Genomic DNA, 120,341 nt, shown 5'->3' with positions numbered 1-120,341 from the left:
TCGGGTTAGTCGGGTTGGTCAAGTTTCTTTGGTTTCAATGTTAAACAGTGAAGAACTCAACATCTTTTCATTGTTAAATAAATAAATTAAAAGGTAAATAACACCGAAATTCAATATTCTAACTAAATCAAAGAGATTTGATTATTTGAAAGGGAAACTAACCTGATTGATTCAATTATTCTCTCTAAACTTGATATTCTCAACTTTATTTTTGACAAGAATAAATCCTTATAAAGAAACAATATAACATAATAGAACCAATGAAATATATACGTACATATATGTAGACGGGCTCAGATTTTTCGGTTATTTGATATTCTAACTCGAGCCCAACCCGAAATTGAGTCGGGTTTTGATTTTACAAGACCAAGTATGGACCACGGATCTGAAATGTTAGGCCAGGACCAACAAACGTCCGGTTTTAGTCCATTGGGCTTGGGCTAACCCGACCCAAGTTTCTCCTTACATAAATTTGATATTACCATATTTTATAAAGAAAAAAATAAAGAAAAAAGAAAAAAGAATACTAGAGTCTATTTGTTTTCTCCCAAGGCTCCTAAATCTCGGGAGTGAATTAGTTTGAAGAAAGTTTAATCCAATAGACCACTACACAATTTGCATCTCGGAGTTATAAGATGAATCTAATGGTTGTTAGTGCGTAGTTAATTAGTTATCTTAATTTTTGTTGAAGTGTCCTCATTTAGTTAGATATCTTAATTAGAAAGAATCAAAGAAAATATAAAATCCCACAATATATGCTAGAATCTCCCCATTCTATAGCATTTTTTTTATGTTTTCTCAACTTAACTAATTAATGACATATTAAATGCATATTAACTAAAGTCTCTCTTTCTCAACATCTCTCACTTACACACACTACTTCCAATTTTTCAATAAATTTTTAAAGGAAAAAAGACCCTGAGGCCACATCTAGACTTGAGCCGGCCCTGCGAACAAAAGGTCAAGAGTGGAGACCACTTGGAGGTTATTCATAAGGAGGGTCCATACAGACTTTCAAAGGAACAAAAGCCGTAGTTGGTCCTCATACAAATTTTTCAATAAGAGTAGGCATGCACATAAATAATTAACTTAAAATAGTGATCGAGAAATGATTATTGAAATTTGTAACTTGTAAAATATTTTTGATATAAGTTACATATAATTTTTGAATTTATCTGATTACTAGATGAATGAAAAACTCAAAAACATGTAACTCTACCAAATTACTCAAGACTACCTATTTGATTCACGCTCATCCAGCGTGCCCAAAAGCTAGTATAAATAAAAAAACCAGTTTTAAGTCGTTTGATTGATTACTCATCTGGAAACGTGGCGGCCATTCAAATGAAGGAATTGTTATTACTTATTTGTTTCCCGTGACAGTTGGAGACTTGGGACACCAACGAGAGGTCAAGAGTGGAGACGACCACTTGGAGGTTATTCGGAAGGAGGGGTCCAAGGTCCATCGATTGTAGTTGGTCCTCATATAGATTTTTTCAATAAGAATAGGCATGCACATAAATAATTAACTTAAAGTAGCAATCGAGAAATGATTATTGAAATTTATTTTTGATATCAAAGACCATGAATACTGAGTAGTTGAGAATGCTCCCAGACATCCAAGCCAACCCCTTTTTTTTCTCTGAGACTGACACATCAGATTTTACAATAATTCGGCAGAAAAAAAAAGAAATAAAAAAAACCAGTTTTAAGTCGTTTGATTGATTACTCATCTGGAAACGTGGCGGCCATTCAAATGAAGGAATTGTTATTACTTATTTATTTCCCGTGACAGTTGGAGACTTGGGACACCAACGAGAGGTAGAGGTGTAATACGGGACGGGTCGGGTCAACTGCGGGTCAAATAATGATGGGTCGGGTTAGGGCGGGTCTAGGGGATACAAACCCAGTGGTCACCAACGGGGAGGGGCGGGGCGGGTTGAAGTGTCATGTATTAGTACCATCACCCGACCTGTTGGGTCAGCTTACGGGGCGGGTTTTGGGCGGGTCATTCGGGTCGAGTGGAAATTATCATTTTAACCCAATTTCACCCAGAAAAACACTTTCTAATTCTGTAAGTAATATATTTCCAATTCACAACATAAACAAAAAAAAATATAATCAATCAATTAAAAAATTAAAAAAAAAAAAAAAAAAACTTGAACTAAAACCCAAAACCATATCTGTAAATTTGAAACTTTTTTCTCGTGATTTATCATTTGTAAATTGATTATTTTCCATAGCATGATAAAATGAAAATGGGAGCAAAGATATATGATACAAAACAATAAAATATAAATTAAAAGAATTCGAAATTAATACAAAGATGAATGATTAATCTTCTCCAAAATTTGAAAGTTGAATTTAAACTTTTGATATTTGTCCAATGTTCAAACTTGAATATTTGAAATTGATGTTGAACTCATAAGTCTGTGTTCATATCCCAATGTTCAAACTTGAATATTTGAAATTGAAAACTCATAAGTACAAAAATATCTCCCAAATTCCTACAAAAGTTAAAAGAAAAAATAAACAAAATACAAAAATATTAGAGTTAGAGTCTTGAAATTGTGCAGGTCAACGGAGTTGGGTCAACGGCTTTTGACACGATATGGGTCAGGCGGCTTGACGGGTCAGGTTTGAACATAGAACCTACACCCATAGCCCGACCGCGTAAAAATGATGGCGGGCGGGCGGGTTTGTTTTCGGGTCGGTGCGGGTTTAGGTGACGGGTGAAGATCGGATACCCTACCGGATGATGGGTCAATGGTTTCTTTTACACTCCTAACGAGAGGTCAAGAGTGGAGACCACTTGGAGGTTATTCGGAAGGAGGGGTCCAAGGTCCATTGATTGTAGTTGGTCCTCATATAGATTTTTTCAATAAGAATAGACATGCACATAAATAATTAACTTAAAGTAGCAATCGAGAATTGATTATTGAAATTTATTTTTGATATCAAAGACCATGAATACTGAGTAGTTGAGAATGCTCCCAGGCATCCAAGCCAGCCCCTTTTTTTCTCTGAAATTCTACACCCAGGCATCCAATAATTCGGCAGAAAAAAAAGAAATTCTACACCCTCTTTTCCCAATTATTTTTCCCAGTTTCATTGTTCGTAACCAACCAAACAAAAAGATAAAAAAAACAAAACCCTAGTTTCAATTCGTTCGTAACCAAACAAACAATAAAAAATAAAAAACAAAACCCCAGAAAGATAACAAATATACCTTAACTCTTCGGATTATTTCAGAGTTGAGATTTAAATCTAAATCTCCAGTAAAAAAATAAATCAAGTGAAATCTCTCTGAGCAAAACCTCCCGAGTTCACTTCCATTCTCAACAAAACCCTTCCTTAAAACTCTAAATCGCTTCTTTCATCAGAAGTAGTATCTATCTGTCATCGTTGTTGGTCTCCGAGGCAATTTAATGGATCTAGCTAGATCTATGAATTTCAAACCATGATGACGAGTTATGAAGAATCAATGAGATGCTTGCCTGAAGCTTCGATCTTGAAAGCTATAATAAAGACATACGTTACAAGCCGTTATGAGATGGGATGATCGAGCTTTATGGAGGTCGTCTTTGGGCGAGATCGTCTTATCGACTTGAGTCACTTAGACGCGAGCTCTTAGGTTGAACATATGAGATCGGTTGGTCATTGCTTTGATTGAACATATCACTTTGCCTGAGATGAGTCACTATGAAGCGAGCTTTTAGGTCGAACAGCTGAGATCGGTTGATCATTGCTTTGACTGAACAGATCGCTTTGCCTGAGATGAGTCACTATGAAGCGAACTCTGAGGACGAGGATATGAAATTGGTTGGTAGTTCTGTAAATGATGGACACGTGTGCTATTCATATATTGGATGTGAATATTACTCCTTCACACCAAACTCAGCATCATTTCCTTTTTTTTTAGCATTCTTTAGCAGCAATGTTGAATAAATATTAGGCAAAACTCCTCCATTAGTAATCGTCACAGCACCTAAAAGCTTATACTCAATCCCCATCATTCCTCACTGCAAGTCGATTATGTGTATCAAGATCAATTTTAATATAATTGAAAAAGAAAATTTTGAGGTTGTGCAAAACCATAATTTATAAAATTGATGAACAAATAGCTAGTTTGTTTGGATTTGAATCATTTCAGAAAAAGGTTTAGAGTTGACCAAGCTAGGATTCAGGAAGAAGGGATGAGAACTTTGTATTGCAAACCGGTTTAGGTAACACAAAGAACCGGTTTAACCCCACTAACTCATTTGATTGTATTTCTTTTTTTGACCGTTGGATTTCGAAAGATCTAAAGGCTTACAACTTGACTTGAGTGATTTTATATAGGTGCCATTTTATATGTCCCTTGAACCCCTTCCTATATATATTGGCAAAATCTTGTTATTTTGTATAAAGTCCTACACATACTTGAAATTTTGAATATAAATTACTAAAAATACATTTAAACATAGCTATCCACAATCATAAAATTGGATTAATAAAATCGAGAAAACCATGATTTTTTTGTTTTTAATATTTATTCATGTTGAAAATTGCCAGGGAGTTAATTCAGAGATTTTTTTTACGCTTTATATTAAGGTGGCAACTGATAAGGAGAGATCATTCTCTCCTTGAATTAGAGCGCACATTAGTTATAGCCGTCCTAAAAGATAGCTCAAAGCTAAAGTGGATTTTACAACTAAATTAAAGAAAAATCAGATTAGGCTGACAAACCAAACGTGGGCAAACCCAACAACAAGAGGGGAAAAACTTATATTCCCTTCAAAATTATCAAGTGTTCTTTTTTAGTTATGTTGTTGATGATGGAAGTACTAATTCCTTTTTTATGTGTGATGGAAGTTATAGTTCTAGGAGTGGTGTCTGATTTAAATTTTTTTGGAGATGCTTTTATACAAAAGATACCAACCATGAGAACATACAATATTGTTGACAAAATTTTTAATTCATGATATATTTTTCTTCCCAAGGATTGTTGCAATACTGATATAGACCTCAAATTTTATCTAAATCTAGTTAATTTGTCATTTATCACCAAATTGACGTCGAACACTTTTATCCAAGCTGCGGATTTCCAACCCAGCAACAATTGGTTATGACAAACGCAAAGATGGAGAGAGGATTTCACAAAACAGGTGAGAAAAGATATTTTTTGAAACAAGATAATAGGGTTAGACAGACCCTTACCTGCATTAAAATCTTTGAAATATCATACCTCTTACTTCATCTTGTTCAATCATGAGAGAGAGAGAGAGAGAGAGAGCACACACAAAGATTTGTAAAAGTTATATAATATGTTAGTAATTTGTTAGAAAAATGGCTAGACTATAAGGATTCGCACCCCCAAATTTTTTAGAGAAGCTCCACTACCGCACCCTAGTTCAATTATTGGGTTGCATATACTCTTGCACCCCCAGACATTAAATCCAGGTTCTGTCCTGGGGGGACTGCTTTGGTTGTATTAGTCACGTGGAATCTTGAGATAGAATTAATCCAATATCTAATTAGACGATTGTTAAAAGGTGCGCTTTAAATGCCGGAGAGAACGATCTCTCTTCATCAGGACTCTTATATTAAAACAATCTGAGACTTTTTTTTACTATGGTTCTAACTTCTAACCAGTGTTCACGATTCCAAATTAAATAGAATATCGGAATTTTACCGAATATTTCAGTTTTTAAAAAAAAACTCAAAAAACAACGTAGGAGTTGAAATATTGATGATTCTAAAATTAGTCGAAATCAAAATAAGACCTGGGTCGAAATAGTGTGAATTTCGGTTTTCCAGAAATCCCGAACTATGGTTCTAACTAGCTGACAGTGATCCCGACGCACTGATGGTTTTGCATAATAATGCACTGTACTCCAGTTTACCATTCTACATACATCATGCATGCATGCGTGTTATAATGCACCTTCCCATGCATTTGACTACATACATCAGGCGTGTTATAAACTTATAATGCACCTTCCCATGTTTTTCATGAGAGTTGTACAGTATGTCCTCCTTCGATCAGTCCCTAATGCAATTTGTGTGGTTTAATTTAATAGACCCATCCCCAACATATGGTAGAAAGGTACAAGGAGCTCTCAGCAACCTACGGTAGATAATATATTACTTCAATTCACACCTGTGTTTACCATCTAGAGATGAAATAAATTAAATCTGGCATCGATAAATCAGTTGTTGTTTGAATGAACTGTACTGTAATGCATTCCCGCCACCTTTAAAGCGTGCGCTACAACATTTGCAAACTCGTTCTCATTTCCCATTTTGTTATTAATATTATCCACTCAATATCAAAACTTACAATTACCTCCGACCCATAGCTTGAAATGTCGGTCATGCAATGGCCACTTAGCCAGCAGCCTATATAAACCCTTCATTTCATTACAATTCCACCATCGAATCGAATAGCATCTATCTAGCTATCACTCACCATTTCTTTTATCTTTCCATTCCATCACTCAAATGGGCAGCCTTCCTACTGATGTTCTTGAAAACAACTTTACATGTCCAGCCAACACTTTGAATCCAGATGAATTCAGGAGGCAAGGCCATATGGTAATCGACTTCATAGCTGATTACTATCAAAGCATAGAAAAACGTCCCGTTCGGAGCCAAGTCGAACCAGGGTACCTCAAAAAACGCTTACCTGAATCAGCTCCTTATAACCCTGAATCCATAGAACAGATTCTCAAAGACGTCCAAAATGAAATCATGCCTGGTATAACACATTGGCAAAGTCCCAACTATTTTGCATACTTCCCTTCAAGTGGTAGTATTGCTGGTTTCCTTGGCGAAATGCTTAGCACTGGCTTTAATGTTGTTGGCTTCAATTGGATGTCGTCACCAGCTGCTACAGAATTAGAGAGTATAGTGATGGACTGGCTAGGCAAAATGCTTAAGCTTCCTGAATCATTCTTGTTTTCAGGAAATGGTGGTGGCGTTTTACAAGGGACTACTTGTGAGGCCATCTTGTGTACACTAACAGCAGCGAGAGATCGAATGTTGAACAAGATTGGTAGAGAAAATATCAACAAACTTGTTGTTTACGGGTCTGATCAAACACATTGTGCAATGCAGAAAGCCGCACAGATTGCTGGAATTCATCCTAAGAACATTCATGCTATTGCAACTTCAAAGTCCAACGCATTTGCTCTCCCAGTCGAATCCCTCCGATCAGCAATTCTTTCTGATATACAAGCTGGGCTGGTGCCATTATTCTTGTGTGCCACAGTGGGGACGACATCATCTACTGCAGTGGATCCAGTTGGGCCACTTTGCGACATAGCAAAGGATTACAATATATGGGTGCATGTTGATGCTGCTTATGCTGGAAGTGCGTGTATATGTCCAGAGTTCAGGCACTTCATTGATGGAGTTGAAAATGCCGACTCTTTCAGCCTCAATGCGCATAAATGGTTCTTCACTACTTTGGATTGTTGCTGCCTTTGGGTAAAAGATCCAAGTTCACTTGTTAAGGCTCTTTCAACTAATCCAGAGTATCTAAAGAACAAAGCAACTGAATCAAGGCAAGTTGTCGATTATAAAGATTGGCAAATAGCACTTAGTCGTCGATTTCGTGCCTTGAAACTATGGCTAGTTGTACGTAGCTATGGTGTGGCTAACCTTCGAAATTTTCTAAGGAACCATGTTAGGATGGCTAAAGACTTTGAAGGACTTGTAGCAATGGACAAGAGATTTGAGATTGTTGTCCCAAGAACTTTTGCTATGGTCTGTTTTCGAATGCTGCCACCAATATCATTGGTTGAGATGAAGGGGGATGGTGTCAAAAGTGCTGTGCATGCAAATGAGTTAAATCAGAAGTTATTAGAATCTGTCAATGCATCGGGGCAGATATACATGACTCATGGAGTTGTTGGAGGTGTATACATGTTAAGATTTACTGTTGGTGCAACTTTAACTGAAGAGAGACATGTCAAGATTGCATGGAAGGTGGTACAAGAACATGCTGATGCTTTAGGCCTTTGGCACTATATATAGAAAAGGTCGTGTTTCATGGTGATGAGTGGAAAATTATCTATCAATAAGAAGGCTTTTGTTTTTTGTTTTGTTGGATTTGTTTGCTTTTGATGTGTTGGATTTGTTTGCTTTTGATGTGTTGGATTTGTTTGCTTTTGATGTGTTGGAGAATGTGCGCCAACTAAAGCATCTGCCTCTTCTTGAATAAGTTATCTATTATATTAATATATATATATTGTAATGCGGCGACTCGAATGCGCGGTGGAAAATACCGTTCCCACAAAACAACAAAAACATTAATTAATTATTATTATTATTATTATTTTTGTTAAAGTCAAACCTAGAAAAGAAAACGTGGGTAGAGAGCAGTGCGGTCCTGAGTTTCTGGTGGCCCAACTATTAAAATGTGGTCCTATATATTTGTTTATTTACATGTCAAAAACAAAAATCAATTTTTTTTTGCCTCGCATTATTATTTGTTTTCTCTTTTTTTTAGTCGAATTTATTTTTGTTTTATGTAACAAATAAGATTCTATGCATCTTTGTCTTCATAATCTTCATAATCTGTGAAATAACAAATACATTTAATAATTTCATTAGCCATATATAAATTTCACTTAAGCCTGTAATTATATTGTTCTTATTAGTAAGTGTTTATTGTAAAGTGCGTTAAGTTGTTTCAGTGGACTTTAGTGGTGGACTGATGGACCCTTATTTTGCCAAAATAAGAGGGCCTAAAATGTTTGCTTGTGTGGCTTTGCCTTAGGGCTGACACTGGTAGAGAGAGGGATAGAGGGTTATAAACAAAGAAAAAAGAAAAGGGAAATATGATACGTGTGAGAAAAAAAAACCCTCCAAGAAAAAGAGGGATAGAGGGTTATAAATAAAGAGAAAAGAAAATGGAGAAAAGATACATGAGAGAAAAAAGACCCCTAGGACACATATTCTAAGGGGGTTTTTTTCTCATTGTTTATAACCCCCTATTTTTCTCACACTCTCACGTATCCTAGGGGGAAAAAGGGACACGTGGCATAGGCACGTGTTCAAAACTAGTGGTACTTAAAGAGTGATTTTTTGTTCCCAGTGTTGGTTCCTCCAAGTGCTCCAAGGGAATTATCAGCTACATGTTTCATTTTTTCCACAAAAAAATGGTAGTTACGCTTCGCACAAAATCCTCAAAATTTTGGATTTTACTAGTTTGTCCCTCAGTCATAGAAAGAAAATAAAAAGGAAACAAAAATAAAACAAAAATTATGAATCAAAATATGAAAAACACGATGGATGCATTAAGAACAAGCTAACAAGAAGATGATATTATTGTTATTAACACGTTTTTGCGGGAAGAAGATGAAGAAGAAATACACACGCTTGTTGGTTTATTCCACTTTACATTTTTTTTTTTAATTTCTTCTTTTGAAAAACTAGTAAAATTGGAAATTTTGATGATTTTGTGATGGTTGTAACTTCCTTTTTTTGTGGAAAAGATGAAACGTGTATGACTCAAAATTTCCTTGGAATGCTTGGAACTTGGAAGAACCAACGCTGGGCGCAAAAAATCACTCGTACTTAAAGTATCTACCTGTTCTTGAACCTGCTTCCCTGCCATATTGACATGTCTCTCCTCAGTTTATGTTGTACGGTTGCACCTAGATCGGATCTAATCATGTTAAACACACGCAATAACTCATGAGTCATTTACTTGATCATTTATACTAGGCCTGATGCATTCACATATTCTAATAAATTTTTATCCAACTCACTTGCATGCTCGTTAATTATTACAGTCGTACGATCTTGAAATCTTGAATTCCCTCACCAATATTTGGCATGTCAAGTGTTGGCATGTGAGGTGTTGATACTAGGGGTGTCTCTTTTTTCCGAAAACCTAATTTTTTCGAATTCCGATTTGATATTTTTTCGAATTTGGCAATGATATTTGTGTTTCGATATCTGAAATTCTGATATCCGATTTTTTTGAAAAATAATTGGATCAGAATTGGATGTGTTTTTAAAATCCAATCCGATCCGATTTCCGATTAATTTCTGAATTTTTAACATATAGTGGTCTATTTTATATAGTTACTAAATTAAAACTACATATAGTTTACAAACCAAATAAAAACCCTAGAGAAGTAGAACATTGTCTCTCTCACAGCTTCAAGAAATCAATATTGTCATTTTAGTACATGTCTCAATTTATCTCGTATTCATATTTACTGAATTAATGCATTAACATGAAGAAAAAATTTGCTGAATGAACGTGTTAAAAGGTCTAAGTTGTTTACTGAATTAATATATTTCAAAATGATGTCTAAATGAATGTATTAACTGGATAAAGAATAGTTATTCTAAAAGAGAATCCGATTATATAATTCAAATTTCCGATTTACTTCCATATTTTGTGGATTCTGAAATTTCTGAAAATTTTCCGATTTTCCGAACTTTTCGAATTCCGAAAAAAAATTGTCATCTGAAAAATAATTGGATCGGATTTGGAAGGGATATTGCCATCCGAAAAAAATTGATTTTTTTTTCCGAAAGCCCTTTTTCCGATCCGAAGTCACCCCTAGTTAGTACCATTGGCAGTAAGCGATAGCAGAGCATATGTAAAGTTTTGAATTCTCTTTAAGATAGTTTAGTAAATTACACGTGAAATCTAAAGACATATACGTAATTAGGCAGTCGGATTAATGTTTTAACAATTTTGTGTAACTTAAATAAACTTAACAGCAATTTACAAATCTAAGTTAGTTTAGCAAACCACGTGCAAAAATTTTAATTTGTATATCATTGGTTCATTTAAGAACATTTTATTGAAAAAAATTTAATACGTGTAAATTTAACGAATCAAAATAAGATGGTAATAGTTTTGAAGATAATTACTATCATCTTAGATTTTTAGTAGATTTGTTTTTGTTGATAAGACTTAATCGGTATTATGTATGCAAAAGCTTAGACCCAATTAATTACTACAAATTGTGAAATTGCTAGTGTATTTAGTGAATATTGGAAGCATACAAGCTTAGCTAGTTATAGAAGCACCTTAGCCAAATACTTACATACGAGTATACAAGCTTCTAGTGGCTTTGATTGGTTGGAATTATTAGAGAAACAAATAAAAGTGGGAATTGAAAACCAAATTAATTAAGTTTAGGAGTATAATTACAAGAGAGCAGAAGCTAAAAAGCTATAATAAGACAAAAGAAAATAATGATTACAACTTTCTTTAATTCTCATATGTTTTTTAAGGAGATAACATGGAGGTGATAAAAGTTTTAGAGGGCCAATCTTGCAATTGGCCTTGGGAAACTTTAAGAACCTCTACAAACTCCTTAGTTTTGGATTTCAACTCTTACTCTTTTAGGTGGATAAGTAGGTCTTTTTAATGGGGATGCAGATTCACTGGCTAAATCGGCTAACCAATAGCTAGGGAATTCAGCTCTTCCAAGTTGTATGTCAAGTATGGATTGTGTTCCTATCTTCGTTTAAGGTTATAATATATATTAGTATTGCATAAAAAAAAAAATCTCATTTGTTCTCAATGTTAGAAACCTTGTGGTATTGCTTTTCGTTAAATTGAAGGTTTGAATTGTTTATTAAATAAAGACTTGAAAGGGATTTCCATTTATTGGTTGATGAGTATGGTAGATTTGGCGAATAGATTAAAGCTTTGAGAGTGACTATAACTCTGTCAAAATGTATTGTGGGGAAGTTTACAAAGACAAAGAGAAGATTGGACAATTATATCAAGAAATTGGTCCCAAGGCTCATTTTCGAGTGAAAATAACTCTCACAACTAGCGTGTTTTTTTAATCACTCTCAATGACAATTTTTTATTTTTTAATCTTTATTTTTTATGAAAATAACCCTAAAAACTAATTTTCGAGTGAAAATAACCCATAAAGACAAATAGTCTGATCGAATTTGAAATAAATATTTTATGATTTTACTATTTCTGTCGTTTTGCTATGAACAATGAGTGTTCAAACGTTATGTTGATGTATAACACAAATATGTGAACTTACCTCATACAATATATTAATGTATGAACAATGATTGTTTAGTTTTTAGTTCATGTTGAGGTATAAACAATGATTTTTTATACTCTAATATGTGTTTTTACTGATTAAACATTATGTTGAGGTATGAATATTGACTATTCATACTCCATTTAATGTTCATACCCCAAATAGCTATGAACAATAAGTGTTTATAGCTCATATTGAGATATGAACAATGATTGTTCATACTTTAATAGGTGTTCTTACTGATAATACATTATGTTGAGGTATGAACATTGATTGTTCATATCCCAAATAGGTATAAACAATGATTGTTTATAGCTTATGTTAGAGTATGAACAATAATTGTTCATACTCCAATAGATTTTTTTACTGATTATACATTATGTTGAGGTATGAATAATGATTGTTCATACTCCAAATAAGTATGAACAATAATTATTTACATGAACAATGAGTGTTTATAGCTCAATTTATGAACAGCCCAAATAGGTATGTGAACAATCATTATTCATACTCAAAGAAGTGTTATGACTGATCATACATTATGTTAAGGTATGAACAATGATTGTTCATACGAATAGTGATTGTTCATACCTATAAATAATCATTATTCATACTATATACACCGAGTCGTTTCGGCTGGACCAGGTCGTTTATTATTTCGCACTAGGAGTATATATACTAGACTTTTTGTCTACTCGAGCCGTTTTTAATTTCGCGTCAAGGGTATACTTGACCTTTCATCTATCCGATCCTTGTGAGTGATTAAAAAAAATGTAGTGTTGAGAGTTATTGTTTCGGTCATTTTGTCCTTGAGTCTTGAGAGTCACTCCTTGAGGTGACTCACTATTTGGATAACATTGGTTTGTATTGAAATACACACAGACACATACCTCGATGTAAATCAATGGTTACCATTAGTTAGTCGATTAAGTAGGTTAAATTAGTAAGTATGTGTATCATTACTGATTTATTTGTCAATATTTTTAGTTTTAGTTATTTAATTAGGTAAGTTGTTTATTATTTATTTTGTTTCTATATTTGTTTTTTGATTTTTGAAAAGAGATAATAGAATTTTGATGCCGCTTATGAAATGGAGTCGTCCCAAGGTGAATAGAACTACTCAAACAATAATGTTCCTTTCGATGGTACCCATTTATTTATATATATGGAGGTTTAGATAAGAGGCAGTTGTTAATTAGAACGCAATATTAGAACTTCATGTATAGCGAGTTTTGCTCCAAGAGCTCAAGCGAAATTTGGACCACAATGAAATGTACGTATACTAATACATTGAACTTGCACCTAATTTATTCGTGAAGTAAACAATTTCAAGACCAATGCAACACAAGGGCGGAACCTAGTTAGTAATGTTAGTTCATTTTGCTTACATTCAATAGTAACTTGGTGATGGTACCTCGTGTGACATTAATCTTCGTAGTGGTGGTAGCTCTTGTCTGACGTTTCGGTAATGTGACTATTTTGGTGACAATGGATGGAGTGTCATGTTTCATTCTTTTGCACCTAGTTAATTAGTTGGTTGGACTGTGAGCAGTGAGCAACAAACTCTCTATATAAAGAGGTTTTAAAAAAGTACTAACTATTTTGGGATTTTGTTATGGAAGACCATTGAAGATTAATATGATAGACTCAAGACAGAGGACCTCAAGAAACAGTAATATATTGAACTACTTGAGATAGAAAAGGTGACCTCTCTTGATACATAACTATACTACTTGAAAATGTTACAATATTATTATGGATAAATCTAGGGTGCGCAGAGAGAGAAAATGAGGGTAAATCTGGGCCACTCACACACAGAGATGAAGGTGTATTTCAACAAAGAAGTACTGATCCAAAGGCCCATACATATCGCGCACCATACATCTCGCGCACTGAAGACATGCTCTATTATTATCGCGTACGTGCTTATGCGTATATGTAGATCCGATTTTCGAATCGAGAATGATAGATATGATATAACATTCATTTTTCTACAACTATTTTATGTCTTTCGAATTGAGAATGATAGATATGATATAGTATTCATTTTTCTACAACTATTTTATGTCTTTGCTGAAGAGTCTTAAACTTATTTGTTTATGAGGATTGAGGAGTACATTTGAATTTGAATGAGCTTGGTACCCTACATATATTCTTTGAGTCCGAATTTGTAAACAGACTTGTCCACAAACAACACATTTCTATTGGTTAAACCCACTTTCATTCCGTTTAATAGTTTTTTTGGACAGTAACACAGTTTTTTTGGTCAGCCACTCCACCAATAAAAAACTGAAGTCTTGTGAACAGCAAACAGTTGCTTGTCCACAAACTTATTATGATATTTTTTGTTTGAACTATACTACTAAAGAAATTCAGATAGGACTTCTACTGAGAATGTAATGCTGCCTATAGCAGCTTAGGATTTTCATTTGAATCTATAAAATAACTGAAAAGCCACGAATTTCAGGAATTTCGGCCATGGTTGTTGCCAATCTATCACATGATTTTTAGGCAGTCAACGGTCAACTAACTCGATAGACATTAACCTAAAGTTAGACAACTAATAAAGTGGCTTATTGTCCCTGAATTGAAAGAAGTTTATAATGAGTGCGAGCACTTCTAATTTGAAATATTACCTATATCTATATGTTCAGTGTCTACCTACTTACCCACTAGCATCGAAAATTTTCTTCATCCTTTCCACAATGCTGACTTACCAATCCCCACTCCTAAAATGCATATCTCATATCAACTACCAATTTTTTGACTGTACTATTGTTTCTTGACATTATTGCAGAGGCAGAGTCAAGAAAAGGAATTTTCTTAACGTGTTATTAAGGGGGCAAAAAATTATAATGATGTTGTGCGCTTTCATTTTCAATTCAAAATATTTCAACATTAAACAATTTTTCGTAAAAAAAATAAACTTGGATGATATGTTAAAATGTTTTGAAACTGATGGGAAGTTACTAGCAAGGTAATTTTAAGGGGGAGAGGGGGCTAAATTGTGGGGATGACTGTAGATCTTCTAAACCCAAAAAAACTATAGATCCCAGAATCCGAGAAAGACACAACCAATCGTCCTATGTAAATGTGTTATGGTTACATACATTCAATTTGCCGCTGGAGTGCATTAGGGGATGAGTTCCCTTAGAAGTTATGTGTTAGCGTAGTAGTACTTAACGAGGAAATTATGGTTACATTGTATCCTGCTCCATACATCAAGACATTATTTTGTGAATTGTTAGGTGACACATTATGAAAACTAGTATTATGGGAATGCTGGATGAGCGTGAAACCTATTTTGGCACGCGGAATACACCTGTTTTTTTTCACACTTATTTTATGCTATCTATCCGAAACTGAAATCAATTAGGTTAATAAAAAACTCCGATTCTAAAATTCAAATTTGAATTGATCATTAAAAATTTAAATTTCCGACCCGATTTGTTACTCTAGATATAAAGAGGTCCCACTAAACATAGTTAACAATTCGGCGAATTATTCGTTTAATTTGGAAAACATTTAAAAATATCGTATTTTTCAATGATACGGAATATTTCATTAATTCGGCAAGAAATCATTAATTCGTAAATCGTATTGTCACTATAAGTTTGCTGAGTAGGTTGTCAAATTTTATCGTATTTTTTTTTATTTTTAGTTTCGTATTATATTCAAATTACTTACAAATCTGAATTTTTGCCGTTTCCGTTTTTTTTAATCCGAATTGAAAAAACGAATTCTTATCGAAGCTCGAATTTTATTCAAATATTTTTCATATCGAATTTTTGTCATATTACGAATTGCTAACTATGCTTCTAACCCACTAATTTAGATTAAATATGTTAAATTTGTCGGAATAAAAAGAAAAAAAAAAATAAAAATAAAAAAATCTAAAAATTTGTCTGAAATTTCTGATTAAATTGTTGAAATTTCGGATAGAATTGTCGAAAGTGGGATGCGTAGGTTGTAATAATAATGTGAAAATTTGTCTGAAATTTCCGATGAAATTGTCGAAATGTGAAGGCATTGGCATAGGTTGTAATAGTATTTGGCGAGGGCGCGTTCGTTAAAGGAGAGAGATGCTTCAGTAACCCACCAGTGGTTTAAGTATTCACTTAAGTGACGTAACCATCAAACCCCCTCTACTGTTTTACACGTATGCACCTACGGAAATTTCAAGAATGGGCTACCTGATGGAAAAAAGTTTGACGTCCTGGGGAAACTATTATAACCACAGTCAAGTGGCAGTGTCAACGTCCATTATTGACAAATCTCAACACTCAACACTTGTATGTTCATATTTTCTTCTTCCATTATTTTCGTATATAAGAAACCAAAATTGTCCGAGCATATGCATATGAAAAGCAAAACCAGTGGATGCATATGGTTTTAGAACTTGGAAGTAAAAAAGAATTTGGTCACTTTTCATATGAACCAGAATAATCTTTATTGAGTTTGAATTTAGAGGCAATGAGGACTGAGGTGGTAAAATAATAATTTAGTCACAATGGGGTTGTTGAACATTTCTCATAATACTTGTTTAAAAATAAGAAGAAAGAAAATGACTATTTTGTTTTGCTAGCTAGGTATATAGATTAATTAATAGAAAGAAAAGTATGTACTAAATCAGACTCTGGCTCTTATAAATTGTAGACGTACTCCAAAGAAAACTCAATGTATATACGTAAGAATTTAAACAATTCTTAGAGAGAACTCAAATTAAAGCTTGAATTATGGGGTCAATTCAATTATATGTTTAGGAAATCACAAGTACGTGATCGTAAAAATTTAAGTGTATGTAGGGGAGTGATATTCTCTATCCAGCACGCGCTTAGCATGGTGGAACTAATGCACCGACCTATGATATCAGGTCGCATCCACGAGCCAACATCGCGCCACAAGACAGATCGCAACATCACGCGCGAACTACACAGGCGGTGACACGGACTCCTATCCATAAGCAATCATGGTGAAGGAGTATTTTGCACTAATCGACCGCGATCATCGATCACGCACTTAAGCTACTTGCTCGGATCACTCCTCATCATCACAGCGGACCTATGTAGATATTTCTCCGCGTGCTCCCATGATCCACACCCCACGTTGGTGACATCCTCTACACGTGGAGGGTGAGGATACACTCGAATCTCTATAAATACCACTCCTATGAACTACGCCGGACTGATTCTACTCGAGCCCGGTCCCGGAGAAAGATCGTGGCAGGCAGCTCCAAAAGCGAACTTCGGTCTCACCCATCCATCCATATCACCCCCAGGAGATGTTTTGTAAGGAGTATCACATCACGCCTTTACATTGGCGTCGTCGGGAATCGACATTTGAGAAACCAAACCACTTTCACAATTTAATCGGTAACAAAAACCAAACAAAAAGATTCTCAAGCCCACGAAGCATGGTAAGCCTCGAAGCTCAATTCAACACTTTGGCCGGCCAGCTAGGAACAATGAACGAACAAATTGCCCAACTCAGGCAAGAAAACGTCACATTACGTGCACAAGTTGACACACAAAGCCCACTCGGCGGCATGGCATGCAGAACGGCGCGGCGTCATCAACGCGTCGATCAACGGATCACCGAAGCTAAACCAAAGGCTCGACAAAAATGTGGTCAAGAAGGATTCCACCATGATAGTGCAGAAAATGTTGAAAACCTATCGCGCATCTCCATTTGCTGCCGAAGTACTTCACAAGGTCTCCCCTCCAGACTTTGTCCAACCAAGGTTCCCACTATATGACGGTCGCACATGCCCAGGCCAACATATAGCATGATATGCTCAAAGCCTTGCACTATACAGCGCCCCAGAGTTCGACCATCTACGATGCAGGCTCTTTCCAGCAAGCTTGAAGGACGGCCCACTCGACTGGTTTTTCTCCCTCGAACCTGACTCCATAAGAAGCCGAGCGGCTTACCCGACGTTAGCGAGCCAAGACGCATTAATAACGAGGACGCAAGAAGGGTGATCTCAATTCACTCTTCTAACTCACTCTAGGCAGGGAGGAAACCTACAGCTCCTTCTTAAGCCGGTTCAAAACAGAACTCTTGGACATGGAAAGCGGCCTCAAGGAATCATTTGCCGCAGATGGCTTTTCACAACCGCTGCCGCACCCGTAACACCGACCTAACGAGTGTCGCTCTTGAAAGACCAACCCGAACGTTAATCGAAGCCAGACGCCGAGTGGATAAATACATCAAGCTGCAAGAAGCTTTGCTAAAGCGTAAACGAGAAGAAGAAGCGGTGAGAAGAGGGAGAGGTTTACAGTAGCATCATCCTCAGGAAGCGACCCGACAACAAGGGCAACCATCCGGACCAAACCAAGAAATGATCGAATTCGCCGTGCTCACTAGATCTCCCTAGTTACATACTAGAAAAGATCAAAGCGTCTTTGCATTCTACCGACCCGGAGAGATAAGGCACCAACGGATCGCCCGGACCAGCCCTCTTACTGCGCTTTTCACGCGCCAATTGCCACGAGATCGGCGTCTCTTTGGGGGCTCAAGCATTACTTGCAAGACCTGAAGGCTGGGCACATCAAGCAAGACACTAATATACTCGACGGCGACTGCGCCACAAAACTCATGGCTCGCGCAGGATCTGAAGCGAGTCCCCACCAGCACGGAGCTCACGAGGTCTCAAAGTCGCCCTCACGGCAGAGGGCGCCTCCGTGAACGCATCCATCAAGATCGCCGTCACCGCCAAGAGGTCGCGAAAGCACAAGAACCATACACATGATCACTCTCCAAGATGATTCCGCCTCAAGTTCACGGGGAAAAAGAAGCGCCAGAGGGGCCTCCATGAAGTATACAATTTCTCTTCACAAGCCGCGGCCGCGCACGCAGATTCGTATTAAGAGAAGAGCGGGGAGACATCACCTTCTCCGAGGTCGACCTCAACAAGGTCTGCCTCCCGCATAACGATGCACTCGTGGTCCACGTCAAAATCAGTGACTGGACCGTCAAGCGAGTTTTGATCGACCCTGGCAGCTCTTGCGATATTTTGTTCTACCACACGATCCAAGAGATGAACTTACCAAAGTCGGTCTTCATAGACCCCATTGCACCCCTCTTCGGATTCAACGGCTCCAGAGCCGACCCAATAGGAGATATCATCCTCCCAGTCTCAGTGGGATCCCGGGAAGACAAAGTCAGCTTCAACACGCGTTTCAGCGTCCTAGATACCAAGTCGTCCTACAACGCAATTCTAGGACGACGTTGGATACATCAGATGCAGGCCGTACCATCCACGCTGCATCAGGTCATCCGTTTTCCCGGCCCAAGGGGAATGATGGAGCTTCGAAGCAATCAGCTCGAGGCCCATCATTGTAACCAGATCATTGCCGCAACCAAGACCACGGAACCTCCTATCTCCGTCAGCAACGAACCTACCAATTATACAATGGCCAAAGATTTAGTGGCTGAAGTGAGAACTAAGCGCAACAAAACGTAATTTGCCCGATCCTCGACCACTATCAAAGCAAAGAAGTAACAAAGACAAATCCGGAGGTCGCCCCATGGAAAGCATCACGAACAACAAAAAAGTCGCGGCGGCACCACCACCTCCTCTCCAACCGGAAGAAAGGGGGAACCGCCTTCAGTTCTGTTGTCCGCGCCAACGGAAATCACTTCGACCACGTTGTCGTGAACCACGAGAGGACGTCCCAGTTCCTCTGACTACTATAGCCAACCAGCGCACTAGCACAGACTCTACAAAGAACAATCCTCCAGAGAGCGCCAGAACGCACAGAGCCAAGCACCGACTCAAGACAAGCAGCAAGTGAACCTGGGAACCGAAGACGACCCTAAACTCGTCTATGTGGGAGCCAACCTTGACCCCACACTTAAGGCTCAACTTGTAAATTTTCTGTCCATGAATAAAGATGTATTCGCTTGGTCGTATATCGATGTGCCTGGTATAGACCCTAGTGTTGCATGCCACCGGTTAAACGTCAACCCTGGCGCCAAACCAGTTCGACAGCGTCCTAGACGATTGTCATTACGCTTTCAAAAAGCAATCAACGACGAGGTAGATAAGCTCAAGCAAGTCGGTTTCATCCGAAAGGTCGACTACCCAGAGTGGATCGCCAACATAGTGGCAGTCCCGAAAAAGAATGGCACAGTCCGTTTGTGCGTCGACTTCACCAACGTCAATCAAGAAACTCCAAAAGACAGCTTCCCCCTACCAAGAATCGACCGGCCTAGTCGACCCGGACTTGTGGGCACGAGCCGCTATCATTCATGGACGTATATAGCGGGTACAATCAGATACCACTAGTGAAGAATCGAGGAGAAGACATCATTTTATCGAAAGCAAGGAATTTATTGTTACAACGTTCTCCCGTTCGGACTAAAGAACGCAGGAGCGACCTATCAGCGGCTAGTAACTAACATGTTCCAGGACATGTTAGGCGATACCATGGAGGTCTACATTGACGATATGGTTGTCAAAAGCAAAAAAGCAGCCGACCACCTCACTCACCTCGAGCAAGCGTTCTCCGATTCTACGATTTAACCGGAATGAAGCTGAACCCAGAGAAGTGTCTTTTTGGTGCGTCCTCCGGAAAATTTCTCGGATATCAGGTCTCACAACGAGGCATCGAAGCAAATCCAGACCAAATTCGGGCGTTCATCGACATGCCCGACCCGCAAACAAAGAAACAGATACAAAAGTTGTCAGGTATGGTCGCCGCGACTCAACCGATTCATATCGAGGCGTCGGACAAAATGCCGGCCGTTCTTACAGATATCAAGAAAGGCGAGCAATTCTCATGGAACGATCAATGCCACCAAGCATTCGCCACCCTCAAGGAGTACCTCCACAACACCTCCGCCCTAGCCAAACCAACCGACGGAGAAACTTTGGGGCTCTATCCGGCGGTATCCGATTTTCGCCATCGGTTCGGTCCTATTCAAGGATCGAACACAATTCGTAGAAAAAGCCGATCTACTTCACAAAGCAAGACACTCACTCCGGCCGAGAAGAACTACTCTTACATAGAAAGAGCGGTCCTTGCTTTGTTATAATTTCGGCAAGAAAATTCAGACCGTATTTCCAGGCTCATCCAATCAAAGTGCTTAGCGATCTCCCTTTGAAGAGGATTCTTCACAAAGAAAACAAGACTACCAGGATGGCAATATGGGCGAAGAGTCGGGCTTAACACCACATGGAATTCGTCCCGCAGCGATATCACGAAGGGGGTCGATTTGCGGACTTCCTAGCAGATTTCCCGGTCGGCGACCCTAATTGGGAGGCCGAAAAGAGGTCGCGACCCAAGAAAGCGGCACGCAAAACGGTCGGGTCCCTACGTCGATGGTTCCAAAGAACCCCGAGGCAAAGTGGTATGGGAATCGTCTTAGTCTCCCCCGAGGGAGCTATGGTAGAGAAGGCAGTTCGGATAGACTTCGCAACGTCAAACAACGAAGCAGAGTACGAAGCACTAATAATGGGAATGCGTGCGGCGATCCAGCTCGGAGTAAAGGAGATCCAAATATTTAGTGACTCGCAACTGGTCGTTCGCCAGGTTGCAAAAGAGTACACTACCAGCGAAGGTAACCTCTCCAAATACCTTCAAGTTGTTAACAATTTGCTTCCGTCATTTAGCAGAGCGACGATACACCATTTTTTGCGTGACGAGAACCGTCACGCAGATAGCTTGGCATACTTGGCCACCCAGACACCGAACTGTGTCCCTCGACAACTGATTATCGAAGTAGTCGACCGACCTGCTTACCAAGCGAACCAAGTCTTGACAATTAGCGACCTGTTCCCACTCTCTGAAGATCAGACGAGTCGCTCCTGGATGCAGCCTATTATACAGTACATCCAGCACGGCACACTCCCAGAGGAGCGCACAAAAGCCAAGAAGGTTCCACACCAAGCACGTAGCTATTGTTTGGTGAACGGCAGATTATTCCGCAAATCTGCCGGGGGACCCCATCTGAGATGTATCAATCGAGCAAAGGCCGACTAATCTTTCTTTGAAATTCACGGCGAGAGAGTCGGCAACCACTGGAGGTCGGTCACTAGCCCACAAAGCGATCTCTCAAGGGTACTTCGGCCTCATTATGCGATCGATGCTAAAGCGTATGTCCTCAAATGTGTCAAATGCCAAACATTTGGTCACAACATCATACAACCAAACCAAGGAACCGATTAACATCGCGAGTCCTTGGCCGTTCCATATGTGGGGCATGGACATTATGGGACCATTCATCCCTCGAGGAGAGCACCGGCTTCCGCCGTCCTTGCCGCCCTGCTATTACTTCACTAAGTGGGTTGAAGCAATTCCGTTAGCACACGCGTTAAAGAATCACATGTCGAAATTTCATTTGGACTCATATCATCACCCGGTTTGGCCTACCACATACCGGTGATGGATAATGGCTCAGTTCAAGGGCAAAAACAAATTCAAAGAGTTTACGGCCAAATGGAAGATCGTTCATGCATTCTCTACACCACGATGCATTTCAAAGCAATGGACAAGCAGAGGCCGCCAATAAGGCCATTCTAGAGAATTTGAAAAAGAAAATTGAAAAGAACAAAAGCCAGTGGCCCAATCAGCTGGAGAACATACTCTGGGCCCACCGCACTACAGCTCGCTCAAGCACCGGCAAGTCACCATTCTCCCTATGCTATGGCACGAAGAGCCATACCCACCCGCGGTGACAATCACGACAACCCGATCCGAACTTGTCGAAACGGGCCTTAATGACTTCGGTTCTTCTAGCTCGAGATCGACCTCCTCGAGGAAGCGACGACCTACTTGTACCGTCCGAAAGTGGCGACTACCAACAGGTCCTCAAGAGATCTTACAACAAACGAGTACATCCACGATCTTTTCAACCGGGGGATCTCGTATTGAAGAAAACTCAAGACGATGCTAAGCTAGCACCAACATGGGAAGGCCCTTACATCGTGGAACGCGTCGTTGGCAACGGCGCGTATTGGATTAAAACCCAAGAAGGAAGGATGCTGCCACGACCATGGAACACATACTTGCTAAAGCAATTTTACCAATAGTTGTATTACGCATTGTAAGTCCTGTTCCCAGGCACAACAAAGCTCAAATGAAAGAAACTCAAGATGGTATCATAAATGGCGGACCTACTCACATCTCCAAACCACACCTCCCACAGAGCAAGCTCCATACCTAAACACGCCATGCGCGGGGACGCCTCGGAGCTTATTGTGCTCAACGCCTCCGAAGTCTCGCTAAGTTGAGGACCTATACTTCTAGGATCAACTAAGCGAGAACGATTTCAGAGCGTAACGCTCGGGGGCTAAACACGCGCTCAAACGCGCAGGACGCTCTCAGGAGCTTACAGGCTCAACGCCTCTCCGAGTCTCGCTAAGTTGAGGACCTATACTTCTAGGATCAACTAAGCGAGAACGCTCCGGAGCGTAACGCCCTCGGGGGGCTAAACACGGCGCTCAAACGCGGGGACGCTCGGGGAGCTTACGGGCTCAACGCTTTCTCCGAAGTCTCGCTAAGTTGAGGACCTATACTTCTAGGATCAACTAAGCGAGAACGCTCGGGGAGCGTAACGCCCTCGGGGGCTAAACACGCCAAACGGGACGCTCTCGGGGAGCTTACGGGCTCAACGCTCTCGAAGTCGCTAAGTTGAGGACCTATACTTCTAGGATCAACTAAGCGAGAACGGCTCAGAGCGTAACGCCTCGGGGGCTAAACACGCCAAACGTGGGGGACGCCTCGGGGAGCTTACAGGCTCGGCGCTTCTCCGAAGTCTCGCTAAGTTGAGGACCTATACTTCTAGGATCAACTAAGCGAACGCCTCGGGAGCGTAGCGCCCTCGGGGGCTAAACACGCCTCATACGAGCAAGGCGCTCAGAGCTTACGGGCTCAACGCTTCCAAGTCTCGCTAAGTTGGGGGCATACACTTTTCGATTCAACTAAGCGAGAACGCTCTCAGGAGCAGAACGCCCTCAGGGGCTAAACACGCGCTCATACGAGCAAGACGCTCTCAGGAGCTTACAGGCTCAACGCCTCTCCAAGTCTCGCTAAGTTGGGGGCATACACTTTTCGAATCAACTAAGCGAGAACGCTCTCAGGAGCATTACGTCCTCAGAGACTAAAACAAACTCTCATCCGAGCAGGACGTCCTAGAGAGCTTACAGGCTCATAGCCGCTTTCATCCTCACTAGACGAGGACCGATTTTCCTAGGGTTCACCAACGAAGAACGCTCCCAGTGAGCACCATAACCCACGAAGTCACAGGGGCACGGACCCCTTTCGTCCTAAAAGATCAAACACTTACATATCGTGTTCCCATGCACTATCATAGCAGCTTAACATGTAACGAGAATACATTTCAGAAGCAAAATCCATAGACGGGATCAAAGCCATGAACAAATCAGACCAAAACATATACAGCATTAATCAAGGTCTCACCAAAAGGAGCACACATTTCGGATCCAGGGAGATCAGCTCTAGATCACCGACGCGTCTTTGGGTCTACCCGAAAAATCCGTGTCGGCTACCGATTACAAAAACAAAGTTAACGAAGCGCCACGCCCGGGGAAGCCGGTTCTCAAATTCAAAAGTTTAACCGCTTCGGGCAAACCCGAAAACGCAGCTCTAGTGTTTAACCTTCGTAGGGGCAAAGAAAACACAAGTTAATATCAAACCAAAAGAAGAACATACTTTCACCAGCAGACAAACTCACCATCCGCGCAAATGACCACATGTTTATCCTCGTGCAGTCTTTGGTTGAGGGAACAGGCCTCGCAGCTCTTGAGCAACACGCATACCGACCTCACCGAGCCCGTCCGCCTTCTCTTTAGCCGCCCGGTATTTCGCCTAGCTGGCGTACTCACTACTGGCGGTGGTATCTGGCGTCTCCGAGCCTTTACGGGCAACCCCTCGGCATTGCTTTACTCGGTGACTTCTCCGCGATCTCCACTAGCGCAGATCCGCCATAGACGCTAAACAAGTTTCGCATTTTCATCGCGGCGAAGACGACATTTAGCCGACATAGTCTCCGGCTTTTCTTGTCACCACCCGGGCAGCTTCGCGGACATCCTAACTTCGACTCCGGCTCCTTGGCATCAAGGTCCTTCCTATCACCATCAAGCGTCATCCCTCCGGCAAGCAAGCGGCTATGGGTGCGGACTTGTAGCTGCGATCCGACCCTCTTTCACATAGCGCTTCCCGCTTGTCTCGTCAATGTACATCGGGTTGCGCTCCATTTCGTCCTTTCGATCTTGGGCGGCCCCTTACCGGCGTCTCTTAAGCCAACCTTCCCTTCATCTTGCACGAGGCATCTCCAACAACACGGGTCGAGCGACCTCCGGGACAACCTCCGGCCGTCCTCAACCGTAAACGCTGAAGTCGGGCATCGGCCTCGACCTCGGGTTGCGAGCTGCCCTCCCACCCATTCGCACCTCACCACCCTGTGCGGTCTGGGCCACCCTCGCAGTCTTAGCAGGTCGGTACTCCGGAACGTCGGAGGGAGCGTCCTCCACGTCGAACGGAGCATCCTCCCGACCCATCCCGACCGGACCGAGGCCCCAAAGACCCAGGGTCGCTTCACCCCAGTACGGCCCCGGTTTCTATCCTCTCTGGTCACCAGATCACTCCCACGCTTCTCCATAACACGTACTTTGGACGCTCCCTTACCACGAGCCCTACTTTTCTGAGCTTCCCTTCTCTTCCGAACGACAGGCCCTCCACGCTCCTTAAAGAATTCGGCTACCTCTGGCAACTTCGCAATTTTCTCGTCCCGAGTCAACCTAGCGAAGCTCTCGATCACTGCTCGGTTCGTCTCCTGTGCAGGACGGTTATCTGTACAAAAGACAACATAACAAATATTAGATCAATACAGGATCAATCGTTATCAGCATAAAACCTAAGAAAACGTACTGGTACCCACCGATTGAAATCACACGCGTTTTTCTTGTCAACACCGAACCCACTTTCGCGGTAGAGTTACCCACTAACAGAACGGTCTTTTATCCCAAGACTCGTTACTCACTCCATCGAGCGGGTGATGAGTAGCTTCGGGTTTGCAAGCTAAAGTTATATGCCCTAGATCGCTTCAAGGTGAAGTGCTCAATAATATCGGCGACTTCGATCCGGTATTCAATGGCGTTCAAATGGTCGAACACCTTCAACAACCGCCACGTGTTACCAACGAATCGCGACAGCGCTTTGCCACGATGGTTCAAAATTGACAAACCAACTTCAAAAATGGTATCGTCATATAGCCCTCAACCGCCTCAGACGATCACCCGAGTGGTGGCGGTGATTGGGACGTACCTATCCCCTAAAAACCGTTCCGCCTCGATCGGGCTCGTGGATCTCCGACCGTCTACAGTTATACCATATCTTTTCCTCAGATATGGAAACGCCCTCAAAGCGTGTTTATCCACAGCCCTAGTTGGCAGCTCGCTCGAAGACGACCTCTCACCGCGTCCTGAAGTGCCAACGTCAGCAACCACAGAAGCAGATCGAGCATCGCCTTCCTCACTCACAGCCTCATCCCCATCACCCTCACCCCGCATACCAACTGATTCATCTGTCTCCTCCTCATCCTCCCAACCAAGGGAAACTTCACGGATCTCGTTCGAACGAGTGTCATCGGAATCCGACATCTTTCTCCTCTAAACTTATCAAATCTAGCTACTAGTATCTAACAGAGTACCCTAACAATTCTAGCACAGAAGCTTAGCACCAAACAAGGGAAACGGGTTCAAAAATGGCAGAGCACTAACCTGAAGATTGATGCGCTAATGAAGTTCTCTCTACCAAACGAAGCAGCAAAATGAAGTCTCGGTCACGCAAGTAGGATTTTTGAACAACCGCCCCTCCAGTTTCCAAGGCATTATGATTACACCCTAGCCCTAGCCATCCACGACTTCCAAGTAACTGTCTTGTCTTTTCGCATCCCGAAAAAACGGGGCGCCACGTTTTCTTCTCTCAGAATCGCTTTCGGATCGTCACGCACCGCACACGCCACACGATCATACTAACTACGCGCGGTTAACACGGTGTTTTCTACAGCGATCGTGGCGCTTCCCAAATATCACATAGTACGCTGGCGTGTTATCGTTCTCTCAAACGGTCGTTACCACAACCCATCGAGAGGGGTCGGTAGGGAGTGATATTCTCTATCCAAAGACGCTTTAGCATGGTGGAACTAATGCACCGACCTATGATATCAGGTCGCATCCACGAGCCAACATCGCGCCACAAGACAGATCGCAACATCACGCGAACTACACCAGGCAGTGACACAGACTCCCTATCCATAAGCAATCATGACTGAAGGAGTACTTGCACTAATCCTCGACCGACAACCATCGATCACGCCAAGCTACTTGCTCGTCGGTCATCCTCCTCATCATCACAGCAGACCTATGTAGATATTTCTCACGTGCTCCCATGATCCACACCCCACGTTGGTGACATCCTCTACACGTGGAGGGTGAGGATACACTCCGAATCTCTATAAATACCACTCCTATGAACTACGCCAGACCTGATTCTACTCTGAGCCCAGTCCCCAGAGAAAGATACGTAGGCAGTTCGCTCGAAAAGCCGAACTCGGTCTCACCCATCCATCCATATCAGTCCCCCAGAGACTGTTTGTAAGGGAGTATCACATCACGCCTTTACAGTGTATATGTGACCGTTTATGTACACATTTATGTACGTTAAAAATTATATTGTCCATTTAAAGTGACCATCCACCACAATTAAACTTAAACATGCATGTGATCATCGTTTCTTGTCCATTTAAAGTGTTAATGGTGAAGTTTATTTCTTCGTGGCCTTCTCATACACCAGATGGCTAATTGGTCAGTTTTCAACAAAATTTCGCCAGTGTCACAGTGATGTGAACCTGCTAGTATGTATGTTACTGTACATTGTTTTCAAACTGAGACGGTACACTCGCATAAAAAACATGCATGTAAGATATTATCGAATTGAAAAAAAAAAAAAAAACGTGTAAGAGTTAACACTGTCTATTGGAAGAGTAATTCTACTAAGCTGTCTGTGAGGGTACGCACTGATGGTTTGGCATAATGCACTGTCGAGTTCACTATCCTACATCAATTAATTAGTACGGTGTTGTAATGCACCTTCCCATTTTTTTCACGAGTATACTATATTACTATGTCCTCCTCCAATCCCTAGAGCCATTTGTGTAGACTGGCCGGTGCTTATTTCTTCAATTCACACCTACATCTCAACAGCTAGCCATCTAGAGGTAAAATAGACCAGGCGTCGATATATCAGTCTTATATGAAACAAAAGTACCACCTCTAAGGCGTGCCGTACAACATTTGCAGACTCGTTCTCGTTAGTCGTTTCCCACTATTTCATCAGTCAACTACCAAACATCTATACTTACTGTATCCCATAAATTACCTCCAAACAACTAACTATAATATAGTAGCTTGAAATTAAATATCGGTCATGCCATGGCCACTTAGGCAGCAGCCTATCTATATAAACTATGCATTCCATCACCATTCCACTATCGAATAGTCTCATTGATATGCTTAAATAGACTAAAAAAACCTCGTTCTTTTATCTTTCCATCACTCAAATGGGCAGCCTTCCTACTGATGTTCTTGAAAACAACTTTGCATGTTCAGCCAACCCTTTGGACGCAGATGAATTCAGGAGGCAAGGCCATTTGGTAATCGACTTCATAGCTGATTACTATCAAAACATCGAAAAACTTCCTGTTCGGAGCCAAGTCGAACCTGGATATCTCAAAAAACGCTTACCCGAATCAGCTCCTTATAACCCTGAACCCATAGAACTAATTCTCAAAGATGTCCAAAATGATATCATGCCTGGTATAACACATTGGCAAAGTCCCAACTATTTTGCATACTTCCCTTCAAGCGGTAGTATTGCTGGGTTCCTTGGCGACATGCTTAGCACTGGCTTTAATGTTGTTGGCTTCAATTGGATGTCGTCACCAGCTGCTACAGAATTAGAGAGTATAGTGATGGACTGGCTAGGCAAAATGCTTAAGCTTCCTGAATCATTCTTGTTTTCAGGAAATGGTGGTGGCGTTTTACAAGGGACTACTTGTGAGGCCATCTTGTGTACACTAATAGCAGCGAGAGATCGAATGTTGAACAAGATTGGTAGAGAAAATATCCACAAACTTGTTGTTTACGGGTCTGATCAAACACATTGTGCAATGCAGAAAGCCGCGCAGATTGCTGGAATTCATCCTAAGAACTTTCATGCTATTCCAACTTCAAAGTCCAATGCATTTGCTCTCCCAGTCGAATCCCTCCGATCAGCAATTATTTTTGATATACAAGCTGGGCTGGTGCCATTATTCTTGTGTGCCACAGTGGGGACAACATCATCTACTGCAGTGGATCCAGTTGGGCCACTTTGCGACATAGCAAAGGATTACAATATATGGGTGCATGTTGATGCTGCTTATGCTGGAAGTGCGTGTATATGTCCAGAGTTCAGGCACTTCATTGATGGAGTTGAAAATGCCGACTCTTTCAGCCTCAATGCGCATAAATGGTTCTTCACTACTTTGGATTGCTGCTGTCTTTGGGTTAAAGATCCAAGTTCACTTGTTAAGGCTCTTTCAACTAATCCAGAGTATCTAAAGAACAAAGCAACTGAATCAAAGCAAGTTGTTGACTATAAAGATTGGCAAATAGCACTTAGTCGTCGATTTCGTGCCCTGAAACTATGGTTAGTACTACGTAGCTATGGTGTGGCTAACCTTAGAAATTTCCTAAGGAACCATGTTAGGATGGCTAAACACTTTGAGGGACTTGTAGCAATGGACAAGAGATTTGAGATTGTTGTCCCAAGGACTTTCGCTATGGTCTGTTTTCGAATGCTTCCACCAACATCAATGGTTGAGATGCAGGGGGATGGTGTGAAAAGTGCTGTGCACGCAAATGAATTAAACCAGAAGTTATTAGAATCAGTCAATGCATCGGGGAGGATTTACATGACTCATGGAGTTATTGGAGGCGTATACATGATAAGATTTGCTGTTGGTGCAACTTTAACTGAAGAGAGACATGTTAAGATTGCATGGAAGGTGGTCCAAGAACATGCAGATGCTTTAGGCCTTTAGGACTATAGAAAAACTCGTTTTTCATGGTGATTGAGTGGAAAATTATCTATGCCATTTTAGAATAACAAGGTTTTTTGCTTTTGAATAAATTAGTTTAGTATCCACTATATTTGAATTTACTAATGTTCAATTTATTAAAGGAGCCAATTTATCAGTTTGGTCTTCTCGATTAATTAGAATTTTAGTAGTGCAGACTGCAGAGTTACACAAATTGCGAGAACTTTAATTTAAACTTACTTATTGGAGAAATGAATGATTGTAAGACACTCTAAAACATAAAATCCAATTATTTCATAATATTACGTTTGAATCTACTCGATAACCGAGCTCAAATTGAATGACAAACCTTTTTTTTATGGTACTAACTACTAAAGCATCTGCCTGTTCTTGAAGCAGCTTCCATGCCATATTCGTCTCTCCTCAGTTAATGTTGCACCTACAACAGATCTAATCATGTAAACACACCCAAGAACTCCATGAGTCAGGTATACTGCATTCGCAGATTCTAATAAATTTTTATTCAACTGATTTGCATTATTTCATAATAATAGTTGTATTGAATCCCCCAATAGCTCATAATTATATAATACTTTATGATATGGACTCCATTCCCTGTGAGTGTAAAAAACTTTATATCAACTATTACAGTAGTTCAAGTAATTATTTGTCCATCAACATTTCTTCAATTAATTTCCCCAGGGGAACTGAATGTGCAGCAATGTCTTCCCTCATATGTTCATACAACCGTAAAGCATTGTCCATTCGACCAGCGTTGATCATACCATTAATCAACGTATTAATACTAATCAAATCAGGTTTGCACCCTCTCGTTAACATTTCTAAGACAAGCCTACATGCATCTTCAACTTGCTGTCTGTTACACAAGCTGCTAAGAAGACAATTGTATGTTACCACGTCAGGGGATTCACATATATCATCTTCCATCTGGCCTGCCAACTCGAATGCTTTTGAAACACTCCCCTCTAGACTTAGCCCATGTATCAATATGTTGTAAGTGACAACTGAGGGTTTAATATTCCTCCCATTCATTGAGCTAAAAACTTCCCAAGCCTTCTCACCTCTTCCATGCTTATAAAGCAGCTTAATAACAATGTTCATGGTGATTTCATCTGGGTTTCTCATTCCTAGAAACACAGAATAAGCTTCAGCCACTTTATTCATTTTCCCCAACCACAGAATCAAGTTATTCGAAGAACAAGTGCAAAGGGTAACATGAGAACGGCATTTTATCTCCTGAATGACCTCAAGGACTTCATCAATCATACACTGCTTCATTAGACCATACAAACAAATTCTGAAACTGCTTTCACTAGCTTCAATGCCCCTTCTCTCCATCAATTTCAAGAACATATAGGCATCCACACCTCGACCCAAATCACTATAGTATTTAATAATCAAGTTAAAACTACACAAATCTGGTTTGCATCCTCTGATCTCCATCCTACAAAAAATTGCAAGGGCCTCTTTGACAAGTTTGCGATCCAAATATGCTTTAACAATTGTATTATATGTGTATGTATTAGGCTGAAGCGTTCTACTTATTTCCAAAATTCTTAGAACTGAAAGTGCTTCATCCATCTTGTTAGCGACGCAAAGTGACTTCAATACTGAACTATATGTTATAACATCAGCAGGGGTACCTTCTACTTCCATCTTAGAAAAAAGTTGCCGCACTTTTTGCTCTTCGCCTGATTCTCCAAGCTTGTCAATTAAGGTATTGTAGCAAATAATATCTGGTTTACAGTGGTAAGAAGGCATTTCATGGAAAAGACTGAGTGCCTGATCAAACATTTTGGAGTCGCATAAGATTCGAATAAGGACAGTAAATGCAATAGTGTCAGGTTTATGGTATTCTTTTGCGAACGCAAAGAGTTCAAAAGCTTCGGCAACGTAACCCGAATTCCCAAGAAATTTGATGAACATTGTATATGTGATTATGTCAGGTGAGGGTGCAGTTTTGAATATTTGTGTGAGGACTTGCCAGGTTACAGGGGAAAGTAATTTTTGGGATTGTAGTGGGAAGTAGGAGTTTGATGACTTGGGCGACGAGATATATTCAATACTGTTACTTGTAGATTTTATAGACGAATTGAGGAATAGGGGTGTATTTGTTGAATTTGAAATGGTGCTTTTTGGTGGGAAATTTAACTCTTCAGGATGTACGCTTGAAACCAAATGAAGGCCTCTTTTTATGATTCTTGCTTCCTTTGTTGACTTAAAGAAGCACAACGCATTGGGTTTTGGTTGACATCTCATAGGTTTAAATGGTCTTGGTGAGAGATATTCAGAGTGTTTAAATCCTACCATTTCAGCTCATGTTTCAGGTAGAATGAATTAACAAGAAACAGTAACTAGAAGCAGTAAATGGAAAACTGGGGTACAATCTTTCCTCACCTTTCCTCTGCTGCAAGATTCTCCCATGGACTTTCAGGCATTTTGACTCACATGTGAGTCTCACGGTTGTTGTAAGATGAAGAGGAAGGAAAGCAAGGCATGAGAATACAGAACTCTTTCTTTAACAAAAATGTTATCCACATGGGAAATGTAAGGTGGGAAAGGAATTCTACTTTAGTCAATCAAAACACATCATATCATATCACAATTATTAGATACACATGTTTGGCCAACACACAATATTACGATTCCTTATCTAATATATCCTGAAACATTATTAGTAGTTTAGCACTGAATATAATCGCTTTGGAAGAGACAAGTGTGAAAGAGTGTTCTTGTAGTTGGAAGTTGGAACAACGTCAGAGATTACCAGTGTGACAAATATATATACACTTTGAAATGGGTAAGCATTTGACGCTAGCTTGAAATTTTTTCTTAAGAAAAATAAAAACAAAAGCTACGTTATAATCCTCAAAAAATGGGCATGTACTGGTTGTATGGTAGATTGGTAGGTCAAGACGTTAGAGTGATGCATCATGTGATCGTTGCTATTGTTACATTATCTGGCCACTTGCATCTGAATCCATATCAATTCAGCAAAATATCTGCAGACCGCACCCAAATAGCCAAGGGTCAATAATAATTTGTCGAGCCAGGCCGCAGAGTCTCAATTTCCACAACACAAGATTTGGTCACGCACTAGTTGTTGGAAACTTTAATGGATTTGTGTCCTCATGGGTTTGAACCCATGACCTTATGTATCTACTACACTCTAATGTGGGGGGTTTTAGCCCCACATTGGTTACTAAACTTAAGACTCTTAAGTTTATATTGTTTGTGTCCTTATGGAGGAATAGTGTAGAGAGATATAAGGATGTACTTGCGCACACACAAGGCTGCCTTTGCCACTAGAGTCGTCGATATCCAAAAAATCTTTTCCTCTTCTGAAAAACTATGTCTGGAGTACTGAGAGTTCTGTGCGAGTTGGCTGGTGACTAGCTCTACACTGTTCTGTGCGAGTTGGCTGGTGACTAGCTCTACACTGTTGTATCCTGGTGACTACTCTTTTGAAAAACTATGTCTGGAGTACTGAGAGTTCTGTGCGAGTTGGCTGGTGACTAGCTCTACACTGTTGTATCCTGGGAGGCGTACGCTTGAGGCTGGCAGCAACCACACCGGCGGCGTTTTTGTCTTAAGGAAATTGTGCCGAGCACAATCCTCAGTGATAAATTCTGTTTCATTCTTATTACTGTTTTTAATACTATTAGATTACACTAGTATCAATCCAAGCCAAGTTTTATTTCTGCAAGAGAGACTTAGAGGAATATCCAAACTGGCAGCTCTCAAATATGCTACTCGAATCTTAGATTGTATGAGTGGACACACTCTAACAAAGGACATTATGAGTGCACATATAAGGATATAGTGCAATAAAACCAGAGTGAAGAGGAAATCCCAAGTATTGCATAGGGGTTGGATCGAAGGTTTCTCATATTATGTGACCACTAAAAGTACCATATAACTGATAACAGCAGCAACTCCAGTAACTGCAATTCATGGTATAACAAAATAGGAAAACAAAATGATCTAATGGTCTTCATGGTAGAGATACCATTATTACAAATCATAGGAACTCTTGACGGACTCAGATAGATATGTTTGCATGATCACCTGAATTAATCCAGCACGACACTAAAAATCATATCCCCGACTTCTTGTACATACACTGGGTTTTGAATACATTTTCTAATCATTGATTCATAGATTGTTCTGAGCCTTTGAAACTATTGATGCTCCAAGAAAACATGATGTTGGAGCCATATATGAATATGAGTATCAGTATCAGTAACAGAATTAAGCTTTTGGTCTTGGTGCTCTCCCAATCAAACCTACAAAGAGAATAGGTAAATAAATGACAAATATGTTATGCGTAGCTAAACCAAGGTACTTATTCTGATAAACTTGTGTAAGATATATTAAGGAAATATATGATGAAAGTCATCCAATGCAGTCAAGCCAGACAACAGTCAAGGACAACACCTAACTAATCATGCCAGCTCAGATGATTTAGTAACTAATTCTTTTAAAAACAAGCTTTTACCTCATTTGAGGTCGATAGGAATCCAAGTAAGTTTCTTTCTATGTTTTTAGGAACTTCCAAATAAGTTTAAAATGTTTAGATGGTTTAGGAAATTTGTTTTTCTAAAATCAAGCTTACTTAGTCCTAAAAATAATTTCTATAAATAATTGTGATCATCGGAAGGGGTGATTGAACAATATTGGTTTTAGAGTTCTGAATCCCCAAAATGGCTTCTTCTCTTGTTTTCTTCTCCTTCCTCTTTATCATCCTTGCCTACTACGCCACCTACACCGCTTCTCAGAATCCCTTTCCTTTGTCGTCTCCTCCTCCACCATGTCTCACCCCACTACCAGCTATTACTCCATCCTCCCCAAGCACCACACTGCCCCCACCACCTCCATCCACCACCACTGCAGTGGAGAAGAAAACAAGTCAGTTTGCGCTCAGCAAAACCGACAAGATCAAAATAATTTTCATTGGAGCTTCCGTGGTGATATTTATATTGATTTGCCTTTTCCGTCGTAAGTTTCCTCCAGCCAGCAGGTCACCGGGTGTTTAGTTGATAGCTTGGTCATCAAGATAATAGTTTGTAGTAGGATAATAATAGTCAATAGACACAGGGAGGGCCTACTCTTGTTAGCCCTGTAGAATATGTTAAGTATAATTTAACTTGTGTTGGTATATTGTGTGATCGAATTGTGCAAATCGTCCAATGTATGATTCGTCTTAAGTTATTGGTTGATTTAGTTCTACATACTTTTAATTTGTTTCCATTGGGATGAAAATTCATTGGGAGGCTCATGACACCCTTCTCTAGTCTGTCATCCGCAAACACACGCAATGCTACTACTTCTCAAAAACTCTCAGCAATCTAGCGAACATATAACATGATCATCCATCGCTGTTTTTCTAAATTGTGATATTTTTAGCTTTCAAAATCACATTTTGCCTAATTAGAAAGCGGTTATCGAAGCTAATGAATAAGAATGGAGATGAACGTAACCAAGGACGGAGCCAGGAATTTGACCTAGGGGGGAGTGTATATACACAATCAAAATACAAGACGCTCGGACGGAACCAAAAATCTGACCTAGGGGAGAGTGCTTATACTATTTCAGAAAATGAAATAGCATGAAGTGTGTTTACCACTTTGACTATGTAATTAACAAAGAATAATAAAACGTATTAGTAGATGAAGTAAAACATTCAAATTATGAACACACCCCATGGATCTCGAAAAGGAACAATCAAGGCAGACTAGGAGAAAGCAAAGACTTGGCCACTTTAAGCTCCCCACAGTCACTTATATAGACTGTTTTAAGAGGTCTATTCCATATATTACGTGCACTCTCAGCTCTTTTGTCTCCAAAAAACTAAGTCAAATCGTTGAATTGGCATATCCGATTGGATGGTTTGTAAGTATAACAACTATGGTCATCACCACATCAAGGCCTGAAAACAAAAATTACCACATCCTCCCAAATGAGCCAATTAGGATCCTACCCCCTCCTAGATGGGGAAATTAGGTCCCCCCCTGAGGTACAAAAAAAAAAAAATCCTAATTGGCTCATCTAGAGAAAGGGGGATATGTTAATACTAGTTAACCCAAATTCACCACTTATATTTTTTCATTCTTCTACTACAAATTCACTCACGCTACACTATAATCCAACATATAAATTATACATTGTACATATAAATTAACCATAAAATGACTCATACAATGTCTATAGTAATGGGCAGTAAGTAAACAACACCACAATTGGAATGACAGTTTCTGCATACATATATTTGTCATCAAAAAGTATGATTGCAAAATCAAAGAGGATATACAATTAATCATGATCACTTGTATCCACATACCACATTTACAAACAAAAAGAAGCTATTGGTTTGTTAGCCTATATCCTCCTATACAAAAAGATCGAACAAGGAGCTCAAGTAGCCAAGTCAGGCATTTGAAGCCGCTCTCGCCGAGTTTTCTTCAAGACATCAAAAGCATCTATGATAGAATTTTTATCAAATTGTCTAGCAATATCTTTCTCAATAAACACAATCAAATAATTTGCTAGATAATCATCTTTCATCCTATTACGTAGCCTGGTCTTTACAATCCTCATCGCTGAAAATGCATGTTCCGATATAGCAATTGAAACAGGTAAAGTCAACACAAGACGAATCAGAATCAGTCTATCTATAAGATGATAAATTGTTGACTTTCCTGTTTCTATCAAAACTTAACACAACTTGAAAATGGGTGACAAATTTTGAAACTCAGAATGTATGAGAATGTCATTCTCATAGTTTTGCAACTGGTATCTCAAATGAAAATTTTCTTGCTCGGTGAAATCCATCGGATAATAATTATTTGCAAGCTCGCAAATATCATTAATTTTGAATGATCTATAATTGTTCCTGGGATCGAAAGCCGAGCTAAGAACAAGCAATCTCATTACATCCTCCTTAAACCTGTGATTTAATTCTTGCATCTGTGAATCAATTGTACCCATGAAAATTTCAACTCAAAAATGATGCCCATTGGTAAGGGAATCTTGAGTAGATTAATGATAGAGCACTTGGGTTTGATATGACGCTCCCACCTATTATAAGAAGACTATGTTGTGGCTTCACGTTTAAAAAACATAGTCAAAATTTTTGAGGGGGCGTAGTAAAATATTTAAACTTATTTTGAGGGGGCGAACCTCTATGTATTCAAAAAAATTCATACTAATAATACATAGAACATAATGGTTCTTCAAAACCTTGGGAGGAGGAGGGAACCCTCCCTCTATCTCTAACTAATAAAAATAATCAAATTCTTAGTAGGTTATGCATGCATGATCTGGAACAATATAGGAAATTTAGAAACTTGGGATTTCCGCATTTTTCGATATTTTGAAGTAGACTAGTGGATAAAGAAGTTATTTTAGTTAATGCGGAGTTAAAGAATTATGTCTTCAATGGCTTCACTAGCTAGTGTAGGAAGTGTAGTGAGAGTGAAATCATGTGGTTATTTTGAAGGTAATAATTGTAATAAGTTAGTAGTGCTGAGGAATTCGGCTATTAAAGAATGTACTAGTTTTGGTTATGGTTTGGTTAGGAATAGATGGAATTGTGTATCGGTTTGTAAATGTATGGTTACCACTGATTTGATTACGGAAAAGGGGAATTCGGTATCGTTGGATGCTACATTTAGAGGGAGTAAAGATGATGATAGTGATCTTGTACTTAAACTGGCTCCTAGGCCTGTTTTGAAACCTAAGGGTGAAACTTGATGGGGAACGGTTATTGAGAAGACGGAGAATGTGGGGGAAAGAACCAAGATGATTGAGTCATTAGGAGAGGTTCTGGAGAACGCAGAAAAATTGGAAAATGCTGCGCCTAAAAAACTGGAGATAAGTCAAAATGGTTAAGTTGGTCGTAGACCAGGATCTAATAGACGACCTATTTCAAGAACGACTAGAACTGTGTATTAATATAGGGGCAACTCAGAAGTGTAAGAATTTTGAAGAGTGTGTTGCGGAAAGGTAATCCTGTTGCAATTTGCAAGTGTGCAAAAGGTTGTTAAGGAACCTCTTAAGGCTATCAAGAATTAAGACTGAGAATGGAGTAGTGTTACACCGACCTATTTTTAAGACTTATTATTGCAAGTCACTATTTGGATAATGTTGGTTTTGGTTTGTATTGCAATACACACGAAATAAGATATCAGAAGTTAAGGATACGTCAACAGTGGTGACTCAGCAGTAGAATAACTAACTTCAATTTTTCTGTTATAACCAATCATGTGCAAATCAGTTCTGTAACTAACATTATAATCTACAAGTATAAATAGGTACTAATTGTACAATGAACAATTCAATTAAATGAAAAATAGATTCAGTTCTTTCTATAGTTTTATCTTGGTATTGAAGCCAAAATTACCAAACGGTGTTGATCTCCATTAATGTTCATTTGAGCTCAATCCTATTTTCTTCAAATCTATCTTCTTAATCAAATTCATCCCTAGAACAAATTAAGTTCAAGCAACCTTCAAACCCTAATTTCTCCTCCCTTATTTCAAACCATCCTTCCCCAACAAACAATTAAATATCCCAACATCAATGTCATCAACTCAAATCATTAAACTCTTCCAATCGATGCTCTAAATGTTGAACAATGTTGATCGGTTTTGCAACCTAATTAGGTCAGTCCTTAAGGAAAGATTTAGCCCCTTCCAGCGGTTTTCTAGCGAGGATTTTCTACCCACTTTAAGGGTTAGCAGTCTTATTAGTTATTCCACTAACTACTGTCTCCTAACTACTTCGTATCCTCAAAGTTTGGTAATTGGTAATCAGAATACCCACAACTAAAAAATATAGTGCTAGACTACTAGTAACACAAAACGTTAACATTCGCATATCTTACAATGCTGAAGTAATGTGGGACTAACAAAATATTTTGAAATAAAAAAAAAAATCGAAAAAAAAAATGAATAAGCATCTGTCCATTGCATACTGTGTGAGATAAATTTGAGTAGGCTAAAAAACACGGGTGTTGAAAAGTGGAAAACCAACATGTGTTTATAGTACGGTGTTAATGAATTGGGGGGCTTATAACATATGGGCATATGGGCCTTATTTCAATATATGGGCCTGATAAGAAGCCATGTCATTCAAAGGGATACATGATAATTGCTAACTTCTAACATGGTCAGCTTCAGCCTTCAGGAGAAGGGGAAAGCTATAGATGGCACTTTCCACCCTAGCGTTTCTCTTGTGTCATTCTAATTAAGCATGTTTAGACAAAAGGTACTGAGATAACTAGATAAGGGCGTAATTAAAGATAGACAGAATCAATTTGTAAATCAAAGAAATCACTAGAATTCAAGTGGCAAAGGGTCCATCAATGAAAGCAAGCACGAAGTGTCTCCTTTAAGGTTGGCAGCCATACTCTCCCTCACTTCTTTTGCCTTCTTGACTTCTTTTACATTTTTTCTTTACATCTAAATCATAATCTGTATTTTCATGTTCATTTTTAGGTACTTTGACAATTTTACAAGAAAAAAGAACCTATTCCTTTTTGCCAAAGATGTAACAAAATGAAAATTGTATAAAGTAGAAGGGTCGGAAAATCAACATATGTTCGAACTTACTGAGGTAAAATCACTTTCATCATGAGTGGATAAGCTCGAACTTACAGAGTTTGACTGATCAAAATGTACAAGAAAATGTTAATGGTGAACAACAACAAGTTCCTTTTTGCCTAAAAATAAAAAAAAAAATAACAAAAATTAAAAACAGTATAAATCATTAATACAAGGGTTAATTGGCTACAATCCTCCATTTTATGACATACATTTATATATTTGTGTTTATTCTCTAAATTTTGAATCATCACAAATGACCCCCACTCCATCCGGAAATCATCCATATTGCTCTCAAAAAAAGAAAATTATCAAAAGTACCTCTCGGGTTTACACACATATAACCAAACTCTCAAAATGAAGCAATAAGAAAAATATTTCATCTCTGGGCAAAGGGTAAAGATGACGACTTCAGAACATCAATGAAATTATTTTTATTTGTGATCTAGCTAAAAATTTTAACTTCTGTTCTTGCACTTTTGACAGACACGGGATCTCGAGAGTCAATTGGCAGAGGAGAGGAAAGCTAGACTCCAACAGGAAAATAGAGTTGCTGCTTCACCTAAACCATCTTCTTCATTCGCATTTTCATACCAAAATCAGAAAGTCTGGACATATAAAAAGTCGCCAGTTGGACCCTCTAAGTTGAGGCCTCCGTATCACTTCCTACATTTCGTTTGCCTATATTTTCATTTCAATCGTTCATAATAGATAACTACCAAGCTTCCATCTATTACGGAAATCGTATGCAACGACTCAAGAACACATTCAAACCTCGTCTATTTGTATATGCACTACATTGTGTTGCGTGTCGTATTCATTGTTCATGATATACACCTAAAGGAACTTGCAGAAGTTATCATGTATTTACCATCGTTAGTACCTTTCCTCAACTACTTCAGCAGGACATGAGTAAATTTACAATGGCGTCTGTATTTAAACCTCTCTAGTTGTTTGCAATTGTGACAATATTTTTAATATCCTTCATTAACTCATCTAATCCCCTACATTTATCGTTGTTGGTGAGGCAGGTGACTTTTCCTACAGCACTACCAATCGCACCTCAAGCTTCAACTCAGTCTCATCAGCCTAGAAGGTGGGTCTCAATTGCTACCCTTCGCTCAGACTCACACATGTTATCTACAATGAAACCAGTTGATTAGTGGACTATTTGAACCTTCATTCCCCAGTCCAAAACAACAAATATGAATGATTTCTAGATGGGCAAGGAGAGAGTGGGGGTTCATTTGTGATGATTTAGAATTTGGAGGGTAAACACAAATGTATGTTATAAAATGGCGGATTTTGGCCAATTAACCCTCAACACAACTAACAAATAACTATCTTTATCAAAAAATAAAAATAAAAATACAACTAACCCAAGAAAAGTCCCAACTCCCAACGTCCAACTAATTCATTATTTTTACCTAGCTCAACCTTGTGGGGTTCTATAACTTCTATTTGATCTGGACCAAATAAAGGGTAGGGCATCTAAAGTTTTGTGGGGCTCAACTCATTTATAGGCTCGGTCAAGAACATTCATACATCTTACAAACTTAATTACAACACATTATTTTAGAACTCCCTTCTAAAACAATTTTGGGGGCGATCGGTAATAAAATTTGACTGGCTCAATTCAGCTACCTTGTTCATATTGCCGACAAGCCGAGAACTTTTTTAAATAGAGTTAGAGTTTTTTTTTTTTATTAGTAAGCCTGTTTTAAATGAGATCAGTAACTTTTTGATGCTGGCGGGGTTCGAGTCCCAAACTTCTGGTCATCACCCAAAAGTTTTACCGATTTTACTAATCGGCACCTGCATAGAGTTCATTTGCCAAAACATACAGAAGCTCGGTTCACTTGGCTCGATCGACTTGACCACCAGTCCTACATTATTATTAGTCTGGCCATGTTTTATGATTTCATCTGGAGTCTGGAACATGGTCTCTTAAGTTTTGTGGGGAACTACAAATTTCACGCTTCAATTCATATCTAATCACATAACTAACTAGGTAACCTATCCTTTTCATGCTAAACAAGTGAGTCCCACACAAGTCAAAACCATAAAACTAGACGTTGCTGCGCTCTTGGCATCATACTTAATCATCATCGTCACTACATTTCATAAAAGCAGAAAGAATTATTAGTGTATTAGACCAAACTTTTTCTCACAAAGCAAACTTTTTCTCACACACATCTTACTTCACCAAATTCCATTTTCTTCTCTAATGGATGAATCATGGAAAATGAGACTGGGTTCAAACTTACCAAGAAGAAAATCAACGGAAGAAACGAGAACAACTCTAAGACCTGAAGACTTTAATGACGTCTTTGGTGGTCCACCCAAAACAATACTTTCACGTAAAAAATCTGTTCCTGATTTCAGTTTCTCTTATCAAGATGTTTATCAGTCACCAGAATATGATTTTTCATCGAAAAATGGTCAAAGTGTTCCGGTTTTTGGAATGCAAGGAGGAGGAGGAGGAAGAAGAAAAGGTGTTTATAAGAGAAATGATCATGGTTTTTATAATGATATATTTGGATCAGATGAAGATGGAAGATCATCTAAAGGGTATTCGAAATCGAAGTCGAATTCCTCTTCGGTGTTGAGTTCAGAAGATTTGAGTCCACTTCGAAATTCTACTGTAGAAGATGTTTTCTTCTCTTCTTTCTCTACAAAACTGAGGTATGTTCTGTTTATTTCTTCTTCCTCTCTTGAATGTACTTTTTTAACCCCTGCCATTTTCAGCATTGCACAACTCTAGAAATTAGTCAGATAGAGTAACAAATTTGAGTCTTGAAGATAGAGGTTTTTGAGTCTTTCGTTGCATGTAATTAGTGGAGTGTTTCTGTAGTTATTGTAGATTGAAATAAGGTTCTTAGAAGATGTGACATACTGATTGATATACTTGACTCATAAAACAGCTACTAATTGTAAGTACAATTTTACATGAGCAGAGTTGTTAGGATCTTGGTTAGGTAATGGACTATCCATTCTTTGACAACTCAGGTTTTCAAGGAATACTGGTTAGTTGCAAAACAATAGGCATTTGGGTTGCAAAGTAATTGTTCAAAATCCTGATAAGTATCCGGTACATCTAAATTTTTGAATGCTTGTTATCCGGATCGTATTGTGGTGGTCTGATAGTGTATCAATGATAGTATCAGTAACATGTTTTCGAAGGTGATCGATGTGAGCATCTTTAAGCAATATTTTGAACATTTCCACTTCCCATTTTCCACTACAGAGTTTAGGCTCTGTTTTGGTTTTTACAATAAAAAACAGGGCGTGCTCATTTTGTGTCTTTGCGCACAGCTTTTAAATGTGAAAAGCGACTTTCAAAATCCATGAAATGTTGAAACTTGAAACATGACTATGTATGTATGTTATATGTTTATGGAATTTGTTCCATTTGGTATCATGTTACGTTGTAGTCCTATAGACTAGTTAATGTACATACTAAGCTTTGATGGAAGTTAGTACCATGTTAATAACCAGTTGCAGTACGTTACTAAAATTTATATTAACTTGTTTGGTTGCTTTAGGCCAATCAACATTCCATCCCAAATGAGTTCATCTTTCATATCGGTTCCAGAGCAGAGGAGTGTACAGGGAAACTCTGATATTCCTCCATGGTCTCAACCTCCATCCATTAAGTCCCGTTTCTTGGAAAAAGACTTGATCAACAAGAACTACAAAACCTCCTCCCCTATTAAGTTTTTTAAAAGTTCATCACCAAACACCATTAGTATTGAACCTATCTCATACCAAAGCATAAAAGCCTCTATTGATGATATAGAGATTGATTCACCTTCATCTGTGGTCTCTTCCCTTTGTAACCGAAACCTAGACATTAACTCCATATTTCATGGTAAAGCTTTGCAAGAAGAAGAAGAAACAATGAGCTCGTACATAATTGAGATCAGTCGTGAGAAAAGTAAAGGGACGATGGATGAATCTGTAGTAGCACTTGATGAAGCGATTGCATGGGCTAAAGAAAAATTTCACAAAAGCTTGGAGGTCAGGAGTAGTGATGCTATGGGTGGAAGTCAACGGCAAAATGTGAGTCCAAGTGCAACAGAACCATCGGCTGAAAGAGAAGGTGATGTATCTGTTCGGAAAAGCTTGTCAGGAATGAGTTTCCTGTGTTCTTGTAGGTTTTAGAAATCTTTTGGAGCTCATTTGTGTCGTTTTCCTTTTCGTTCAACCTTGTAGGGAGGTCCATCATGCATGGGCATTGCAACCAACAACAAGATGGAGATGGAAGAGCGCGATTTCTTTTGGTAAGTTATTATTCCATGTACAATGTCTTATACATTACTTCTCTTTGCGGGAATGAGCAATTGGTATTGTATTTTTCATTAATTCTTGGATTTTGTTTTATTTTCCAGGTTAATGAGAAACTAAGAAGTTGGATGACAGAAGAAAGACAACAATCAGAAAAAATGTAAAACTGCTAGTGCACCTAAATGATAGTATTTATTCAAATTCACAGACAAGTCTTCTTTTCTGTATTATAAGGCTCGTTAAAATAATTTATCATCGTTGCTTCTTAATTCTTTCCCCAGATGTTAAGGTTTGGCATCTGCACGGATCCTCGGTTCATCAATTTTCTTCTCATCGAAAACTTTTTATCTATAATCTTAAAGAGACATAGATTTAATCTCAGATTGCCCAATCATCTTAACTTTGTGGTGGTCAAAAACAGGTGTAACGGTGGATAATAAGCTTTATGAAGGATATGAGATTCTGTGCTCATAGGAAAAGTTAATTAGTGGATAAAAATCTATTATTAAAATCTTGAGATTGATACCTTCACCCAAGAAAATCACAGCAGGAAGTGCTAACATGGATTTGGTAAAATCTGGTCATACATTAGGCTTGTATGCATCATATTAAATTAGGTTGATATAGATGTTTAGAACATACAGGGGAACACTAGCAAATGAAGGCTAATCAATCATCTTTTTATGGAACCAGGCTTACTTGAGAAATTAGGTAGGTCTAGTAGTTGAACATACAGGGGAACAGTAGCAAATGAAGGCTAATCAATCATCTTTTTATGGAACGAGGGCGTACTTGAGAAATTAGGTAGGTCTAGTAGTTGGAGAATCGATCACTTTGAGATAATGAGATCATGTGTCACTGATTAGCACGCGCAACTTGTTTGTTTTTTCTTGAATTTGGAAGCATGATTTGATTTCCTAGAGGGTGACAATTTTTTCTCATACAAGTAAATAACAAGTACTCCAAAAAATGCAATAACAGGAAGAACATACGACTAGACTAAGATGCAAAGTAAGAGAATCATACTGATCCAAATACTGATAACCTAAAATCTCCCCTAATTATGTTAGAAGCGGTAATAGTCCTTATTCATTAAGGTGATGCAAGCTTGAGTGAGCATTATGTTGATAGAATGAATTAACTAGTCGCAATAACAGCTTTCTAAATAGGCAAAAGGTAATTTTGAAAGCAAATTTTATCACATTTTGTAAACACGGTAATAGACTGTGTATAACCTTACATGGTTACATCTTACATGCTGAGCCTCACAATGATTTTTCATTCCAATGAAAACAACCCAAAGTAGACCTAATAACTTAAAATCAATCATAAATTGGACAATTCACACAATTCACACACAATAGACCCAATATATAATAAATTTTTATTAAATGTATTCTACGGGCCAAACAAGGGTAGGCCCTCCCTTTTTTCTATCTACCATCTTGAGAACCTAGGATCCTACTAACCAAACTGCTAATCAAACTCTGAATTACTTCTTTGACATGCTTCGAAATTTATAGAGACTATAAATTGCAAAAAGCAAAGCAGCGGCAGCAGCTACTAAGGCAAGTATCAACCATATGATAGGGGGTCCTTTTTTTGAATGATGAGGGGGAGGCAATATGGTGGTGGTGGTGGTTGGTGCAGGGGGTGGTAGCATTGGGCTGACTATGGAGGAGGGAGGACTAGGTGGTGGGGTGAAACATTCTGGGGTGAGACAGCCTGGAGTAAGAGGGGAAACGTCAGGAACGCTGGAAGTGTAGGTGGGATAGTAGGAAAGGATGGAACATAGGAAGACGAAGAAAACAAGAGAAGAATAAGCAGAAGTCATTTTGGGAGTTCACAACTCTAAAATCAATTTGTTCAATCACTTCGGTGATTACATATATACATTCATTTAGAGGCTTAAGAAAGCTTGATTCTTAAAAATCCTTATTTCCTAAAACCTTGTACTAAACTTACTAAACTAACTTAAAAACTTTTCTTCTTGATTTCTTACTCTAATTTTATACTTCTATTTTGACTCCAAAAACAAACTACAAATCCTGAGAAAGAAACTTTCTACAAACTATTATATTATTCTCTAATTTTTCAACGACATAAAAAGTGCAATTGCATTGTAAAAAAGATACACAGTACAAAGAAAAATTACAAATGGACAGGTTGAGGAATCCAAGTTATAAACACGTTGATCTTAGTAACTCAATTCAGCGTATGTCCCTTGTGATGCCTCTTGAACCAATTCTAGACAGAAAAACTTTGTCAACCAAACATTTTTGACATATTCATCATGATTATTATTCTGTGTGCTGCTTTATCAATTCCATAAGCTCTTCATCAGTGCTTCAAACATCAATGACCAAGGGACCTTATATCCACTCTGCACAGCCTGAATGTGCCTAGGCTTTATTCTTGTCTCTAAACTAAAAGTACAGTATTGAGGGATCGGAATTCCTTCCAATCCTCCCCCTCCATTTCTTCCACAAGGTATTCAAACTTGGGGTTGAAGTTATTGTCAATACTAAATGTGAACAACCCTGGTCCCTGGAAATCTTGTTATAACTTACTTAAATTCGTCCTTATTTCTTTCCTCCTAGGGCGCTTAGGAGCAAAAAGTCTCCTAAGCACCTATCCACTACACATCTACCAACTTGTTATCTATTGATTAACTACAGTTAATTAAAATCAAACCAAATATTTATATCTCTCTACAAATTATTCAATTTTTTTTTCTCCACAAATCTTTTATTTATTTATTTTATAAAGAAAGAATAACTTTTAAAAAAAAATGAAAACTACACTAACATTTATGAAAAAACTTTTAAATTTTATCATAATTATTAAAAAAACATAAATGCAGTTACAAATTGTAATTTTATTACAACCCAAAATACTGATGATAATAGCCAATACAAAATAACTTTGAGAAATTCGCGTTGTAATTGGACTAATGAGAACCCCATTAAAAATCTACAACACAAAATTAAAAATTCGTTTGCAAATTTTTAATTTTTAATTGAAATTAATAATTTATTTTTCTTTTTTATGGAAACACAAAAAAATTAAAAGATTTGTGGAGAAAAAATAGAATGATTTGGAGAGAAAAAATAAAATAAATATTTGGTTAGTTTTTAATTAACTCAAGTTAATCAATAGATAAAAAGACGGTGGATGGGTGCTTAGGAGACTTTTCGCTCCTAAGTGCCTAGGAGCGCGGGAATTTTTTCTCTATGTTCGCTAGATTGCTGAGAATTTTTGAGTAGTGGCATTGTGTGTGATTGCGGATGACAGACTAGAGAAAGGGTGTCATGACTCATGAGAACCTCCCGATGAATTTTCATTCCAATGTAAACAAATCCAAAGTAGAACTAAATCAACCAATAACTTAAACGAATCATACATTGGACGATTTGCACAACTCACACAATAGACCAACATATATTGGAATTATACTTAACATATTCTACTGGGCTAACAAAGGTAGGTCGTCGCTGTATCTATTGACTATTATCCTACTACAAACTACTATGAGATCCCAGAATCCTCCTAATCCTATCGATTAAACACCAGATTACCTACTGGCTGGAGGACGAAGTCGAGGACAGAAAAGGCAAATCAAAATCAGCACCATCACCGAGAAAGCTGCTACGGCAATTATAATATGTACGGTAGTGATGCTGAGCTCAAGCTCAACTCCATTGTGGTGGTGGTGGTCGATGGAGGGGGTGGGGGCAGTGTGGTGCTGGGGGAGGATGGAGTAATAGCTGGTGGTGGTGTGAGCCATGGTGGAGAAGGAGGAGGAGGAGATAAAGGGAAGGGATTCTGAGAAGTGGTCAGACTGAAAGTATCAAATTCAAAGTACTAGCTCGTAATCACATCGACGGTACTAATTTCTGTGTGCATATGTACAGATGAGATGACATGTCGATCTCTAAGCTAGATAACGACTGTCCCTTGACAGGAGTATTCTTATTCAACAAGATGCACAACCTACTGTTATGTTCCAGTGATGCCTTCTGAAACAAGAAAGAGAGAGATTGTTATCCTGTATTCCTGTTAACAAAAAAAATTCCAAATATTTCTCATGATTCTTCTCTATGCTGCTTTATCAACTCCATAAACTCCTCATCAGTGCTTTTTAACATCAATGACAAAGGGACTTTAAATCCACTTTGCACAACCTCAATGTGCCTAGGCTTTATTCTCTTCTCTAAACTAAATGCAAAGTACTGAGGGAATTCCTTCAAATCCTCCAGTTTCCCTTTCAATTCCTCCACAAAGTATCCAAACTTGGGCTTGAAGTTATTCTCAATACTAAATGTAAACAACCCTGGACACCTTAGTACCATTCCCATTGCATCTTCTCTTGAAAACCCCAAACTCATCAAGTAATCCAGTTTTGGAATTAATGTCTCCTCTACACTAGATACCAACAGTATTGAATCCTTATAGGCTAGAGTCTCTAAGTCATAAAACCCAAGTCTTTTAAGATATAACAAAGCTGGTTTAAGTTGGTCAGTAACACTACAAGCTAGTAATCTAGGACACTTGTTGATAACTTTTCTATAACTGTGAGATGGGACAGAAAGTTCATTATATAGGAATTTAAACACAGGGATAAGGTCTTGTTTAATGTTGGAAGTGAGGATTTTGGGACACATTCCAAAGATCCTACCCATGTCCTTTTGATGGATTCCTTTAGATTGGAGGTATGAGATAATGCAGTGAATAGAATCAAGTGAAACACTTTGAAGTAACGGATTGAGTGAGAGTGCTTTACCTGAGTCCACTCCCATTATTTCAAGGCAAAGAACTTTTTCTTTGAATTGGTCTGAAGGGGCAGGAACTTTTTGGAGGATTGTTTTCGGTTTTGGTGTTGAGAGGCTGTGGTTTGGTTGTGTTTTTTGGATGGGCAATGAATTGTAGTGAGCGAAACATAGGGACTGAATTGTTGCTGCTGGCATGCTGCTGGTTTGTGATGGTTGTATCAATTGACATCTATTTTATCTGTTTCAGTGCTTCCAAGTGGATATAACATCTGAAAGTTGATTGGTTATGAATGGATTTCATAGGATATTTTGTCGAATTGTTGTTGTTTTGAGTGTTTTTCAACGTTTTCTTCTCAAGTTGGATAAGATGATCAGAGCACGTTTTCGTCAGACATGTGTAAGTTGGATGGGCTTACTGTTCCAACCCAGATGGTCTAGCATCTTGAAGTTGTAGAACTTTGTGAAAGTGGAGTAATTGTGGGCCTTCATAACTTTGAAGGTATTGAGGCCTTTTTTCGCTGAACATTTTTTTCCTAGCTCAACATGATACATTGATAGCTGCTACATGCAAATTAACTCCCAATTGAACATTTTCCTGAAGTCAAGGAACACCTAAGGCTGCTCGCTCCTGTATATCCCAGATTACCAGAGGTGACCTCATGGAATAACACCTGAGTTCCTCCACATGAATGCACGTTGGTTTGCATTAATGGCAGAACAGATCACTAATCAAAAGCCTGCAATCAGCATGAGACCTTGCATCCAAAAAAGTGATCTGACGAACACAGAACACCACTGGACCACCACACCAGGTCTCCATATTGGTCAAAATTCTTGTCCTTAATTGGTCTTTTCCCTTTGTAGGTGTGGTACAACTTACGATAATCATGAAATCAACCAAGTGTCATGTCTGGTAACTCAAAAATATCTTTTCTGCAACATTTTCTTGGTTGGGAGTAAATTCCCTGAGATTGTCCACTGCAATATTTGTATAGGTTTCTAATTTCTGAAGGTTGAATGACTAAAGATGCATTGTGATATATGTTTCTTGATTTTTCATTTTGTAAGTCAATTTCATCTTCTTTCTCTCATGTTAGGTTCTTTCGGACTTAGGAGAACATAATGAGAAGCTTGGGCAAATTATCATCTTATTTAAGCTTGCTAATTAATTAATTGGGTAACCATATATCACATGAAACAATATTTTTAGGGTAGAATATTTGGAATTGGAGTCATCGAATTTATGCATTTTTCATCTTTCTTAGTAATTGAGTTGATGTTGGCCCACATATATAACCTCACAAATTGGTATATAAAAAAAGCACAGACTGCATTAATAAAATGCGGATTCCTTTCAGACCGAGTAATTTTTTTTTCACAACTACGGAATCAAACTTGCTATTGAAAGTAATCAAATGATAGTCTGTAATTCGGAATGAATCTGATCCAATTTATAAGCATCAACAAAATATGAATAGTGGTTAGTTATTGGTTAATATAAGCCCACCAATTAAATTTGGAATGTGGAAAAAGAAGAAAATTCCATTATATGTGTTGCAAAACATTTCTCAAAATGTGGAATATAATATGCATAATTTGAACGAACTAGCACATACAAATGAACAAAGTATTATCCAAATTAGCTCAATAATGATGTTTCAAGGTTTTTTTTTTTCCTTGTTAAATGTATGCATGCGATTTTGTAGACATTTTTCTTAACTAGGCCTTTGTATATTTTGCATAATAATGAGCAAGACAACGAGATTAGACAAGAAATTTCAAAAGTTTGCAAAAGTAAGGCATGTGGCCAGGCACAAAAATAGGTGAATAATAGACGTGAAACTACTATCTCCTTTCCTTAAAAGGTTCGACGTTTTAGGTGATCATGAACTCACCTAAGTGTCCATTATCTACAAAATCAGAATGTCTCATTTGGTCATTCGTTGATATCCCATGGATTGAAATCAAAAGTTCATTTTTACGTACTGCCCTTTTTATCTCAAATGTCCTTTCTTCTATGTTAAGAAGAGCTATTTTTTTTCAACGTGATATCCGTACATTCCAAAGGGAGTTTAAACTCGATCACGTACTTGATCCATAGCCAGGCCAGTCCATAATTTGGACAATTGGACTCCACTTTCCTAACCAATAGAGAGATTCAAAGGTGTGGTGTAACACTGAACACTGTGACCACTTGTGAGTGTAGGCGTACTTCCAATTCTCCATATGACAAATTGACAATGTTTGGGTGATAGAAAAGCAAAAATTATTCGTGATGGTTAAGAGTCAATTGTAGGATCTCTGACAAATTATCTCTAGTTTCCTTAGTAGGAAAAATGGTCCCTTACCAAACCATAACTCTAGTCCAGAAAAAGCAACTTCCTATCTGTTTAGGTATAGTGATGATGGTCTGTCGTTTCTCATTTCGTCTTAGGTTCAGAGCAACTCATCAGTTTCCCTTTTGTAGCAAACCATGGTTTTTCTAACCACATGAGGAATTACTATAGTTGGAAAAAGTCTGAGGAAGTTTGCTTGCTAACTTCAGGGATGCTTGAAAGTACGTAGTGACATTTAATTTCTTGTGCTGGCCTTATAGCCCTAGCTAGATAGAACATTTACTGATAATGCCATACCTTTGTACGGCACTATACCACTACGGTATATATGTTCTTTTAAGTCTCTCAGTATACATTTTTATGTTTCTTTTTTATTTCTTTATACTGTAACACAAGATAATCACCAGGCCATTATGTTATTTAAGATCGAATGCTGCATCCTTCAAAAAATGCATGATTAAGTTCTCTATTTTTATTTTTATTTCAATATTTTGTTTATTTAGAAAAATAACACCAAATACCTATACATTCAGTGTGCTGCATCATTGGTGATCAACTTTTTGGTAGTTTGTAGCAAAGAAATGGATACTTTAGGAAGTCTAAATGTACCTAGTTCAGTTTTAAATGTAACTCCATCATATCCCACACATCACTACTTACCTCATTAAATTAACTAGCTCTCCCACCATTGCAGAGAAAATAAAAGCAAAGAAGCAACAACAGGTAACAAGCTTCTTCCTCGTCTCATTTTACTTTTTCCAAACCATCATGGCTTGTTTTGATTTAAAAAAATGATAATAATCATTTGAGTTTTATAAATATGAACTAGTTTTCTACTTTTGATGACAGTCCTTTGTGCCTATTAATCCCATTTTTAAAAATTCATCCATATTAAGCTTACTTCCACAAAGCCTCCATGTTTGTGCTCTATTTTGATTACTTACTAGTATTGATTGAAAAGTCGATTTTCCTGACTTAAACCAGGAAATTTTCCTTCTTGTTACATCTTTCCCTAACAAGAAGAAAGCCTAGTCAACACTGCTTGATAAGTATGGGAAGAGGAAAGATTGAGATCAAGAAGATTGAAAACACTACAAACAGGCAAGTCACCTTCTCCAAGCGCCGAGGGGGTCTGTTGAAGAAGGCGCGTGAGCTTTCCGTCCTTTGTGATGCTCAGCTTGGCCTCATCATCTTCTCTTCGTCGGGAAAGTTGTTTGAGTACAGCAGTGAACAAAATAGGTCTTACATAAACGTCAATTCTTCACATTCTTTCCTTAGATTATTCTTTACTTGTCTTTCATTCTTGTGGCTTTTAGTTAGCTTGCTAGTTTCTCAGATCTCTTTTGCGTCATCTTATTAACTTCATGTGGTATTTTCCTATAAACCTAGTCTTTAGTGCATCAACTCGATCTATAGATTTTCTCATCGATCAGCTTAGTGCATGTCATACATACCTCTCTCTCTCTCAATCTCTCATGAGTTTTATCAATGGCCATAAGGCCTTGCTTTTCTGCAATTAGGGTTTCTCATGGTTAAAAGACTTATATCTTGAGATTCAACACATGACTTTAATTCCATGAAATTTTCATGTACAAGGTCATGGCTAATTAGTTTTTACTATCAAGCAATTAGCTAGGGTTCTTTGAAGAAGCTAACCACATTCTGATAGTTTAATATCTTGACCCCTTATTATGCAACTACCATATACATTCATACAGTTTGTTCTAATAACCAGTTGGTCGATCCCTTTATTATGATTTGCAGGAGTCATCATTTCTGATTTGTATGCATCATGATATATATATATATCAATTTCAGTCCTTGTCTAAGATAGCAAAAATGTTCTGCATTGTTTCACTTGTCATGACTTTGAAGTTTGAAACCACCTTGTTGGAACTTGGAAGTCTGACCATTGTTTGACAAGGTCTTATGTGGTCTTATGCTTTTCTCTTTTATGGTAGAATTAATCAGATACATATAATGTATCAAAAGACGTTTAACAAAAGGAAAACAACCAAACAAAGGCAATAGTTATGTATTAATTGATTAGGGGACTAAGTTAATTTCCTATATATTGTTGATTACACATCTCAAATCTGCACACGCACAAGTCTTATTTTCCTGTCCGCGCATGACCTTCATCATCATTGGCATGAAAAGACCCTTTCTCTGAAATTATACCACTGCGCTGCATATATAATGCTCCTAAAACCACACTGATTTTCTCTAGTCATCTCATGACTATAGTAGTTTGGCCAGCTTTTTTTCGGCAATGACTCATAGTCTCATACCATACGTTTTTTTTCTCTAATGTCTTGATTATGATACTCGAAGTTGCTGAAATGATGTATTTGCTTATACAATTGATTATTCAACTGGTATATGTCTTCCTAGGGTATAGCTAGACCTAATTTTCCTTCAATCTATGTTACAGCATGCGACAGATTATTGATCGCTACCAGAAAGTCTCAGGAACTCGCATTGAAGAACGTGATAACCAGGTACATGACCAACCAACTTTTAATCACATTGTATACATCTTCACAAGCAAGAGGAAAATTAAACCAGAAACTAATAAGCTAGGTAGAAATTAAATTGGAAAACAAAAATGCATTTGCACAGATGTACCGGCAAATAATTGAAGTATTGGCTGAAACTCATGTGTTAATATCATCAATGACTTTGACAATTAAATGCATGTGTGCAATAAAAATATTCTATCAAACTCTTATCCGGCTTCAATTTCTCATTTGATGCAAATTTCAAATCAAAGTGTAACTTTGATGTTTGTTCTTTCAGCAACAAATTCGTACTGAAATGATGAGAATGCGAGATGAGACTACTCAGCTTCAGGCGAGCATGCGCCAATACAAAGGAGAAAACCTTGCCTCCTTAGATTACAATGACCTCCATCAGCTTGAAGAACAGCTAGAAGTTTCAGTTAACAAGGTTAGGGCTAGGAAGGTAAGTAGTTAATGTTTTGGCATGGTGATTCGATTCGCCAGCACAAGTCCATGCATCGTCAATTATTTTGTGGTTTTTTATACGGTTTGTTTTATGACTCACAGAATCAGCTTTTGCAACAACAATTGGACAACCTACGCAGGAAGGTATGGTAAAAGACTCAAAACTCTCTTAATTTAGATATTTATTATATGTTGTGTTCAATTCCCTTAATTATAACTTGTAATTAATTTGTGTCTATAATGACGTCTCAGGAGCAAATCTTAGAGGAGCAGAACAGCTACTTGTACCGCTCTGTAAGTAAATAAAGTTAACATTTAGCATCTAACAATGATTTTGATATATTACTTCCTAGTAGTTACATAGGAAGTCATAAAATCAATGCTTTGGTATGATTATTCGTTGAGTGGTTGTTTCATTATTTAGCTTATGGACCACCAAGAAGCAGTGGAGCGCCAGCACGCAGTGATGGAACAGAAGGCAGTAGTAGAGCAGCCAATACTTGAACATTTTGGACTCTATGGAGATGAGCATGCCCGGAACTTGCTCCAGCTGTCTCCCCTCTCTCCTCAGCTTCACTATCGCCTTCAGCCTACACAGCCTAACTTGCAAGAAATAAGTCTCTCTCGCCCCGGCTTGCAGCTTTGGTAATTCCTAGCTAGCTCCTTGCGTCGATCATGTTCTTGTTGATAGTTAATTATAGCATGCAGAAATATTAACAGTTTGCCTTCCAATAAAATTGCAGAATCATGGAGGAGAAGCTGATCGAAGATAGGATGGACGTAGTTTGAGTTGGCCTGGTGTCATTCACACATACGTAGAATAATTGAATTTCTTCATATTCCTCTAGAGTTTGCCATTGAAATTAAGATCTACAGTACACCATATGTCTTTAATTTGATACCTTTTGTTACTCTCCATGACTCCATCATATCCATTGTTGGTGTTGTCTTGGATTTTCACTTTCCTAGTTTTTAGTTTTAACTATACTGCATTGCATATTTTGGTTTGTTTCACAACTTAAATTGGCCTTGGAGATCGAATATTACTATACTTCTAGTCTTTGAGACAAGTTTTGTGCCAACGTTTATACCAAATCACATATGATATAGGTAATGGAAAACAATCACAAAATCAGTATAAGGCCAATAAGCAAATTAAAACTAAACGATTACCTGCATGCTTGCATTGGTTGTTAGGAAATGCCGAAATGGTCATATCCAAAGCCCACATTAAGTGGGAGAAGTGTATGAGGGTGTGAGAGGACTCTATCAGCACTGCAACGGGGTTGCATTAATCTTCTCTTTACCACCAAATTGTCTTTGCAAACTCAAACTCAATCACAAGAACAAATAATAATCTTCCATCCTCCAAAATATTGAATTCGTTGTAGGGTACTAGGGTTTATAGAGTCATAATTTTTTTGGACGATCGTGGGCTTGGAAAATGGCCCATGCCAGGAAAGTAATGGGCCCAAATGTTGAATTTGGGCTTATTGCGTATTTCTTGGCCGAGTCATGGACATGGGTTGGGTACTTGGGTAAGTAGATCTAAATTTGTTCCACACTCTTTTTGTCATGGACAAATACATAACCGATGGTGTCTCATTATGCGCTACTTGGAGTTCTTGGTTGTATTAGGGGTGGAACTCAGGTGGGTTGGGTCGGGTTGAGCATAACTCGAATTTAATCTGAGTTTCAAATGTTTCAACCTCGAGTTTGAAACCAAGTCTTAGTCGGTTCTTAAATTTTCAAGCCAAGTCCGACTAATTTGGGTTGGATTGGGTTATGTTGGGTTGGTCAAATTTTTCGGATTTTTTTAGAAATTATGAGATAAAAAATATCAAAATTGAAATATTTTAATGAAATCAAAGAGATTTGATTGTTTAAAAGGAAAACTAATTTTGTTAATTACATTATTCTTTTTAAAATAGAGATTCTCAACCTTAATTTTTACAAAAATATAAGGAATAATGAAATATATACGTATATATATGCCCACGAGTTCAGGTTTTTCGATTTTTTTATATTCTAATCCGAGCCCAATCCAAAACCGAGTCGGATTTTGATTTTACAAAACCAAATCCGGACCACGGATCTGACCAACAAAAATCGGATTTTAGTCTATGGAGCTAACCCGACCCAAGTTCCACTCCTATAAATACCTTATGACTACACTAAAAACAGTAAAATCATGGTTCCTTGGATATATTTATATATCAGAAATAAAATGTACAAAAAAAATTAAAGTAAAAAATAAAAACTAGAGTTGAATAGAAAAAGACAAGTCGAAATTTAGAAGAAAGAAGATGATGCAAAAAGACTATCAAAAACCTTATCGTATCAACTGAAAAGTGGAGAAACAGCCACATCAGCATAACTTACAAATAAGTTCCTTTTTTCCCACCACCCAAAAAAAACTCTCCTCTCCATTACTAGCCCACTCCTCAAAAAAACTTCCCACACTCTTCATTCTTCAAAAGGTACTCTCTTTTTCACTTCCTTTATTACTTGCTCAAGTTAACTAGCTTAGTTTCTTTACTTTCTTGTCAAAATAGTGTAAAGTTTGGTTTTTTAATCATACCCCAAGGAAGAAAAACAAGTATTGGATGAATTGACAACTTGGGTAATTGAGTTTATTGGATAAAGAATTTAGACACTTGAGCTTTTTGCATTTTTTGATATTTTGAAGGAGAGCTAGTGGATAGAGAAGTTATTTTAGTTAATGCTGAGTTAAAGAATTATGTCTTCAATGGCTTCACTAGCTAGTCTAGGAAGTGTAGTGAGAGTGAATTCATGTGGTTATTTTGAAGGTAATAATAATTGTAATAAGTTATTAGTGCCAAGGAATTCGGCATTTAAAGGATGTATTACTAGTTTTGGTTATGGTTTGGTTAGGAATAGATGGAATTGTGTATCGGTTTGTAAATGTATGGTTACTACTGATTTGATTACGGAGAAGGGGAATTCGGTATCGTTGGATACTACATTCAGAGGTAATAAAGATGATGATGGTGATCTTGTACTTAAACCGGCTCCTAGACCTGTTTTGAAACTTAAGAGTGAACAACCAATTGTTAATATGAATCCCAAGGTTTGGACACCAATGAAACTTGATGGGGAAACGGTTATTGAGAAGACGGAGAATGTGGAGGAAAGAAATAAGGTGATTGAGTCATTAGGAGAGGTTTTGGAGAAGGCAGAAAAATTGGAAAATGCCGCGCCTAAAAAACTGGAGATAAGTAAAAATGGTGAAGTTGGTAGTAAACCAGGATCTAATAGACGACCTCTTGCGAGAACGACTAAAACTGTGAATACAGGGGCAACTCAGAAGTCTAAGACTTTGAAGAGCGTGTGGCGGAAAGGTAATCCTGTTGCAAGTGTGCAAAAGGTTGTTAAGGAACCTCTTAAGGCTATCAAGACTGAGAATGAGATTGAGAAAGAGAATGTCAATGAAGAGCAAGTTGAGAAAGTAGACACTCGACCTCATGCCCCTCTTAGACCACCTCAACCCCCTCCAAAAGTTCAACCAACATTGCTCGCAAGGCCTGCGGTAGCTCCAGCTCCCCCACCCATAAAAAGGGCTGTTATCTTGAAAGACATTGGAGCAGCTCCGCGGCCGCCAGTTGATGATGGTGCAGGACCGAGTTTAAAGTCCAAAGAGCGGAAGCCAATCCTGATTGACAAGTTTGCATCCAAGAAAACGGTGGTTGATCCTTTGATTGCTCGAGCAGTTATACCCCCTCCAAAACCAATTAAGAATCCTGCCTTTTCAAAGTTTAAAGATGACTATCGTAAGAAACCTGGTGCTTCTGGCGGTCTACGAAGACGTTCAGCTGCTGATATCCCTGATGAAGATTCTTCTGAACTCAATGTTTCGATTCCTGGTGCTGCAAAGGCTAGGAAAGGGAGAAAATGGAGTAAAGCAAGTCGGAGAGCTGCAAGGCTCCAGGCAGCTAAGGATGCAGCTCCTGTTAGAGTAGATATACTTGAGGTGGATGAAGAAGGGATGTTGACCGAGGAATTGGCTTACAATTTGGCCATCAGTGAAGGTGAAATTCTTGGTTACCTATACTCTAAAGGGATCAAGCCTGATGGTGTTCAGACTTTGGACAGAGACATGGTCAAGATGGTCTGTGCAGAGTATGAGGTAGAAGTAATAGATGCTGTCTCTGTCAGAGTTGAAGAGATGGCAAAGAAAAAGCAAATTTTCGACGAGGAAGACCTGGACAAGTTAGAAGCAAGACCTCCTGTTCTTACCATAATGGGTCATGTGGACCATGGGAAAGTAAGTACCAAAACTGCCAAATCAATGTCTCTTTTCTGTTGGTGGTTATCAATGTTCACTGATGATGTCCCATCAGAACTTGCTAATATGTGATGTTTCCACTTGACAGACAACTCTATTGGATTATATACGTAAAAGCAAGGTAACATTTCTCTGCGGCACTTTATTTTGTGCAATTCTCTCATATTTCAGTAGAGAAATAATTTTAAAATATGAAAATTACTGAACTAGGTAACTTATTTAGTGATGGTCCCAGTCTCACTTCATTAGGATTGAATTACAAAAATCATGGTCTATTTACTCTTTCAGGAATATAATTCTGCTCTGTAAAAGAAAATGGACTGTTGTGTAACAGGTAACTGCATCCGAAGCTGGTGGAATAACACAAGGAATCGGAGCTTATAAAGTTCTTGTTCCTGTTGACGGCAAGCCACAATCATGTGTTTTCCTGGATACACCTGGCCATGAGGTAATCAATGCAGTTTCTTTTGTAGTTCTAAAAGTAGGTTTCTGGTACTATTCCTCGTTTTGTGCGATTTGTAATTTGGGAGGAAAGAAATGTTTGTCTTTATACTTCTAGCACTCGTATTACCTTTTTCAAATTATAAAATAAAGGTAGTAATGCAGTCTCTGATATGAGCTATGCCCTGGTTTGTGATTTTATTATGATGAAAATTCCATTTTAGGCATTTGGGGCAATGAGAGCACGTGGAGCAAGGGTGACGGACATTGCTATCATTGTGGTGGCCGCTGATGATGGTGTCCGTCCTCAGACAAATGAGGCAATAGCTCATGCTAAAGCAGCTGGGGTGCCAATCGTGGTGGCAATAAATAAGGTAAACTATTTAGTGTACTTATTCAGTAATGGCTAAACATGAGAAATTCTTATATTTTTTTTGCTATTTTTTGTTTTTCAGATAGATAAAGATGGAGCAAGCCCGGAAAGAGTTATGCAAGAACTTTCTTCAATTGGACTTATGCCTGAAGAATGGGGTGGCGACGTCCCAATGGTTCAGGTTAATTTCCTGAGTCTCAGAACTGTTAACTTATCCACTTTATACTGGCTACTAATACATAAGTTAATTGCTCCATCAGATCAGTGCTCTTAAAGGGCAGCACGTGGATGACCTGTTGGAAACTGTCATGCTTGTTGCAGAGGTATACGTGGTGTTTCTATTTTGAGTCTTCTATTTAGTTATTTCTGATAACATTTGTTCAAATATGTGTTTATTCTTCTTTTCTTAAACTGAGATTGCAAGTCAATTACAATTTTATTTCTTACCTATAAAATGAGTGAAGCAAAACAGCTTTGTTTAAGTACCCCACATGTTCAATTGACAAATTGCAAGTGCATAATTGGCAATAATGTGTTCTAAAGCTGTAATTTTACTTTTTTTTTTGTGTGGAAAATACACATCCTAAGGTGATTTGCTCACAGTTTTAGTGCTGAAAACCATCCATACAAAATTTACACCTGATGTTTCATCACATTTTAACAATTCAGCTTTAATATTATGCGGCAGTCAATATGTTGGAAGTCTTAAAGTAAAAATCTCTTCTCATCTATGATCTTTACCAACTCTCATTATTTCATTAGAATTGGGAAATGTTTTGCACCAAAAATTATCTCTATACTTGTATCGACGTTTTCCATTAGACATGTATAACACATGATTTTCACACTCACAAAATTTATTTAGGATGGCAATTTTAATATTTTTAGTATTCGTTAATGTATTGGAGATATGTTTATTAATTTAACTTATAACAGTATTTATTTATTTTAATGCGTAGTTGCAAGAATTGAAGGCCAATCCTCATAGAAATGCAAAGGGCACCGTTATTGAAGCCGGACTTGACAAATCAAAAGGACCTATCTCTACATTCATTGTGCAAAATGGCACCCTTAAAAGAGGGGACGTAGTAGTTTGTGGTGGAGCATTCGGGAAGGTCGGTTAATGCGTTACTGTTGTTATTGTAGCTATTTAGAACCCAGATGAATAAACTTAAAATGCTGCAAACATCGGTGCATTTCTGTTTGCAACATCTAATGGACTAAGTCTGATAGTGACCAATGTGCAGGTGCGAGCCTTATTTGATGATGTTGGAACTCGTGTTAATGAAGCTGGTCCGTCTTCAGCTGTCCAGGTTCTTAGTTCTATTCCTTGTGTTTCCTCTTCCAAAATATTTTCTGACCAATATTTAAATATATTTTGTCAGAGTACTGAATTTGTCATATTGCTTGTATAAGGATTGCAACATCATAAGTTGGAAATAAAAAGTTGCTGAATGTATTTCTTTAGTCTTTTCTATTAGAAAATGCAACTCTAAAGTTATAATTTTCTATTTGCATTTCTAAATGCAAATTCCATATACTCTATCTGTCAAACAATTACATATGGTAGAAATGACCTAACTTTGGCATCTATAAGATAAACAATGTATCTCTTCGGTGGCCGAACTTTTATATTGCAGTGTCAATTATAGGTACAGAAAAAACTATCTTCTGTAAATGGTCAAACAAAGATGCATCCAACTGTGTAAAGTGCATGCATTTGTATAGTAGTACTTTACGCTCATGAAGGGGTTACTTCATAGATTTCACCAGTTCTTTTCCTTATAATTGGTATGTGAGTGATTTTGCTAAATGATTTCTAAAGCAAATTGATCTGAGGGCTCTCATCGCATGGTATGTTAGTATGATTACAATATCTCAATTTTGCCCTTAGTGCTTATTGGCATCTTTTTATGTCGTGTAGTACATCAGAAAATCTGCAATTCTAGCGTAACTGAAGAGCATGTCCATGGGAATGATGTGCCCAGATATAAAATCTTCAAGAAACTTAAGATCGAATGTCTGGAAGGATGAAAAAGTGGAATAACAAACAATTATTTTATCAACTTTCAGAAACCTAATTTTTTATTGGGGTGAAAGTGTGCACATTCCATATTATTCTACATTAATCATTCTACTCTAAATAAATGGTTCAGTTGATACCTGCTAATTGTTGCTCACATCGATGTTGCAGGTCATTGGTTTAAACAATGTTCCTGTTGCTGGTGATGAATTTGAGGTGGTTGACTCCCTTGATGTTGCACGTGAAAAGGCAGAGTCACGTGCAGAGTCATTACGGGATGAAAGAATATCAGCAAAGGCTGGGGATGGGAAAATTACGCTTTCTTCTTTAGCGTCAGCGGTGTCAGCAGGAAAGCAGGCTGGAATAGATTTACACCAGCTGAATATTGTTATGAAAGTTGATTTACAGGTATCCTAATGGTTCGAGATAAGTTTATTAACACCCCCTCTCTCTCTCTCACACACACACGCACACACAAATGGATGCATTAGCCCATTCTATTACTGTTGGGAGCTCAGTTATATTGGGTGTCAGTGTGTCACGCCCGTTTGCTCTGGTCCGGTCCGAAAAGTGGTAGTCACCCAGCTCGGGGTGCAATTTGGGACAACTCTCAGGTTTCGGTCTAATCCAACCGAGAAGTCTTTTTCCCTAATACGACCCAATACGAAGTCTGGCTTCACATGCCTGGACTGACTCTGATCAACAGAACGGATTGCATACCCCACACGATTCTGTTCAAAGCAAAAAAATTGGTAATTTGAGGGAGACAGGACCAATGAAACAGAAAACCATGGAGTCCTGTACTCCTGTCTCATCTTGTTTTTTGTCCGTTTGTGCACCTTTGGTTAGGAGGTTAGGTCTGTTCCGAAGATGAACTATGTTAACTTTCTTCTATAAGTAACCGAGAGTTCCTGATCAATTTCAGGGATCGATAGAGGCCATAAGACAAGCCCTTAATGTGCTCCCGCAAGATAATGTCACTCTAAAGTTCTTGCTGCAAGCCACTGGGGATGTGAGCACAAGTGATATTGATCTTGCTGTTGCTAGTAAGGCTATTATATTAGGCTTCAATGTCAGAGCACCAGGTTCAGTCAAAAGTTATGCAGATCAAAAGGACGTTGAAATTCGGCTTTACAAAGTCATCTATGAACTAATAGATGATGTGCGAAATGCAATGGAAGGACTTCTAGTGCCTGTTGAGGTGAGCTTTTTGAATCTAATAGCCCCTATTTTATTTTCCTTTCCTCATATATGATTGTTGGATGCTAGGGTGCTTGCAAGGTAGACTCTATCTGTTTTTGGTCCATCAGACAAACTCCAGTCTTCTCCTAAAACACCAATAATTAGTAAAATCAAGTTCCAACAGCTCCTATATCCGCATTCTTCTATCTGCATTTCACTATCCCCGCATATTTGCATTCATATATTCTGCCATTTATTCAGTATGCAGTAGCCTTCATGCTTTCCAGACACCCTTCCTACTGGCTCCCAGCTGTGAGTCCCTCATCTCAAATACAAGTGTTTGGCTTCCTCTTCAGACACCACTCGACCTGGCATCCTATGCTTATAATAGTTGGAGATCACTCCCTCATCCCTTCCCACTGTAGAATGAGTATATTGAGATCACTCCCTCATCCCTTCCTACTGGCTCCCAGCTGTGTGAGTCCCTCATCTCAAATACAAGTGTTTGGCTTCCTCTTCAGACGCCACTCGATCTGGCATCCTATGCTGATAATAGTTGGAGATCACTCCCTCATCCCTTCCCACTGTAGAATGAGTATATTAAGATGCAGCACACCAACCGTTGGATTTGGCCTAAGTGTGGTGGAATTTGTGTCCCATCAATGATTGAATCAGATCAAGATATCTTCATATCTCAATATATGAGTGGAAGATCATTTTGGCTAAAACAAAAGAACAAAAATAATGAAATGAGCTGTTTCTCATCTTCTCTAAACATGAAGTGGTTGCGGTTTTATGGCTTGAACCTTGAATTTCAAATAGAGTACTAGGTTGTAACTGCTGCATTGTACCTGTAAACACCCCCTCTTTTATGCTACACCTCCACAATTTTGAATTACAAGTACTTTCAGCTGATATATACCATCTCGTCACTTTTTAGGAACAAATACCAATTGGATCAGCAGTAGTTCGTGCGGTATTCAGCAGTGGCAGTGGTCGTGTTGCTGGATGCATGGTGACAGAAGGAAAAGTTGTGAAAGGCTGTGGACTTAAAGTTGTTCGAAATGGAAAAACTGTATATGTTGGTGTTCTTGATTCTCTGAGACGAGTGAAGGAGATGGTGAAAGAGGTATGCCTTGAAAGTTAGATTTTACTCCTGTCTTGGAAAACTGCAGTAAGCCTGTGGTTAAAATGAAGTTCTAGGATTTCAGAAAGATTGATACATTTTCAGAAAAGACAAGTTGATCTTAGTTTTTCTTTGAACTGACACATTTTACTAAATTTATACTTTGATGATTGTTCAGAAACATAATTTTCGTCTGACTTGAACTGGAAGCATATTTAGGCTTGCTAGGATCTATACTTTTCTTATTCCCATAAGCTAATCACCCACTATTATCAGGTTAGTGCCGGACTGGAATGTGGTATGGGGATGGATGATTATGTTGATTGGGAAAGTGGGGACGTTATCGAGGCCTTTACAACAGTGCAGAAGCAGAGGACACTTGAAGAGGCATCATCTTCAATGGCAGCAGCAATAGCAGGAACTGGGTTTGGGCGGTGAAAGTGGTAAGCTGATGCAGATCTTTAACCAGCCAATGTTCTACACGATGGAAGCCTACTGTGCTTTACTTCCCTCGTACAGGTTCCATTCTGGGAAAATGTTTAATCGGTACACGTCTTCCCTATACACTGAATACTTGATTCCGAGAATCTGAGATAATGCTGATTTTTTCCAATTGTTGTATGCGATGCTGTATATAGTTGGGCAAAAATGTCATCCTTTTGTTGTAAAGAAAAGAGATCATCCGAATTACTGAAAAAAACGTAGTCATCCATCTGTAACAGCTACAAGGACAGTCGAAAAAGCAATTTCGAAAATATTCTTTTGATGTTGTAAATGAATGTATAATTGTCTGAAAATGCAACATTTCACATATTACAGCTTTCTGAGTTCTCACTACTGGTTACAACATACTCATCACAGCTACTTTACTTGCAGAATATTTCCGAGGCAATTGAATTGGTTAACTAGTTTTAATGATTTACAATTATGTTTGAAATTGATCATGTTTCACTTGTAAACTATTTTGATGAGTTCGTGCCTTCATTGCTGAAATGTGTTGGGGAGTTCCAAGAAAAGAGTCGACCTGTTTCAGACTCCACCAAATGTAGGGATCCACTTCATCAACTTGGTTGTGATTAATGTAAGTAAAGTCACATTATCTCATACATCAAGGAGTCAGGTGACAACGTACACACAGTTTGTGAAATTCGGACTTTAACTTGATACAGAAGAAAATTCGGCCTGAACTACCTGTAAACTAAATTCAAGGAATTCAGTTTGATTATTTTAGCTTAAAAGATAGCAGGGCAGAAAGTGATGCTGTATTCTAAGTTCTGACTCTACTGTAGATGACCACTGTAGATGACCACTGTCTCACAGATAGAGAAACACACATACACCCACACGTGAAATGTTCCTCTTGCCTACCCAAGACAAAAATAGTTCTAGTGTTACCGTTCTTTCTAACGGTACTAACAAGAAAAACTCTTAGCTCCTTCACTCAATGCCTTAACTGGAGTCCATGTAAGCAATAACATTTTTAAATAAAAGAGTGTCCTGTTTTAACCAAACATCCAGGCAAAGGGGTGTCCTGTTTCAACCGAACACACAGGCATAGGGAAACTGAAGGTGTATGAAACAATGTGCATGAAGTATAACTATACAGACATATGCACGAACCATATTACATTTTTCTTATTCACGACAAACACTAACACTCTAACAAGGAATATAACCAACGTTCAAAAGAAAACAACCAAAAGCAACAAACTTTTAAGAGGGGTAACTAGTATTTACCCCACCCCACCCCACCCCACCCTACCCCACCCCACCCACTAGATGAGCCAATTAGTATTCTAGATGGGTCTCCAGGGCCGTCCCTGAGTTTTCAATGGTCCTGTGCAAACGGCAAAATGTGGCCCTCTTCCAGTCTTCCATCAACAGAAATTGGATCATCGAAATATATTTCCTTCTCGCATTTTTGGCTGCAAAATTATCAAGAAGCTTTCAAAGTTAATTTTATTTAAAAATTCATTTTCAATAGATATTAACCCCTAGCCCATTTAGACTTTCTTGTGACATAGTCGATCTAAGGTATGATTTCAATAATTTTAATTTTAAAAACTTTTTTCTTGCTTTTCAAAAATGCAATGAATGGAACAATCAACAAAATTCTATAAGTATGAATGCATTAGGAAACAATCATGTCGTTTCAAGAAATCAAGTTAGGTGAATAATATTAGACTAGATTACTTTGGAATTAATTTGAGTTATTAATAAAAAAATATTTAAGAAAAGGAAAAAATTGATTTTAATTCTAATTTATTTGAAAAATAATCAAAATTTAGGTGAATAAGTAATTGAGATTGATCGTCAAATGAAAATTAATACAAATCCACAATTGTAAAGAAAGAAATTATTGAGAATGAGAGGATACTAGATGGTCATAAGGTGAAAAATTTTTTTTTACTATTTCTTTTTGTATTTGACATAATTGATGACAACTCAATGCAATTAATTGGAGTGATTTTTAAAAAAAAAGTGTCCTGTTTTAACCAAACATTAGGAAGTTTCAACCGAACACACAGGCATAGGGAAACTGAAGGTCAATGAAAAAATGTGCATGAAGTATTAATATCAGACATTGTTATATTACATTTTTCTTATTCACGACAAACACTAACACTCTAACAAGGAATATAACCAACGTTCAAAAGAAAAAAAAGCAAATTAACGGTTTTTAATCGGGGTAACTTTATTTATGAAATAAGTATTTTCCACTAAAACTAGTTTTATGGGGCCAATTATATCTAGATGGGTCTCCACCCAAATACACTGAAAAAAAACACAAGGTCAACCCAATTTGACTTTTTTTTACCCCGTGAAATAACAATTTTTTTTAATGTAACTTGGTAAGCAAGTAGTTTTATCCAAAAAAAAAATAAAATAAATGGTGAGCAAGTAGGGACAAAGAATAAGCTAAATCTCTAGTACTTGTGCACAGCCTATAAACTGTTAAAAGACTTGCTGGTGTTAGTTTATATTCTAAACCATACAAATTTCTTTTGTATCTTGTGTGTTATACTTTTCTCCTTGTTTGAGAGAGAGAGAGAGAGAGGATGGACTGGAAGACAGAATTGATGAACATTTGGGAACTGGTAAGGTCATGGGAGATACTTAAGGAGACTGTATTTCAAAAGCTCATCACCTACTATCTTCCACCAACTTCTTCTCTTCTACAATTCAAGGATTTATCTGGTCTCTATGTCATCGTCACTGGCTCTACCAGTGGTATTGGACTTCACACAGCCAAGTAATTATTACTTCTTACCTGTCCTACAGTCAATTTGTTCATTGTGTGTAATGCTTATAAGGATTGAGATATTCATATTAGCTGATCATGGATTCATGGTGCATATGGTTACTCAAAAGCCGACATACACTGACCATACATCTAATCAATATGTTGAGTTTTTCGTCTTGAGCCTAAGAAAAGGCTGTATAAATGAACTTGACTTGAGTGTTGGTGTCAGATATTTAGCATTGAACCTATGAAGAAGTGGTAAATTATTGAAAATCATTTGAATATTTAGGTGAGGTATCATAGATAAAAAAGGCTTAGATACTAATAGGACGATGACAAAGAGATTAATAGGACAAAAAACGGATGTATATACTGGTAATGTAATCATAGATCAGAAACATTTAGAATATCTCCGCTTTAATTCTTTCGGTCTTCTTATATTTCCTGTACTAAATTGTTGGAGTGCTCCTCTGACCTCTGGCAAAGCAGATGATACAATGATAAACTTACAAGATGGTGTGAATGGCAGGGAATTCGCTATGGCTGGAGCCCATGTTGTCATGGCTTGCAGGAATGTCAAGGCTGCAAAAGAACTTGCATCTATATGGAAAGAAGAGGCACATAATGGAAGAGTCCTAAATATAGAGGTGATGTGCTCATTATACATACTTGTCCCATTTCGAGCAACTGTTATTACCTGTGTTATGGTAAAATTGACACAAGAATGATAAGAAGCAAAACTTTTATATAGGATAACACTCCCAGAAACACAGAATTTTTTACTCCCTTTGGAGGGAGTGCATTATGGTGCAACTCTTTGAAGATGTTACATTCTCCCTATTACTTCTCTTGTTAACAGAGGTTCTCTATGTGTAGGTTATGGAGTTGGATCTTATTTCCTTTTCATCTGTTCGAAGCTTTGCTGATCAATGGAAACAACGTGAAGTACCACTGCATATATTAATCAACAATGCAGGACTCTGTAATCTGGAAGGTATACCGGCCTGTAAAATGAGAGTTTAAGATGTACCCCCTAAAGAAATGCTGTTGTACATAATACAATAATTGAGGGATATCCGAATATTATGTCTGCGAGGCCGGTTGAGGCCATAAAAGGCACCAAAAATTATACTCAGATACCTCCCAAACCGAACGTGCATCAGGCTTGAAAATATGTGTTGCCATCCTTTCTAAATTTTTTGGTTTTCTTTTTAGATGGACAGAAGTTTACTTATGGTGGGATTGAACAACACATACATGTGAACCATGTTGCAACGGCACTACTTACTCTGCTACTTTTACCATCTTTACTCAGAACTCCTTCCTCACGCATAATCAATGTCAATTCTGTGGTAATTCCTTATTTCTTCTCTATCTAAATGTATTTTTTTATTATAAATTAGCTCTTTGTCCTATCCAATTCTCTTACTATTATCTTTAAAGTATGACGATTGATGACATGCATTTTTTATGTGGATAGAAACTTGAGCGATAGGATATCTTCTTCTATCTAATAAAAAAGAAAAGAGTGGGGAGACAAATTCCACGTGAAGTGAGACGTCGGCACATCCCCTAACTAAAGCCACTAAACAATGATAAAGTATAAGGGGTGAGTTAAAAAGTTTTTCTCATCTCATTTATTCTACACAAAAAAGTCAACAATGGGCCGAATCTTTATAGACCTGAAAATGTGAGCATGGGCTCATTTTTTAATTGCAGACTATAGGCAGCATACCCTAATTTCTATCTAATAAAATATAATGGTGTGGGTATACCCTAATTTATTTATATCTAATAAAATATAGTGGATAAGTTATTGGGCAAGAGTAGTGGATCCTCTACAACAAAATTTATTGGGTTGGGCTTTTTTTGGATCTAAAATATGAATTTAAATCCGGATTGGATGGTGGGTTTTGAAAAGAGTGGATAGCACGGGCAAGAAGCAATTATGATAGTGAAATCAAAAAAACAACAAAAAATCAACAAAAATTGTGAACACAATGGCGTTGGGCTTTCATTGGCGGGGGTGCATGTGTAATTTAAATTAGATTGGAAATGGACTTGAACCGGGTTTTGAAATTGCCATTGTCGTATGGTGTTCATTGCATACAACTGGTATTATGATAATACAGATAGGTGTGGCCCCCCACACCCACCTAAACACTATTAGATCCAACTTATGATTTCCAATGACTTATAGGCTAGGTGTGTTTAGTTTAATATTTGGCAGTGAAAGTATTGGATCATTTTCAAGTAAAAGAAAAATTGCTTAAATTTATTGGTAGGGGCAGTGGGCCGTGTGGTGTGTTCCGGACAGTTGTGGTGGGGGGCCGGGATGGAAACAGTGCCGTAGGCACAGGCAAAATACTAGTAAATAGTAATATTATATTATTATGATAGACATCATTTTATTTTGCAGATAAAATTTGAGGTTTTGCATCCTAGCTGGTTTTTCAGGAATATGCGCTGACCATTATTTTGCTTATGATTCCATTGTTTTTCTTGAAGGGTCATCATTGTGGAGTGGTTGAACCTCAGTATTGGAATAGCAAGATGGAAGATAAAAGATTCAACTGCGTAAGAGCCTATGGATCCAGCAAACTAGCACACGTACGTACAACCATATTTTTCCTTAATTACTGTTTTTTACAACCCAAAGGCAAAATGCAAATTGACAAAATCCTATTTATATACATTTCGAAGATGCCATTTGTCATTCATAATTGACAAAGTTTACGTTGAAAACCTAAAATTGACAAAGCTTTTGGCTTGTACAAACTATGTTTTTAAACAAAATCAATGAATATGTAAGTTTTTCAAAGACTGTTTGGCAGTGTGAAACTATCCATTTTTAAGTCAGGTTCCAATATGTTTATCTTGATATGTGTTTTTTACTTAACGTGGGTGTTCATTGTCAGGAACAAAAAAAAAACTTAACGTGGTGTTTTTATCCATGAAAGTGAAAAAAATAAAAATAATAAAAGCTATGTTTTTCCTATCTCTCTTTCTCCTCCTCCCTCTCTCTTTCGAATCTTATTAATGGAACTTTCTTATGTATTTTTTTTCTCTCCACCTTTTTATTTTCTCACATTAAAACTTTTTTTTTCTCCATAAAGTAGTGTTTAAATCTTCACATTATTAATCAAATTGGGATTTTTTTTTTTTTTTTTTTTTTGGGATGTTTTTTGTATAAATCAATTGAGTGCTTATGTATTCAATATTTAATTAGAGTTTTTTTTTTTTTCCCTTTTATTTGTTTATTAGTTTTTATTTGTTTTTAAGTTTTTATTTGCAAATTTTGTATATGATTTTTTTTTTTTTAGTTTTTCTTTTGTATGATATAAAAAATGAGTATATAGGTGTGAATGTCAACCAAACAGTAGCCAAGTAAAACATGTGATAGGATAAGAGGCAGACACACAAGTACTTCATCTCATGACTTGTATCACCTAATCATAGTTAAGTAATACAATATCTCTTGCAGCCAAACAGAGCCTTAACGTGGTGTTCATTGTCGAAAAAAAAAAAATTAACGTGGTGCACTACCTAGTGTTAATAGCTATCGTTTTTGGTTATGAACATGAAATTATTTTTTGGTTCCCTTTTATATGTACTTTGTAGATCATGTTCCTCAAGGTCCTTGCTAGCAAGCTCTCAGACCAGCATAAGGCTTCCATACAATGCATTGCAGTGCACCCAGGAGCAGTCTGCACTAACTTGGTTAGTTGTTGATGTTATCATAATAAGATGCTAATTGGGATAAGAAAATGTTTTGTTCTAGAGGACATTGCCTAATATTTCATATATACAGGCATATATATAGCATACCTAAATGTAGTATTTGCACTTCCATACACTCTGTAACTTTTTAGATTCTTAATACAATTTTGACTTACCGGCCACCAAAGAAACAAAAAAAATACTTATATATAATTCAGTATTTGATGTGTACTGTATATATATTTTTCAGAATGGTGGGACGAAGCAAAAATTATTTTTTATGTTCGATGCTGATCAAGGTAATCCGCTAGCTAATAATGAGATCATTTCCTTATTTTCCTCTAGTATTCAGCTTCAATTCGATTAATTTAATAGCGTGAAAATGACAAGGTAGCTGGCTACTAAGCATGCATGCTAACTTATTCTTCTGTCGCACATATAGACGAGAGTTTTCATTATAAATTTTAATCAAGCCGTTGGCTAATTATAAAAAATCCTCTTCTTTTTCTGCTCTCACTACAATAGTAGTGAAAATGAAATACTATCTTGTACTAAAATGTTTAATGCTTCTTTGAACAACAATAGGAGCAAGGAGTACAATATACTGTGCCACAAGTGATAGTGTGGCAGAGAATTTGATTAAGGGCTTTGCATATTACTCATGTAGTTGTAAACCCGGGAAGTTGTCACCACAAGCTGAGGACGTGGATACATGCTTAGAAGTTTGGCAAAAGACAATGGCAATTCTGGAACTAAAGGAAGATTATTTATCTGAAGTTTTGGACAGCTGATAATCAATTTGAAATAGTATATCTTTGGCAAATTAATCATGTACCTTATACGTAGAGAAGCCTCTTATTTGTATCATCAAAATTCCAGTAAATGAAATAGAAAGAGTATCATATCACACAAGATAAACTGCATATGGTTTTTGTTTTTCTGCTGTTGGATGCAGGGTCGACCCTCTATAAGATTTAGAGGGTCGTCCTGTTTGAAGAAACTGAAAGCATGGCCTTTCTTACATACTCGCGAAAACGCCTTTTCTTTTTCATGTCAATCTCAGAGTCACAGATTAATAAAAGATTTTGTAGATTTTATAGCTCAAGATTAGACACTCGATAGCAATGTTTAGAACATATCAAAAACTCTAAATAGTATGGAGAATGAATTAGGAACACCGAACACATGCTTATTACCAAAAGCAATGCATTAATGCATATATACCTGAAACATTAAACACCTATTACCAAAAGCAATAAATTATAGATGCATTAATGCATACTTGAAACATTAAACACCTATTACCAAAAGCAATACAGGCATATACTTGAAACATATTCTGCTCAGAGCTCTAGCTTAAACCCCAGCAGTGTTCATCCTGTTACTTGTGGGGGTGGGTTTTGCTTTTGTTTTGTGTACAACGAGTACTATGGCACGTTTTTTTTTTCATCTCGTAAGTGCCTCCTTTCTGACACATGGCAACGTAATTGGTTTTGCTACCCGAAAACTTGGGAAGCATGTTATCAGGATAGAACTCAAGGTGCCACTGAATCAACTATAGGGCAATGGACTGAATGGAGGCGAGAAGTGAATATAGCCACAAGTCGAATGGATCACTAGGCCACTGCATCAGGTAACTCCCATGAAAAGCAATGGACCAAGTTAGCCATCGATAACTCAAATGGATAGAGCCCAATTTACGTACATGGCTGGCAAGATCATCTACCCGACTCAAATAGAAGGAATTCAAAATGGTTGCCATTTAAAATCAGGTGCATTCTATTTTTGGAACCTAGAAGGCTTAAACGACGTTGGACTTTCTCAAGAACGTTTGGGCTTTTCAGTCTGCCCTGACCCATTCAATTGCTGAAGCAACCGTTGCATTGCCACCAAAAATAGATCCTTGGAAATATATACTCGTTTTCAGTCTGTCAAGGCTTGGTTAAAGCAATCAATGGAGGCAGTTTTGATTTGTCATGGAGTCTTTTGAGTACTTTTGAAGACTGGCTATGTATGACTTATTTGCTATCTATTTATAAAATATTCTTTTTGCTTAAAAAAAATACTAAAATTCTCCAAATAATTCCTAACCATGAACTAATATTGCAAGATCAAACTAATTTTATTTTTAAAATCAATTTTCACATAAATGATTTTGACTTAAACTGAGGCAGTTTTGATTTGTCATGGAGTATTTTGAGTACTTTTGAAGACTGCTATGTATGACTTATTTGTTATCTATTCATAAAATATCTTTTTTGCTAAACAAAACATACTAAAATTCTCCAAATAATTTCTAACCATGAACTAATATTGCAAGATCGAACTAATTTTATTTTTAAAATCAATTTTCACATAAATGATTTTGACTTAAATCTTTATGGAAGCAATGATACCAAACAACCAAATACAAAACAATTTTTTATTTAATGACTGGAACAAATATGGAAAGAGAAAATTACTAAAAAAGAAAAAAAATAAAAATAAGATAACTCATTTGAAGAAGAAAGCTCAACAATTTTTGTTTCTCATTCTTTAAACTAGTTTTTTTTTGTTTATGATTTAATTGATTATCTCATTTTAATTTGAGAATGAAATAATGATTTCTAAAATTCTCTACCAAAATACTAAACAAGTTTTTTTATACCCAAAAACAACTATGATAATAATAACCATAATAGATTATTTGTCCTATAATGCATTATCATAATGTTGCCAAACGCTCGATATGTGTGTATTCCTATTTGAGCTTCGAATAAGAATATAAAATAAAAAAGAAGAATTGTGCGACTGGAAAGCAAAAACCATGACCATGTGAGCAAATTCTACGTACACCAATCGCATGCAATGGTGTAATCTCCACACTTTTTCCAGCAACAATTACAGAATATGTTTCCTAATTTTGATATCAAAGCGTCTCCAACTCCTGCCAAGGTTCCAAATAGTGTATAAGGCACACGTACAGACTATATATGAAAATAAAAGTTCACCATAGCAGCCTCTCTCAACGTCCATTGCACGTTACATGCAAACACTTAATGCAATATGAAAATTGTCATTTTTCGTTCGATTAATTGTCATTTGCAAACCCAAGGTCCATTCCTCTTATAAAAATCCTCAAAACTTTAAAGATTTGAAAAAAAAAAAAAAAAGAAAAAGAAATTGTTACACTCCAATGACTACTTCTAATCTCCAACTCATTTTAATCTTATTTCTACTCATCTCATGCTTCTCATCTCAAGTCATGTCTAAAGATGAAGATTGTGGGGCTGAAGAAAGTGGTCATTGTGTCAACAAATCAAAAGCACGGAAGCTACAGTGGACAGCCTTTGGATCTATTTTGGCGACGAGTGTGATTGGTGTCTGTTTACCACTTCTCACAACTAGATTCAAAGCATTGCAACCCGATAGAAGTTATTTTGTTATTGTTAAAGCCTTTGCGTCGGGTATTATTCTTGCCACGGGTTTCATGCACGTTTTACCTGATTCTTTTGACATGTTATCGTCAGCTTGTTTGAAGGATAATCCTTGGCACAAGTTTCCTTTTACTGGGTTTGTAGCTATGTTGTCTGCTATTTTCACATTAATGGTTGATTCCATGGCTACTAGTGTTTATAGCCAGAAAAATAAGTCTGTTAGCAAAGTGGATCCCGGTAACAAAGAAAGTAATGATGATGTTACTAAGGATACTGAAGCGGTTGTGATTGATGTTAATAACAACATGCATTTCCATGGGCACTCACATCATCATGGTCCAAAGGAGGGAGCTGAGAGTCAACAATTATTGCGATATCGTGTGATTGCTATGGTGAGTTTTTCTTATTGAACACAGTTCAGGCAATATTCCCATATCCACGATTATTAATCACGTTTTTAAGTATGATATTACATTTTACTTGGTACGAATTATTCCAGGTACTTGAATTAGGTATTATTGTTCATTCTGTTGTTATTGGGCTTTCAATGGGAGCCTCCAGTAACACTTGCACAATAAAGCCTTTGATAGCTGCTCTCTGCTTGCATCAAATGTTTGAAGGAATGGGTCTAGGTGGTAGCATACTCCAGGTGACAACATATCAAATTTTATGTTCTTTCGATTGTCTATTCTTTGCATTCACTTAACACTTTTAATTTTACTTGTAATTGCATTTGTAATTCAGGCACAATACACGAAAATGAAGAGTGGTATTATGGTGTTCTTTTTCTCTGCCATAACCCCATTTGGGATTGTTCTAGGCATGTTGTTATCAAATGTCTACAAAGAGAACAGCCCAACAGCTTTGATTACAGTTGGACTATTAAACGCTTCATCGGCAGGGTTATTAATATACATGGCATTGGTAGACCTTTTAGCGCAAGATTTTATGGGCCCAAAGTTGCAAGGTAGTATCAAGCTCCAACTCAAGTCATATGCTGCAGTCCTTGTTGGTGCTGGTGGCATGTCATTTATCGCTAAGTGGGCTTAAAATTTTGGTAATGCTACTCTATTTATGTTAGTGGCGCGTTTGCAGTTATTCCGAACTAACCAAGAACATTGAAGGGCGGAAGTAGAGGGGTTTTTTCTTCTTCTTCGTAATGGATACAATCAATTTTTGTGTTTAATGCTAGTCTTGTTTTTTATATGAAATGCTTGTTCCCAAGTTAAGTGCGAGCGTGTGACAATTGTTTACCTATGAAATCCTATTTTATGCTCCCTCTTTCATTGCACTATAGAAGAGAGCATTTCTCATCTTTTTTTGCTGGAGCTCGCTAGCATTTCTCATTGAGAAATATTGCCAATGTCAGGATGTTTAAACTTTTGCACGCCCCACATGGCCACATTCTCAAGTCATGTCCACTATATTTCAAATTTTCAGTAAACAAGCCTAGCACATTATATTATTGTCAATATTTTTCCGGATCCAGCCGATTTGGCATAGAAAGAAAGTTGTTCTGAGTTAATAAATTGGAAACAGGTGAAATAACCACTATACCTCAAGCAGTGCCCGAGGTATTGGGTTGGCAGTACGTACTATATATTAAGAATAGAGGTTACAGATTTCAGGATTCAAGTCATCAATTGGGAAGTCCTAATTAACGACTAACATAATTACATCGAGGTGTTGTACTGTTCAGGTCATTGCGATGATTCAGGGCTAAACAAGTCCGGCGGTGTGATTTTTTTTTTTCTTTAGACTTTTATGTCAGCTAGTAGATTGTAATATGTTTCTCATCAATAAAGTTTTGTTCATAAAAGAAAAAAATTAAAAAATAAAACTATTTGTTTACCTTGAGAGTTTGGTGACATGAATGCCCACAAGGTTAGATTTAGTCATGGAACTACCTGTCCTACTAGGAAGGGTAGACATGCACATTGGCGACGTCTAGTACTATTTATCTTCAAACCTAAAACAACATCTTGTTACAAGTGTAAGTGAACTCGAAGTGCTTAATGTTTCTAAGCAATACAATATTTACTCATGGATGAGAATGGTGATCCGGCTGAACCATTGTTACTACAAAGACATGATTCACAAGTTGGGCTAGCTGGTCAGTCATCGGATGCAATCGAAGAGTTACTTGCACAAAATAAGACCGTACCTTACAGATGGTGGCTTAGTCTTGTGGGTTGGGAGTCTAGAATATTGTGGTTCCTTTCAGGAGCTTCAATCATTGTTTCAATTTTCAATTTCATGCTTAGTTTGATAACTCAGATGTTTACTGGGCACTTGGGTACATTGGAACTTGCTGGAGTCTCAATAGCCAATGTGGGAATTCAAGGACTGGCTTATGGAATCATGGTATATATATGCTTCCCTTATAATGACTTGCTCAACATCATTATTACTGATTTATATATTCTCATTATCATCCCGCAATTACGGAAGATTTGCTTAAGTAGGTTACTCGCTAAGTCGCTAACAGTGATTCAGTCTCAGTGTACATTATGGCTCTGCTTGTCCTCATAAAAAAACAAAAAAATGAAGAGGCCGGACATCCCTTCTCATCTATGAAGTTGACTTCATTAAAAGACATATTTATATAGTCCTCTATAGAAATTCTCTTAAACGGATTACGGACATATTATATAGTGTCTTGACGCATCTTATTTAGTGTCTTGAATAGTTTATTTGGTGTCTTTGCCCACGACAATGTAATAAGCATAAATGAAAAAGTTGTTCAAGACACTATATAATCTGTTCAAGACACTAAATAAACTGTCCAAGACACCATGTCCGTATAATCCATTTAAGAGAAGGTCTGATCTATATTTGACCCCCCTGGAATTCCTACATACTTCGTAGATATATTGGAAATTAATGGATGATATCTCTATGGTCAAACAAGGGGAGATAAAATCGTTAGCTAGATGTCAGAAATATGTATCCGGTTCCTGAATTTGGATAGCATTGCAAATATCTACCAATGTGATAAGATGATTTCTATCAAACTATATTCGTAAATTGGTCAATATACAAGCATATAATTACTTACAATTTTTTCTATCGTTCTTTCTAGTTGGGCATGGCAAGTGCTGTTCAGACTGTGTGTGGCCAAGCCTATGGAGCCAAGAAGTATGCTTCACTGGGTATAATTTGTCAGAAAGCCATTATTTTACATTTGGCAGCAGCAGTTCTCCTCTCTTTCCTCTATTGGTACTCGGAAAAGTTCCTCCAAGCAATTGGTCAATCGGCAAGCATAGCTGAACAAGGCCAAATATTTGCACGAGGCATTCTTCCTCAGCTTTATGCATTCGCAATTTATTGCCCAATGCAAAGATATTTACAAGCACAAAATATTGTGAACCCCTTGGCTTATATTTCTGTAGGTGTTTTACTTCTTCATTTGCTTCTTACTTGGTTGGTTGTGGATGTCTTGAGTTATGGGCTTCTTGGAGCAGCTCTTACATTGAGCTTCTCTTGGTGGCTGTTAGTTTTAGTCACTGGGCTTTATATAATTCTGAGTCCATCTTGCAAGGAAACTTGGAATGGATTTTCTATGAACGCTTTTAAGGGGTTGTGGTCTTATTTCAAGTTGACAGCTGCATCTGCTATTATGTTATGGTAAAATCAACGTTTATCGTTATTTCTAAGGTTCTACATTCCTTCCAACTGATAGGGAAGTAATTAATCTTGCTTGTGTGTTGACACAGCTTGGAAATATGGTATAGCCAAGGACTTGTACTTATATCAGGACTCCTCCCTAATCCTACAGTTTCACTTGACTCCATCTCTGTATGGTACGGTTTTACCATGTTCTACTTCTTGATCCCATGGTGGCATATGAGACTACCATAGCACATCCGCACCAAAACATGACTTGTTTTGGGCTTTTTCTTCACCTGTCTATTGTGCTTTAACATTTTTCTGTTCTACTGATTTCAGCATGAATTACTTGAATTTGGATATGCAGTTTATGCTGGGCCTTAGCGCAGCGGCCAGGTCAGTAAAACGTGGTGACAAAATTGATGAAATTAATCAGTTACTCCATTCATTTGACAATATTTTAGTCTCTTCGATCTTTTGCAGCATTCGAGTCGGTAATGAACTAGGTGCAGCTCATCCAAGAGTTGCTAGATTCTCAGTTATAGTTGTTACTGCGACCAGCATTTTGATCAGTTTGATTTTCAGTACATTTGTTATGATATGTCGCACCGCCTTAAGCAAGGCATTCACTACAACCGAAGCAGTCATAGCAGCAGTTTCCGAATTGACTCCATTGCTTGCCATTTCAGTGTTCTTAAATGGAATCCAACCCATCCTTTCAGGTAATATGTAATTTGATGAGCTATGCTGATGGAAAGGTTTGTGCTTCGATTATATATGAATGTGAATTTGTGTTTTTGGGATTTCAAGGTGTGGCTATTGGAAGTGGATGGCAAGCCCTGGTGGCCTATGTTAACCTCGGTACCTACTACATTATTGGGCTTCCTGTGGGGTGTGTTTTGGGCTTCAAAACAAATTTAGGAGCAACTGTAAGTAATTTACTACAGTTCCCTTCCCTTTTCTAATAGTTTTACTCTATATGTTACTGAACATGTAAACGGATTCTTCAGGGGATTTGGTGGGGAATGATACTTGGAGTTTCTCTACAAACATTGACGCTTATAATCTTAACTGTTAGGACTAATTGGGATGAAGAGGTAATTTGTTCATGCGGCCTAGTAAAACTAGTTTACATGCATTCATTACATAAAACTTTATCAGGAAAAAACATATATACAAAAGATAACACTAATCACTTACCCTGAATTATCTTGCGCAGGTTCGTAAAGCAGCTGACCGATTAAGGAAATCAGCAGATGACGAAAATTTAGACTTGGTGAATGGCATTGCCTGAGAAATTTGATCTTGTTGAACTTTTCTAATAAAATGTCTAGGTTCAATTTTTGGCCATGTTTCCTAAACAAATTTGTAACGAGTACGAGAATTTTAATCTAGCCTGAGGATCTCTCACTTCGAATTTTCAGTTTTCCTAGATCAACTTAGAGCATTTTAGGAGAGAAACCAAAAAACACTAACCAGAGCAACATCAAATTTTCGACATTAAATGACGGGGCACCATATAGCCTACGCGGTTTTCTCAATACCGTGCAGTGAAGCCTATCTTAAAAGCCCAAACACACACGGTTTTAAGAAAACCGCGCGATGTGTCGCACATTAATTTTCTTATTTATTTTTTTCCAAATCTCTCACGCACCATAGAAACCCACTTAAAAGCCCAAGCCCATGCGGTGTTAGAAAAACCGCGCGGTTTTAAAAAAAACCACGTGAGAGATTTGATACAGCACCAAAACTGGAACCAAATTTTGGCCGATTTGGGGTTTGGTTTGGTATTTTTTTGGTGTTTTCATCAACATGTGACTCTCCTGAAAATGAAAAAATACCAAATTGTTAGAAATTTGGTGTTTGATGCTAGAAAAGTATCTCTCCTAAAGATACTCTAAAAGCATCTTTAAGAGTGATATCAACCTAGCATCAAACACCAAATTTCCAACAATTTGGTGTTTTTTCAACTTTAAGAGTCACATGTTGATGAAAACACCAAACCAAACACCAAATCGGCCAATATTTGGTTCCAGATTCGTCGCCAGATCAAATTACTCTCACGCGGTGCAAGAAAACCGCGGTTTTGCCAACACCGCGTGGGCTTGGGCTTCTAATTGGGCTTATATGGCGTGGTCAGATTGGGAAAGAAAAAAAAGAAAAAAGTTTATGTACGATACATGGCGTGGTTTTCTCAAAACCGCGTCGACTAGCCTGTCGGATGGGCTTCTATGCAAGCGTTTTGGGGAAAAGCTGCGTGAAGTTATATAAGCGCGGTTTATCCAAAACCGCGTAGTTTGATGTCGAAAATTTGATGTTGCTCCTAAAGTTGCTTGGTGTTTTTTTGGTTTGGTGTTTTTTGTTCAAAATTTTGGTTTTTTTTTTGGTAGCTCTCCTAAAAATGCTCTTAAGACTTCATTACCAAAATCAAAGTATACTTATATTCACAATTTCGTATTACATTCTTTCATTTTCCTCTTCCAATGAGAATGTTGATATAGAAGGACGACTCCTTTGTCGTACCACGATGTCCCATCTATGTGCACGATCGCCTATCTGAATCTGTATTTGGCAGCTCTTTTGTGTACCACTTTCAGAGTATAAAGTTCTGAGAAAGGGCTACCTCCTTATACCATTCATATTTCATGGGTCAATTTAGTCCGGACTCCGGACCACCACTAATTTTTGGTGTTTTGCAATGGATTCTAACTTTTATTTAATTTTTTGGGTTGGGTAAAGAATTACTTTCATCCTCGTATGTTATTTCTCGATCATCAACAATCTATAGGTTAATTGTGATTTCCCTACTTATAATTTAGATCTCAAAATCATAAAACTGAAGACCAAATTCCAATTCTAAAAACTACAGAACATATAGATTGGCACTGGATCAGCTGATTTTGGTTCCAAATTTTGTAGTAGTTCTTATATGTAACCATGTTGTAGTAGTGGTTTCTATATGGTACCATTTCCAAACCAACACTAAGAGAGTAACTTGAATAATACGTTGCAAGTTGGTACGTCGTTGTTGTGGACTTGTGGTCGTGGTCTTGTGGTCTTGTGGACCTGTAGTTTTAATCTAACACATACCTTCAAGTCTTCAACTACGTCAAGTGTAACTTGGAGGTTGAAATATGCTGTCCAACAATATTTTCATGAGATTTGATTCTACTTTTTTATAGGGAGGTTGTAAATTTCCACTGGGAAAGCACAAAATTAGCAGGTACAACTTACATGCAACTAACATGAAATTTCATGTCAATTCCTTTGACTTCTAAGTTCTAACTTCCCTTTGCTTCTTTGTCCCACACGTTTGAAACTGTTCTGCATATATAACAAGACACATTTCACCCAAAAAAATTCAAATTTTCAATCAACAAGTGTTCTTAGCTAAGCTCGTTTTCTCAAAAAAAGGTGCTTGATTATTAAGAGGAATTGAGTGCTCGATTGACTAATATTTTGGCTCACAAGAATGGGAAAGCATGTTAGATACTTGCATTCATGGATTGAAGTTTATCCAGCCAGGCTCATTTATCATAGAAAGAAGTCATCAAATTCTCCAAAACTAGAGACTATTACTGAGGAGGCAAGAAATGATTCCAAAGAAGATTCAAAACTAATGGACGTGTTCTTTCATATTTCATTTTCAATTTTGCAAACTTTCTCCTTTTTGGGCAAGAGTGGCCTTCCTTGTACTTGGTCCACAAGAATGAAGAGGCTGGGCTTTCACGTTTAGTTAACTTCTTGTAATTTTCATGAAAGCATAAGGGAAAGAGACTCTGTGGCCTTCTCTAGTATACGATGTGTATCTTCATATTCACAGAATTTAATTTCCGGCCCCTGTATATTCAGTGCGCAAAATCACGTATATTATTTGAATCCGTTTGGCATGGAACACTAGGAGTTGTCATTTCTATGCCTGTCCACAAATTCGTTCTCTTATTGAGATAAATTCTGCCGATACGATCAGTTTCTTTGTAGATGGTTTGCAATATTTAAACCCAGCCACCCCTTTCATTCCCTGCAAAGTTTATATATATACAGTCGCTCATTGGTTTTGTACATACTACTTTGTTACACATAAAAAATACGATCTTTCCAGAACCTGAGACACAATACAGTATAATATATGATTTTTGATGATTCCAAAATTTGATACACAATGCAGTATGAGACACGATTTCATACAGTTCTTAGTAGTTTGCCACCATCCACATCCATATCTCATATAAATTCTGTACACTTGAATCTGATTACAAGTATAGGTGCATCCCCCTCTTGCAGGAACAACGTCTTTCTAAAGATCGGCATGCAAAATATGCTTGTTCACCGTCACACTCGTCTTAACTAGCATTGCTCTTCCTGGTCCAAATTACGTAAGGTGTATCACCGCGAGGCCTGTAGATGCAAAAAAACAACATTTCGGAAGGTAAGAAGTAGCAAATGCCATAAAGGCAGGAACAACGCTTTGATAACAAGTACATTATAGTCCAGGATTTTCAACCCCAGCGGAACATAACCTTTGGTTGTTGGTAACCTTTTGTTCAACATTAAGGAGCACATTTTCAACTGTTCCACGGAGGCTCTTTCATTCAGAACTTATACCTTTGTTGATATTGTGGGTAGCTAGGCGCCACCATTTAGTAAATAACTTTGTACTTTGGTTTTAGGCACTTGTAATTTGTGCCCGCCACCACTCCCCTGCTAAGCTGAATCACAATTTTTAGGCTCCTTTCGTCAAGGGAATATGCTGACGCAAAGAATGAACCTTGGGGCCAAGCCACAATGTTTTAGGCTCCTTGCGTCATGGGAATATGCTGGCACAAAGCATGAACCTTGGGGCCAAGCCCATGGTCAGAGTAAGAGTGTGGACTGCCCCTAGAGCCATTTTCTAATTTCCAAGGGGTGATGGGGAATTGGGGATGATATTTCACAGGGGAAGTGTACTTGTTTTTGACTTTATGTTAACATAAGATCTCCCTTTTACTAAAAAAAAAGAATTAAAAATAAATGACAAATCTCAGAAATACATAGACAAGCCTTAGTTTGTCATCCAGACAACCATAACAGCACATGACAAGCAGTTTCACTTTTAAGTTATAGGTAGTGCACTACTACACTGGCCCAAATTGTCTATTAATGGGTTAATACATTAAAATATTTGATCACCTATAATTAAGGTACTAGAATAAGGTAAGTATGAGAAAGAAAAACAATGCAATTAGGAGCATTTATTCAATATGGAGGAGGGGTTTTGGACCAATCACCCTACTTGATCTAGGCATCCTAGCAATATCTAGGATGTGCCTAGTTTTTGGACTTGGCAAACCAAGAAAAGTAGACAAGCGTGTGTTATACTAGCAGGTATTAGAATGTCACAATAAGATGATAGAAAAAACAGCTGTGATCTGCTCTAAACACCTCAGAAATTACAAGATGTGCACATTGCAAGCAACTAAATTAGAACATACTAGTTAAGCGGCAAACCTTTTTACCTCGGACTTTTCACATGAAGCAGCAAGAAGACAAATGAGATGAAGATGCATGAAGATCCAACGGCAATATAGGCCAACCCAAGGAAATCATTCTTTCCTCCCAACCAGCTTGATGTTGAAAGGACAAGCTTTTTCTTGCCCCCAAAACTGTATGTGTTGTAGTTGTTAATAACGTCCACCTCAATCACCTCATCAGCTTCTAAATCCTCTTCAATTCTGCCATACAACTTTCTAAAGCTAGGAAGAGCAGCAGTACGCATCCATACAATAAGATCTTCCTGGTCACTTAGCTAATAGATGTACAAAAGAAGATGTCAGAAAAACCTCATCTGAAAAAAAAAGGTGGCTAAAATAAGAATGCCATTGTTACAAAGAGGACACTCTTACAACTGCGGCGGTACATGACATGTTGGGTAATAACACACAGGAGAAAGATGAGATAACTATACTGTTTTTATTTTACTCTTTTGTTTCATTTCGTTGTCTTAAATTGGAACTACAATTTCATCACCTAGTTCATACTATTTCCTCACAGTCGCAAAGGAACCACAAAAAAGTGAAAGGCAACATGTTATCTACTTTACCAAATTCTTTAATCGTTGTCATCCATTTTGAGAGATTTAAAACTATTAAAATGATAGAATCAGCAATGAGCAGACTGTTTATCTTGTTTGTTATTTGACTTATTTCTACACTTATCATACATCTAACTCAAGTAAAAACTTCACCAACCACACGCTCTAACTAGCTTTAATATAACACCCATTGCAGCTCTTGGATAGTACAAAAGAAGCACCTCAGTGGATGCAGTTCACAATGGCCTAAACTGAACCACCCAGCATGGTAGGCACTTTTGCTTAGTTCTTCACTTGAAGTCTTTGGTGATCCACATCACTTGATCCTCAATTACATTTGGCAAATCTCACATAAATATAATACAGTGTGTGTGAAATATGAAGAATATTAAATTCTCATATACCACAATGGAATGAGCATGCAACGAACTTATACTTAGACACCACAAACTAAAACAAGCACAACTTCATTGCACATGGCCTCACAATCTAAACCAACATCCAATAAGCCTAACCTACTTAAAAGACCAACACTCACGCTTGATCCAAACGGTCAGTACCCAATGTTTAGCTAGGCCAACTAAATAAAGTCCAAACTATTGTCAATTTCTTTGACGCTTCGTGTTCCTGTTGCACTTTAATTTTCTAGTGTCATTACTTGTAGCATATTAAAGGCACTGGAGCTGGGGTGGGAATACATTTGAGTAGAATCTGATTCATTAGCGGGAGTGAGAGCATATCAAAGCAACAATGTGCACTGGACATGTAGAGCAGACTGGAATAGATAAAAAGACAAAGGCAATATCATCTTTACAAGTACTTTTAGAGAGGTAAATTTTGGGGCAGACTAATGTGCCAAAAAAGGATCAACTCTTGAAAAAGGAGAAAACATGGTGGAATACTAGGACTACATTTGTACACAGGATAGAGAATCAGTTCTCCATTGTAGAATATGTAACGTTGGAGAGCCCACTCAGGGCTTTCACCTGATGTAACAAACTTAATTTTTTTTTCTTTTGCTAATATACTCAATTACCTTCTAGCAAAGGTAGCATGGATTATGATTTCATTATCCCAACAAGGCTGTAAATGTCATTTTTCTAGTACTTATCCATCATTTTCATTTTTTTAATAAAAAGCTTCAAAGCAACAATTTCAAAAGGTTAGATCAACTTCCTCAGTTTGAAATTTGGCCAAAGGAACTTGGAAGACCCAATCTAACTTTTCTCTGAAATCAGTGGTGTGACAATGGGTACTTATGTTTGCCAATCCTGGTACGAACAGCCATATGTAAAGTGCTGATTACGGTGATTAACATTCTTAGCAAGTTGATTATTGAGCCTTAGAGGAACAAGCTATTTTCTTAAAGAACTGGAACTCAAATACACTACCTCTCTAACTGTTAATACTTACAGGAACATTTGGATCAAGTCTTCCACCACCAATCAAGGTCCCATTCTGGAAATTGAAGGGATACACGTGCTTCCCAAACTTGTGATCTCTGTCACTTTTCCAAGCAATGTTCCTCCTATTGACCTTCAGCTCTGATCTCTGACGTACAAAACTAAAAGTATCATTGAATAAACTCCAAGCAATTAATCCACAAGGAACGATAGGGAGCCCATTGTTTGTGTCTTCAGGTTTGCATGAGCTAGTGTCATCGTACTTCAATCCATGTGTAAGCTGCTGATCACTTCTACTTTTAACATACCTGAAATTTATTTAGGGACTTAGCTGAAATGATTTTTTTTTCTCGCCCCAAGCAATGATTTTTTCTTCAATCCAAGCAATGATTTTTTTTTTTTAACATACCTGAAAAGATGTTACAACAATACTTTTTTCTTCAATGAATCAGTAATTTCCAGTGAAAAGATAACACCAAAAAAACTGATGCTATGAGAATAACTCTTACCTCCGATGGTTTTGGTAGTAGTTATCGAGCTCATAGTAGATATTAATTGGAGCTTCCATACGCTTATGCACCTACAACATAATTCCTGTTAGCAGAGTTCCCATCTGTGAACAATCTGATTTAGTAAAATTGATGAGATTTCCATTTGGCATTGTAGGTCCATGACTCTATGACTCATTGCAAATAGTTGAAGCAGAACAAACTATATGTGCCTATTATTTGTAATAAATAAATAAATAAACCATTTGCGCAGAGGGTTAAATTTGAACTGTCCAAGACTAATCATTTGGTGTGGCAAGAAAGTCATAGTATATGTAGATCTGCCCTGCATATTGCACCAAGTATCTCTTGGTGTCCTGCCAGTAACCACCCATATTAGTTTTTCAGTTTTTATGTCCGTGACGTATCCCATCCCACGTAACCAAAAGTCAAATACTAGGGTCATGGACACTGGACAGGCATTTGGTTATATAATTAGACCCCCTTCAGAGTTCAGACCAATTTAACTGGACCACCTTTCATCCTCCCATCATTCCATTGTTCATTCGATAGACCTGGGGATTTACCATTAAACGTTAGAGATGCATTGGTGAAGGAGTTGATTGCGGGTCCATTATATACTTATATAGTGAAGCTAAACTGCTAGTGGATCATATTCCAAGCGCTATTATATGGACTTGGTGGACGGAAAGAAACTTGATGATTCGAGTATAAGGAGAAGGGCCTTCCAAAGATAGTGGAAGCGGTCAAAGAGGCATTGCTTAATTGGGCTAGTGCGTGTCCAAGCTTTTGGGGAGTGGGCTACTGACTTTATTTGCAATCAGGACTCTCTTATACTTTAAGATTGGTATGAGTACGATATAATAGCTTCTTGCTCAAAATCAAATAAAAGGAATTGAATTTTACCAATAATAAGAAACATTAATTATCACCTTCAAAATCGAGTGCAGTTCTTGGGACTTAAACTGTCTGTAATGTATGCCACCTTATTACCTTGAAATGCCTTGGGTATACATTCAGTGTCGTAACGGTCCACAATTTCAACAACCTAGAAAGTAATGTACAAAAGCAAATTAACTTAACAGACTCAATCCCCTGTGCTTTTGAACTAAAATCAAAAGTATTGCAGCTCATATCTACATGCAATTGAAACATCAAGTAAACAGAGATATTACACTTTGAGAAGCACGTAGAGCAGTAAGACCAACAGGAATAAATATAACGCCCACCAAGAAAAAACAAGTAATCACCTGAAAAGAAACAAACACATATTACATACAAATTGTATAAGAATATATTCTGAAAAAAAACAAACTCAAGAACTAAGATGGCACATTTCTCACCCATGTTGGTGTCAAAACAGGTTTACAAGCTGGGAGACTTTGTTGTGTAAATTGATATAGAACTGCAAGGTTGCCAAACATAATCAAAACAATATCTTTCTCTTTGATTCTACTAATGACTTCCCTCAATCTTCAAACCACCATAAAAAGACCAACAATGCAAACCAAAACAATGAAACATATTATTATTATTATTATTTATACCTTTGTGTCGCCAAGAAGGATGTGAAACACCAGCAGGTCCTAATGAAGATGAACTAGCTTGATCACCATCCATTACTTAAAAACTGAAAAAACCAGCAATGGCAAACACATAACCAATACTTGGAAGTGTTATTTAAAGGTGGTGGAGCAGTTGGGTAGTTTTGGAATATTATTTTTATTATAATGTTTTAAAAGTAAACTCATTAATCAATTTATTTTATTTTATTTTGGATTCCAAAACCTTGTAACAAGGATTCAGCTACTTTCTCAAAGTTTGTTTCTTTGTACAAGATCTCGTGCCGTCAGTTTCTGGTATATTTCGGTTTGGCAGTTTTTGTCGAAAGTTAAGTTTGGAATTTTAGTCTGGTTTTAGAGTAGGGCTGTCAACGGGCCATCTCCTTAAAATGTGACTATAATATCCAAAAGTCAACAGTCAGTCTTTTCGATGGGGATTTTTGGACTCTATCTTCTTTTTTTAAAATGATGACTCCATCCCATATATAAAGAAATAAGATAAAGTAAAATGATTTTACTCTTTAAAATGATTAATTTTGTCTTAAAAGTTCAAGAACTAAAGTCCAATAATTTTACATGGAAACAGTGTATTTTTAATTTTTAAAAAAAAAATTGAAGTAGAAACGTAGATTTAAGACTCGATCATTAATTGACACTACATAATCCATCAAAGCCTCTTACCATTTTAAAATAAGGATACAAATTTAAAAATACTTATTTGAAAAACTAAAAAATAACCTTTGATTTTATTTGCCGTTATTAAAAGGATAGGAGCCATTGGACTCGTTTCTTAAAAGTCCAAGTCTCGGTCTAGTCCAATAAAGTTTTACATGGGAAATAGTGTATTTTTTTATTATTTTTCTAAAAAAATTGAAATAGAATGTAGTAAGACTCTAGTTCTGAAACTTATAGGTGACACTACACCACTAATCCATCTGTGATATAAAGACCGATTCTTACCATTTTCCGTTTATATATTGAAGGTCGACACATAAATTTAAGTTCCATTGCTTATTTGCTAAAAACTGAAAAAATGGAAAACTATTACTTTTATAGTTACTGAGAAAGTTAAAAAGAGTATATGCCATTACAAGTTATGTCCATAATCATCAACGCCCAATTTGTTTTAATTAGACAATATTTAAATTCTAAGTCCCTATCTTATCGGTTTGAATTCAATCTGGTTTTGGGCCTGGCGTGGCCCATTGACAGCCCTAGTTTTAGAGGGTTTGTTGCTTGCAGTTCTGAGTTTGTGTTTCCATGATGTTACGTATCACTAGTCCTCTATAGCCCCATGCTGTGATATAAAGACCGATTGGTTGCAATTTACATTCCGTTTATTATATTGAAGGTCGACACCATATACATCGTCAAGTTCCATTGCTATTTGCTAATGCTTCTTAATGAACTTGACTGCGATGGAAAACTATAACTTTATATAGCATTACTGAGAAAGTTAAAAAGAGTATATGCCATTACAAGTTACAAGTTCCCCCTGATATGTTCAATATGTAATGTAATTCTAGTCATGGATGGTTCATGGTTGGTAACACTTTCTGAAGATTTAGTTGTTGTTGCTTGTTGGTTTGGTTATTTGAATAATATTGTCTTGGATGCATATTTGGAAATTATTTTTCTTTTTCTTTTTAAAAACCATCCAATGTGATCTTAAAAAACTAAGTTTCATGTTTAGAATTGAAATCCACTTGATACTAAAATGTTGTCATCAAGCCTCATACCATGTGCTAACCATACTGCCGAAGTTCTAGATCTTGGTTATTGACCAAGTGACCACATTACAGAAAATCTCTAAAATTGGCGACAACTATAATTTACTTATAAAATGGAGGAAGAAATTAGTATAAAATAGAATGACGAAAGTATTAAAGAAACTCCCTTATACTATCTGTGAGACTGTAAAATACTAATAAGATACATTAAGATAATCAACTGCCCAAATCACGTTAAACAGAACTTTCTTACTAGTATCTTGTGAGATTTTGAATGTATATATGTGGGTGTTCCAACTTACAAAGTACAATTTCTTCCGCTTTGTTTTTTTCTGAGACTATACCTATAAAGCTCATGTCTTGCAGTGTGCATGAAAATACATGTTCCAAAAAGTGAATTACAGTTTTCAGTTTCCTACCGACTCTCCATTACCATGGGTGTACTCCCTACTCTACTTTCCAAAATTGAAATTCAGTCGATCAGCAAAATTGTCCCTGCTATACTTTCCAAAATCCCCTTGCCAATGCCAAGTTGCAATTATCTAGAACAGAGCACAAATAAATAGAAGTCAGTTTCATCCAATACTACCAAAGGCCAAAAGGGACAATGAGTTGATTCATGACAACAATTCATATGCATTATAGAGAACTTACTGTGGCCCAATGACAGACTTCAACAAGCGTTTCCATGTGCTGGTCTCTCCACTGTGTGCAGACACTCCATCCTTCACGGTTTTTTCAATTGCGGGATCCATTTCATGTATTTCATGTACAAATTTAATAGACTCTGAGAGTCGGTTGAGAAGGTTGACTAGTGCAATCACTTCATTCCTTTGCAACTGTAACTGAATGGTAAACTGTACATGTTAGAAAACCAATCTTCTACTACAAACAGGATTAAAAATTAGAGGAAAAAATCAATCTTTAGTTGCTATTGAAAGTGTGGATATTGTCCACAACGTGTTAGCCTTTCATCATCGATAGCAAAGACACACACTTTCACTTCTCATATTCTTTGATCGGTAGCACACATGCTACACTAATCAAAGGAGAGGGTAAATAAGAAGTTTAAATATGAATAAATAGATAAATAAACAAGTAAATAAAATCTATTAGGAGCACGACCATCTCCATTACGTACATTAAACGCAAAGCCTTAAGTATTTCTCTTTTCTCTAAAAACTTCAAAATAAAAAATAAAAAAACAAAACCAGCTAATCTTAACCAAAAGACAGGCACCACATCAACTAAATATGTATAGAAGGACTTACAGGCTGATCCACATTAGTATGCCCATTAACAGAGAAAAGTATCTTCAGTGCAGTGCCAAGACCAAGAACTTGAAGCTTTCCCCAAAGTCGACACTTCTCACACCCAACACAGTCCATCAATGCACTGCATTTCAAGGATAGATTTTATCATTGTATATAAAGAATTGAAACAAGTGACAAGTAATCTGGCTAACATATTTGACAGAACATAATATGGTAACATGGAACGCCACCTGATGTTTCTAAATTGATTCTGAATTTGCTGCCTCAGCTCAGGCTCACTTTGCCCTTGCCATAACTTGGCTTCATCAAAGGGGAGTGGACACGCAGCTTGTAACTTGGGATTGTAAAGAAGTTGTCTTACTAAGGACTGTGATTTCAGGTCTTCTGCTGGATTACCAGTGCTGTATTCGGCATGTTCCAAATAATCTGCCGCCTGAAACACACATACACAAATAGTTGCTAATATGAGAACCTATTCAAAGTCTAAAAAAATTAAACGTCACAATTGACACTCACCTTTGTCACAGCTCTTAGGACAAAGAGATATGTGAAGTACAAGTTCCTAACGCGATCTGGGTATCTAAGCACTCTGTCAGACAACAGCTCAAGATTTTGACCCCACTGCACACGATAGAGTAGCAGAAACTGTATCAGTTATCTACAACTGGTCATACTAATATAGTTCAATATAGTAATACAAACAATATGGTGATGGAGATATAGAAAACAGAGGTCCCGTTAGTCGAAAACGTACAAATAACAGAATCAAAGAAAATGGCTCTGAATTACCACATACTCCCAAGTCCCAAACAGTAAGGAAAAAGAAAACAACATTTTATGATAAGTAGAAAGTTATGATAAGAAAGTTTAAAACTGTGTCTACGAAGTCTATAACCAACCAAATTGGTAGCTTCATCAAGGAGATAATCAGCAGCTATGTGGACGGAGATGGAAGCGTGAAGACCAGAGATCAACTTGTACAATACTCTTTTCTCTTGGCAAAAGGCTTCAGATGGGTCTGCACAGAAAGTTGGATCTCAACAAACATTAACTATACAGCTACACTGATGCAAGTAGAACTAATTGTGCTAATCAAAACAATTAGTAACTACCTTCAGTATTCACAATAGTACAGAAAAGTAAAAGTACTAATAAACTCATATTGTTATCTTATAAAAAGATGATGGAAGGAACTACTGCAAACTAAGTATACTTTCTTAGAATCTATACTACCTACAAATCTGTAAAGCAACAAGATCTATAATCTATTGTAAATACAATTACAAATGCTAACAATTGAATTGTGTCCTTATCAACCATGAAGTAACAAATTTTGGACAAGGAAAAAAAAACACTACGAAAAACACCAGAAATTTGTTAAGAAATCAGTAAGGTAGTCAAACTCCTGCCTCAGTGGGATATATCAGGGATTCATCAAAGTTTTCTAAAGATGCCAGATGCGACATTTGAACGAAGTATAATATTTCAAAGACGTAGTCCAAAGAAAATGCAATACTCCATCCTAGTCTCAGTGAACAAATGTTTAGTGTAACACCTTTGTAAATAACTCAAAAACGAAAGTCATATTCATTAATGAAAATATTATATAAGAATTATATATTGACTATACATAGTAACATTTTATTAAATACAATGATGAAGAAATAATAGAATTCACCAAAATATAATAAAATGCATTCCTTACGCATAATATCAATCCAGCAAAAAAATAAGAAAGGGATGACTCACGGTTTGGACAATTCTCGGTGTACACAGCATCCCATATTCTTCTAGCTGATGGACCTACATAACCAGTGTATCTCTCAGGATTCAGTTGAAGATTTACATATGTCATCTCACCTGATAAAAAAAAAAACATTGAGAATGATCCAAGATGAATATCCTTGACCAAAACATAGGTATCATTGACAAAATCTCAATAGAAAATTGTTTGCAAATCTAGCTAAAGTGCATAACAATCCACAAAGGACTTCAGCAGTACATAATTTCAAAAACAAATCCGCTTCGTGGTTCCTAGATGTTAATTAAAACTCAAACTACAGCCAAAGAAATTAAGCACTACACAACATCTTAACTTTTCCTTGAACAATAATATTCAGCCAAGTAACTAAAGAAAACTAAGATAGTGTATACCATTATCAGTCTCATCATCATTCGTCCATGGATTGTCTATATCTACCCATCCTCTAAAAGCTTTGCTATCTAAAGTACGATCAACAGTAGCTTGCGGCTTTCCCTCTTGACAAATTAGATCATCACTTGAAAGCCTATTTAGAAACGGCTTCTTAAATGGTTCAGGAAATTCATTATCTGGACACTCGCAGACACTGCAATCTCGCAGACGGCACATACCATCATCAGGCCAGAAAGGACAATCACACCACAATTTGACCTGTAATAGGGATCACAAAATATTTCAGTGGCAGATCAACTGAAAATGTTCACTCAAAATACCAATGATATAAACTAAATAAGAAAGAACCTCAGAATCTCTTGACTCTACTTGCTAAGTAATTTATGTTATATGGACTTATATCAAGTATATCTATAAGCACTTCTCCCTCCTACAAGAGCGAGTATGTGTTTACAAGTAATTCTTAGAAAGGATAGCAAAAAGCTAATTACGACAAAGACCAATAACTCAGTTTGGATAACATATAATATTAATAACAAAATGATAAGAGCATACCTTAAAATACCGGAAAAATGGAGTTGTAACAAGCTCTTGCAACAATGGATTTAGTACTTCATTGTTCAGACTATCTACCGTCTCATAATCACAACAACAATCCTCTACCATACCAGTATATTTACGTGAATCCTACACAAACACAGGGTTCAATAACAGTAATCAAAATCAAAACTATAACATATATTCATCGACTCACAAGCTACTATCAAAACTTCATACACAGTTATCAACTACCATTCATTGCCTACTTGACTTTTCATAATGCATTCTATAGTCAATCCTACATTAAGCAATTAGATTCTCACTTCATCACAACTCGGGCTTAATTCTAGTCATAAACAAAAGAAAACAGTAATAAAAACAAGTTCTACAACAAAATTCAACAAAAACTAATAAAAAAAGGTATACCTTACAATCACAAGACTTGTTATTCTGATCAAAATAAGAATACTTTGAAGCAAAAACAGCTAATAAAACTGCTAAAACAGCTCCAAGAACCCAAACCCATGTTGGCCCCTTTTGTTTCTTACTTATTATTTCATCACTCTTCTCATTAACATTTGCTTTCACCATCACCATCACCCAAAGTAAAGAAAAGAGATCAAAGAAACAATCTTTAACAAAAAATAAAAAAAATGGAAGATGTTTAAATTGAAAGAAAGTAATAAAGAGGGAAAGAAAAACTGTTTGATGTGAAATGAAATCAATGGGCCAAAATTTCAGCTGGAATTGAAATGAACACGGTTTTATAGCGCCACGTGTTTTATCTCGGTTGGAATGTCGTGGTAATATAGTTGTCGGTATGGATTTTATTATTTTAACACTTATTATAAGGCTGTTAATGGGTTTCAATAACCCAATAACCGATTCAAACCAAACCGATAAAACCGACCCAAAAAACTTAACTCAATCAATAAGTTATTGGTTTGGTTTTGGGTTTGTTCTCCACCGAATTGATATGAATCCGAATCAATAAAATGACATTTTAATAATATTTATAATTAATTTTGAATATGTTTATTAATTATGGGATTGAAATTAATTGATTTAATTTAAAATTTAATTGATTTTATAGTTTTCAGTTCGGATTCAGTTTGTAATATATCTTATCAGTTTGATTCGGTTTTAAGTTCCCAATTTTTTTATTAGTTTGGTTCAATTTTGGGTTTTAATTTTTTTTATCGATTTGGGTTCGGATTTTCCAAAACCCAACCCAAACCGATCCATTGACAGTCCTACTTTGATTTTGATTTCGGTCGATATTGAAGAATTTTCGGGTTTGGCATTTTGGAAAAGGGACCAATGAGCTTTGACTTTTGGTGAAGTTGACAAAATCTTGTGTTCGTATGTTTTTTGACAGATGTCGGAAGAATTTTTTAAAAAGCATGCCTGTCGACGTTGTTGGTCCAATAAGGATTTGCCACGTTTACAGAAACTTTGTTAGAGATCGTTGCATGGAATATCCAAGGAGTGCATATTGCTATGCTGGACACCATCAAAATGTACTCAACTAAATCGATCACTCGTAGTCATACTTTAATATCTAGGTGCTGGTTGAAGATGTTTGTTGAACCAATTTTCTAGGTGCTAGTTGAAGATGTTTGTTGAACCAATTTGGATATGGTCATTGGTGAGGGTTGTGCCTTAAGAAATTGACCAGGAGACATTTGCTGGTTTAGCTTATTAATATTTTGTTATATGTAGACATTGACTAGTAATTTCCCTTCCCTTAATTACTTAATCATGATTGATTAATCCATACTTGTTAGGTAAGACTTAAGAGCATCTCCCGCACCTTAAATTTTGAAGTATATATATTGCTAACAATTATAATGGTTGCATTGTTTTTAGGAAATGCATAGCAATTGCAGACATGCATATGTGGTAAAGTTCACATAGCCTCTTAAGGGCGTGTTTATTTCACATATGGAAAATGAGTTTTTTAGGTTTTTTTCCTTGAAATATATAAGCATGCATAGAAAGTATAAACTTTTCTCCCCTTCCAAAAAATATTAATAAGAAAAAAATACAAAAGAGAGCAATGGATGTACTTGTACGGAAGATTTTGCCATGAAAGCTCTTGGAAGTGAAAATGAATGAAAGGTTCTATGCATGTTGATCACTTTGTTGATTGCCTATGAAATTTAAACTAAAAAGTGTCTTCTAATATATGGGAAATTTTTGTCCAATGGAAAAAAGATAGTGTAAAATCAAAAACTAACTTTGTAACATCATAGATGGATATATATAGGGGTTGTGTGTGGGGGCGGTTGCATGAGTAATACTACACTGACACAGAATATCGACACAGTCAACTAACACACTGAGGTGGCTAGTGACGTGTTATGTCCACGTAATCAAAAGTCAAACATACCATTTTTCTTTTCGTTTCTTTGATAAAAAAACTCAAAGCCCTTGTCTTCTCGCTCTTTCTCTCCCATCCCTTACCTTTCTTCGTGATCAGAACCACAACGTTTTTCAAAGGATGGGTATGAAGAACCATCTGTCACCAACATTACTCTCAATATTACTTTTACCGTCTCTTATTAGAGGCTCCCCAAGCCGCATTGTTAATGTGAACTCTATTGTAAGTTCCTTATATACCATTCTTCATTGTTGATAAAATTGTGTTATAAAGCTATTTACTTCATAACTTTATCTGAAGAATTAATCTCCTATTGCACTGATGTATCCAATCAATTGTTTTTTTTTCTTATTTTTTTTCCCAGATGCATACTGTTGGCTTTGTCGATACTGAAGACATGAATGTTAATTCTGGCAAAAGGAAATTTTCTAGTTTGGTGGGATACACAAGTAGCAAACTTGCACAGGTAATTTTTTCTAGTTTGGTTCGTGTGTGTTTTTCTCTATTGGCTTTCACTTCCACTAGCCAAATTGTTCTATAAACAGTCTAGTCATAAAATGTGGCACAGAGGTTTGCCCCACCGTTTGATGGATGAGACCTCAAATGGTCTCTCGAGAAAGATAACTAATTCTGGTCAAGAATAATCCTTGCGTCTGTGTAATTTTTAGTTCATTGGAGAAAAAAGTTTTGCATACATACTTCAAAAAGACAGAAATTAAAAGCAGTAAGGGTACATGAACTGTTTGAAAAAATGTCTGAAAAAGTTTGGACATTGTAAACTATTGTCAAATAAATGTGAAACTTGATTGTGAGCTCAGGTGCTCTACACCAGCAGAAATATGCTCTTTTTGCTTGAGATGGTTGAAGTTTAACTTTATGTTTGACAATTTTGTTTCCTGTCATATTGGTCTTTAGTCAACTGGTTTTCTACTATTGGACTTTTTATGATTGAAGGTTCTTTCTAATGATTCTACTCGAATAGAAACCCCAGCTTGGAGATACATAGATTTGGGTCATTGGGAAACTTTTTCTAGTTTGTCTACTGAATCAAGACAAGACTATGGCATATTCATGGTTTGTTTGTGTGTTTTTTTTCAAGTTTTTTATACTGCACGTTTATGCTGCTTGAATGCAAATATTTTTTTGGTAATTGATCCTTGGGTATGTGTAGATGTTCTTTTTGTATACCTAAGTGGATTTTTAGCTTAAACGGTAAAGCGCTTGAGAGTCTGAGTGCATCTCTACGACATCTCAAGAGACGGTGGTTCGAATCCACCAAAATCCAATAGACATTCTTGTATATTACTTGAAAGCAGGAAAACTATTGGCGAGGCTTGCCAGAAATATGGGAGCATCTTTAGGCATCCTCTGGGTCTTTATATCAGTTTGAAGGAGAGGTATGTTGTATTCCAACTCAAATGTGGAATGTCTTCATATCTCTTTACATTATTGTACACATGATAATATCTTCTACTATACTACTATATTTTATTGTTGAAAACAAAGGAAAAACATCTGGAATAGAAAGCTAGGGTTGTGAGTTTGTTTGTGACTTTTTTTTTCTTGGCTTGTGAGTTTGCTGCTTATGTATGACGTAACAAAGAAAGGGTTATTATATATAGGGGAAAAGAGGATTTCTAATTCTTGTTGGTTCTCGAATTATTCAAAGGGGCGGCTCGGAGGGGCCAACTAGGCGGCTTAGGGCCCCCACTTTTTGTTGGTTAAATTTTGGGCCCCCAAGTATAATTTTATACCCACTAGACCACATGTAAAGGACTCAAGGTTGTTCAGTCCAGTCCACTCAAACATTGGCCCACATCCCATCGTATAAAAGTATTGTTCTAAAATTCGGTCTAGGCGGTGCCCAACCGACTCGCTTAGGCCCTAGTCGTTTAAAAAATTGGTGGACCGACTAGGCGGGTCTAGACGGACCGATTAGACGGGCTAGGTGAGTCTAGGCGGTCCAGTCAAGTTTTTTTTTTTTTTTTTGAATGATTAAATGTCAAAAAATAAAAGCCCGTGTAGGCTTAAGATTTGAATGAGTTTAAAAGACTTAAATCTAATGTAAATTATATGCCACTATAACAAAGAGTATGTTTTTATATGAAGTCAATATTTCTCAACTATTATGTATTTTTGTAATAAGTATTTTTGTATGTGTTTATTTTTTAAGTTATGGTAAATGATTTTTTTCATTTCTTGTAGTATATGTGTGTATTATTATATATTAAGGAAAAAAACTGTCTAGCGCCTAATCCATCTAGGCACTGCCTAGAAAGTCTAGGCGTTAGGCGCTCTCCCACCGCCCGACTACCGCCTAGCATTTTTAGAACACTGTATAAAAGACTTGTTTTTTTTCTCAATAATATAGGCCCATTTTAAGAAACTCGCCTTGGGCCCCTCAAAGTTCAGGGCCGGCCCTGTATTCAGGAGAGTTTCCAGTTTCATATGACTACTAATCCTTGTTGGATACTGATGTTGGGCTTCTGCATAGCAAAATGGAAAGTTGAGCTTTATGTCCTAATTCTGAATTGATACTTGATTAAGTGTATTCATCTTAAGTAATGGAATCGAGTCACCCCAATTCACAGTTGTTCACACTGAATCTGATTTTGCGATTAGACTTTACAGACTGCTTATGTATGACGTAACAAAGAAAGGGTTATTATATATAGGGGAAAAAGAGGATTTCTAATTCTTGTTGTTGGGTTAGAGTTTTAATTTTAGTTTTAAGCCGTATAAAGGTGGAGAGTTTCCAGTTTCATATGACTACTAATCCTTGTTGGATCTCGATGTTGGGCTTACGTGATAGCAAAATGGAAAGTTGAGCTTTATGTCCTAATTCTGAATTGATACTTGATTAAGTGTATTCATCTTAAGTAATGGAATTGAGTCACCCCAATTCACAAATTTTGTTCACTTGAATCTGATTTTTGCGATTAGACTTTCTGAGATTCTGCATGGATGTCGCTCTGTTCGTGACATTTCTTTTGAGAAGGCCACTAAACTTGGATTCCATAGGTTATTCAACTATATCCAAGGTGCCAATCAGCCCAATCTGAATAACTCCCAAGTGTCAATGACTATTCTGTCTTGACAAGCATTGTCGCAGACTCGGACCTTTCCATTCATCCGCCTATTTTGTTCGATTCTACTTGCCCTCAGTAAAGTTGCGGGGGACGCCACCCCTTCCTCTCCTCCTTGGGCCGAACCCGCAGGCTGCAACTTGTTGCATGGTCAAGTCATCGCGTTGATCAAAAAGTTTTTCAATGAGAGAAACTTTCTCTCGTTTTTGAGTAGGTCTCCATGGGCAAAACTCGACTTCAAAAGCCAATTCCACTTACTCAATTGCGTATAACCGTATCACCTGTAATGTACAATAGTCAGTAAGTCTTCTATTTATGTGGTTCTCCTGTTCACAATTAATCACTACCTGTGGTGGGAAATCAGTTTAAGGTTTCTACCATCCAAAGAAAGATAATATTACACAATGGTAATGTTTTTAAATACGCACTGAGACCATCCAAATGAACATAATATTACACAGTGGTAATGGTTTTTAAATACGCACCAGAGTCCAAAAAACTGGAAGTGTTTCTAAAGATAAGAAAGATTCCAAAACACTTCTTAAGGATCCTACTAAATTGGGAAAGGCTTCACTAAAGAAAGTCGGACACGAAAAGGATCTTAGAAGGCGAGAAAGATCTCGGACATAAAAATCATGCTAAAACAAATCAATGATACAACTAAAAAAAAAATCAATGAAACATTCATTTATATCAATATCCTCACATGGAGTACTTGTTACACTTTGTTTCCAATGTTTAACCAACATACAAAAAGATTAAAACCCACTCTAGCCAATACAATATTCTCGACATGCTACAAAAAGAATGTGATCACAAAGACACTTGACTTTGTGATACAAAACTCCCCTAAAAGTCCTATCACAAACCCCAACAAAAGCACCATGTCACATATGCGCCTTCAACCCGCCAAAATAGCTCTCAAACATATGAATCAAATGATCACCCAATATAGCAAAAATTTGAGTAAAACCTGCAAGAGAAAGAAACCATAAGTAGGGACATAAAAATGGTATTTTTATCTTTGTCATTCCGTAATATACAAACAACTAAGAGTAAAAGAAGCGGTTTGCTTCGACTAACTCTCATTCTTCATTTATGCCTACTAAATGCTTCCACCAAACTCCATAAGTTATGCTCCACCAATTGTATCCTACGTACCAAGAATATAAATCCAATTCATCGAAACAACTTCAAAAAATAATATAATAATAAACAGCAATAAACTATAATAAATATAAACCTTTAATGCAATGCTTTCTTGTGTCTCGCCTGACTCCATAACTTCTGATCCACCAATTGGGTCCTACATTTAAAGTAAAATTCATACAAATGAGCAAATAACTAAAAAAAAAAAGTAAAATCAAATATTAAAAAAAAAACATTTCAATACGGTTGTTTGCAAACCTTCTCCAAATCTAAATCATTCATTGTATTTTCAATTGTGCTCACCCCTTTCTTCTTTCCTTGGTTCATTTTAACGACTTGTTCTCGCTTCCCTCTTTCTTCTTCTTTTCTTACAACTTTTTAACAGCTTGTTCCAGCTTGCTTGTCTTCCGCTTGAAAGGTGGACGACCTGCACCACGAACTGATTGAGGACTACGAATAAGGCCATTATCCTTAGTTGTAGTATGAACATTACCACTAGTTTCACATGCAGTAGGTTGCTCACTTCCACATGTAATTGGCTGACTACTCGCACATGCTCCTTCACCTTTCTTTAGTTCATTATTCAAGCCATTAATCCACTTCATAACAATATTTGTCTTATCTTCATTATCAGTTGCCAAGTCTGCTATTTCATAGAAGGCATTACACATCCTATCAAAACGTTCATTCTTAGGGTTTTGCATCCAATCAAAGTAACTGATTTTAACCTTTGTATGACACCTCTTTACATCTTTCCTCCATCGATGAAGAATGTACTTTTCAGGTATATTTTGAATCTTTTTTTGAATTAATACGACAATAATGTGTTTACATACGATTCCTCTCTAAACTCAAACAAGCGACAATTGCACTTGATGTCACTGTCATCTGGGTTGAAGCAAACTGTAAAAGTAAGTTGCAAATTTACCTCTCCAACCATAACATCTTCAGAAATTTCATACACCTCAATGCCACATTCCTTTTTAACCGAAGACACATCACAGTAGAGCTTCCCCATTAACTCCTTCTGAAACTCCTTGAATTTTGCAGTTGTATAAGCATCCTGAAATTGTTTCTCAATTTTATAGTGAGTAATACATGGGACCCGGGAGTTGAAGGAATTAAAATCTTCTTGGTTTTCTTTCTCAGCCTTGCTCCGTAATGCATTCTCATATTGCTCGACAAATTGTTTCAATGTAGTCTTTGAATTGACATACCCGTCAAAAAATGCATTCATGCTCTCACTTCTTTGAGTACTTGACATTCCCGCCCAAAAAATATCTTTTACAAATGCAGGAACCCAACGATGACTCTCCTTATACAAATCATCTAACCATCTATTTTCCTTAAGATCATACTTCTCAATAAACTTGTTCCATCTCCCTTCGAATTCGGTGGTTGTTAAGGAATTATAAACAGTTTGTTGCATCGCAAACTTAATTGACTCGTACTTCTTATGAACCCGTAATTTTTGAGGTAACTTTTTCATGATGTGCCATATACACCACCTATGGCGTGCATTCGGAAACACAATTTCTATAGCATTTTGCATGGCTTTGTCTCGGTCTGTAATTATTGCATTAGGAGCACGACCACCCATACAACCAAGCCAAGTCTGAAAAACCCAAGAAAAAGTCTTGGTGTCTTCACGTGATAGTAAAGCACAACCCAACAAGATTGACTGACCGTGATGATTCACACCCACAAAAGGAGCAAACGGCATGTCATACTTATTAGTTAAGTAAGTTGTGTCGAACGTGATCACATCACCGAATTCCTCATATCTTTGCTCTGCTCCTTTGCGTCGCCCAAAATAAATTTCTTATTCTACCACTTTGTCATCTAAATCCATGAGGAAATAGAAGTTAGAATTATCTGCTTGCATTTTTGCTAAGTAATTACGAGCACCGTAAAGCATCCCCATTGCCAAGCCTTAACCATCTGGATTTCTCAACATAATTACGACAATCTTTATCCAAATACGGTAGTTTATCAAGTCCACCCACTTCTACCGCCAAAGAAGAATAACTTTTGTTTGGCGAATATGAGGGCTTGATCATTTATCTCAAGTTTCCTTTTGACACGCGTCGGTTCAATTTCACGATTTCTTATGAAATATCGTGACTTTCTGGACTCAAACCATGATTATGATCAAGTACTACGGATGTCACCCGCCACTTTCCATCGAATCTAAAGCGACTCTAAGCTTCGCATTACATTGGGTTTTTTGTAACTAGATGCAATTTGAAAGCATTTCTTGAAATGCTCTCTGTCTTGCCCGATCGAGAACATGTAAAAGCACCCATCGAACCACCCCATCATCTCCGCCCGACGAAGACCTTTTCTTTATTGGAAACCCATTCTCACTACCGTATTTAGTGTAATATTCAAACAATCCTTCAAAGATTATCAAACACCATTCCTATTTTCGGATCTCCCACTTTTTCTTCTTGAGCAAATTCATTCTCCATACCCACATCAACATCAATTGTATCTTCCAATTCTTTATCATTGATACCCTCATCCTCATGCATTTCTACACTTATATTGTCAAATTCAGAAATTTCTTGCTCCATTCCTAAAAGAAAGAAGTAAACAATTACAAATAATTAAAACAGGTATATTACGATCAATAAGTTAAGGTGTTATTTGGTGTTTTTTTTTTTTTGAGTTTGAAAAAGAAGAGATGAGAGACGAAGGGTTTAATAAATAAAAAAATAAAACAAATAAAAAAGGGTTTGGTTTAGGGTTGACTTTTGCTTAGATGGAACTTGATAAGTCAGCGTCCACCTCAGTGTGTTGGTTGACTGTGTCAAGTTTCTGTGTCAGTGTAGTATTACTCCGGTTGCACCTCTTAAGATTAGAAAAGCTGCACTATCACATAACTAATTACTTAGAAAAAATTTTAAACTATAAGGACTCGCATCCCCCAATTTTTTTAGCAAACTTTCACTAACGCACTCTAAAAAAATTTACAACTATAGTGAGAATATAATCAACAAAAAAAATAGTATGAAAAAAAAAACTAATAAAAAATATTCTAATAAGCCAACGTTTTTTTTACTTCTCATTTTGTCCTTACAAAATTATCATTTATCATTTATTTTGAGTTCAAAACCATTAAAGATGGACAAATGTGTCTTTGAATGTTTAATAGGTTAATATGACTAAAAAACAAATAGCCAAAGGCCCAAAACCCAACCGGTCAATTTGTATAATTCTAATCACTCATAACAAATCCGTAGACTCTCTTTTTTTTTTCACTCTCAAGTCTTAAGTAAGCGTTACACCTTAACCAAAAAAAAATCAGAAAGGACTTGTTGCGCAGCTTATCCTAATTATTTGTAAAACTTGTTATCATTATCAACAAATGTGTCTTTGAATATTTAATAGGTTAATGAGACTAAAAAACAAATAGCCAAAGGCCCAAAGCCCAACCGGTCGTTTGTATAATTATAATCACCCATAACAAACCCATGAACTCTCCCTCCTTTCTTTCACTTTCAATTCTTAAACAAGCGTTAGACCTTAACAAAAAAAACAAAAACAAATTCAGAAAAGACTTGCTGTGCAAATTACCCTAATTATTTGTAAAATTCGTTATCATTATCAATAAAAATTCCACTAAAAAAAACAAAAACAAAATAAAACAAAATAAGATAATTTTTTACTTTCAATATTAATCTTTTATAGTTTTTTCCACATGATAATAGGGTTATATAGACTTATAACATTATAGCTAGAAAGTTAACAATTTATTGAATTGATGTAGACTTGTGAACTAGACATAGACATATATATAGACATAGTAGTATCAATAATTAATGGCTTAAGTGTCTTAAGTACTTAACTTCGTTAGTCCATATTAAATTCTTATTAGTAGTCAACGCATTTTAGTTTTGTGAATTGAAATAAATGCATAATTTTGTTGATATTTATTATTTAGACCTTCTGACAAAAAAAAATTACATATATTTTTTTTAAGTGGGTAGGGTGTGCACATAATCTCGCACCATAGAATCACGGTTCCACCACGGAACTATATACCCAAAAGAGAATAGCGACATGAAAATGCATGACTAAGCCAATAAGTTCAAATAAATATGCCACAGAACGTTTTGTCCGGGACAAAAGCACTCTATTGATGGTACTGCTTAAAAAATAGGTAAACACCAAATTCTCTATTTCAGTTTCTCAAAATGAAAAACAAACATATAATCAATTTCTTGGCTTAAGAAGTGGTGGCAATAAATTCAGGAGAGCGAATTTGTGGACTGACTTGTAGGACAGTTTCTCATTGGTCCAAACACTATGTGTGCCAGATAAACAATTTTTTCGGGCAGGTAAATAGTTTTTCTGGGCAGCCTCTCCACCAATAAGCACGTGAGTTTTGTAGACAACAAATAGGTGTATGTCCACAAAATTATTCTCTAAATTCAGAACTCACCATTGATTAATCTGTTTTTTTTTTTTTTTTTTTCATGGATTGTGAAATTGGAGATGGAGATGAAAAAATTTGAAAAAGTATTGTCATTAAGATTTAAAAACGATTCGGCTAATATCATCCGGTGCCCATTACTAGATGATCAGAAGTACACAAGTTTGAGAGATATCCTCCCACATTCTCCTACTTTTACAACTGCAACAAATTACGAAGGTAATGTAGGTTACTGCTACATTTCTAATTAAATTTTTTCAACTCATTTTTGTAACACATATTTTGGCAGGTAATGGTTTCGATTCGTCGAATATATGCATTAGAAACCAATTGGTTAAACAAGCGGCTTCTGCTTATCTTCAATCAGCAATCCTTACGAATCGGAACCAACATTGGATGGTGAGAATATGGGGGAAATTACATGACTTGCGTTCTAGCTGGAACATATATGTAGGGTACCCCTTACAAGCTTGTGCTGGGCACATTTTACATTTTATCGCTTATATTCTTAATCCAATAGGTGGTGTCTGCATTAGGGATTAATAGTAATGATGATTAAGGTATTACATCTTTTTGTTTTTCTGTTCTCAATTTCCCTGTAAATTATATTTCTATTGAGAATTCGCTACAAAGACAATGTTCATGTATGCAAATTTACATATTGCTTCTATATGTCATTTATCATTTACTGCCAAAATCCAAATCAGCTAAAGCTGACTCGTTTAAATCATATCATAAACTTTTTGATGTATATACATGGGTGTTTGGGTGATTGCTATGTTAATTATTCATGGTGGTTGCTATAAGGCTACAACTGCGCGATTTGGATATAGACATGTACTATCCCATGAAAATAAGAACACTAACATTCTTGATGTAGGTATTTGCTTGTTTCTGGATGTTTGGAGGGAGTCCATTGTCAAGGTGGTCGCATCTGAGGCTTATCTAAATATTAAAAAAGGTTTAAGAAGTACTTTGGATTTGTGTCATTGTCTTTCTTTCTCGTTTGTTTTGTTGTTTTAAGTGGATAGAGGGAAATATTCAAGGAAAATGATTTTGGAACTTTGATCCTGAAAAGTTTTATCCAAAGTCTGTAGCATACTAGCATTTTATAGCTGCAAATTTTGATAGAACTTCAATGTCGATCGTTTCATTTTCAAATGGGATTTCACCACGAAATGCAATCAAACGTCGCCCTCAAATAGTTTATTCTCAATGTGACTCCTGCCCATACAAATTTTCACTGGTGACATAGACACATAATGGGATATGGCATCACGGGGGGTGGGGGGAGGTTCGATATTTGCTCAATCACTTTCATCAACCACAAGGCATCGTCTTTTGATCGCATGCAAATACCCAACAATTGGTGATGGTGGTGGAGAGACAAGTGGAGGGAGCAAAGGTTGATTCTAGAGGGCAACCTGTTGGAGTGCCAAGTTGCCAACCTTTTCTTTGTGGGTTTTGTTACACTAGTTTTTCTCTTCGGTATTCTCAGATCGCAAGGATCAATGAATTGGCATAACAGTTTTAATTTGAACTACCGAAGGCAAATGATCTCCCAAGAAATATAACGCAATCTACCAACAGAAGATCTAAACATGGCGAACATTGCTACAAAATTTGATGATCGAAATGTTGACGATTATCATTACTTTTGCTCGATTAAAATGGCCCAAAAGCAGGCAAGCAGCACATACAAAACGCAAGAGCCTTGTTCATTTGCATCAACATTCCAATATGAGTACATGACCAAATAAGGAAGCATAGTCACATATGAGTTTTGACATTAGATCTCCTTTTTATAAGAATACAGCCAAATTTTAAAACCTTCCTGAGTCTCACGATATGGGATGACTGGCGCCTCACCCAAATATCTATCTCTTCTCTCCTAAAAGATAACAAACAAAAGTGCACTCTGCCGAAGAATGCAATATTTGCAAAAAGAACCAAAGATCAACCAAATAGAGGCAGAAGGAAACTCATAATATGTGGAAGGTATTGTAAATAAGATAACTGACATAATAACTACAATATTTACATTATTTAAGACATTTTCAACTGAAACAGATGTCTACAATCTCAAAACTCTTATGATATTTGCCTAGTTGGATGCGTGCATTATTATGAGCGTGTGAGCAGAAATAAATTAAAAGCAGATACATTCCAGTTTTCAGCTGAAGCACTGGAGCACAATTGGAAAGACATTCACTTGGAATCTTCATTTCTGCTGTAGGAAGTAAGAACCATCTGACGAAAAAGAGTGAAGACTTGTATGGCTGGAATATGGGAGCCACCTCACCCAACCTTGGCATCCAAAACACAGGAACCACCTTTTTCACCAGTTCACCTGAAATCATAGTGAATTGAATGAATTAGGAGATTGTTAGCATAAAAAAGATGGAGCTCCTGAAGTCCATCGACCATGTATGAAATTAGATGACAGAAATTAAAAGAAAAAAGAAGAAAAACTGAAAGCCAAAAAGAATAAATTTTTTTTGCCTAAATGAATATCCTCAAGCACATAAATAATATATCTTTCTTATGCATGAGACTTTTAATAGTAGAAAGCAAATTTTATATCACTGAAAAGAGGAGTGGATTGTAGGCTTGCATCTATTTGGGGTTGGCCAATACAGAAGCTTGAATCATTGAATGAGGCAATGGTAGAGTAGAAGCAAACAAGATTTGATGATGAAAATCATCCAAAATACTTAACATAAACATATGGACTTTTAAGAAACCAATTGTAATGATATATGGTGATATATGATTGAAACTCTGCAAGTTTACCAATTGTAATGATATATGGTCCATATCTCCGACAGACATACGCTTCAGAAACTCATTATATACAACAACATCGTTATACACAACCATGATGGTCGACCAATGCACTACACCTACCTACTATGTGACTCCCTGTGGAATTAAAATACAATACCAAGAAACATAAAGTATGACCTATAATAGCCAATTTACAAGTCATGATATGTTCATATCTCAGGATACAATACTGGTCGTACTATCTCAGATGATGTTCCTCATGATATGTTCATATCTCAGGATACAATACCAGTCGTACTATCTCAGATGATGTTCCTCATTGCCAGATGAACAAATAGCCAATTCCCCACTAAATAATTTAAGTTACCCACAATCCTTTTGAATGGTTCAGCCTTGTCTTAAAAAATTACTTTGTTCCTCCCTAGCCCGATTCTTTTGGTTCAACCTTCAATACACATATACCGATACTCCGAACCATGGTTGACTGATGCACTTAATCTACTATGCGACTCTCCACGGAATTAGAATAGATTACAACGAAACTTAAATTATGACCTAAAACAACCAATTTACATGTTATGACATGTTCATATGTACTAAATATTATATCAAACATGAGTCGTTTTTCTTTCTCATGGAAAAAAGCAAGCTGGGGATAGACAGACCATTCTCAATCGTAATTTGCAAGACCTTAAACTCCAAGTTTTCATTTCTTAACAGTATATGTGGTACCATAATGTTATTCCTGATTTTTCTCATAACATTATTTTCTCACTTGCTAACCATTCTTCCTTTGTGTTATTGATATGGGTACTTGCATAGTATGATGACGATAGAACATACATACAAATATTATACTACAATAGATCGTAAAGAAGAAACTTTGGCAAATTTGCAGTCCCATTTGGCATTTCCTTAATTTTCTCAAATTTGCTTAATTTAATTTGACCTAGTTTTTCAATCCCCAATAACTTACATTAACCATTTCAATTGCGATCCAAAAGTGGGAATTGGGAAAAGCATGATTCCTACACTTTTTTCTAACCACTTTGGACAGCAACTTGGACAATGGGTTAAGTTTAAAAAAAAATAATGATCAAAGAGTGAGCCACCAATCAAAGGAAAAATAAACTACAAATTTATAGCAACACCAAATGGGGACCTCATCAACCAATCCTACCATTACACGAAATGTGATTGTAATTCTTTTTTGGATACTCCATTGCAAAATATGCTCCTATACAGTAATATACTTTATACTGTAATTCTTATATATTATACTGTTTCAACAATCAGATTCATAAGATATCGACATTTGTATTTTTGTTACTGATATAGTCTCTGTACTGGCATCTAAGATTACACTACAGTTCATACCACATAACTACAAACTGTCCATTAACATTTTTTTTAACATAATTAGGAAACAATAGAATTTACCTTGGCTAGAATGCCTCTCAGAATGAATTCATCTCAAGACAATAGGTCCGTCTTTTCACCAAAAGCTTGGCAGCAGTACCATAAGGCTCCTCAAATGCAGTCGAAACCCAAGATCCATCAGACACATCCTTCTTAACCAGTGTCTGTTCACTCGGTCGAATAGCAACTAATGTCGCCCCCTTCAACACAACCCCATTAGGAAGCTCCAAATGTGGTGCATACCAAAGCCTCATATTAAGAGCAGGCACAAGTGTTCTTTTCGCCGCAGTAGATGGTGATAACGGCTTCACCCTCAGTTCTTCCAGCTGATCTTTATTCATACAAAGCATCCCTTGCCCATCCGAATCAGTTAAAACCAAACTGTTAAGCGTCTGATGCTCAGCAATTATAGGCTGTAGCAAATAATGCCTAGCAGAAGCAGCAATCAAAGAGCTAATAGTCCAAACCACTCGCAATTTCAAACCCCCATTTGTATAAAACGATTCAGGAATACTCCCATTATCATCTGAACTATTACCAACAGCCACAGTAACATTATTCTCCTTAGGAATAACCGACGACGCGCCTAAAATGAAACAATTATCAAGCGATGAACCAAAATCCGCTCGCCATTTCAATAAAACCGCATCCCCTATCCCCAATTCCCCACTGGGCAGCTCAATTCGAAGACTACGAATCTCGTTAAAATTCTTCAACACCTGTGTTGGTGAATGATGAGTCACACCACTTGATGATGATGATCCAATCTCATCATCCGACGTCGAAGCAGTAGTCGAATTTATAGACCCACCACCATTCGATCTTTTCGACGAACCAAGAAACTGCCCAATTGATTGTAGTGGCTTAACAATCCCACCGTAAAAGAATCTAACAAAACTCGAGAACACCCCTCGATTTTTATCACTACAACCACTTCCAGATGACGAGTCATCATCTGAAATCACACAGTCTACGCGTACGACCACGTTGTCAACTTGTGGCACGAGGGCGTAGAATCTACGCGAGACTACGCAACACCGTCCTAATGTTTTCACGTCCTCGATTTTGTTAAATACGATTAGTAATAATGAGTCCGGTATTCGATCGAAATGGTCATGGTCTATTATCACGTCCGGATTCGGATTGGTGTAATCTGGCTCAGGCCATATTGAATTTTTTTTTTTTTTTTTTTTTTTTTTAAGATCTTAAGATTTGATTGATGACGTGGAAAGTTTAGATGGGATCTGGAAATATTGAGGGGTGGTCTGAAATCTGGTGTGTTTTTGGGGGAAATGAGGCTAAGTTTGGAGGAAGGTATGAAAGAGATTAGGTATTACAAGATAGGTATAAAAGATTTTTTTTTTTTTTTTTTTTTAAAGTTGTTGTTGTTGTTGTTGTTGTTATAGGTGTGTCATTATTTACACCCACTGAATTTGTTACGTTCACCAACTAACAAAAAAATGTATCTGATTCTGATCCATTTTATAACAAAATTCCGTGATACTTGTTACCGATATTATATTCACTCCATGTGTGGCTGTCGACGAGCGAGCAGTGTGACCATACAAGCCATTTTGGACTTCTTTACAATGTGGAAAATGAATGCAAAAGAATAGCAGCCTTGGTTTTATTGGATTGGAACAGATGAAGTGTAGGGCAACCTAACTTTGAATTGTTTCTACTATTCAAAATGAATAGATAGTTCACAAAAAAGAAATACATGTTCAAGTGTTTAAGATACAGTAAATGAACTTCCTGGTTAAGCCTCAAGAAAATGTGTTATAGATTCTCTCCATCATCTACTGCCAATAAATTGGCTTCTTCTTAAGATCAAAGGCCAAGGGTCGAGAGAAGATTACACCATCTTGGAGTCTCTTCATCGAAAATGTACGTCAATGGAGAAATAAGAACCCCACTTCCGCCAATCTGGTTTGACACACGAAAATAGACAACTGAATTCACAAGGCAGCAACTTGTATAAAAAGAATTCTTGAACCGAAAAGTTCAGCAGAGGTATATCGTGAATATCCAACTTGGATGAATCCATTTAGCCAAAACTTGAATACTTTGCAATATAAGATTTTATGTTGTCATGTCAGCCAAAACTTGGATTTGAGCACACAATGCTTGCCAATGTAACATTGATGAAAAGTATTTCAAGTTTATGGATAGAGTAATTGAATAAAATGCAATAATTAATTGAACTGACGCAGAGTAATATGAGTGAAGTAGGAAAAGTTTCTTACCGCTCTCAGCTGTCGAACAGACTTGTATAATGCCTTTTTGGGTACACAAATAACTATTGCGTAGAAGTCTGATGCAACCTTTCCATCACGTTTGCAGAAAACGGGACTTACTGTAGGCCCCTATTAATCATGTCAAGATCTCAGTAACTGCTCTCGGTTAACAACAAATGCTGTATGAAATACTACTAAAAATCATCTCAAAACTAAATCAAAAAAAATACAACAGAACCTTTATTTGTGAAAACCCCACTCAAAATAAGAAAACCTTTAATATAGTACAGTACTTGGAGGAAAAGAAAATGGCATCGTAGATTTTTTCATAGAAAGAATCACATCATATTTGGGTCATTGGACATCAGCTAAGAATTCCCTCAGATAGTATTGATGAGAGGCTATTATATTTAAAGAAGTAGGGATGGAAAGCAAAGGTAACATCAACTATCAAATTCTCTTCCCCCCAGCAGAGTCCACTAATCCCTATGTCAGCTATTGTAAACTGGAAAATCATTTGTATGTGTATAACCACCATGTATTTCTCACACTTTTGGCAGAAATGCATATAGAAAAAGATTACTATATAAAATACAAGTTAACCTCAACCCATTCTGAAAGTTTGTGATAGCATTCTTGTAAAAATTACTACTATAAATCTATAATGAAATGTGGTCTGTGTATGTCCTACTCAGAGAAGGAAGAAAATTGTTAAGACTCTCCTTCTGAACACTTGCCTGCAACCCAGATAATGACGGCTGGCTTAGAATTCTCTCAGCCACTTCCTCTGCACTACTTCCCCTCATATTTGCAGTTACCTGCCACCAAAAGGGTATGACTTAAGAGTGCAAGACAAGGAGTTGAGGGTAAAAAAAATTCAAACAAACAATACGATGCCCACCGTGAACTGACCAACTGCCCTCAAATGAGCTTCCAGTCTTTCAAGAATTTCATGAGTAGTGTCCAAAACACCTTCTCGCTGGATAAGAGATTTCTTGCTTGCGACAAGTACAGCCTAGAGAACAATAAATGTGAGAGAAAACCCAAATTTTTTTATTTTTGCTATTAACAAGACATAAGAAAGTGAAATTAGGAAAGCAGCTGCATACAAAAATTAGAAATAAAGGCTACCTGGCTTTCTAACACAATTCCACCTTCAATTTCTTTCAAGTTATTTTCGCGCAAGGTTGTTCCACTACTGACGAGATCTAAAATAGCATCTGCTATACCCATCTAAAACAAAAAAGAAAATGTTAAGAAAACCATAGGCAACAAGGAGAAACGCCAGCAAAGGAGTTCCCGGACACATCAGAATGACACCTAGAAGAAACAGAAATACAACAAACACAAAAGTCGTTCATAGGTAATATGTCTTTTATCTGCTCAGATAGAACAGATTGATAGTATTCACATAGATCTAATTAGAGTAGGTGTTTTACGTTGAAATCTCAACTTCTTTCTTACACTGTTGAGCTGTTGTCATGGGCTGATGTTGGTGTGTTTTGCTTGCAATTGTATGTTCTATGTGAGTCCAGTGCTCTCAGAAAATCAGTATGTTCCAATACCTCTAACTATGTCAAAGTGGATAGGGAATATGGAAGGTATTGACTGTCCATTATTTTGTAATTGTGTACAATATTTTATGAGGTTAAAGATATTAGAGCTAAGCGGGATGATCTATGATGAAGAGATAATCCTCACAAAAGATCAGCACTTATCTCATCATTTAGGGGATCCCTTTAATCCGTTTTCAAACAAATTTGTCAAATAATGGTAGTAACTGGATTTAAACCATATGTATGTGCATGCATGTGTGTATACAAGATGAGGAAAAACAAGGATAGTAAAAGAAAAGAAGCCACGTCTAAGGACAACAAGAGAATTCTAACTTACAGAACCAGATGCTATGAAAGAGGGGAATACAATACAAAGGAATGGTAATACAATGAACCATAAGAAATTTCTACAGTTAAGAAGAAATACCTACCGCAGGGGCTGCCTCCAGTGCACCATCAGCTGTTGAGAAAGTAACGTGCTCCAATCCCTTCTCTTTCACAAATTTAGGGCCCAACTGACAAAGGAAAAAGAACCAAGTATATACTTGTGAACATATGAAAAGAATTTTAAACAAACACTGAGAAAGAACAATGAAATCATTGCAAAAGGAGGTATTAAATTATGAACATACATAGGTAAAGCCAGTTGCAACTCGCAGAGGCTTATCTTTGGTCCATTGAGGCATTTGTGTTAGCTCACTGAGTGAATTTATATTTTCGAAAATTCCGTACTTGGGAATCTGCAATTTACAAAACGCAATTATCAGAATAGAGTATTGAAGATAACAACAGACAAAATTCAGCATGCTAGTTTTAGCCAATAAACAAAGCTAACATAAGAAGTACGTACTGCAATAGATAAGTGACAATCCCCATACTCGAGCGCATCATGAACTAGAATCAAATCTTCATTCCCCTGCAAAAGTTATATACAGAATAAACCTTTCATGGTAAGTATGAGCCCACCAATCACTCTAAAAAACTAAAGACTTCAATCGCAAACTAAGTTTCAGGTAACAAAGATCATGTCATTTGACCGAAGACAGTACCCGTACTACACGATTACTTCTCATACAATTGGCACTTAATCAAACTAAGATCAGGTCCATGTTGCAACAGAATTGATTTCTTCATATTATCATAATTTGATAACATCCAATTAATGATCCCAGGGTTTAATAGTACTAGTTCACATCCCATATTGAAAACGATGTCCAAACCGTTAAAAGTAAAAAAGTCTACTTTGTCTGAGTTATGTCCAAGCCAAGGTAAGGGGGGCCAAAACAATAAGAACTCTTAGAAAAATTTGGGCATACTCTCATTAGTCATGCTACTTAATTAAGACACAACTAATTCATAGAATTGACTTCCTAACTATTTCGTTTGAAGATTAGATTACACTGCACAAAATTTGAACTGAGAATACCATAGCCAACTCAATTATCAATGTTTAACACCTACCTGGCCGTATTCAGACAGTGTATCAAGACCCACAATACCAAGGTCCAAATCTCCAGTCAACAATTTGCGAACAATATCTTTTGGCCTCTGAAACCATACTTCCAAGTTTGAGAGCTGCAACAAACATCAATAGATACCTTGGTCATATTTATATATGTCCCAACTAAACAACATTCATATGTTCAACTAAACAACATTGCAGTTCAAAAATTGCAGCAAATTACCTGTGGAATTTCAGCTACATACTGTCGAGGGTTCACTTGTCGAACGGAAAGTTGGCAATCCTTGATTAATACCAAACAAATTAACAAAAAGAAACATACTTTATTTGAAATGGATAAATAAGGAGTGTGAAATGTGAATTATTACCTTGAGTAGTTCCAAAGTTTCAGAAGCCATTCTACCTTTACTTGGCAAACCAAGACGGATTTCAGTTCTATCAGTAATACCAGGAGAAGCATAACAAGTAACTGTGTTGTTGGGTTTTAGAGAAATGTAAGAGGGTAAAGATGGTATTGAGAAAAATGAAGGATGGGTTTGAAATAATAAAGCTTGAATTGACACCATTTTTTGGTTTTTTTGGTGGCGGAAGAAAATTTTCTTCAAACAGTTGATGGGTTTAAGTTTAAGATGACACTTGTTTTTTGTTTAGTGACAAGTGACGGCTTTGTCGGGCCTGTGCTAAATTTGGAGGCCCATTGGGCTGGCCTGGTTTAGATTGGGTTATGTTTTCATGATTTTTCACATTGTTCTAAAAATCAGTCTAGGCAGTCTCTAGGCGCTAGGCGGTGCTCAACCGACTTGCTTAGGCCCTAATCGTTTAAAAAATCGGTGGACTGACTAGGCGGCCTCTAGGCGATCCAACTAAGTTTTTTTTTTTTGAATGATTAAATGTTGAAAAATAAAGACTCGTGTAGGCTTAAGATTTGAATGAGTTTAAAAGACTTAAGTCTAATGTAAATTATATGTCACTATAACAAAGAGTATGTTTTTATATGAAGTCAATATTCCTCAATTATTACGCATTTTTGTAATAAGTATATCTTTGTTTGTGTTTATTTTTTGAGTTATAGTAAATGATTTTTTTCATTTCTTGTAGTATATGTGTGGACGAATTATTATATATATTATAAAAAAAAATCACCTAGCACCTAATCCGTCTAGACACTGCCTAGAAGGCTTACGCCCTAAGCGCTCTCCCACAGCCCAACTGCCGCCTAGCGTTTTTTAGAACACTGATATTTTTTCAGCTCAGTGTGCAATTGAGCAAAACAAACCGTCAAACACCAACCAAAATGGATGGCATGTCATTTTCTATCTGCACCTTTAATTAGATTAATTGCTACTCACTCTTTAACTTAACAACCTATATTAACCTATATTGTAAAACTGTGGTTAAAGAATATTGAACTTGGTCAAAAGAATCATTGCAAGAAGGAAGAATCATTGCAAGAAGGAAACACGTTGTTTGGTACTTTGGTATGCATGCATAAGAATAATTTATGTGTCAAAGCCTGTATGAGATTACAAGATATGAAGTGCCATGCCATTTCATAAATTTGAACACCAGTGCCATAATTTACCCACGCTCTTATTGGTAATACCTCCTTTAACTTGACGGCGTTGGAATGTCATTTTCTTTCTATACCTGGCCCTATTTTAGGAAACTTATTAGCTTGTGAGATTTTCTTTTTTCTTTTTCATTGTTTTTTTCTAAAGGAACCGATTCAAACTCTTATAGATTATATATTTATATTGTATAACCTATCCTTTCATGACTTCTTTTACTAGCTAAGCACGCACATTGGAGTTGTTGCTTCCGCTCGGTGATCATCATGTTTTTATGTACTCTACTTGCATATAAACATGGGGATAATAAATTTGTGATTACTAATGTAATTGCAGAATTCCGTCAAATATTTTGGTTTTTAATTAAAACGAAATGGAATTGAAATAACATTATACTACTACGGATGATTGTAAAATTTGAAATTTAGTAGGAATATATTGGAATTTCGATTTTTCAGAACTAGTCAGAAAATTTCAGTCATCCTGAAGTACGAATGAAACAACAATTGTGCTGGTAAACTACACCTTTTTGGTGTGACAATGTTCCCACAAACGCATGCATTAGACATTGTGAGTTTGACGTTGATATTCACAGTTCACAACTATAGTATTATTTCCCTTTTCCTTTTTTTTTTTCTTCTCTACTTTCTTATTCTTCCAATGTTCATCTTCTGCTAATGTGATGATTGTAATTTTCTTACAGACTGATTTAAAACTTTAATTGGCCAACAAAACCAACACGGTAAGAAATTCCACGCTTGATTTTGCAATGTCAAAGGACATAAATGACCTATTTAATAGCAGGATTTGAGAAAGAGAAAAACTACCAAGAAACCATTTTGTTCCCCTACCCACCTTTCCCAGTCACCCCTTTTTTAACTTAGCACATAAAGAAAAATTTGTTAACAAAATTCAAAAGAACCGAGAATACCTTAACTTAGAACCCTTAAGCAGTGTCGTGTAAGCTAGTGCGATGACAGATTTTTGTTTAGAACTATTTAATGTAAAAAAAATCTAAACTTTCTGCTTTCCGTGACCCATGATAGGTGAAAAGTCTGAAGTTCGTTCACATTTTTTCATTTTATATGCCTGTGTTATAGACTTATAGTTGTGGGAGACAATATCAACTGTCGTGAAATTGGCCCTTATCATAATCATTGATGGGTCTTATATAACAGTTCCAGATTCGGTTTCCCACAAGGCCACAAACACAGAAAAAAAATTGATACCATACTCGGTCATATGGTCATATTGTCGAGGATTCACTTGTCGAACAGAAAGTTGGCAATCCTTCATTTAACAATAAAACAAATTAACAAAAAACTCACATAATTTCTTTCAAATGGATAAAATAAAGAGTGACCAATTGTCAATTACCAAAGTTTCAGAAGCCATTCTACCTTTGCTCGGATTTCAGTTCGTTCAGTAAAATTCCAGGAGAAGCAAAACACGTAACTGGGCTGTTGGGTTTTAGAAAAATGTGAGAGGGTAAATATGGTATTGAGAAAAATGTAGGATTGGTTTGAAACATTGACACCATTTTTTGGCTTATTAAGTTTAAGGGGACGGTTTTATTGGGCTTGGACTCAATTCGGAGGCCCATTGGATTTGTTCAGCTAACGAGCAAAAGTGCAAAACAAAGAGTGAAACACCAAACAAAATGCATGGGCATGTCATTTTCAATCTACAACTGAAATTAGATTACTTGCTGCTCACTCTGTAACTTAACAATTGAATTTGGTTAAAAGAATCATTGCACCCTTGTTTTGTTTTTAACACGTCCACGATTTTGCAATGCAAAGAGATAAATGACCTATTTTATAGCTGGATTTAATAAAGAAAGATAAACTCAAAGTACCCAATTTTGCCCAATAAAATGAAAGAGAGAGTTTAGCACCCTTAATCTTTCTTCTCGGACTCACCGGCCAGTTTTATTAAGAACTCATTTGAGACACTAAGAGATTATTTGAGACAGTAAAATGACATAAAATATAAGTCAATCAACATGAAAATCAATGAAATGGTAGAAGGAAATTTACAGACAAGAATCCATCTACAGGGGAGTTTAAGTCGATCAACATAAACGAAAATGAAGTGGCCTGGTAAAAGCGGCGAGGAAAAATATTTTGTTTCGATAATAATAACCAACTTCCATTATCTTTCTTACACCAGTGATCTTCTCATCTTCATACTTAAGCTTATATTAGTTACATTACATTACATAACAAACAAACTCCTAACTCCCTCACCATTTCCAAACCGCCTTCTCCCACTCAAACCAAGGGACTTCTCTTTCCTCAGGCTCTAAAGCTGATGGATCTTCCAAGTCATCCTGACGGCTTTCTACAGCACCACTTCTACTTTCCATTTCTACAGCACCACTTCTACTTTCCATTTCTGTAGAGCTGGTACTTCCACTTTTATGTTTCTTTTTTCTTCGTTCTTTTTTTGTTTTTCCAAAACAAAACACCCATCTCATGCACTTCCAACAGATGCTAACAAAAGTCGCAACAGTTACAGCTGCCGCCATAAAGCCTAAAAGCCATTTTAGAACCTTTTTAAGAGTATTTATGATATTGGCAAATTCATTGTGATGTTGTGAGGAGGAGGGTGGTGGTAGTGGTGGCGGGAAGGATGGTGGAGGGAATGGTGGAGAGAATGGTAGTGGAGATAATGGTGGAGGAGGAGAAAAGGGTGGTGGAGAAAAAGGTGGTGCAGAGCTATAAATGAAAAGGATATTGAGGAGATGAAGCATGGTGTGAGTTTCGTTTATTCTGTGTTTCCGTCTCTCACACACTCTCTTTTATATAACTACTTAACTAGCATTTCTGTAAGTGTTGAATTAAGCATAGCATTAAGAAATTAAATATCTCAATAATTTAATAGAAAAAACTATTTCTTCAACTAATACGTATGCACATTTATCTAAATAGAAAACTTATGGCAAAAGATTCATAAACCCTTAAATAGGCCAATCATATTGCCACGATAGAACCAACAAATGTCCAAAACATGGGCAGCTAATCTATTACTGAAATTTCCATTAGATACAAAACTCATTTTCATATCTTCTCCCATTCATCCGTTTTTATTAAAAGTGAACCAGGTAAGCTTCAGTGCAATTATTTTCCCTTCACCAAATTCATTCAATTTCAGGTAAGCCTTACTGAATTATTTTTGTTTCTTTGTGTGTTCAGTAGAAAAATCGTAATTGGGTTTCTTAGACAAGGAGCTTGGATTTACCAGAAAGGACTAGGAAGAAATAGAGAAGGTAATTGGGTGACCTCTCTCATCTTTTATTTCCTTTTCCCAGTTCAATACCTCAATCCCGTACTAATGTTGGTAAGTAGTGGAAGCAAATAAAATGAAAATTGTTCCCCCGTAAATGTTTAAAAGAGTTAGGATGTCGTGGTCCTCCATGTAGTTAGCAGATTTCCAGTCGTCCTCGATAGCTTGATCCTTTAAGGAGTTTTATATATATATATATATATATCCTTTAAGGAGTATTAACTGGAACTTGACTTTTTTGTTTAGGGGTGAACTTGCCAGATATGTAGAATTAGTAGATTTTGTAAAGCTATTCAAGTGTAGGATGAACCTTCATGATTCATTTGTTAAAACGTACTTTGGAACTCATCTTCAGTTTTTCATATTAGAAATTTTTTTAGCTTAATGATAGAAAGTCAGTAGAGTTGTGGAAAACATTTTTGATATTCAAGAATGTGAATGTGAATGTGAATGGTAATCTAAGTAAGTCTCATATATACTTTATCAGTTATCACATACTCGATCACGTAATATCAATCACCATTGTAAACTATTGAGAAGATGCTAATATATGAAATAAGATTATAAGCAATGTAAATTTTAGTAAATTCTATGAATGCCGATACGCGTCCGATACGTGTCGTATACGCGATTTGGAGTATCCAATTTTTTAGAGAGAAAAGAGGACGGCTTAGTTAGGTTTCAGCCCCTCCTCACCCTTCCTGATCATTCAGAATTCGTTGCGTTCTTCTTTCGAGCTGATCAGTCAGCTTCCAGCCACCCAACCAATCCTGTTGATCCTGGGGGTGAATGAGGTAAGAGAAGCCCTTGTCCGTGTTTCGGTGACCAGGAGAGTCAGCCGGAGATAGGTCTGTGCTTTCGTCAGGGGTAGCTCGTCAGTACCAGGTGTTGATCAGTCATCTAAAAGAGAGGGGCTCTGAGGACCAGTTTGACATCTCATTCAAGAGAGAGTGAGTCATCCATCCAATTCCTATGTTGAGGGGCCAGAGTGAGTGAAAATGATGCACTACTCGGACGCCATTTGGACCCTACGAAAGCAAGCCCCGAGCTAGTCTGTACCAACCAAGAAGATTGGCTTCATTTGCCATGTTGAGGGCTCAGAAGAAGCTCATGTTGGAAAGCAAGCATGTGCAAGAACCCATCAGGTCTTGAAGAGCCTGAGGTCTTCCTGACCTACGACTGATTTACTCAGGCCCTTTCTCACTGACTTCTTCCTTCATTCGGAGAAGTCATCAGGAATGGAACCAGTGGAAAGTCGTATGCAGAAGATGTTGGGCAAAGACGAAGACTTTGGAAGCGGAAGATGCACCGATTGATGCTCTTCCAGCCCAGCTGCTGTTTATTGAGCTCAAAGTGGATGAGAGAGAGGCTTTTCTATGCTCTCTATGCTATGGTCTTCTCAATTGCCTAGTCTCGGTTCAAAGACAGTGGAAGGATCCATCCATCAGCCTTTCTATCTCCACAGCGCTGGTATAAATGGCTGGGTTTGATAGGTCTTAACTCTTCCCTGAGGGGATCTCTTAATCCTTTCAACGAGAGTTTTTATATCCTCATTAGGGTGGCTATTCTATGTCCTTTAAGATGAGGATAGTTCTTTCCTTCACCCATTCCTTCTTAAGGCTGGTTTTTTATTCTTTAGAGGGCTTAGCTGCTCTTAGAGCTATCTCTTTCCGATCTAGGCAGATTGGTTGAATCTACTGCGAGTAGCACTAGGCCTAGAGCGGAATATTAGGTAGTACGAGTTGCTCTATTTTTCCATCCCCAAATTCTTCTGTGATTCAATGGCAAGGAAACATAGAAAGAGCCCCCTACATCGATGTTGCATTGACATAGCCCCGCTTTCAGGCTTTCCGGCGCAGATGAAAAACATCAGATAGTTAGAGATCCAGTTTACGGTTCCTTCTTATACCAGCTCCAGCGCCTACAACAGCTGCTTCCTTTTTAGCTTGTGGATCTGTAATTTTATCACTCAAGAATCCACTTCTTCTTCAATTGCAGGATCTTAGGTAGTAAGGGCTCGATCCGCTACTCCTGGTTTTGCCTTTGAAAGCTGCCAAAGAAAGAAGTCTCTGTCTCTGATGCTGGTGGATCGGTAGAAGCAAGCACCGTATCAACTGCTGCTTCATCTCGATCTCGAAGGTCGTCTGGATCAGGCTCATGAAGGAAT

The 120,341-nt window shown here is 37.2% G+C and overlaps 13 protein-coding genes, 1 long non-coding RNA gene and 1 pseudogene across 17 annotated transcripts in view; 9 read left to right on the top strand and 6 right to left on the bottom strand.

The window, feature by feature from the left end:
- Nucleotides 1-5,852: 5,852 nt before the first annotated feature.
- Nucleotides 5,853-8,088, top strand: LOC147478723 (tyrosine decarboxylase-like). Its single transcript, XM_086584476.1, has one exon. It carries the CDS (start codon nucleotides 6,484-6,486, stop codon nucleotides 8,017-8,019), a length of 1,536 nt encoding a protein of 511 aa, XP_086440602.1. The 5' UTR covers nucleotides 5,853-6,483; the 3' UTR covers nucleotides 8,020-8,088.
- Nucleotides 8,089-28,522: 20,434 nt separating this feature from the next.
- Nucleotides 28,523-30,252, top strand: LOC147478722 (tyrosine decarboxylase-like). The gene has a single exon (XM_086583243.1). It carries the CDS (start codon nucleotides 28,614-28,616, stop codon nucleotides 30,135-30,137), a length of 1,524 nt encoding a protein of 507 aa, XP_086439369.1. The 5' UTR covers nucleotides 28,523-28,613; the 3' UTR covers nucleotides 30,138-30,252.
- On the bottom strand, nucleotides 28,544-32,882 carry LOC147478721 (putative pentatricopeptide repeat-containing protein At1g26500). Its single transcript, XM_086583244.1, has 2 exons — nucleotides 32,553-32,882; nucleotides 28,544-31,937 (listed from the first exon to the last, which is right to left on the bottom strand). Exons 1-2 carry the CDS (start codon nucleotides 32,577-32,579, stop codon nucleotides 30,798-30,800), a joined length of 1,167 nt encoding a protein of 388 aa, XP_086439370.1. The 5' UTR covers nucleotides 32,580-32,882; the 3' UTR covers nucleotides 28,544-30,797.
- Nucleotides 32,883-41,856: 8,974 nt separating this feature from the next.
- On the top strand, nucleotides 41,857-44,318 carry LOC147478720 (Chaperone DnaJ-domain superfamily protein). Its single transcript, XM_086584657.1, has 4 exons — nucleotides 41,857-42,442; nucleotides 43,303-43,859; nucleotides 43,973-44,040; nucleotides 44,149-44,318. The coding sequence occupies exons 1-4, from the start codon at nucleotides 41,985-41,987 to the stop codon at nucleotides 44,206-44,208; spliced, it is 1,143 nt and encodes a 380-aa protein (XP_086440783.1). The 5' UTR covers nucleotides 41,857-41,984; the 3' UTR covers nucleotides 44,209-44,318.
- Nucleotides 44,319-47,356: 3,038 nt separating this feature from the next.
- LOC147478719 (transcription termination factor MTEF1, chloroplastic pseudogene) lies at nucleotides 47,357-49,058 on the bottom strand (annotated as a pseudogene). The gene has a single exon (XR_015208602.1). The product of XR_015208602.1 is annotated as a transcription termination factor MTEF1, chloroplastic pseudogene (transcript).
- A 2,689-nt stretch (nucleotides 49,059-51,747) lies between these two features.
- Nucleotides 51,748-55,078, top strand: TT16 (K-box region and MADS-box transcription factor family protein). The gene is made up of 8 exons (XM_086583095.1): nucleotides 51,748-51,875; nucleotides 52,137-52,391; nucleotides 53,587-53,653; nucleotides 53,952-54,116; nucleotides 54,221-54,262; nucleotides 54,371-54,412; nucleotides 54,543-54,763; nucleotides 54,862-55,078. Coding segments are annotated over exons 2-8 (726 nt in total). The 5' UTR covers nucleotides 51,748-51,875; nucleotides 52,137-52,203; the 3' UTR covers nucleotides 54,863-55,078.
- Nucleotides 55,079-56,480: 1,402 nt separating this feature from the next.
- FUG1 (Translation initiation factor 2, small GTP-binding protein) lies at nucleotides 56,481-64,380 on the top strand. Its single transcript, XM_086581869.1, has 12 exons — nucleotides 56,481-58,403; nucleotides 58,513-58,545; nucleotides 58,759-58,872; nucleotides 59,090-59,239; nucleotides 59,321-59,419; nucleotides 59,499-59,561; nucleotides 60,198-60,353; nucleotides 60,486-60,551; nucleotides 61,433-61,669; nucleotides 62,187-62,462; nucleotides 63,384-63,572; nucleotides 63,846-64,380. Exons 1-12 carry the CDS (start codon nucleotides 56,859-56,861, stop codon nucleotides 64,005-64,007), a joined length of 3,090 nt encoding a protein of 1,029 aa, XP_086437995.1. The 5' UTR covers nucleotides 56,481-56,858; the 3' UTR covers nucleotides 64,008-64,380.
- A 2,141-nt stretch (nucleotides 64,381-66,521) lies between these two features.
- LOC147478716 (dehydrogenase/reductase SDR family member FEY-like) lies at nucleotides 66,522-71,451 on the top strand. Of its 2 annotated transcripts, XM_086583388.1 has the most exons (8): nucleotides 66,522-66,822; nucleotides 67,343-67,460; nucleotides 67,690-67,807; nucleotides 68,029-68,165; nucleotides 69,322-69,423; nucleotides 70,435-70,533; nucleotides 70,784-70,832; nucleotides 71,119-71,451. In XM_086583388.1, exons 1-8 carry the CDS (start codon nucleotides 66,629-66,631, stop codon nucleotides 71,322-71,324), a joined length of 1,023 nt encoding a protein of 340 aa, XP_086439514.1. In that variant the 5' UTR covers nucleotides 66,522-66,628; the 3' UTR covers nucleotides 71,325-71,451. The 2 variants fall into 2 exon arrangements, with proteins under 2 accessions (XP_086439514.1, XP_086439515.1); XM_086583389.1 differs by lacking the exon at nucleotides 70,435-70,533 and having other exon boundaries at nucleotides 66,550-66,822.
- Nucleotides 71,452-73,697: 2,246 nt separating this feature from the next.
- LOC147478715 (putative zinc transporter 10) lies at nucleotides 73,698-75,124 on the top strand. The gene is made up of 3 exons (XM_086583515.1): nucleotides 73,698-74,341; nucleotides 74,449-74,598; nucleotides 74,694-75,124. The coding sequence occupies exons 1-3, from the start codon at nucleotides 73,709-73,711 to the stop codon at nucleotides 74,997-74,999; spliced, it is 1,089 nt and encodes a 362-aa protein (XP_086439641.1). The 5' UTR covers nucleotides 73,698-73,708; the 3' UTR covers nucleotides 75,000-75,124.
- Nucleotides 75,125-75,958: 834 nt separating this feature from the next.
- TT12 (MATE efflux family protein) lies at nucleotides 75,959-78,975 on the top strand. Of its 2 annotated transcripts, XM_086583266.1 has the most exons (9): nucleotides 75,959-76,313; nucleotides 77,032-77,337; nucleotides 77,491-77,576; nucleotides 77,666-77,752; nucleotides 77,898-77,954; nucleotides 78,042-78,280; nucleotides 78,369-78,487; nucleotides 78,569-78,655; nucleotides 78,778-78,975. In XM_086583266.1, the coding sequence occupies exons 1-9, from the start codon at nucleotides 75,993-75,995 to the stop codon at nucleotides 78,850-78,852; spliced, it is 1,377 nt and encodes a 458-aa protein (XP_086439392.1). In that variant the 5' UTR covers nucleotides 75,959-75,992; the 3' UTR covers nucleotides 78,853-78,975. The 2 variants fall into 2 exon arrangements, with proteins under 2 accessions (XP_086439392.1, XP_086439391.1); XM_086583265.1 differs by having other exon boundaries at nucleotides 77,032-77,576.
- A 2,689-nt stretch (nucleotides 78,976-81,664) lies between these two features.
- On the bottom strand, nucleotides 81,665-87,348 carry LOC147478713 (putative ALA-interacting subunit 2). The gene is given in 8 exon segments (XM_086582676.1): nucleotides 81,665-81,956; nucleotides 83,054-83,343; nucleotides 85,042-85,339; nucleotides 85,541-85,592; nucleotides 86,447-86,588; nucleotides 86,716-86,790; nucleotides 86,884-86,945; nucleotides 87,088-87,348. Coding segments are annotated over 8 exon segments (1,047 nt in total). The 5' UTR covers nucleotides 87,161-87,348; the 3' UTR covers nucleotides 81,665-81,901.
- A 1,713-nt stretch (nucleotides 87,349-89,061) lies between these two features.
- Nucleotides 89,062-93,615, bottom strand: LOC147478712 (endoplasmic reticulum oxidoreductin-1-like). The gene is made up of 10 exons (XM_086582797.1): nucleotides 93,228-93,615; nucleotides 92,817-92,948; nucleotides 92,261-92,519; nucleotides 91,856-91,966; nucleotides 91,006-91,124; nucleotides 90,623-90,727; nucleotides 90,337-90,539; nucleotides 90,104-90,227; nucleotides 89,487-89,677; nucleotides 89,062-89,374 (listed from the first exon to the last, which is right to left on the bottom strand). The coding sequence occupies exons 1-10, from the start codon at nucleotides 93,396-93,398 to the stop codon at nucleotides 89,371-89,373; spliced, it is 1,419 nt and encodes a 472-aa protein (XP_086438923.1). The 5' UTR covers nucleotides 93,399-93,615; the 3' UTR covers nucleotides 89,062-89,370.
- A 12,393-nt stretch (nucleotides 93,616-106,008) lies between these two features.
- On the bottom strand, nucleotides 106,009-109,636 carry LOC147478711 (F-box protein At5g46170-like). Its single transcript, XM_086583410.1, has 3 exons — nucleotides 109,630-109,636; nucleotides 108,085-109,267; nucleotides 106,009-106,207 (listed from the first exon to the last, which is right to left on the bottom strand). Exons 1-2 carry the CDS (start codon nucleotides 109,634-109,636, stop codon nucleotides 108,102-108,104), a joined length of 1,173 nt encoding a protein of 390 aa, XP_086439536.1. The 3' UTR covers nucleotides 106,009-106,207; nucleotides 108,085-108,101.
- A 30-nt stretch (nucleotides 109,637-109,666) lies between these two features.
- Nucleotides 109,667-113,962, bottom strand: LOC147478710 (ATP phosphoribosyltransferase 2, chloroplastic-like). Its single transcript, XM_086582053.1, has 11 exons — nucleotides 113,687-113,962; nucleotides 113,542-113,601; nucleotides 113,318-113,431; nucleotides 112,707-112,772; nucleotides 112,489-112,596; nucleotides 112,288-112,371; nucleotides 111,432-111,533; nucleotides 111,202-111,315; nucleotides 111,038-111,118; nucleotides 110,310-110,429; nucleotides 109,667-109,989 (listed from the first exon to the last, which is right to left on the bottom strand). The coding sequence occupies exons 1-11, from the start codon at nucleotides 113,882-113,884 to the stop codon at nucleotides 109,894-109,896; spliced, it is 1,143 nt and encodes a 380-aa protein (XP_086438179.1). The 5' UTR covers nucleotides 113,885-113,962; the 3' UTR covers nucleotides 109,667-109,893.
- Nucleotides 113,963-117,723: 3,761 nt separating this feature from the next.
- The window catches only part of LOC147478709 (uncharacterized), a 6,878-nt gene continuing 4,260 nt past the window's right edge, over nucleotides 117,724-120,341 (top strand). The window contains exons 1-2 of the long non-coding RNA XR_015208503.1: nucleotides 117,724-117,992; nucleotides 118,084-118,157. This is a non-coding gene — a long non-coding RNA (uncharacterized LOC147478709). The remainder of the gene's footprint in view (nucleotides 117,993-118,083; nucleotides 118,158-120,341) is intronic.

This window comes from Coptis chinensis, chromosome 9 (assembly GCF_015680905.1).
Source record: "Coptis chinensis isolate HL-2020 chromosome 9, ASM1568090v1, whole genome shotgun sequence".
NCBI classification, from domain to species: domain Eukaryota; kingdom Viridiplantae; phylum Streptophyta; class Magnoliopsida; order Ranunculales; family Ranunculaceae; genus Coptis; species Coptis chinensis.
Note: the sequence above shows the minus strand (reverse complement) of the source record. Positions and strands in the feature narration are given on the sequence as shown.

Bases quoted from the DNA above. Each gene is read 5' to 3' on its own strand.
- LOC147478722 (XM_086583243.1), top strand. From the start codon at position 28,614: ATGGGCAGCCTTCCTACTGATGTTCTTGAAAACAACTTTGCATGTTCA.
- LOC147478712 (XM_086582797.1), bottom strand. From the start codon at position 93,398: ATGGTGATGGTGAAAGCAAATGTTAATGAGAAGAGTGATGAAATAATA. The intron at 92,949-93,227 runs GTATACCTTTTT...GTGTTTGTGTAG, and splicing joins ACAAGTCTTGTGATTGTAAG to GATTCACGTAAATATACTGG. The intron at 91,967-92,260 runs GTATACACTATC...TTTTTTTATCAG, and splicing joins TGATGATGAGACTGATAATG to GTGAGATGACATATGTAAAT.
- LOC147478716 (XM_086583388.1), top strand. From the start codon at position 66,629: ATGGACTGGAAGACAGAATTGATGAACATTTGGGAACTGGTAAGGTCA. The intron at 68,166-69,321 runs GTAATTCCTTAT...TTTTTCTTGAAG, and splicing joins TAATCAATGTCAATTCTGTG to GGTCATCATTGTGGAGTGGT. The intron at 70,833-71,118 runs GTAATCCGCTAG...GAACAACAATAG, and splicing joins TATGTTCGATGCTGATCAAG to GAGCAAGGAGTACAATATAC.
- TT16 (XM_086583095.1), top strand. From the start codon at position 52,204: ATGGGAAGAGGAAAGATTGAGATCAAGAAGATTGAAAACACTACAAAC. The intron at 52,392-53,586 runs GTCTTACATAAA...TCTATGTTACAG, and splicing joins TACAGCAGTGAACAAAATAG to CATGCGACAGATTATTGATC. The intron at 53,654-53,951 runs GTACATGACCAA...TTGTTCTTTCAG, and splicing joins TTGAAGAACGTGATAACCAG to CAACAAATTCGTACTGAAAT.
- LOC147478720 (XM_086584657.1), top strand. From the start codon at position 41,985: ATGGATGAATCATGGAAAATGAGACTGGGTTCAAACTTACCAAGAAGA. The intron at 42,443-43,302 runs GTATGTTCTGTT...TGGTTGCTTTAG, and splicing joins TCTTTCTCTACAAAACTGAG to GCCAATCAACATTCCATCCC. The intron at 44,041-44,148 runs GTAAGTTATTAT...TTTATTTTCCAG, and splicing joins GAAGAGCGCGATTTCTTTTG to GTTAATGAGAAACTAAGAAG.
- TT12 (XM_086583265.1), top strand. From the start codon at position 75,993: ATGGATGAGAATGGTGATCCGGCTGAACCATTGTTACTACAAAGACAT. The intron at 77,577-77,665 runs GTAAAATCAACG...GTGTTGACACAG, and splicing joins GCATCTGCTATTATGTTATG to CTTGGAAATATGGTATAGCC. The intron at 77,955-78,041 runs GTCAGTAAAACG...GATCTTTTGCAG, and splicing joins GGCCTTAGCGCAGCGGCCAG to CATTCGAGTCGGTAATGAAC.
- LOC147478710 (XM_086582053.1), bottom strand. From the start codon at position 113,884: ATGGTGTCAATTCAAGCTTTATTATTTCAAACCCATCCTTCATTTTTC. The intron at 110,430-111,037 runs GCAAGTGTTCAG...CATGATTAATAG, and splicing joins CGTCATTATCTGGGTTGCAG to GGGCCTACAGTAAGTCCCGT. The intron at 109,990-110,309 runs GTAAGAAACTTT...GTGTCAAACCAG, and splicing joins CTGTTCGACAGCTGAGAGCG to ATTGGCGGAAGTGGGGTTCT.
- LOC147478715 (XM_086583515.1), top strand. From the start codon at position 73,709: ATGACTACTTCTAATCTCCAACTCATTTTAATCTTATTTCTACTCATC. The intron at 74,342-74,448 runs GTGAGTTTTTCT...GAATTATTCCAG, and splicing joins GATATCGTGTGATTGCTATG to GTACTTGAATTAGGTATTAT. The intron at 74,599-74,693 runs GTGACAACATAT...TTTGTAATTCAG, and splicing joins TAGGTGGTAGCATACTCCAG to GCACAATACACGAAAATGAA.
- LOC147478723 (XM_086584476.1), top strand. From the start codon at position 6,484: ATGGGCAGCCTTCCTACTGATGTTCTTGAAAACAACTTTACATGTCCA.
- FUG1 (XM_086581869.1), top strand. From the start codon at position 56,859: ATGTCTTCAATGGCTTCACTAGCTAGTCTAGGAAGTGTAGTGAGAGTG. The intron at 58,546-58,758 runs GTAACATTTCTC...GTTGTGTAACAG, and splicing joins ATTATATACGTAAAAGCAAG to GTAACTGCATCCGAAGCTGG. The intron at 63,573-63,845 runs GTATGCCTTGAA...CACTATTATCAG, and splicing joins TGAAGGAGATGGTGAAAGAG to GTTAGTGCCGGACTGGAATG.
- LOC147478721 (XM_086583244.1), bottom strand. From the start codon at position 32,579: ATGGGAGAATCTTGCAGCAGAGGAAAG. The intron at 31,938-32,552 runs GTGAGGAAAGAT...ATGTTTGATCAG, and splicing joins AATCTTGCAGCAGAGGAAAG to GCACTCAGTCTTTTCCATGA.